We start from the raw sequence: 134,755 nt of genomic DNA on the forward strand, positions 1-134,755 counted from the left end.
AAAGGTATGATAAAGATCCATCAGCAGCTAACCTGCTTGTTGATGGTTTCCATATGGCGGCTGATTTTATTTTTTTTTCCCGGTAAAAACAAACTGAAATATAATGGAAAACCGTAAATAAAGTCAGGACGCTATATTTACATTGGATGATGGATTTACATTTACTGACTATAGCGGCAAAGTTAATCAAAGATGGAGCTTCCCTTTAAGAACAACCGATACGCCTCCTTATGAACAAACCAGAACCGCTCACGAAACAAAACCTAAAGTATAAAAATATTATTTAATGCTAAGACACATAATACAGTATATACATACATCAGCTCACATACAGAATTCTTTCGATTATTACAATTTAGCGGATAGAAATTTGCTATTGATCATTGATATTTTTTTGTTGTCACTGAATGTTTGCAGGACGTAAGCGCTGTACAATATATATATATATCTACATTCAGGACAGGAAGGTTTATCAAAGGGTTCTAAATATCAGTAGAATCGATTGTCCACAAGAAGGGGAGCTACACAGTCAGTTACAGCTAGCAGAGATCTTATACATCATTGCGCTCTGTAATGCATTGTGGGAGAAAGTAGCTTTACACCAGCCTTCTATACATTACCTAGTGTAAACACTACATCTCCAACAATGCATCACAGCAAAGCTAGCGCTTGGAATACACTGAACCAGTAGGGGGCAGCAGAGAGTCCTCAAGTCCTGAAGTCTCAGAGTTGAAAGGAAAGAAACAGAATTTTGAATGCTGCTCTGGATGTAAATGGAGTACATGAGGCAACTCAAGACTTCTGCGCCATGGCTCCGTTCTGATGTTCCGTCTGAGCTTTCCGTTGGAACGGAGCCCTGACAGACACAAAGGGAAACCATAGGTTTCTGTTTCCATCACCATTGAAATTTCAATGGTGACAGATCCGGTGCCAATGGTTTCGTTTGTCTCCGTTGTGCAGGGGTTCCGTCGTTTTGACGGAATGAATAGCGCAGTCGACTCAGGTGGTGATTCCTTCAAAACGGTTTCCGTTTGTGTCTGTGAGGGCTTCATTCCAACGGAAAGCTCAGTCGGAACGCAGCCCTAGCGCAGATGTGAACGACGCCTAAGGCCTCATGCACACGACCGTAGCCATGTGTACGGCCGTGATTTTCGAGTCGGCCGGCCACGGAATGTCAGCCGCGAGCCAACCGCAAATCGTGGGCCGTGCACATGGCCGCGGTCAATATTTTCAATGAGCCCGGACCGCAGAACACGGCCGTAATAAGTCTTGCCCGTTCTTCTTGTGGTTCAGGCTTTGGGGCCATGCACCGACCGTGGAAACCACAGTCGTGTGCATGGTCCCATAGGAATGAATGGAGCCGCAATTCTCCAGTGGATTTTCGGGGGAATTGCGGCCACAAAAGCACATTTGTGTGCATGGGGCCTGAGTACAAGATACGTGAAGTCAAATATATGGGTTTTTTTTGTTTCTTTTTTGTTAACTGCATGGATTAGGGTATGTTCACACGCACTGTTTTCAGACGCAATTCGGGCATTTTGCGCCTCGAATTACGCCTGAAAAAACGCCCCTAATACGTCTACAAACATCTGCCCATTGCTTTCAATGGGAATTACGATCTGTTCCCACGAGCCTTTATTTTATGCGTCGCTGTCAAAATTCAGCGCATAAAATGACGGCTCGTCAAAAGAAGTGCAGGACACTTCTTGGGACGTTTTTTGAGGATGTTTTTCATGGACTCCATTGAAAAACAGCTCCAAAAACTGCTGTAAAAAACGCCACGAAAAACGCGAGTTGTTACAAAAACGTCTGAAAATCAGGAGCTGTTTTCCCTTGAAAACAGCTCCGGATTTTCATACGTTTTTGCTCACTGCGCGTGAACATACCCTGAAGGTATGTTCACAAGCAAACTCAAAAACGTCCTAAGAAGTGACATGCACTTCTTTTTCGCGGGTGTCTTTTTACGCGCCGTGTGTTGACAGCATCGCGTAAAATTAAGCCTCGTGGGAACAGAACACCGTAAATCCCATTGCAAGCAATGGGCAGATGTTTGGGGATGTAATGGAGCCGTTTTTTCAGGCGTAATCCGAGGCGTAAACGGCCGGAGTTACATCTGAAACCACTGCGTGTGAACATAGCCTCATAGGGAAGCTGTGGCTTTAAGATTATGGAAAAGAGACTTCCGTTATTTTCTCACCAAAAAAGATCCTTGAATTGACTGAAACATGAATTCTTCCTACAGGCAATAAATAACTAATGGCGTCTTATAAGGGGGGTCCCCAGATGCAGTGGATTATTTTGCGCTTCTAGTCTATACAATGTTTTTTGGGACCAAAGTCAAAAATATATAATTTATACCTAAATTACATTATGGTTTGCTCCCTATTTTCTTATTAGTCCATTCCCATACCTCCTAAATGTCCCATCTTTTGTGAAATTGTCCTCACAGTGGGTGTGGTTTATGCAAATGAGCCCTAAAAAATGGGCTTTGTGGGCGTTCCCCTCAGATTGGGGCTGGGCTTAAACACGTCTCGCGAATGGCGATTCAAATGTTGGGAGGTATGCACTCCTTCCGCTCACGCTGTAGTGGGGGGGGGGCACATAGTTCGTGAAAAATAAATGTATTTCTTCACTTGGTGCCCAGAATGTCTGCCAGCATCTTGACGGCGTGTTGCGGCTGACCAGATGCGTATTCCTGGAGGCTGGACCCCATCACTTTGTGCAAAGTTTTTGCCAATTTGGTGACCACTTCCTTGAAATTCCCATTCCGTCCCGGCAGCACGCCATTCCCGGTTATGTTAGACAAGAAATACCAGAGGACTGGCAAGACATGGCGCTCCACAGCCTGAGGCTTCCGGGGGTAAACTGAAGACACCAGACCTAAAAATGGTAAAAACAAAAAGTTAAAAAATTATTGAACCAAAAAAACAAAGATGGGGGAGAAGATGAGCCATAAAATGTGCTGAATTTATTAAATACTTGCGCCATTTTTGCATACATATACAGTAGCCATGACGTGGTGCAAATAATAGACTGTTGAACACGCAAAGAGATCTGCGCCAAATTTATCACAGCACATGTGCCGTCTCGTGAAGTGATTCAGTATTAATGCATTTCCCCAAATATTTAACACCTGAAAAATAATTACTGAATTTGTCTGGATTACCTGACAATCGCTCGGTGACATCACTCATAGCGCGGCCGCTGAGAAAACGCACTCTGCCGGCGAATGGCTGGAGGAGCCACAAATTATCTGCAATAAAAAAGATAAATGGTGTCCAGGTGTAGAATTAATCTACATAAATAGTGGAGTTACTGTATATAAATAATATATTACTTATCCTCTACTGATACAGATATGTATGTACACAATAACTCCACCAGCAGAATAGTGAGTGCAGCTCTGGAGTATAATACAGGATGTAACTCAGGATCAGTACAGGATAAGTAATGTAATGTATGTACACAGTGACTCCACCAGCAGAATAGTGAGTGCAGCTCTGGAGTATAATACAGGATGTAACTCAGGATCAGTACAGGATAAGTAATGTATGTACACAGTGACTCCACCAGCAGAATAGTGAGTGCAGCTCTGGAGTATAATACAAGATGTATCTCAGGATCAGTACAGGATAAGTAATGTATATACACAGTGACTCCACCAGCAGAATAGTGAGTACAGCTCTGGAGTATAATAGAGGCTGTAACTCAGGATCAGTTCAGGATAAGTAATGTAATGTATGTACACAGTGACTCCACCAGCAGAATAGGGAGTGCAGCTCTGGAGTATAATACAGGATGTAACTCAGGATCAGTACAGGATAAGTAATGTAATGTATGTACACAGTGACTCCACCAGCAGAATAGTGAGTACAGCTCTGGAGTATAATACAGCATGTTACTCAGGATCAGTACAGGATAAGTAATGTAATGTATGTACACAGTGACTCCACCAGCAGAATAGTGAGTGCAACTCTGGAGTATAATACAGGATGTAACTAGGGATCAGTACAGGATAAGTAATGTAATGTATGTACACAGTGACTCCACCAGCAGAATAGTGAGTGCAACTCTGGAGTATAATACAGGATGTAACTCAGGATCAGTACAGGATAAGTAATGTAATGTATGTACACAGTGACTCCTCCAGCAGAATAGTGAGTGCAGCTCTGGAGTATAATACAGGATGTAACTCAGGATCAGTATAAGATAAGTAATGTAATGTATGTACACAATGACTCCACCAGCAGAATAGTGAGTGCTGCTCTGGAGTATAATACAAGATGTAACTCAGGATCAGTACAGGATATGTAATGTATGTACACAATAACTCCACCAGCAGAATAGTGGGTGCAGCTCTGGAGTATAATACAGGATGTAACTCAGGATCAGTACAGGATAAGTAATATAATGTATGTACACAGTGACTCCACCAGCAAAATAGTGAGTGCAGCTCTGGAGTATAATACAGGATGTAACTCGGGATCAGTATAAGATAAGTAATGTAATGTATGTACACAATAACCCTACCAGCAGAATAGTGAGTGCAGCTCTGGAGTATAATACAGGATATAACTCAGGATCAGTACAGGATAAGTAATGTAATGTATGTACACAGTGGCTCCACCAGCAGAATAGTGAGTGCAGCTCTGGAGTATAATACATGATGTAAATCAGGATAAGTAATGTAATGTATGTACACAGTGACTCCACCAGCAGAATAGTGAGTGCAGCTCTGGAGTATAATACAGGATGTAACTCAGGATCAGTACAGGATAAGTAATGTAATGTATGTACACAGTGACTCCACCAGCAGAATAGTGAGTGCAGCTCTGGAGTATAATACAAGATGTAACTCAGGATCAGTACAGGATCAGTAATGTATGTAGACAGTGACTCCACCAGCAGAATAGTGAGTGCAGCTCTGGAGTATAATACAGGATGTAACTCAGGATCAGTACAGGATCAGTAATGTAATGTATGTACACAGTGACTCCACCAGCAGAATAGTGAGTACAGCTCTGGAGTATAATACAGGATATAACACAGGATCAGTACAGGATCAGTAATGTAATGTATGTACACAGTGACTCCACCTGCAGAATAGTGAGTGCAGCTCTGGAGTATAATACAGGATGTAACTCAGGATCAGTACAGGATAAGTAATGTAATGTATGTACACAGTGACTCCACCAGCAGAATAGTGAGTGCAGCTCTGGAGTATAATACAGGATGTAACTCAGGATCAGTACAGGATAAGTAATGTAATGTATGTACACAGTGACTCCACCAGCAGAATAGTGAGTGCAGCTCTGGAGTATAATACAAGATGTAACTCAGGATCAGTACAGGATCAGTAATGTAATGTATGTACACAGTGACTCCACCAGCAGAATAGTGAGTGCAGCTCTGGAGTATAATACAGGATGTAACTCAGGATCAGTACTGTAATGTATGTACACAGTGACTCCACTAACAGAATAGTGAACTGTAATAATAAATAGATTTAATACTGCAAGATCTGAGCAACGATCTTCCAAATGTACAGATGTTTGTTCTGTCTGTACCGCCCAAATGAAACGGCTCCTTTTTACCACTTTTGTACTTCAGCCAATCACAGATCAGGAATAAAGAGGCCGAATGCCTTGTACTCTTCAGACATTGGGATGTGATGTACAGACGTGTTGAGTATACATGATATCTGGACAGCTCAGGGGGATCGGGAACTAGTTCCAGCCAATCAGAATATAGACTTTAATTACTCAAAGCATTTGAAGCTCTCGAGCCTGTGTGGAATAGGTAGGGGAATACTTGGTTGGCTCGGCTATGGGGCACTGAGAATGGCATGGTTATGGGAGCACTGTGGCTGTTATTGTTATAAGGCTCTGTGGCTATAATTTCTAAAGGTTGGTACTGTTATTGGGTCACTGTGGTTGTCACTGTTAGGAGGTACAGTGGCTGGCACTGTTATGGGGGGCACCGTGACCGTCATTGCTGCAGAGCCACTGTGGTTTGCACTAGTATAGGAGCATTGTGCTTGTAATTGCTGTGAAGGCACTATTATGGGGGCACTGTGGATGTCATTGCTATGGGACACTGTATGGCACTGTTATTGGAGAAATTTGGCTTGTTCAGTTATAGAGGCACTGTGGCTATCAATGTTATGGGGCACTGTGCTTGGCACTGCTATGGGGCACAATTGATGGAACATATTGGGGTGCTGTGGCTTGCTCTATTATGGGGCACTTTGGTTGGCACGGTTATGGGACACTGCCTTTCATTGATGTGGGAGCACAGCGGCTTGCTCAGTTGTGAGGGCACTGTGACTTTCAGTGTTATGGAGCTCTGTGATTGGCACTGATGGGGCACTATCAATGAAACATTGGGGCACTGTGGCTGCTACTGTTATGAGGCACTATGGATAGAACATTTTGGAGCACTGTGTTTTGCTTAATTATGGGGGCACTGAAAATTCATCTGACATTTGCTGTAGAAGCAGCCCTTTAAACTAGGCATAAACATATAAAAGTATCTAAACTAAAATCTATCCCTACTCAATGCCTAGGACGGCACCAATTGTATATTATGAACTACATCCAAGAAACCTTCTGTTTCTCGACATACATAACAGTTAATAATCTGGTGACAATACAGGAGAAATGTATAGTGATGTGAGCAGTACCTATACTGGAGATAAGCGTGTCCAGAACCCTCACTGCAGCCGTGTAGATACCCGAGTGCTTGGAGTTCAGATTGTCTGTGATTACGATCACCATAGGGACTAAGACGTGGTGCAGACTGTCCTTAAGGAGCGGGATCATGACAGCTGCTGACTCCAGTGCATACTGATTTACCTTCTTGTTGGCATCCTGCATTTTTGGGTTAAATGCATCAAAAATCTGAAGAAAAAAAATCTATTGAGACAATGTTCATAGAGTAATTGGTCACATCGTTAGAAGTCTGGATACATACAGTAAAAAAGGAAGATAAAAATGCTGAAAATATACAGTGGCTATAAAAAGTATTCCCCATTTAACTGGTATAAAGAGGACTCTTCCCAGAATGCAGACATTAAACAAGCAGAAAATGCAGCAAGATTTCAGCTCTGAAGCCTGCAAAATTAAAACTTTAGCTATGTGGTATAATACATGGTGTAACTCAGGATCAGTACAGGATTAGTAATATAATCTATGTACACAGTGACTCCACCAGCAGAATTGTGAGTGCAGCTCTGGAGTATAATACAGGATGTAACTCAGGATCAGTACAGGATAAGTAATGTAATGCATGTACACAGTAACTCCACCAGCAGAATAGTGAGTGCAGCTCTGGAGTATAATACAGGATATAACTCAGGATCAGTACAGGATAAGTAATGTAATGTATGTACACAGTGACTCCACCAGCAGAATTGTGAGTGCAGCTCTGGAGTATAATACAGGATATAACTCAGGATTAGTACAGGATAAGTAATGTAATGTATGTACACAGTGACTCCACCAGCAGAATAATGAGTGCAGCTCTGGAGTGTAATACAGGACGTAACTCAGGATCAGTACGGGATAAGTAATGTAATGTATGTACACAGTAACTCCACCAGCAGAATAGTGAGTGCAGCTCTGGAGTATAATACAGGATATAACTCAGGATCAGTACAGGATAAGTAATGTAATGTATGTACACAGTGACTCCACCAGCAGAATTGTGAGTGCAGCTCTGGAGTATAATACAGGATATAACTCAGGATTAGTACAGGATAAGTAATGTAATGTATGTACACAGTAACTCCACCAGCAGAATAGTGAGTTCAGCTCTGGAGTATAATACAGGATGTAACTCAGGATCAGTACAAGATAAGTAATGTAATGTATGTACACAGTGACTCCACCAGCGGAATAGTGAGTGCAGCTCTGGAGTATAATACAGGCTGTAACTCAGGATCAGTACAGGATAAGTAATGTAATGTATGTACACAGTGACTCCATCAGCAGAATAGTGAGTGCAGCTCTGGAGTATAATACATGATATAACTCAGGTACAGAATAAGTAATGTCATGTATGTACACAGTGACTCCACCAGCAGAATAGTGAGTACAGCTCTGGAGTATAATGCAGGCTGTATCTCTGGAACAGTACAAGTAATGTAATATATTTAGAAAGTAATTCAGCTATTTATTTAGGTTCATTCTATATGTGAAATTGTGTTCAAAGATAGACATTTTTGCTAGGTACATTGATGACATTTTTTTGGCAATGTTTACAGATACAGAATAGAAGATGCCGAGACTTAGTATTGAACACGCATAATGTCATCTTAGTTATCTATGGATCTTCTTTTAAAGAGTTATTTTTAATCTTTCTGATCGGCGGGGTTCCGAACTCTCTCTGCCCCTCACCAATCCTCAGAATTAATCTTCCTCTTCACTGTTTTTCCCTGCACAACGACACTACTGCCTCCCTGCTGTGCAGGAAACTGCAGCACTGTCGAATTTAAATAAATGGATGAGTGCTGCAGATCCCTGCACAGCCAGTGTCCAGGGGCGGCACTGCAGAGAAAACGTTGAAGGAGACGCAGTGCTAAACTAGCACTGCAGCCCCTTTATTTTCGGTATCGGTGAGGGTCCCACAGGTGATATCACTTTATGAGATGGAAGATTACTTTAATTATTTTTGACCACTCACCTGGGTAATGTTCGAAGTGACAAACTTGAGGTTATTCTTGCAGTGCTCCAGGAGAAGCGTCACGCCGTCCATCTTGTTCTGATATTCCTTGGCTGTTAGAAGTTTGTTGAGTTCCTTTAGTTGCTCAGTCACCTCTGCTGCACGGACAGGCTGCCGCCGAGGGACTGGGGACTCTTGCGGTTCTGATTCCGTCTCTGTGGGTCGGTTAAGGCTAAAATAACATTATATTGTTATATCATTGTATCAAGATTGCATCCGTTCAGTGTTAGCTTAGGTTGTGCTAGTTCTATGGAGACAACGGCCGCCATTTATGAATAAACTCATAAAAGAAAAATGTGTTTAAAAAATTCAAAATGTGAATTATTTGATACATTTGCAGCAACAAGGGGGAATACATAGAGGAGAGGGAGCCCGTAGATTAATATAGTGCCCCTTCTGGTGCTGGTTAATGCCACCACACCCCAAACCACGTTTAGCTGCTTATTTGCCCCCCACTCCTTTTCCATGATCCTCGGGTTGATTCCCTACACTCCTATCTCCTATTGTTGTAGTGTCAATGGAGAGTGGATCCCTGCACAGGTTCTCACCACCAATTAAAATAAGGGATGAGGCAAATTTAGGCTGGGCCCCCTCTATACAGGGGGCCACATGATTTGCCTCTAAAGTACATAAAAGCAGGAAAGAACCATTAAAACATTCGTATATGAAAATAACTTATGATACATTTGTTGCAAATTTTGTGAAAACGTCATCATTTCCTCTTTTTTTTTTTTAAGAAAACGAAACAGTATTGGAAAAAGTAGGATGCCACAGCAGCACTGAGTATTTCAGGAAAGTGGTGTGCTGGTCTTGTGGGGGCAGTGTCCTCTCAGGTGAGGTGACAATGTTAGGTAGGCCAGTGCTGCATGTAACACGGGCAGTGCCATGATGTGAGGAGAGGAATGGAGACAAGCGGTAGGTGATAAACTGTGTTACACAGTTGAATTAGCGGAGCCCCTAGCAGCACAGAGTATTTTAGGAAAGGAGCATGCTCATCTTGTGGGAGGTCACAAACTAAGAGTTACATAGCGGAAAAAGCAGCCGCACACAACAGCACAGAGTATTTTAGGAGATGGGTTTTCTGTTATAGGTAAACAACCATAAAACCTACGAACATCTGTTTGGCAAAATAAGACTTTCAGGTCACCTCTGGTCTGATCCCGGAGCTTCCTGGGTTGTGACAATTGTACTCAAAGCAACGCTGCTCTTCTGAATGGGCCGCTGACTCCTGGCAGATGGAACGTCTGAAAAACTGTCACCCATTTCCTATAAGGAGTAAAAAATAAATGTCATTATTCTTTGCCCAAAATCTTGCAATTTTCCATGAGCTCATGAATATTGCTGTTCTCTTATCTGCAGAATATTTCACTTGTTTGAGCAGCAGTCTGTGCTCCAGAGCTGATCTTCTTTTTAGAGGCAGGAATTTGCAGCCATAGTCAGACATGTTGGAGGATATGGAGGAGCGCCATTTGTCACCCAGTCACAGAAGCTGCATACAAGTATACACAGATACATATGTCCTCTCTTCTCTGTCTCTCCATGCCTGACAGTCTTGTGTATGTCACTCACTTAGTGACAGGCGGTGCCTTCTGTGCCTACTTTGATTAGCAGACATTAGACTGTCATTGTACTCCTACACGGACAGTCCACATGACAGTCCACATGACAGTCCACATGACAGTCCACATGACAGCCCACATGCACCCAGAAAGTATTATAAGACATGCAATGTAAATGTCTAACATTTAACTAGAGATCCATTCTGAGAAATATAAATGATCTTATTAAAATGTAGAATTTCTTGGTGCCCATATCTCAGGCCTACGTACTTTCTGTTTAACCGTGGCGATAAGTTCACGCAGGTCATGTGACGGGATCAAGCGTTCCATCTGTTGTTCAAATTTAGGGTGGGTCATTACTAAGCTGAACATCCGTCTTCCATAGAACCTAGAACAGCAAAATATTATAGTAAGATCACAAATGTGTGCCCGAGGGGTAACAATGCCATTATATCATTATAATCAGTGCGGGGTACCGGGTGTCTTGCTGTCCGTCCTGCATCAGCTTCACGAGGGTTCTGAGAAAGGCGTCTGTACTCTCCCTGGGCCCAGACAGGAGTTTGTCGGCCGCCACCGTCTCCACCACAGCCAAGAGATGCTTTGCCGTACACTTTCTCACTGAGCTGTTCCGGTGACTGCAGTAGAGGACAGAAAAAATACAGAAAATATTATATTTTTAAAGGGCCACTACACCCATACTTACCAACAATTGAACCCCAAATTGCCCCATTCCAATGAGAATGCCCCAAACTGCCCAGAAACTGCCCCTTTTAATGCAAATTAGCACAAACCCCACCCCTTCTGAGGTCTGGTACGTGGGACAGTCCCACAACAATCAGGACTGTTGGCAAGTTTGTGCACCTAAAGTGGTCAGCTTATAATCGTACAGCAGCATTATAAGAGGAGCAGCTGATATCAGTCACACATATGATATAACGTTCCAGTACTATTATAACTTCCAGAGACATTACATCATATGTGTGACTGATATCAGCCGCTCCTCTTATAACACTCCAGTACTATTATATCCTCCAGAGACATTACATCATATGTGTGACTGATATCAGCCGCTCCTCTTATATCACTCCAGTACTATTATATCCTCCAGAGACATTACATCATATGTGACTGATATCAGCAGCTCCTCTTATAACACTCCAGCACTATTATATCCTCCAGAGACATTACATCATATGTGACTGATATCAGCCGCTCCTCTTATATCACTCCAGCACTATTATATCCTCCAGAGACATTACATCATATGTGTGACTGATATCAGCCGCTCCTCTTATATCACTCCAGTACTATTATATCCTCCAGAAACATTACATCATATGTGACTGATATCAGCAGCTCCTCTTATAACACTCCAGTACATGGAGAGAGGATATACTTTGTGTAGATATCTGATGTATGCTACAGGTCCGACATTAAATAACACGATAAATAACTATATCATAAGAAAGTGCATAAATAATACATAAAATGTATCAGTTCTGTCTGTTCTGCTATAACTTAGGCTCTGTTCACATTACTGCTAAATTAGCATACTCCATGTGAACGAAGCCTAAGTTACATCAGCAGCATCTGGAAACGTCCTGCTGCAAACACTAAACCCACCTGCCACCCCCGGCAATCAGCGCGGAGAGGACCTTGGAGGGGCTGACATACTCCGCCATGACCCCGAGAGACTTGTCCGACTCCTCACGAATGAAATCATTGGAATCCCCGATCTTGTTAAGCAGAACCCGGGTGATCTCTTCCACTTCTTGATCCATATTTCTTCGGAGGGCTTTGAACAGGTCGCCCAGGATCTTGATGGCGTGCCGGGAGACTTTGGACCGCAGATTGTTGACCTGGCAGTGAACACGGCGGGTTAGTCACATGGGATTGGATAGTTTTATTTTATTTCTAAGACATTTCCTCATTTCAGTTTCCTTTGAAACCCATTTTCAAATACTCTATTCAGGGGCAAACGCAGGAATTTGACCGCTACCATTACCTTCTGGTTTTTACGCTACGAGTAGTGGTCAGCTCGTATTCACCAGCCTAGCCCTTTCTTTACAATCTCTAATATAAAGGGCTAGGCTAGTGGATATGTCTTGATCATGCTCGTAGCATAAAAACTAGTGTAGATAGTGCCACACTTAGTGCCCCCTGTAGATAGTGCCCCCTGTAGATAGTGCCACAGTGCCCATGTAGATAGTGCCACACACTGCCCTCTGTAGATAGTGGCACAAAATGCTCGCTGTAGATAGTGCCCCAGTGCCCATGTAGATAGTGGCACACACTTCCCCTGGTAGATAGTGCCACACACTTTCCACGGTAGATAGTGCCACACACTTTCCCCGGTAGATAGTGGCACACACTTCCTACGGTAGATAGTGCCACACACTTCCCCCGGTAGATAGTGCCACACACTTTCCCCGGTAGATAGTGCCACACACGTCCCCCGGTAGATAGTGCCACACACGTCCCCCGGTAGATAGTGCCACACACGTCCCCCGGTAGATAGTGCCACAGCGCCCCCTGTAGATAGTGCCACATTCTGCCCCTATAAGTAATGCCACAGTGTCCCCATGTAGATAATGCCACAGTCCCCATGTAGATAATGCCACAGCGCCCCATCTAGATAATGCCACAGCGCCCTCTGTAGATAATGCCACAGTGCCCCCTGTAGATAATGCCACAGTGCCCCCTGTAGATAATGCCACAGTGCCCAATGTAGATAATGCCACAGTGCCCCCTGCAGATAATGCCACAGTGCCCCCTGTAGATAATGCCACAGTGCCCAATGTAGATAATGCCACAGCGCCCCCTGTAGATAGTTTTACACACTACCTCCTGTAGATAGTGCCACAGTGCTCCTGTAGATAATACCAAATGTAGATAGTGCCCCACGCCACAAAAGGCATACTCATCTGTCCCCGTCTCCACACCATGGCCAGGCCTCTGGCGGAGCGACGTCATTGCGCTGCCTGCATCACAGCTACAGCGTCAAATCGTGGTGATGGTTCCATTTCTTCTCCAGTGCTGTCAATTGTATCTGCATCCTAAGGACGCAGATACAATTGATTCTAATTGTATGCGAGGGACTTCCAAGCCAGCAGGTACAGTCGGTACCCTTCCTGAGCCAGGGGGATAGCGTGCCTGGAGGCCGAGCTCCAAGATCTGCAATGATGATCCAGGCCCTGGTCACAAGGGGGTTTTCGGCAACTGGAAATGCCCCTGCGTGGACCCCTTTTGTTATTAAATTCTAATGGTGTCTACCTTCATCTACCCACTGAGGGGCTATAAATAGCGTCTCTCTCTCTCTCTCTCTCTCTCTCTCTAGGACCCGGAATCCCCCTGCAGTACATTGTTTTCAAAGGGAACAGTGTATCGCTCCATGTCACCTGTGGTGGCGCTGTAGGTGAATTTAACAGTTGACACCATGTTCTCCCAAATCCACAGCTGATCACTTGGGGTTCCAGCAGCGGGGCGCCCTGAGATCAGCTTATTGTTAAGGGTTCCGTCTAACAAAAAGTTATTATCTAAAGTGGAGAACCCCTTTAATCATTGTGTCAATCACTTCCTCACCAATAATCGAACTTTTCTCAAACAACTTACCTCTCTGGTAACGGCTATACTAACATCGTGTAGTCTGGAGAATAGGACCTCCGGATGCCAGGACGCCAGGGACCTCACACTGAGGAGACCCTTCTCCTTCTGCTCCCTGGAGGATCAGACCAACATTACAAGGAGAATATTAGATTACAATGTGTACTGTCAGATCATTCTCAGAATATTCAGCCTTATATTTCTTTCCCTGCAGTTATATTGATTTCTATTTAGCACAAGTAGGAGGAGAAGTTAGCTACTTCCTTCCTTATTCGTAACACTAAACTTCCCAGCATATCCTGTTTTTTAACTTATTATTAAAAACTTTATGGTCTGTCTTACACATCCGTGGGGGAAAAATTTATATTTGGTCACTGATATTTACATTCTATAGGCAATGATTCCATCAAGACATGCAGGAAGAAAAGGGGGACAGGTCCCTCTTGTGACCGGGTGACAGACAAAGCAGCCACCTGAGAAAGAAGATGGCTTTCTGTTCTCAGACCTCACCGCTAAATGCTGCTTTCTGCATTATAAGATCACAGTAAAAGTTTTATAGAATAGTGGGAATTTTTCATCTGTGGGGTCCGTGAGGATACTTTCCACGCACTATGCTTCTTTTGGCTTTTAACTCCGAAATCTCCAAATGATAGTGTACAGGAAATCTTACCAGTCTTTGTGATTCAGCCACTTCAGGGCCTCTAACAACCCTTGCTCTGGATGGGACATAGGCCCCAGACCCGGGCCACCATTCTCTGAATCTGAGTCCCAGTCAATGCAGTCCAGGAAGGTGGCAGGTAAAGAATATGCTGTATAAAAAACAGACACAAAACATAAATGTATAGATATATACGAGACTAGCATTATCATGCAATGTAAATTATATGCATGTACCATAGGAATATGATAACATAGTATGTAAGGCTGAAAAAAGACAGTAGAGAGTTCCATAGTGTGACTGCTCTTACAGTAGAGGTTCCATAGTGTGACTGCTCTTACAGTAGAGGTTCCATAGTGTGACTGCTCTTACAGTAGAGGTTCCATAGTGTGACTGCTCTTACAGTAGAGGTTCCATAGTGTGACTGCTCTTACAGTAGAGGTTCCATAGTGTGACTGCTCTTACAGTAGAGGTTCCATAGTGTGACTGCTCTTACAGTAGAGGTTCCATAGTGTGACTGCTCTTACAGTAGAGGTTCCATAGTGTGACTGCTCTTACGGTAGAGGTTCCATAGTGTGACCGCTCTTACAGTAGAGGTTCCATAGTGTGACTGCTCTTACAGTAGAGGTTCCATAGTGTGACCGCTCTTACAGTAGAGGTTCCATAGTGTGACTGCTCTTACAGTAGAGGTTCCATAGTGTGACTGCTCTTACAGTAGAGGCTCCATAGTGTGACTGCTCTTACAGTACAGGTTCCATAGTGTGACTGCTCTTACAGTAGAGGTTCCATAGTGTGACTGCTCTTACAGTAGAGGTTCCATAGTGTGACTGCTCTTACAGTAGAGAGTCCATGGTGTGACTGCTCTTACAGTAGAGAGTCCATGGTGTGACTGCTCTTACAGTAGAGGTTCCATAGTGTGACTGCTCTTACAGTAGAGAGTCCATGGTGTGACTGCTCTTACAGTAGAGAGTCCATGGTGTGACTGCTCTTACAGTAGAGGTTCCATAGTGTGACTGCACTTACACTAGGGGTTCAATAGTGTGACTGCTCTTACAGTAGAGAACTCCATGGTGTGACTGCTCTTACAGTAGAGAGTTCCATAGTGTGACTGCTCTTATAGTAGGGGTTCCATAGTGTGACTGCTCTTACAGTAGAGGTTCCATAGTGTGACTGTTCTTACAGTAGTGAGGTCCATAGTGCGACTGCTCTTACAGTAGAGGTTCCATAGTGTGACTGTTCTTACAGTAGAGGTTCCATAGTGCGACTGCTCTTACAGTAGAGGTTCCATAGTGTGACTGTTCTTACAGTAGAGGTTCCATAGTGTGACTGCTCTTACAGTAGAGGTTCCATAGTGTGACTGCTCTTACAGTAGAGGTTCCATAGTGCGACTGCTCTTACAGTAGAGGTTCCATAGTGTGACTGCTCTTACAGTAGAGGTTCCATAGTGTGACTGCTCTTACAGTAGAGGCTCCATAGTGTGACTGCTCTTACAGTAGAGGGTTCCATAGTGTGACCGCTCTTACAGTAGAGAGTTCCATAGTGTGACTGCTCTTACAGTAGAGGTTCCATAGTGTGACTGCTGTTACAGTAGAGCTTCCATAGTGTGACTGCTCTTACAGTAGAGAGTTCCATAGTGTGACTGCTCTTACAGTAGAGAGTTCCATAGAGTGACTCCTCTTACAGTAGAAAGTTCCAAAGTGTGACTGCTCTTACAGTAGAGGTCCCATAGTGTGACTGCTCTTACAGTAAAGAGTTCCATAGTGTGACTGCTCTTACAGTAGAGATTCCATAGTGTGACTCCTCTTACAGTACAGAGTTCCATAGTGTGACTGCTCTTACAGTAAAGAATCCCTTTCTATGTTTGTGTAGAATCCTTCTTCCCTCTAGATGTAGTGGGCGCCCCCTTGTTATAGTATGGGTATAATAGATGATGAGACGTCTCTGTACTGACCTGTGATATATTTATACATTGTTGTTAGGTCGCCTCTCAGACGTATTTTTCCTAAACTAAATTACTCTACTTTTGATCATCTTTCTGGGTATTGTAGTCCACGCACTGCATTTATTACTTTGGTTTACTGCCTTTGTATCCGCTCCAGCTCTGCTATGTCTTGTGCACCGGCGCTCAGTACTGTACACACTATTCCATATGCGGTCTGTCTAGAGATTTATAAAGTGGTAGAACTATGTTCTTTTCATGTACATCTATTCCCCTTTTGATGCCCCCATGATCTTATTTGCCTGTGCAGCAGCTGCCTGACACTGGCTGCTACAGTTAAAGGGAATGTGTCGCTAGAAAAAAAAATAATTTTTTTTTTAGTTAAACTGTTAGTATATAAATGATTACACATTGTTCTAATTTTTTTTATTTTTTCACAAGTCAGGAAATATTATAAATTAGATTCAAATTTATAACATTTCCATGTGCTGGTCACTAGAGGGAGCAATTCCCAAAATTGCAGCATTGGCATGGGGTAAAGCAACCTCATTGCTTTATGCTGCAAAATTGGAGAAGACACACTCGCTCTAGTGTGCTCAAACAATCCCCCCTCCTTTATCCTGGCTAGTGCCAGGAGAAAGGAGGGGGTTGACTGTTCAAACCTCCTACACTGTGTGCCGCCATTTTTTGAGCGAATGCACAATGTAGGAGGATTAGATACAGTGGTAATCAGACAGTATAACACGAACATACACACACATCACATACACAAACATAACTTACCTGATCCTGCCGCTGTCGCAGCCGCTGCCTCTGCTCCCTCCGCTCCTAGTCCTTGCTTCTGAACATATGGACGGAACCCGCAACCGGAAGTAGTCATCTTACTGTCCGGCCGCGGCTTCCGGTCCACATGAAAATTGCGGCAGAGGTCGCTCTGCCGAAGACCTTCCTTTTGGACTGTGTGGGAGCGGCGCATGCGCCGTTCCCACACAGACGGCGTACGCTGTAGTGAATGGAACGGCTCCCGTTCGCATTCTCTATGGAGATGTATGTGCCGTATTCCATCTCTGTATGTGTCGTTAATCGACACATACAGAGATGAAAAAAAAATGGCAGCCCCCATAGAGAAGTAAAAGAAAGAAAAAAGTACAACACAAAAACACAAATAAATAAAATTTATTTTAATGATATACTAAAAGCAATAACATATAAAACATTTTTTTTTCGTGACACCTTCCCTTCAAGTCTACTGTCAAGTGCTAACACTTTCACTTTCTTTTTACTTTTTATATCATTAAAGAACATTTTAGGTTTAGTTTTCATCTTTGTCAGAAAGTCTCTGCCTCCAGCTTTGTTTTCTTTATCTGTTTTTTACATAATTGGTTCCCCCTGACGTCGCTGTGCCGGCCTGCATGTGGAAACGTGGCCACTCCAATATCCACGTAGGGCAAGAGCTCATTAGCACCTACCAAACATTTATAAAAAGCACAGACCGGGTACTGGGGATCCAGACCAGTTGAACCCCTCCATTCCTTGGTACGCTCCTGCAAACTGCACACAAAATCTGTCGTATTATCATATAACATTGACAAAACACATTAAGTGCAAGGATTTATATACATGATCTTCACAAACGTTCATCAGAAACCTACCCGAGGCGTGGCGAAAATCACTGTTGGCTGCGTCCTGGTTCACAATGGGGATGCTGGGCAAAGATGGGCGGCTCACCCACTTATTCAAGCTTATATTCTGTCCTCCTCGTCTCTTATCTGAGCTGAGAGGAACCGTGCTAATCCCACTCAGACTGAATGAGGTAATGGTTCCCGGTTCTGTGAAATATATTAAATATACATAATATAGCACTATACATAAGAATATTAATAACTTTACTAGCTGTACATTTATACATTCCAGGAGATACCCAGGTTATACCAGCGTGCTCCATATCACTATATACAAGAAGATGTATAACTTATACCAGCTGTACATATATAATTATATACAGAAGATACCCAGGTTATACCGGCATGCTCCATATCACTATATACAAGAAGATGTATAACTTATACCAGCTGTACATATATAATTATGTACAGGAGATACCCAGGTTATACCAGCATGCTCCATATCACTATATACAAGAAGATGTATAACTTATACCAGCTGTACATATATAATTATATACAGAAGATACCCAGGTTATACCAGCATGCTCCATATCACTATATACAAGAAGATGTATAACTTATACCAGCTGTACATATATAATTATATACAGAAGATACCCAGGTTATACCAGCATGCTCCATATCACTATATACAAGAAGATGTATAACTTATACCAGCTGTACATATATAATTATATACAGAAGATACCCAGGTTACACCAGCATGCTCCATATCACTATATACAAGGAGATGTATAACTTATACCAGCTGCACATATATAATTATATACAGAAGATGCCCAGGTTATACCAGCATGCTCCATATCACTATATACAAGAAGATGTATAACTTATACCAGCTGTACATATATAATTATATACAGAAGATACCCAGGTTATACCAGCATGCTCCATATCACTATATACAAAAAGATGTATAACTTATACCAGCTGTACATATATAATTATATACAGAAGATACCCAGGTTATACCAGCATGCTCCATATCACTATATACAAGAAGATGTATAACTTATACCAGCTGTACATATATAATTATATACAGAAGATACCCAGGTTATACCAGCATGCTCCATATCACTATATACAAGAAGATGTGTAACTTATACCAGCTGTACATATATAATTATATACAGAAGATGCCCAGGTTATACCAGCATGCTCCATATCACTATATACAAGAAGATGTGTAACTTATACCAGCTGTACATATATAATTATATACAGAAGATGCCCAGGTTATACCAGCATGCTCCATATCACTATATACAAGAAGATGTGTAACTTATACCAGCTGTACATATATAATTATATACAGAAGATACCCAGGTTATACCAGCATGCTCCATATCACTATATACAAGAAGATGTATAACTTATACCAGCTGTACATATATAATTATATACAGAAGATGCCCAGGTTATACCAGCATGCTCCATATCACTATATACAAGAAGATGTATATCTTATACCAGCTGTACATATATAATTATATACAGAATATACCCAGGTTATACCAGCATGCTCCATATCACTATATACAAGAAGATGTATAACTTATACCAGCTGTACATATATAATTATATACAGAAGATACCCAGGATATCCCAGCATGCTCCATATCACTATATACAAGATGTATAACTTATACCAGCTGTACATATATAATTATATACAGAAGATACCCAGGTTATACCAGCATGCTCCATATCACTATATACAAGATGTATAACTTATACCAGCTGTACATATATAATTATATACAGAAGATACCCAGGTTATACCAGCATGCTCCATATCACTGTATACAAGAAGATGTATAACTTATACCAGCTGTACATATATAATTATATACAGAAGATGCCCAGGTTATACCAGCATGCTCCATATCACTATATACAAGAAGATGTGTAACTTATACCAGCTGTACATATATAATTATATACAGAAGATACCCAGGTTATACCAGCATGCTCCATATCACTATATACAGGAAGATGTATAACTTATACCGGCTGTACATATATAATTATATACAGAAGATACCCAGGTTATACCAGCATGCTCCATATCACTATATACAAGAAGATGTATAACTTATACCAGCTGTACATATATAATTATATACAGAAGATGCCCAGGTTATACCAGCATGTTCCATATCACTATATACAGGAAGATGTATAACTTATACCAGCTGTACATATATAATTATATACAGAGGATACCCGGGTTATACCAGCATGCTCCATATCACTATATACAAGAAGATGTATATCTTATACCAGCTGTACATATATAATTATATACAGAATATACCCAGGTTATACCAGCATGCTCCATATCACTATATACAAGAAGATGTATAACTTATACCAGCTGTACATATATAATTATATACAGAAGATACCCAGGTTATACCAGCATGCTCCATATCACTATATACAAGAAGATGTATATCTTATACCAGCTGTACATATATAATTATATACAGAATATACCCAGGTTATACCAGCATGCTCCATATCACTATATACAAGAAGATGTATAACTTATACCAGCTGTACATATATAATTATATACAGAAGATACCCAGGATATCCCAGCATGCTCCATATCACTATATACAAGATGTATAACTTATACCAGCTGTACATATATAATTATATACAGAAGATACCCAGGTTATACCAGCATGCTCCATATCACTGTATACAAGAAGATGTATAACTTATACCAGCTGTACATATATAATTATATACAGAAGATGCCCAGGTTATACCAGCATGCTCCATATCACTATATACAAGAAGATGTATAACTTATACCAGCTGTACATATATAATTATATACAGAAGATACCCAGGATATCCCAGCATGCTCCATATCACTATATACAAGATGTATAACTTATACCAGCTGTACATATATAATTATATACAGAAGATACCCAGGTTATACCAGCATGCTCCATATCACTATATACAAGAAGATGTATATCTTATACCAGCTGTACATATATAATTATATACAGAATATACCCAGGTTATACCAGCATGCTCCATATCACTATATACAAGAAGATGTATAACTTATACCAGCTGTACATATATAATTATATACAGAAGATACCCAGGATATCCCAGCATGCTCCATATCACTATATACAAGATGTATAACTTATACCAGCTGTACATATATAATTATATACAGAAGATACCCAGGTTATACCAGCATGCTCCATATCACTATATACAAGAAGATGTATATCTTATACCAGCTGTACATATATAATTATATACAGAATATACCCAGGTTATACCAGCATGCTCCATATCACTATATACAAGAAGATGTATAACTTATACCAGCTGTACATATATAATTATATACAGAAGATACCCAGGATATCCCAGCATGCTCCATATCACTATATACAAGATGTATAACTTATACCAGCTGTACATATATAATTATATACAGAAGATACCCAGGTTATACCAGCATGCTCCATATCACTGTATACAAGAAGATGTATAACTTATACCAGCTGTACATATATAATTATATACAGAAGATGCCCAGGTTATACCAGCATGCTCCATATCACTATATACAAGAAGATGTATAACTTATACCAGCTGTACATATATAATTATATACAGAAGATACCCAGGATATCCCAGCATGCTCCATATCACTATATACAAGATGTATAACTTATACCAGCTGTACATATATAATTATATACAGAAGATACCCAGGTTATACCAGCATGCTCCATATCACTGTATACAAGAAGATGTATAACTTATACCAGCTGTACATATATATTATATACAGAAGATACCTGGGTTATACCAGCATGCTCCATATCACTATATACAAGAAGATGTATAACTTATACCAGCTGTACATATATAATTATATACAGAAGATACCCAGGTTATACCAGCATGCTCCATATCACTATATACAGGAAGATGTATAACTTATACCAGCTGTACATATATAATTATATACAGAAGATACCCAGGTTATACCAGCATGCTCCATATCACTATATACAAGAAGATGTATAACTTATACCAGCTGTACATATATAATTATATACAGAAGATACCCGGGTTATACCAGCAGTATTACAGTACAGTTTCTCATCCTTGTACGGACCTCCAGAATCCACTCCTTGTAGACTGTCCCACAATTGCTGTTGGTTCCTCCTTTTCTCATTTCTAATATTTTCTATTTCCTGCTGTTTTTGTCTCATCTTGTCTTGCGCCGACTTTGATATAGTGAAAATTATCTGAAAGAAATTATTGTATTGATTCATATCATTTTAGGTGAGGATTTGTCTATGGTGCAAAAAGTGATGCAGGAAGATCTGATCATCATTACATTGTACCAAAAGCTCTGACGTTTTCCTTTCTCAAAAATTAGAGAAACTTTAAATACGTTTTAAGAATGTTTTATTTTCCATCAGATTATTTGGTTATAGCATTAGTTTATAAACTACAGTGAGCCCAAAAAAAAGAATGCGCCTCATGTGGCCATGAGGGGTAATGCAGAAATGAGACATCCACATGGCTTGGGGGCCTGGCTGGACATATTCCATGGTTACTGGGTGCCTGAGGGGGACACCACAAAGCCATTCTGCCTTGGTTAGGGTATTCAGACACAAGCCTAGGTAAAAGAACTTAATCTATGCTCGGAAAAAGAAAAGCCTTGCTATGACTCTAAAGACTGCTCTTCTGAATTACGATTAGGTGATGTTTTTATTAGATGTCTTTGAATGTTTTAGTCTGTATGAATAATACAAAAGTTTGCAAAAACCTGCCCTAGAATAATTTACAAATCTTTACAAAGAAAGTGTGTAAAGTTCCAAAGTGAGCCTCTTGTGGTCATGTTTGGTACTTCAGGTATTCTGCACTTTATTATCTTTAGTTGAACAATTCTTCCCAGTATAATATTCTCACAATGGATAACTTACCCGAGCATTGTTTTCCTTCCCTTCATCTTCTTCTTTGACTAGCTGTGGTCGTGGTTTGGCATCAATGTCTATGGCTTGTGATGGTAGGATCGTTTTTATAGGGACCAGTTCCAAAATGTCTTCCATAGTATTCATAGCACTGCTGTCTCTGTGATCAGCATCTGGGGGTTGGATAAGGGAAGGCAGAAACACAAAACTGGGAATAAATTACTTGCATCCATGACTATTTATTGATTTGTTGATTGATACACTCATTGGTTCATTGTTAGTTTCCTCATTTAACAATTATTTGTTTTGCTTGAGATAAGTGGCGCCAGATGTGCCTTACCACCGCTTATCTCTCTCCATAGAAATGAAGGGAGTTAGGAAGGCCAACAACTAGCTTATGCCTGTAGCCCATTTAAAGGGGTTTCCTGCAATTACAAGTGATGTTATCTAGCTAGGATATGGCATTATTTTCTGATCAGTAGGGGTCTGATTGTTGGGACCCCCCCCCCATCCTCCTTCACAGATTTTGCCTGTGCAGTAGCAACGCAAACCCATTCACTTGCCGTTCCCTACACATCGGTTGGACGGTACCACTATGAAAAGCTATTGGAGAGCCACAGATGGAGGGGCCCATATTCTGTTCTTGCACGGGGCCCCTTTTTGTGTCTCCCCCTGAGTTATGCAGTAATGTGGGAGATTGATAAAGAAGGACAGATCGAGGTTGTGTTTGGATTTTAGAGGGACATAATTCTTTACCAAGTTTCCAACAGATATCATAAATCTTTTCTTTTCCTGTTCAACATATGGCAAGATCGGGCACCATGCCCCTATGATGCCAACCCCAGAACCAAAGATTTTCCTTTGTTTTTCCTGCCATTGCATCGGAAACTATTAAAACAATGTGTTAATTCCAAGGTGGTAACACAATATCCTTGCTGGTCACATGATCGCCCTTCCTTATTGTCCGGTAACTATTCGGCTGCTCCGTCCCAGCCATTGTGCGCCCGGCGGCTCCTTGGAGAGTCTCCCGCTGATGATCTCATTATTTTGATTACAGTTTGTAGCGGAGAATGTTGCTACTTTGTTTCATTGTAATCATTCTAAGAATTCTTCCCCGGCGCAGGTGTAGCCATCACGCCGCTAATTGCTGAGTACAGAGAACATGTAATTACTTGGCTATTGATGACAAACGCTCTCCCAGGGTCAGGACGAGAAAATACCAATAACTTATATGATAAAACTGACCAGATGATGATGGTTTATATAAGGACCATGACAGTTGCAGCTTCCATAGGTATCTATAGCCGTCCTGGAGGCAAAAAATCCTCACACTCCCTGCACTGGAAAAATCCAGGACCCACTCTGCTTTGCATTGACTCCCAAGTGAAGTTGTTATGATCTACACTAGCATTGTATAGGACTATGGCCCCCAACCTGTGGCTTTCCAGTTATTAGTTTGGATCCAGTAGATCACTTAAAGAGAACCTTTCACCTGCCCATACATGTGCAGCTGAGTGCAGCATGTAATAGTTCGGGCTTCACAAACCCTGGGGCACTTCACATTTTTTGCCCTACCGTCCTCTGTTATTTAGATATCGGTGCCGTTATATTTGGCGCCCGATATTGAAATAACCCCCTGAGCTGTCAGTGGGGCGTGTAATTGGGAAGAGGGCGTGTAACATCGCTGTGAGACTGTCCAATCAGCTACAGACTCTGAGCTGTGCACGCATGCGCGTGCGCGTATGCTCACTCACTCTTCAACTCTCGGCAGACAAGTACAAGACTGTGTGATCTCTCGCGGGAGATCACACAGTCTTGTCCTTGTCTGCCGAGGGCTGAAGAGTGAGAGCGTGCGCGCGCACGCTCTCCTCTCTCCAGCTTTTGTTGAGGCACTGTCCGTAGCTGGTTGGACAGTATCACAGCCATAGTAACACGCATTAAATACTGTATGTGGTTTAGCGTGATTTCCCCTTTAACTGTGCAGATTATAGACAATTTATACGTATTATCTTACCTATAGACCTGCTGGATATGGCCTCATCCTCCAGATCTTTACTGTAAAGGGGAAGACATCGGCATTAATATGGGCTATTTAGTAAATACACCCCGTATCCACTTTATTGATTGATACTTTATTGAAACACACTTTACAGTTGCAGCATCATAATGACTCTTATTGGCTTCTTATAAAAAAGTGGAAGCCATTACCCCTCTAGAAGGAGGACGCAGGCGCAGAAATAAGAGAGTCTGCGTACAAGGGCGGACGATAGGGTGAGCAATTGTTCAAGGTGCCAAACTTAACGGAGCCCCAACACGATATATAAATGTGGTATCACTTATGAATACTGTCACTGTGTGTGACATTTGTCAATATCTATGAAATACAAGATGACATGGACATTGTAGATAAAATATCCCACTTGGTATGAGTATGGGGCCACAAAGGTGAAACTGGCCAAAATTTTGCACTGTTTCAGAAAAATCCCATAAATCTTCGTGTTTATCCACCTCAGACTGTCAAATAGACATGAAGAATAATAGCTTATGGCCCCGCCCGTGCCAGCAACAATGTGTCCAACTCCTCCCACTAATAACATAAGAGTCACACATATTTTGCGTGGGAAAATATTTGTCATTTAAATAACAACCTTGTGCTGTTACAATGTAGAAACCATACTGTAACGCTGAGTACAAGGTGCACAGTCTTTATAATATCCGGGGAAGGAACACATACAACAAATCTTTATTACACAGGTGCCAATTATCAGGTGAAGAAACAGTAAAGTGCCACCTAGAAATGTAGAAATTGCCTCTTGGACATGAGCGTCATGGGAGAATTCTACAATATAAGGCCTCATTTACACGAGCGTGTGCGTTTTGCGCGCGCAAAAAACGCAGCGTTTTGCGTGCGCAAAAGGCACTTGACAGCTCCGTGTGTCATCCGTGTATGATGCGCGGCTGCGTGATTTTCGCGCAGCCGCCATCATAGAGATGAGTCTAGTCGACGTCAGTCACTCTCCAGGGTGCTGAAAGAGTTAACTGATTGGCAGTAACTCTTTCAGCACCCTCGACAGTGAATTCCGATCACCATATCGAGTAACCTGTTTAAAAAAAAAGAGGTTCGTACTTACCGAGAACTTCCCGGCCGTTGCCTTGGTGACGCGTCCTTGGTGACGCGCCTCTCTTGACATCTGGCCCCACCTCCCTGGATGACGCGGCAGTCCATGTGACCGCTGCAGCCTGTGCTTGGCTTGTGATTGGCTGGAGCTGTCACTTGGACTGAATTGTCATCTCGGGAGGTCAGACTGGAGGAAGAAGCCGGGAGTTATCGGTAAGTCAGAACTTTTTTTTTTTTTTACACGTTCACGTATATTGGAATCGGAAGTCACTGTCTAGGGTGCTGAACCAGTTTAACTCTTTCAGCACCCTGCACAGTGACTGTCTCCTGCCGGGTTCGGTCAAAACGAGTTCGGCCGAACACGGTAAAGTTCGGTTCGCTCATGTCTAAGACACTCCGTTCGGATGTTTGTAAACAGAAAAGCACGTGGTGCTTTTCTGTTTACATTCAGTTTGACAGCTCTTGCACGAATCACGCAGTTCGCACGGAAGTGCTTCCGTGCGACCTTCGTGGTTTTCACGCACCCATTGACTTCAATGGGTGCGTGATGCGCGAAAAACGCACGATTATAGAACATGTAGTGAGTTTTATGCAACGCACTCGCGCTGCGCAAAATTCACGCATCGTCTGCACTGCCCCATAGAGTAATACATGTGCGTACGACACGCGTGAAAAGCACGCGCGTCGCACGCGCGTATATTACGCTCGTGTAAATGAGGCCTAAAATAAAGGATGTATACATGTCCATGCATTATTATCTTTATTATTATTATCTTTTTTATTATTATTATATGTCTGGCGCACAGTCACCTTTTCTGTTGGGCGCCTTGTCTGGGGGCAGGTGAAGATCTTCTAAGTTGAGGATTAGCGGTGTTTTGCATTAGACCATTCTGACCTGTCTCTGCTGGAACGCCACATGATTTGGTTATAGGAGGAATCACAACCCCACCAAGAGGCTTACAGTTCTTATCCTCGCTAGAGCGTACATGTAGAGACTGCGGGTATAAAGCAAGAGAAGATAGATAGATAGATAGATAGATAGATAGATAGATAGATAGATAGATAGATAGATAGATAGATAGATAGATAGATAGATAGATAGATAGATAGATAGATAGATAGATATGAGATAGATAGATATGAGATAGATAGATAGATAGATAGATAGATAGATAGATAGATAGATAGATAGATAGATAGATAGATAGATAGATAGATAGATAGATAGATAGATAGATAGATAGATAGATAGATAGATAGATAGATAGATAGATATGAGATAGATAGATAGATATGAGATAGATAGATAGATAGATACATAGATAGATAGATATGAGATAGATAGATAGATAGATATTATAGGAGGAATTCTGCTGTGACTCCTTCCTACTACCTCCACATATGATGTGTCTTCCTCTTTTCTTCCATCCACGTTCTCTGTTCCGTTCCTCTGTGCGCCGCTGTCCTCTGCTGCGCTGTTCTGAGGGGTCGGGCTCCTCTGTATGGGGGGCACCGGCTTTGTGACATTCATTAACCTCTGGGAGGCGCTCCTGGGTACTGCTGGCTTCAGGGGAGCGGTCAGCGAGCTCATAGGTTCAGATGTTGCTATAATGGAGAATATAAATCACGTGATTGGGGATAAGGACAATTTTAGAATCATTCATGGCGTTCATGTCACTGTAACCCCCTTGTCTCAGATTATAAGCACCCTACCAAAAATTAGTGGTGCTAGTTAGTAGCAATGCTAATAGTGAGGGGGTCTTTAATAGATGACCTCTCCCTTATTATTTGCTAAATGCACAGTAAAAGGGCCACACTCACCCCCTTGGGCACTGAAACCTTCAGACATCTTCCTCTTGAGCTTGTCCTTCAGTCGGGACGTCTCCAGAGCTGCACTGTCCACCTCTTCCTCCCTCTGGTTCTTATTAGTGGGATTGTTCGTTTTTAGGAGAAGGGATTCGTTTTTTCTTTTAGTATCCAATGTCGAAGGCGAAACTTCAGGCTGCAAATCTTCTCCACCCCACATGTACGACTTCTTCACCTGGAGGCTCAATGTGGGCTGAAGAGCAGCTGAAGAGCATAGAAAGTATGGAAATGTATCACTGAAAGTCAATCTTCATCTTTTAACACCAAGTTGTTTTAGGGGCCACAACTATGCGCTGATCAACTTTATAATGGTCAAAGCTCCATATTTCTGATACAGAGCTCCAAATCTGCTGCATGGAAATAAAAAATCTGACAGCCCACAGCCACCACTAGGGGGAGCTTAAGAGCTTACTGAGTGTACATTGAGCTCAAGAATATCACAATATACAGTAATCTCCTAAACTCCACCTAGTGGTGGCTGCAGAAAGCAGCAATGTTTATGCAAAGGATTTAAAGTAGTTATATTTTTGTATATAGGGGCAATATTATAGTAGTTATATTCTTGTATATAGGGAGCAGTATTATAGTAGTTATATTCTTGTATATAGGGGCAGTATTATAGTAGTTATATTCTTGTATATAGGGGCAGTATTATAGTAGTTATATTCTTGTATATAGGGGCAGTATTATAGTAGTTATATTCTTGTAGGAGGCAGTATTATAGTAGTTATATTCGTGTATATAGGGGTAGAATTATAGTAGTTATATTCTTGTATATAGGGGCAGTATTATAGTAGTTATATTCTTGTATATAGGGGACAGTATTATAGTAGTTATATTCTTGTATATAGGGGGCAGTATTATAGTAGTTACATTCTTGTATATAGTAGCAGTATTATAGTAGTTATATTCTTGTATATAGGGGCAGTATTATAGTAGTTATATTCTTGTATATAGGAGCAGTATTATAGTAGTTATATCCTTGTATATAGGAGCAGTATTATAGTAGTTATATTCTTGTATATAGGGAACAGTATTATAGTAGTTATATTCTTGTATATAGGGAGCAGTATTATAGTAGTTATATTCTTGTTTATAGGGGCAGTATTATAGTAGTTATATTCTTGTATATAGGAGCAGTATTATAGTAGTTATATTCTTGTATATAGATGGCAGTATTATAGTAGTTATATACTTGTATATAGGGGCAGTATTATAGTAGTTATATTCTTGTATATAGGGGCAGTATTATAGTAGTTATATTCTTGTATATAGGAGCAGTATTATAGTAGTTATATTCTTGTATATAGAGGGCAGTATTATAGTAGTTATATACTTGTATATAGGGGCAGTATTATAGTAGTTATATTCTTGTATATAGGAGCAGTATTATAGTAGTTATATTCTTGTATATAGGGAGCAGTATTATAGTAGTTATATTCTTGTATATAGGAGGCAGTATTATAGTAGTTATATTCTTGTATATAGGAGCAGTATTATAGTAGTTATATTCTTGTATATAGGGGTAGTATTATAGTAGTTATATTCTTGTATATAGGAGGCAGTATTATAGTAGTTATATTCTTGTATACAGGGGCAGTATTATAGTAGTTATATTCTTGTATATAGGAGCAGTATTATAGTAGTTATATTCTTGTATATGGGGCAGTATTATAGTAGTTATATTCTTGTATATAGGAGCAGTATTATAGTAGTTATATTCTTGTATATAGGAGCAGTATTATAGTAGTTATATTCTCGTATATAGGAGCAGTATTATAGTAGTTATATTCTTGTATATAGGAGCAGTATTATAGTAGTTATATTCTTGTATATAGGGGGCAGTATTATAGTAGTTATATTCTTGTATATAGGGGCAGTATTATAGTAGTTATAGTCTTGTATATAGGGGCAGTATTATAGTAGTTATATTCTTGTATATAGGGGCAGTATTATAGTAGTTATATTCTTGTATATAGGGGCAGTATTATAGTAGTTATATTCTTGTATATAGGGGCAGTATTATAGTAGTTATATTCTTGTATATAGGAGGCAGTATTATAGTAGTTATATTCTTGTATATAGGGGGCAGTATTATAGTAGTTAGAATCTTGTATATAGGAGCAGTATTATAGTAGTTATATTCTTGTATATAGGGGCAGTATTATAGTAGTTATATTCTTGTATATAGGGGCAGTATTATAGTAGTTATATTCTTGTATATAGGAGGCAGTATTATAGTAGTTATATTCTTGTATATAGGGGCAGTATTATAGTAGTTAGAATCTTGTATATAGGAGCAGTATTATAGTAGTTATATTCCTGTATATAGGGGGCAGTATTATAGTAGTTATATTCTTGTATATAGGGGCAGTATTATAGTAGTTAGAATCTTGTATATAGGAGCAGTATTATAGTAATTATATTCTTGTATATAGGAGGCAGTATTATAGTAGTTAGAATCTTGTATATAGGAGCAGTATTATAGTAGTTATATTCTTGTACATAAGGGACAATATTACAGTAGTTGCTCAGGTATTCAGCTGTATGGCCTTTATTAATAATGTCCATGATAGTTAGGCAGAAATGCTTGGAGCAATTGTTCTTGTTTGATGTTTAATAAGATATGGAATGGATGTGATACATATATATTTGATGCACAGACCTGCGTCAGTCGGCCCCCATCGGTTCCCACACAGTTGTAGGTTGGTCTCGATATTCCCATTGCGGAGTGACATGTACCCTGGTTTCATTTTGGGAACGCTGCCACAGTAAACAGCAACTGATGTTTTGAAGTTGGCTGTAATTATAAAGTGACGAAAGAGAATATTTATTTAGGGCCGATCTTTCACCGTTTGGGAACAATCTTAATTATCGCCCCATTGTATAATCCACAAGAGCTTCTATTACACAAGACGTCCCAGTGACGGACACACTCCTCGCCTTGTCCTAATAGATGGAACATGTTGTCTCGATGGTTTTATTTGTTACTATAAGAATTTCCAGTAAGGTTCAGCCTGAAATCTTCTGCTATAAAGCTGGGCTTTTATCACACACCGCTGTCAAATCGCAGTTTTGGTTGCGCTTTTTGCGCTATCATGCAGATTAAATTTATTAAAGTTAATCACAGCTTCTCTTGTAGAATCTGCATGAATAATGAACATGTTACAGATTGTCAAATTTGCGCTGCTGTCATTCCACGCTGATTGTTTTTTGTGGAGTGTTTGACTGGGGCATTTAAAAAAAACACTTACATGCATGTCCTGCAAAATTACTGGGTATTCTGTCTAAATTTAGACGCAGAATCCCCTTGTAAATACAGACAGAATTCACAATGTGTGAACATACCCTTAGATAGATGCCTGACAACTTTTTTCCCACACTTTTGATACAGGCCAGAAGGACAAAGCGTAGAAGAAAAAACATTGCAGATTGCAGTTATTACTAAGCCCAGGTGAGCAAAACTTTGAGGAGTTAGAAAAAGGGATAATAATATTATTGGAGGAAACAGGGATCAGAGAGGTTGGATTTTAACGTGTCTGGTCCTATTGTATTCCTTGAGATAAGCGGCGCCATATATGTGGGTCCCTTCTTCCATAGATATAAAATGCTTATTTGGCTGACCCGTAAAGGCTTTTATAATTGTGCGGGGGTGGCTATAGCTGTGAATAATGAACGATGCAGCCACAAGCTATCTCAGGTCGACATCTGACAACCCCATTCCCACACTCTTGACGCAGGCCAGAACAAAAAAGTCCCGGCATATTGAAGCTGCCAACAACCTCAGTTGAGTCTAATTTTGAGAGGTGGAGAGCAGAAGTCCAGAAGTAAGAGATCCAGATGTATAAAGCATTTCTTAATCTTTTTCTTTTTAAACTTACCGGATGTCACTTAAAGACAACAACTATAACCATATGCAATCCAGTATAGAAAAATGTAAAGCATGAAGGAAAATAAAAGACAAAAATTAGAATTTGCCATAATAGGTCTTATAATACAAGAAGGGGGGGGGGGTGGATATAGACAGCAAAATGCCAATAATCCAATATTACAGAAATTCCATTGATCTGGCAAGTATTCCCCAAAAAGAACAATATTAGACTAAAGATTTAGACTGGGAATACTGCAGATACACAGCAGTCTAGAAATGTTCATCATATCTTATACTCCATTCACATCCAAAGCTGCATTTAGAAAGTTGCTGGTTTCCTGTTAGCTGCAGAGTCCCACATCTCGGTACTACCCCCTGCTGGCCCTGTGCCTGAACTGCACTATGGAAGATGCAGTGTTTATATCAGATACAATACAGTAGACTCATTTCAGCAGAGTGAATTTTATTATTAAAATGTTTGTGCCTGACTGTCCCTATAGTAGCAACACATGCCACTTACACTGTGATGCCACCCTGCATACATTCTACATTGCATTGCCCATACTGATGTGTAGGCATAATAGTAGTGCCAGCACAATAATAAGATCAGCACAGAACAACCCATACTATAGGGCCCACAGAGTAGTTACTGCTACAGCAATGCCCATAAAAATATGCCAGGCGTGGAGCCCCTATAATACAATCCTTCCTTCCTCCGTGATCCTGCCCTGCTCTATACTCTACAAACAGGAACTTGAGCAGCCAATCAGCAGCCACCGCAATGTAGCTGTCACTTCCTGAGCCAATCTGCGCAGTCAGAGACTGTCAGGCACAATGATCAATGATTGGCATCGGTTATCAGGGCAGAAATATGGTATACTGGGATAGTGCCAACAACCTTCTCCCTGAAATCTGTTTGTCATGTGGTAGAAGAGTCAGGAGCCGCAGGAAAGGGGCATATGACTCCCGAGCTATAAAGGGTGCAAAGGTAGAAGTCACACCTGGGGCCCTGTGCCTGAGGGGGCCCAAAAGGCATTAGTATAATAAATGGTAGGTGGGGGGATGTTATTATTTTTTATTGGGGCCTTCAAGTTACACCCCTGAGCTCCACTGTGGCCGTCCCTAAGCTCTGCTGTTAGGGTTTTGCATAGGGCAGACCGATTCCAAGAGACAGTTGAATTCTGAATGCAGCTCTGGATGCGACTGGAGTATAAAACATGATGTCATTTACAATCAGTACAAAATAATTATTTACAATGTTCCTCATCATATTAAAGGCTATGGACACGTTTGCACACACACACACACACACACACACACACACACACACACACACACACACATATATTTATGTTTTTGTGTGTATTGTATGTATCATGTGTAAAACATTTATTGGCTTTGATTAAAGTTTTGTCTTCTGCAGCTTGCATGTATTAAAGTACTTTTCAGGGTGCACAATATTTTGAGCTCAGATGCAAGTTCATGAGAAGAGAAGAGAAGAGAAGAGGGGCTGGAGACTGAGCCGACAGGGGGGCGACTACTTTTAGGATTGAGACTGGCAGTTATTGTAATACATAAAAGCTGCGGAAGAAAAACAGGAAAACTTTTTCATCAAACCAACTGCAGAAATATTAATTCCACATAATACAAACAACGCAGTAAAAAACAATATGTAAAGGTGTCCACAGCCTATAGGTAGATTTAACCTTTCATCTATATAATGTTTCTCACCGATTACTTATCATAGTAAACCGCCTGCCCATCCCCCGAGCTTCATACCTGGCCCATCCCCCGAGCTTCATACCTGGCCCATCCCCCGAGCTTCATACCTGCTGTGAAATCATTGTGGGTCATGATGTCACCAAAGGTTTTTTGATCTCCTGTCAAAGAACGACTCCGGCAGAAATCCTCTTGTCATTATGTTCTTCCATAAATTCCTAAAAGATATAAAGGAGAGATCACTGACATGGATGACACGGTAAAGGCGACCAGAGACATCACGATCATCAGGAGGGAAATATGTTCCTGCACTTCTTCCACAAATTACAGGAACGATAATAGCATCTATATAGGCAAATATTCTTCTTGTCTCAAATATATTTCCATGTATGGCCCTTTATAGGGGTTGTTCCAATCCCAAGAGCATAACCCCTTTCCTTATGCCCTATTACGACGTATGGACACCATAGAGTGGGGTCTTCTACTCAAGCCACCCTCTATAAGCCAGACTCCCCACACTGGAGGACTCAGTGCAAGCAGCCATCTATTTATTTTAATGGGTACCATGTAATACCACATTTCTCCTGTAGGGGCCGCAGAGATCAACATACACCCCTCAACGATGAAATTGCAACACCAAGAAGGACAAGCTGCACGGTTCTGCAAATCGGGAAAGTAGAAGGTGTCGGTCAGATCTGCAAATTATCAAATTTTCAAGCACCTCGCTCCAATCTGTGGCATGTGGGAGACATAAAAGCCGGATTGAAAGCAAAGTTTGTTTTTCTTTGCCACATGAAACCTCAAAAATCGGATCGCGTGGTGCGGATGATGGTGCGATGCCTCCAGTTCTTAGACGTGCCAGTTATCACCACTTGTAAAAAACTGAGAGGGACAGAATCCTTGAACGGAGACCTTGGTTCATCACTCCGGCAGCTCGCTACGCGCCTAGGCCGAGATGTCAACACTGTTCAATGTTGCGTGTCCCGGAGGTTGGGAGAACAACGAATGGGATTGACAGCAAGAAATGCGCGGAGGTGAAACTCTGCACGAACTCATCGTTTGATTGGAAGAATGGCGCGTAGTGATCCATTCTGTACTGCAAGTGAAATTGGACGTCACATCCCAAGCCTAGGGCGGCAGCCAGTGTCAACACAATCTATCAGAAGACGTTTACACGACATTGGGCTACAAGCCACACGTCCAGCTACTGGTGTTCCATTGAGCACACGCCACCGCTCTCAGAGGCTACCAATGGTGCACAGCAAGCCGGCAATGGAGGCTGGAATGGAGGTCTATCCTCTTCAGCGATGTGTCCCGCTTTTGTTTCGGACGCAATCATAGTCAAGAGATTGGTCTGGAAACCACATGGGCAACTCCATGAAGAGGCCTTCACAAGGGAACGCCACACCGGTCCTACTCCTGGGATTATGGTGTGGGGTGGCATAATGTACGGTAGCCGCTGGACCCCTCTAGTCTTCATTTCAGGTTCACTAACAGATCGGCGTTACAGAAGACGTTTTTCCACAGGACCACGCCACGCCAAATGTTGCTCGTGCCTAAACATGCTACCATGGCCTGCAGCGTCTCCGGACTTGTCTCCCATCGAGCACATCTGGGACGTCATTGGTCGGCAATTGCAAAAGAGCCAATCTTGATGATTCGCGTGCCCAAGTGCATTCAGAGTGGCAGAACATTCCTCAGACAGCCATTAATAACCTCACTGATAGCATAACAAGGCGTGGAAGTGCGTGGATTTCTGCACGTGGCACTCACACTCCATACCAGATATTGAAAATTTGGTTTCCATTTTTTTTATAATTTACATATCATTAACATATCATTAACATGTCTATCCATCCTGTGATTTCCACTATTCCAAAACTTTTCCTTCTTGGTGTTACAATTTCAATGTTGAGAAGTGAATAATAAAAAAAAAGTAAAAACAATGTAACATTTTCGGATCATTGAGATTGATTGTAAGGATCATCACCAGACGTCTTTCCTGTAGTATCGCATGTAAATCTGCCGCCTCGAGCAGGAATATAAAGTGTCCTGAACTTTCCTGTAAGGGACACTGGTTTATTTGTGTTTGTTTATTTGACACCGGTCCCGGACGAACCTCCCCAGTTGACTAATAACCGCTCTAAATTTATCCTTAACGGTTGTTTTATTTACTGCGGTTGCAATAATTGTTTATCGTGTTCAAGAGGGATGAACGTCGTATACCCAGGTGACGTATCTAAGCCCAGAGCAGTCCTGCAGCCAAAAATCTGTTTGCGAGGCTTCTGCTAGTGGAGATCTGGTGCCAACTCCCAGGAGGGCAAGTGATACCTGAGACTCCCATCATCATCATCATGTGCTGTCTAGAGGGGGGGGGGGGGTACGCTGCAATAAAGCCCTGCACAGTGCAATCCACATGAGGCCATCAGTTATGATGATATATATATATTTACTTACAGTCAGGGCCACCCCAGAAAAACATGATGGGGTGGTCAACCGGGACCAGAGGCGTAACTTGAAGCCCCTGGGCCCTAATGCAAAGCTGTAACAGGGTCCTCACCTACCATATCCCATTTATAATACTGCTGTCTTCCTATGTGGCAGGGGGGCCTTTGGACCCTCTTAGGTACTAGTTGTGAATGCTACACCGTCATCCTGACCTGGACCTTTCTTATCAGTGATGTAGGGATTGGTGTGCTGCATTTTTTTACTTTAAAATTAAAAGGGTCAATTAAACCAAAAAAGGCTTAAAGGGCAACTCCATTCACCGTTAATATTAATATTTGGGGTACAATAAATGCTTCTAAGTTACATGATCCAGACGATTAATACATTAAGTTTTGCTAAATCTTCTTTATTTTGTGTGTCACTAACATCATGGCACAGGAGCGATGATCTCATATTCTCCTTGCTCTGGGCGGGGCTCTTTTCTGTGCTCACCGTCGCCTCCTGCTGGGTAATGTACAGTGTATGAGCTCCAAGAGGAGTGGGGATAGGGAAGTGACAACTGCTCATTTCTGGCTCACAAAAGTGGTTGTCACAGACAATAAGACCAGTCACAGAAGAAAAAACACCAACACTTTCCTTCTCTTCTATGATCCTGTTATCATACAGTCCATATAATACCACCATATAGTGCAATACTGCCACATACAGTCCATATAATACCACCATATAGTGCAATACTGCCACATACAGTCCATATAATACCACCATATAGTGCAATACTGCCACATACAGTCCATATAATACCACCATATAGTGCAATACTGCCACATACAGTCCATATAATACCGCCATATAGTGCAATACTGCCACATACACTCCATATAATACCACCATATAGTGCAATACTGCCACATACAGTCCATATAATACCACCATATAGTGCAATACTGCCACATACACTCCATATAATACCACCATATAGTGCAATACTGCCACATACAGTCCATATAATACCGCCATATAGTGCAATACTGCCACATACACTCCATATAATACCACCATATAGTGCAATACTGCCACATACAGTCCATATAATACCACCATATAGTGCAATACTGCCACATACAGTCCATATAATACCGCCATATAGTGCAATACTGCCACATACACTCCATATAATAGCACCATATAGTGCAATACTGCCACATACAGTCCATATAATACCACCATATAGTGCAATACTGCCACATACAGTCCATATAATACCACCATATAGTGCAATACTGCCACATACAGTCCATATAATACCGCCATATAGTGCCAATACTGCCTCATACAGTCCATATAATACTGTCATATAGTGCCAATACTGCCACATACAGTCCATATAATACCACCATATAGTGCAATACTGTCACATACAGTTCATATAATACCACCATATAGTGCAATACTGCCACATACAGTCCATATAATACCGCCATATAGTGCCAATACTGCCACATACAGTCCATATAATACCATTATATAGTGCCAATACTGCCACATACAGTCCATATAATATCGTCATATAGTGCCAATACTGCCAAATATAATCCATATAATACCACCATACAGTGCCAATACTGCCACATACAGTCCAAATAATACCGCCATATAGTGCCAATACTGCCACATACAGTCCATATAATACCGCCATATAGTGCCAATACTGCCACATACAGTCCATATAATACCGCCATATAGTGCCCAAATAATATGCAGTATCCAAGTAATACTCCCTTAAAGAGCCCACATAATACTGCCATATAGTTCGCATGTAATGTCACAATTTAATTCCTAAAAAATACCACCATGCACCGCTAAATAATACTGGGTGGTTTTAGCTTGCTCCTGGAGTTTCCCAGCATGCCCTGGACATTTGTCCATTTTGTCACCCGCTGAATATGGAGGGGATTAGAAGGACGTGGACCCCTATAATGTCTGTCAGAATTCTGCAACATTGTCTGTCTCAGTTACTTACAGGAAGTTGGAGGCATTGTATATTATGGTTTATTGTATAAATTCACATCCTAAATTTAAGCTTTTCACTCCCAGGTAATGGAAAAAAAAATACCAGGAGCCCCAGATAGATGAAAGGGGGAGGAGAGAGCAGGGGCTCTGCATTTATATGAAGCCCGAGTGACTCTGTGACCAAATATTAGCTCCATAGCTGCTAAAAATGGCTACTGTAATTTAGCTACTTTGCGGATCCAGCTACAGGAGGAGGGAGAGGTCAGAAGCCTAAAAGGCTGATACAGGAAGAAAACACAGTGATAGGACAAGGAAAAGATGTGTGTTAAGAGACAAGACTCTAATTATGAGACGACTGAATGAAAAAAATAATAATAATCTAGATTAAAGGAATTCCTATAGGAAAAAATAAGATGACTGTACCTGGGAGCTGCGTAGATGTTGCTGAGAACTGCGCCGTTTCCTTAGTGTATAATGTCGCTCTGTAAATGTTTACACGTAGACCGACAAAGGACAAACATACAGCGCCCTATATCTGAGCGTCCTAAGAGATGGACCGTGCTCTCTCCATAGACTGAACATAGAGCCCAAATTAACCCCCGATATGTCAATGTTCCAGCCTGAAGCCCCAGGAGATGAGGCTCCCCCTTTCTTCCTGACAGTAATGTAGCTATAGGGGTGCAGAGGCTGGCGCCTTAGGGGCTCCTTGCCTATTAAACGGTTTATTTCCCATAAATGATCGTAAATTTGAGATCCCCGTGCCCGCCTCTCAAATCATTCTCCACCCGGGTGCGGCGGCCGGTGGAAAATGAACATCTCGTGGGTATTACATAAATGTTTCAGTTGGGAATACACCTTTAATAATCTAAATATAAACCAAAAACATTGATGCAGACTGACACTGTAATGGGGGCTGCTTCAGTTATGGAGGCACTCTAGCAGCTACTGTTATATTGTCCAGTGGCTGTCACTTTGTGGGGACATTGTGTTTAGAGGGCACAGTGCCTGTCATGTCACTGTTATTTTGGCACTTTGGTTGTTTTAGGGCACTGGGGCTGTCACGGTTATGGGAAAAATGTTGATGACATAGTTATGGGGACACTGTTTCTGACACTGTTATTGGGGCACTATGGCTGTTAGTATCGGAGTAGAGATGAGTGAATTGATTCTACACAAGTCAGAATTTCCCCAAACTTTTGGATTCTGCAAATTCCGATGCTTTAGGGGTTTGCGCTGCACCAATCTCAGGCAAAATGGCGGCCACCGTTCAGCGCCAGCCGCCATTATACAGATTAGATAAAGGATCACATGACCGCGAGCAGGTTTCCCCATAATGCACTGCGGTTATCCCTCGCTCTACTCATACATGTTGCTGTTACTTTGACATTACTAATGATGACTTGGCGTTAAAGAGACGGCAGAGAGACAGACGCGGGTTTTCTCGTCAATCGGGAACTTTTGATTCACAGGGAATTTATTTGGACCAAATTGGACGACCGATCAGAACGATTTGGATCCAAAATGAATTTTGATGGCACTCTGGCTGGTAATGGTTTGGGGGTCACTGTAGCTGTCACAGTTATGATTGTCATTATGGGACACTGTGGATGTCACTGTTATGGGAGCACTGTAGCTATTCCTATTATGGGGGCACTGTCTGTGTCACTTATGACAGAACATAGCTGTTATTATGGGAGCACTGTGGCTGTTACTTAAATGGGTGCACTGTGGATGTCACTGTTATGGAGGCTTTGTAGATGTTATTATGGGGCACTGTGGATGTCACTGTTATGGCAGAACTGTGGCTGTTATTATGGGGTACGGTGGCTTTTACTATTATGAGGGCACTGTTGATGTCACTGTTATGGGAGAACTGTGGCTATTATTATTGGGTACTGTGACTGTCACTGTTATGGAGGCTTTGTAGATGTTATTATGGGGCACTGTGGATGTCACTGTTATGGCAGAACTGTGGCTGTTATGATGGGAGCACTATGGCTGTTTTTATTATGGGGCACCACAGTATTCAGTGTTTTGGGAGATATCTGGCTTTTATTATGGGGTAGTGGGACTGTCACTGTTATGGAGGCTTTGTGGATGTTATTATGGGGCACTGTGGATATCACAGTTATGGGAGTACTGAGACTGTCAATGTTTTGTAGATCACTGTGCTATTCACTGTTATGGGAGAACTGTGGCTGTTACTACTATGGGGGCACTGTCGATGGCACTGTTATGGGAGCACTGTGGTTGTTATTATGGGAGCATTGTAGTGGTTACTGTTATGGAAGCACTATCAATGTCACTATTATGGGAGAACTGTGACTGTTACTATTGTGGAGGCACCATGGTATTCACTGTTAGGGGGGCACTGTCAATGTCACTGATATGGGAGCACTGTAGCTGTTACTATTATGGGGGCACTGTCAATGTCACTGTTATTGAAGCACTGTAGCTGTTACTATTATGGGGGCACTGTCAATGTCACTGATATGGGAGCACTGTAGCTGTTATTATGGAAGCACTGTAGCTGTTACTATTATGGGGGCACTGTCAATGTCACTGATATGGGAGCACTGTAGCTATTATTATGGAAGCACTGTAGCTGTTTCTATTATGGGGGCACTGTCAATGTCACTGGTATGAGAGCACTGTGGTTATTATGGGACACCGCTCTGTGGGTACCCGGGTTGTGGTAATGGGGGACATGGCCAGTAATTATGGGGATGCGGTCTGAGTTTTTACATATGAAGAAGTTGTCATGGACATCTACCTTCTCCCCGGTGATTTCCTAGAAGTAGACAGCCGCCTCTGCTCCGTCATGAGATTATATATAATTATGGGCCGGTGTTGATAATATAAATGGTCCTGGGTATTAACTGTAATGAAGATCTCCATTCACTTCTATGGAGAGGTCCTGGAAAGTCCCGGCTGTTGTGATCTGGTTACCGGTTGTAAGAATCTGTTATTACAGCACGGACACGCATCGCGGAGCCGTAATAACATGAAAGGAACGGGGATTCCCTCTGTCGGGGCAGGCACGCCAACCCTTCAAGATATAGGTCACGAGGAGCATCGGATCTAAGGACGAGGAGGGTCAGATATTAATAATATATATTCATTGGGGGCCAGGAGCTTCCTGCTCTGCCTCTGTCCGAGGTTACAAGTCCGTCTCTGAGCAGGAGCGTTCTATAACCTGTAGGGCTGCAGGGAATTAAATTCCCTTTGGTTTTCTTTGGATATGGACCGTTCCTCATGGTCCGTAAAGGGCAAGGGTCTACGTACCATAGAGGCAGACCATGCGGTTGCTATTAGGGTCCCATCCCCTTTGCTACTGGGTTGCAAGAACGTGTGCAGGACTCCCCTCTCCACAGGAACGCATTGTTAGCTGACACGAGGGTGGGGAATTGGCCCAAGAGTCTTCAAATGGGGTAAACAAAACACTAGGACCTTCTGTCCTTGGTGGCAAAACCTGGTATTAAATGGGGGGTATTTGATCTATGCTCTAGGGTCCCTCTCTCTTATGTACGCCACTGGTAAAGGGTTAATGATTTACAGCATGAAATCATGGCCAGAACAAGTCCACTGGACAGGGAGAATAACTTGGGCTACAGATAAAAGATTAAAGTTATAAAGCAAATAATTCAAACAGTCCATAGTGCAATAATATCAGTAACATACAATATAGTGCCCAAATAATACCACCACACAGTGCCCAAATAGCAGTGCTACACAATGTACAATTAATACCATCAAGCAGAGCAGAAATAGTAGTGGCGTGAAGTGCCCAAAAATTACCACTACACAGTGCCCAAATAGCAGTGATACATAGTGTGCAGTTAATGCCATCAAGCAGCGCAAAAATACTAGCGCCATAAAGTGTGCGAATAATACCAACCACACAGTGCCAAAATAGCAGCGCTACACAGTGTACAATTAATACTATCAAGCAGAGCACAAATACTAGCGCCATAAGGTGTGCAAATAATAGCTCCTTATAGTAGCAGTGCTATAAAGGGCCCAAATAACACCACCAAGCAGAGCATAAATAGTAGAGCCATATACTGGCAAAACAACAGTATAATGTTACCATACAGAGCCCATATATGATAACCACACAGTACCAATAGAGTAGTGCCACACAGTGCCCAAAAATAAAATACACTTCCCTATTAACACTGTGCCTAAATTAAAGTACTATACAGTGCATAATAATACCACCATAGAGTACCGAAATAACAGCGTCCAAATAACCCATGTTACAAGTCCATGTCAGCAGCTTTTATAGTCAGTGCCGCCATTGTAGTGTCCTGTGGGAGGAGTGGTGGTGGCTGTGGGGCATTTGCCCCTTTCCTGTCTACTATAAGTCACCCCTCTAGGACTTCATTACATCACTATGATGATTAATCAGATGGGGAATTATAGATATACAGCAACTGTATCAAAGAGCCATATAGATCTCCTTGTAACCAGAGCATCATAATTGGTCAAGTGGCTCATGAGTCCATACAGACCGGAAGCTGCTGAGATAACCATCGATATAACAGAACAAGCATTTATAGAGAGGGGTATATCTAAAGGAGGGCGTATCTAATAGAGGGCATATCTAATAAAGAACATATCTAATAGAGAACATATCTAATAGAGAACATATCTAATAGAGGACATATCTAATAGAGAACATATCTAATAGAGGACATATCTAATGGAGGACATATCTAATGGAGGACATATCTAATAGAGGACATATCTAATAGAGGACATATCTAATAGAGGACATATCTAATAGAGGACATATCTAATAGAAGACATATCTAATGGAGGACATATCTAGTGGAGGACCTATCTAATGGAGGACATATCTAATAGAGGACATATCTAATAGAGAACATATCTAATAGAGGACATATCTAATAGAGGACATATCTAATGGAGGACATATCTAATATAAGACATATCTAATGGAGGACATATCTAATAGAGGACATATCTAATAGAGGACATATCTAATGGAGGACATATCTAGTGGAGGACCTATCTAATGGAGGACATATCTAATAGAGGACATATCTAATAGAGGACATATCTAATGGAGGACATATCTAATATAAGACATATCTAATGGAGGACATATCTAATAGAGGACATATCTAATAGAGGACATATCTAATAGAGAACATATCTAATAGAGAACATATCTAATAGAGAACATATCTAATAGAGGACATATCTAATAGAGGACATATCTAATAGAGGACATATCTAATAGAGGACATATCTAATAGAGAACATATCTAATAGAGAACATATCTAATAGAGAACATATCTAATAGAGGACATATCTAATAGAGGACATATCTAATAGAGGACATATCTAATATAAGACATATCTAATGGAGGACATATCTAATGGAGGACATATCTAATAGAGGACATATCTAATGGAGGACATATCTAATGGAGGACATATCTAGTGGAGGACATATCTAGTGGAGGACATATCTAATGGAGGACATATCTAATGGAGGACATATATAATGGAGGACATATCTAGTGGAGGACCTATCTAATGGAGGACCTATCTAATGGAGGACCTATCTAATGGAGGACCTATCTAATGGAGGACATATCTAATGGAGGACATATCTAATGGAGGACATATCTAAGGGAGGACATATCTAAGGGAGGACATATCTAGTGGAGGACATATCTAATGGAGGACATATCTAATGGAGGACCTATCTAACGGAGGACATATCTAATGGAGGACATATCTAATGGAGGACATATCTAAGGGAGGACATATCTAATGGAGGACATATCTAAGGGAGGACATATCTAAGGGAGGACATATCTAGTGGAGGACATATCTAATGGAGGACATATCTAATGGAGGACCTATCTAATGGAGGACATATCTAATGGAGGACATATCTAAGGGAGGACATATCTAAGGGAGGACATATCTAAGGGAGGACATATCTAGTGGAGGACATATCTAATGGAGGACATATCTAATGGAGGACATATCTAATGGAGGACATATCTAATGGAGGACATATCTAAGGGAGGACATATCTAAGGGAGGACATATCTAGTGGAGGACATATCTAATGGAGGACATATCTAATGGAGGACCTATCTAATGGAGGACATATCTAATGGAGGACATATCTAATGGAGGACATATCTAATGGAGGACATATCTAAGAAAGGACATGTCTAGAGGAGGACATATATAATAGAGGAAATATCTAATAAAGAACATATCTAGTAAGACATGTCTTGAGGAGATGTAATGGTTTCCTGCGGCCGTGCCCTTTCACACCCTACTTGTTACTACTGTAAAAAAAAAACAAAAAAAAAAAAACCCCAGAACATTCAGGCTCAAAACAGTTATATCTGACAAGGAGACCAATCTGCATGGAGTTTGTGCTTTTCTTGCTTTGCTTTCATGCTTCAAACAGATACTGATGAATTACTATGAAATTGCCCTAACATGGAGATACAGACATTAGATTGTGAGCTTCTGGGAGCAGAGACGTGGGCAGTGATAATACCCTATATACAGGGATATGGAATAAATCAGTGCTATATATAAATGATGATTTCATCTATTATTGTTACATATTCTAGAATAGATTTTTCTGACTATAAGACTCATTATTTTATAAATGTGTGTCTTAAAGAGACGGCAGGATTGTTTCTTATCATCAAGTGTATTTTATAGTCGGAAAACAAGAGATGGATGGATGGATGGATGGATATGAGATAGATATGAGATAGATAGATAGATAGATAGATAGATAGATAGATAGATAGATAGATAGATAGATAGATAGATAGATAGATAGATAGATATGAGATAGATAGATAGATAGATAGATAGATAGATAGATAGATAGATAGATAGATAGATAGATAGATAGATAGATCCACAACCAAACCATCTGCACAAAAACCACATCAAACCGGCCTCTTCAACCTGCCCCCATCTTATAAATGGTCCAAAACGTCAACTATAAAATATAAAGAGACAATGAACAGACCAGAAGTGCAGGAGATGCTTCACAACCTCTACAACAAGGTGTATGAGACAAGCCCAGGAGGGGTCAATCAGGCCGTAAATGACCTCAATAATATATTCTATACCATGGCAGAGAAGTCTGACCTGAAAAGATGTGACTACAAGAGGCCACAAGAAATACATCCTAACGGTTGGTTTGACCGTGAGTGCAAAGAAGTACGGTTTGACCGTGAGTGCAAAGAAGTACGGAAGACCCTAAGAAATACCTCAAATAAGAAGCACCGAGACCCAAACAACACCGGTCTGAAGGAGGCCTACAGCAACATACAGAGGCAATACAAGACCATCCTCCGAAAGAAAAAACAAAGGCACATCTCCACCAAACTTACCCAACTCCAAGATGCCCTCCATGACAACTCGTTCTGGGAATTATGGAAACACATGGGCAAAAATTGCAAGAAAAACAACCTTCATATCCAAAATGGCAACATCTGGCTCCAATATTTCAAGGACCTCTACAAAGATATCCCGAAAGACGGACAAAGCCAAGAACAAAAACAAATAATATCAAAATTGAAGGCGATGGAGGAAACACTTAAAGATTCTCAAAACCCCCTGGATACACCAATAACACTGCAAGAAGTAACAGAGAGAACCTCAGACATAAGGTGTAAAAAATCCAGCGGCCTAGACAGAATCTCACCAGAAATGATAAAACACAGCCCGCCAGAAATACAGGCCGCAATAGTCAAACTATTTAATATAGTGCTGAGTGCCGGCTACTTCCCGCAAATCTGGAACCAAGGCCTAATAACACCAATCCACAAGAGTGGGGACAGGTACGACCCGGCCAACTACCGAGGGATATGTGTCAGCAGCAACCTGGGGAAACTGTTCAGCAGCATCCTGAATAAGAGAATCCTCAGCTTCCTCACCCAGCACAATGTCCTCCACCAAAGCCAAGCTGGGTTCATGCCAAACCACCGCACCACTGACCACATCTACACCCTGCGCAGCCTCATCAAGAGCCACGTCCACAATACAAAGCATGGGAAGATTTACGCCTGTTTTGTGGACTTTAAGAAGGCCTTTGACTCAGTGTGGCACCCGGGCCTATTCCTGAAACTGCTGGAGAGCGGAATAGGAGGTAAAACCTATGACGTCATCAGAAGCTCCTACACAGAGAACAGATGCAGCGTGAAGGTGAACGGGAGAAGAACGGCTGATTTCCAGCAGAGCCGAGGAGTCAGACAAGGCTGCAGCCTCAGCCCAACGCTCTTCAACATCTACATCAATGAACTGGCCACAGCTCTGGAATCCTCCTCAGCACCAGGTCTCGCCCTCCATGACACCCAGGTGAAATTCCTGCTGTATGCAGATGACCTTCTGTTACTATCACCAACCGAGAAAGGTCTCCAAGACAACCTGCAAATCCTAGAAAAATTCAGCTCCACGTGGGCACTACCCATCAATGCCAAGAAAACCAACATCATGGTGTTCCAGAAGAGAAACTCAAAATCCCCCAGGCACCCGACCTTCACACTAAATAACGCCACAATCACAGCGACCGACAGGTACACTTACCTGGGCCTAGAAATCAACCAATCAGGAAGCTTTAAACAAGCCATAGAGATTCTGAAAGACAAGGCGTGCAAAACCTTCTATGCCATCAGACGAAAACTCTATCATCTCAAACCACCAGTGACGGTCTGGCTGAAAATCTTTGACTCCATCATCTCCCCAATCCTCCTGTATGCCAGTGAAGTCTGGGGTCCGGACACATACCCAGACTGGTCAAGGTGGGATTCCAGCCCAACAGAAATCTTCCACCTAGAATTCTGCAAACACCTTCTCCAAGTCCATCGGAGCACCTCAAATAGTGCCTGTCGGGCAGAACTGGGCAGATTCCCACTACACCTCACAATCCAGAAGAGGGCGCTATCATTCTGGGCCCATCTACACAGCAGCAGGCAAAGTTCCTATCACCATAAAGCCCTGTTACACCAAGGGGTCTCAGGTAAACCAGGCCCCCCAGAACATCTCACCCTGACCCGGCCTGAAGAAAATGTCACTCAGCGCGGCCTCACAAAAGCCGAAATCAAGAAGACAATAAACAAAGGCCAAGAGGAATATATCAGTGACTGGAGAAACGACATAAAGACATCCCAGAAACTGACAATATACCGGAGTCTACAGCGGGAATATAAACTGGCGCCATATCTGGAGAAACTGCCAAACCACAGAGACAGACAGATCCTGAGCCGCTACAGACTGAGCGCCCACAACCTGCTCATCGAATCCGGGCGCCACAGACAGACCTACAAGCCCAGGGAGAGCCGACTGTGCCAACAGTGCGACCAGGAGGCCGTGGAGGATGAGGCCCACTTCCTGCTACACTGCTCCAAATACTCAGCAGTAAGGGACACTCACTTCAGGAGACTCTCTGATCTCTTACCGGACTTCAGCTCCATGGAAGAGGAAGAGAAACTCTACATCCTGCTGGGTGAAGAGGAAACCACAGTGGGCACAGCGGCACAATATGTCACTGCATGCCATAGACTGAGAGAGACATGATATGCCATGGACTTGTATAACCCCGACCCTAGATGTGTCCCTATCCCCAAGCCCTCAGTCCCTATCCCTCATTCCCTTACTTCTTACTTGCTTTGGCAATGCTAATATGTATTTGGTCCTGCCAATAAAGCTTCTTTGAATTTTGAATTGATAGATAGATAGATAGATAGATAGATGATAGATAGATAGATATGAGATAGATAGATAGATAGATAGATAGATAGATAGATAGATAGATAGATAGATAGATAGATAGATAGATAGATAGATAGATAGATATGAGATAGATAGATAGATAGATAGATAGATAGATAGATAGATAGATAGATAGATAGATAGATATGAGATAGATAGATATGAGATAGATAGATAGATATTAGATAGATAGATAGATAGATAGATAGATAGATAGATAGATAGATAGATAGATAGATAGATAGATAGATAGATAGATAGATAGATAGATAGATAGATAGATAGATAGATAGATAGATAGATAGATAGATATGATATGAGATAGATAGATAGATAGATAGATAGATAGATAGATAGATAGATAGATAGATAGATAGATAGATAGATAGATAGATAGATAGATAGATAGATAGATAGATAGATAGATATGAGATAGATAGATAGATAGATAGATATGAGATAGATAGATATGAGATAGATAGATAGATATTAGATAGATAGATAGATAGATAGATAGATAGATAGATAGATAGATAGATAGATAGATAGATAGATAGATAGATAGATAGATAGATAGATAGATATGAGATAGATAGATAGATAGATAGATAGATAGATAGATAGATAGATAGATAGATAGATACCACACACTAGGATGATAGGTGTAATGGGTCCTCTGAACGTCAAACATGTCTTATTATATTCTGGGTCCTCTTTTAATAGGCTGGTCATGGGGGGGGGGGGGTTGACCTCTTAGCTTTAACTAATAGGGGGGCTCACAGGTAACCCAACCCAGGACACAAAGCAGCATGTGAGCGGAGGTCGTACCTGCCTGGGGCCTTGTCCTGCTGATATCAGGCCGGGCGCTGGAGATCAGTGTCAGCCTCACACGCTCAGGTGTGTTCTGCATGCCACAGGTGAAGCTGCACATACCACAGGTAAACATGGCTGCTAGGTAACCAGGCACCTGGGAGCTCTAGTGTGAAGTGTCACTCCTGGGGCCGACCAGACCATTGTTATGTTAATACCTAGGAGTGAACACACTTGGGTGTCCTTGACAGCATGGGGACTCAGCAGGAGAGTCAAGATTAACTCTTCCCATACCTTATGTCTACCTGAACTCAGGTCCTGCTAGTGTACTTAAGCCTATGATGTGTGATACTGTCTGCTGAACTAGTGTACCTAAGCCTATGATGTGTGATACTGTCTGCTGAACTAGTGTACCTAAGCCTATGATGTGTGATACCGTCTGCTGAACTAGTGTATCTAAGCCTATGATGTGTGATACTGTCTGGCGAACTAGTGTACTTAAGCCTATGATGTGTGATACTGTCTGCTGAACTAGTGTACCTAAGCCTATGATGTGTGATACTGTCTGCTGAACTAGTGTACCTAAGCCTATGATGTGTGATACCGTCTGCTGAACTAGTGTATCTAAGCCTATGATGTGTGATACTGTCTGGCGAACTAGTGTATCTAAGCCTATGATGTGTGATACTGTCTGCTGAACTAGTGTATCTAAGCCTATGATGTGTGATACTGTCTGCTGAACTAGTGTATCTAAGCCTATCATGTGTGATACTGTCTGCTGAACTAGTGTATCTAAGCCTATGATGTGTGATACTGTTTGCTGAACTAGTGTATCTAAGACTATGATGTGTGATACTGTCTGCTGAACTAGTGTATCTAAGCCTATGATGTGTGATACTGCCTGCTAAATTAGTGTATCTAACCCTATGATGTGTGATAATGTTTGATGAACTAGTGTATCTAAGCTTATGAGGTGTGATACTGTCTGATAAGCTGGTGTTTCTGATCCTATCATGTGTGGTACTAGCTGCTGAACTAGTGTATCTAAGCCTGTCGTGAGATATTGCCTGCTGAGCTGATATATCTAAACCTATGATGTGTGATACTGTGTGCTGAGCTGCTGTATCTAAGCCTGTCATGTCTAAAACTGTGATACTGAGCTGCTGTATCTAAGTCTATCATGTGTGATACTGTCTTCTGAGTGGGTGTATCTAATACTTTCATGTGTAATACCGTCCACTGGGCTGATGCATCTAAGCCTACCATGTGTGGTACTGTCCGCTGAGCCCGTGTATCCAACCCTATCAGGTATGATACTGACGGCTGAGCTCCTATATCTAAGATCTTTGATGTGTAAAGCTGTCGGCTGAGCCTGTGTATCTAAGCCTATTATACGTAATACTGAGCTGTGAGTTGGTGTATCTAAGCCTATCATGTGTAATATTGAATGGTTTTTATTATAATAGTTCTATTTAATATACTTTCATCCCATATGTAGAAAATTGTTGCTCCCCAAACCTCATTCCCAAGATTAGTACATGAGGAACACATTGTATTGGGTACTAAACACCAGCATGTGACTGGGGTTCCTGCGGCCCACCACAGGAGATATTTCTGAGGGTCCACCCTCCATCTATACAGAGCCCATTATTGGGTCAGAGCCTGGGCCCACCGGAGGATCCTGTGCTACTATGGTGGCCCAGACTGACCCTACTAAACATTGTGGCTATTTATATATAGGTAGTACTGCCTTCCTGTAAATGACGTAGACAGAGATAATACCGCCTCCCTGTCTCTCCCTGTACGTGATGTAGACACAGATAGTACTGCCTCCCTGTCAATGATGTAAGCACAGATAGTACTGCCTCCCTGTAAATGATGTAGGTACAGATAGTACTGCCTCCCTGTCAATGATGTAAGCACAAATAGTACTGGCTCCCTGTCTCTCCCTGTAAAAGATTGTAGACAGAGATAATACCGCCTCTCTGTATGTGATGTAGACACAGACGGTACTACCTCCCTGTAAATAATGTAGGCGCAGATTGTACTGCCTCCCTGTCTCTCCCTGTACGTGTGATGTAGGCACAGATAGTACTGCCTCCCTGTCAATGATGTAAGCACAGATAGTACTGCCGCCCTATCCCTGTACATGATGTAGACCCAGATGGTACTGCCTCCCTGTAAATGATGTAGGTACAGATAGTACTGCCTCCCTCTAAATTATGAAGACACAGATAGTACTGCCCCCTTGTCTTTTTCTGTAAATTAGGCAGTGTCTCTGGGGAGCGGAGTGCTGCACAGGTTTTCATTACCCAATAACAAAGGAGTTATAACTAACCAACCAGGTCTGGGACCTCTCTCTCTAAGGACTGATAGCAGCCACATGGCCTGCCGCTGTGCTACATCTGCCCTTTAAACCCTGATTGGAGGATTGGAGAGCCATTTAGTGGAGGAAGATATACAACGATCTCCTAATACGAGACTGACCCATCACTGACACTTCTAGGTGCCTGAATAGGAGACCGGATTATTCACACCGGACCCTAGGACATCAATATTCACTTTGTAAAGCCAAAGCAGCAACAATGTTTCTAAGAAATCAACTAAAAAGTTTCCAACATAAAAACAAAGAAAAATACACCATGAAAAAATCTGACGCTTATAATATACAAACATGACTCAGATCAGGGAATAGAGGATCTGAGCCAAAATATTCAGCAATTTCCTGGAATATGTATGATCACATACATACATCTGGTATAAGTTATACATCTTGTATATAGTGATATGTGGCATGCTGGTATAACCTGGGTATCTTCTGTATATAATTATATATGTACAGCTGGTATAAGTTGTACATATTGTATACCGTGATATGGAGCATGCTGGTATAACCTGGGTATCTTCTGTATATAATTATATATGTACATCTGGTATAAGTTATACATCTTGTATATAGTGATATGGAGCATGCTGGTATAACCTGGGTATCTTCTGTATATAATTATATATGTACATCTGGTATAAGTTACACATCTTGTATATAGTGATATGGAGCATGCTGGTATAACCTGGGTATCTTCTGTATATAATTATATATGTACATCTGGTATAAGTTATACATCTTGTATATAGTGATATGGAGCATGCTGGTATAACCTGGGTATCTTCTGTATATAATTATATATGTACAGCTGGTATAAGTTATACATCTTCCTGTATATAGTAATATAGAGCATGCTGGTATAACCTGGGTATCTTCTGTATATAATTATATATGTACAGCTGGTGTATTATACATCTTCTTGTATATAGTGATATGGGGCATGCTGGTATAACCCGGGTATCTTCTGTACATAATCACATACATACATCTGGTATAAGTTATACATCTTCTTGTATATAGTGATATGGAGCATGCTGGTATAACCTGGGTATTTTCTGTATATAATTATATATGTACAGCTGGTATAAGTTATACATCTTCTTGAATATAGTGATATGGAGCATGCTGGAATAACCTGGGTATCTTCTGTATATAATTATATATGTATAGCTGGTATAAGTTATACATCTTCTTGTATATAGTGATATGGAGCTTGCTGTTATAACCTGGGTATCTTCCTTATATAATTATATATGTACAGCTGGTATATGTTATATATCTTCTTGTATATAGTGATATGGAGCATGCTGGTATAACCTGGGTATCCTCTGTATATAATTATATATGTACAGCTGGTATAAGTTATACATCTTCCTGTATATAATGATATGGAGCATGCTGGTATAACCTGGGTATCTTCTGTATATAACTATATGTGTACAGCTGGTATTAGTTATACATCTTCTTGTATATAGCGATATGGAGCATGCTGGTATAACCTGGGTATCTTCTGTATATAATTATAGATGTACAGCTGGTATAAGTTATACATCTTCTTGTATATAGTGATATGGAGCATGCTTGTATAACCTGGGTATCTTCTGTATATAATTATATATGTACAGCTGGTATAAGTTATACATCTTCTTGTATATAGTGATATGGCGCATGCTGGTATAACCTGGGTATCTCCTGTATATAATTATATATGTACAGCTGGTATAAGTTATACATCTTCTTGTATATAGTGATATGGAGCATGCTGGTATAACCTGGATATCTCCTGTATATAATTATATATAAACAGCTGGTATAAGTTATACATCTTCTTGTATATAGTGATATGGAGCATGCTGGTATAACCTGGGTATCTTCTGTATATAATTATATATGTACAGCTGGTATAAGTTATACATCTTCCTGTATATAGTAATATAGAGCATGCTGGTATAACCTGGGTATCTTCTGTATATAATTATATATGTACAGCTGGTATAAGTTATACATCTTCCTGTATATAGTGATATGGGGCATGCTGATATAACCCGGGTATCTTCTGTATATAATCACATACATACATCTGGTATAAGTTATACATCTTCTTGTATATAGTGATATGGAGCATGCTGGTATAACCTGGGTATCTTCTGTATATAATTATATATGTATAGCTGGTATAAGTTATACATCTTCTTGTATATAGTGATATGCAGCATGCTGGTATAACCTGGGTATCTTCTGTATATAATTATAGATGTACAGCTGGTATAAGTTATACATCTTCTTGTATATAGTGATATGGAGCATGCTGGTATAACCTGGGTATCTTCTGTATATAATTATATATGTACAGCTGGTATAAGTTATACATCTTCTTGTATATAGTGATATGGAGCATGCTGGTATAACCTGGGTATCTTATGTATATAATTGTATATGTACAGCTGGTATAAGTTATACATCTTCTTGTATATAGTGATATGGAGCATGCTGGTATAACCTGGATATCTCCTGTATATAATTATATATGTACAGCTGGTATAAGTTATACATCTTCTTGTATATAGTGATATGGAGCATGCTGGTATAACCTGGGTATCTTCTGTATATAATTATATATGTACAGCTGGTATAAGTTATACATCTTCCTGTATATAGTAATATAGAGCATGCTGGTATAACCTGGGTATCTTCTGTATATAATTATATATGTACAGCTGGTGTATTATACATCTTCCTGTATATAGTGATATGGGGCATGCTGGTATAACCCGGGTATCTTCTGTATATAATCACATACATACATCTGGTATAAGTTATACATCTTCTTGTATATAGTGATATGGAGCATGCTGGTATAACCTGGGTATCTTCTGTATATAATTATATATGTATAGCTGGTATAAGTTATACATCTTCTTGAATATAGTGATATGGAGCATGCTGGAATAACCTGGGTATCTTCTGTATATAATTATATATGTATAGCTGGTATAAGTTATACATCTTCTTGTATATAGTGATATGGAGCTTGCTGTTATAACCTGGGTATCTTCCTTATATAATTATATATGTACAGCTGGTATATGTTATATATCTTCTTGTATATAGTGATATGGAGCATGCTGGTATAACCTGGGTATCTCCTGTATATAATTATATATGTACAGCTGGTATAAGTTATACATCTTCCTGTATATAATGATATGGAGCACGCTGGTATAACCTGGGTATCTCCTGTATATAATTATATATGTACAGCTGGTATAAGTTATACATCTGCCTGTATATAGTGATATGGAACATGCTGGTATATCCTGGGTATCTTCTGTATATAATTATATATGTACAGCTGGTATAAGTTATACATCTTCTTGTATATAGTGATATGGAGCATGCTGGTATAACCTGGGTATCTTCTGTATATAATTATATATGTATAGCTGGTATAAGTTATACATCTTCTTGAATATAGTGATATGGAGCATGCTGGAATAACCTGGGTATCTTCTGTATATAATTATATATGTATAGCTGGTATAAGTTATACATCTTCTTGTATATAGTGATATGGAGCTTGCTGTTATAACCTGGGTATCTTCCTTATATAATTATATATGTACAGCTGGTATATGTTATATATCTTCTTGTATATAGTGATATGGAGCATGCTGGTATAACCTGGGTATCTCCTGTATATAATTATATATGTACAGCTGGTATAAGTTATACATCTTCCTGTATATAATGATATGGAGCACGCTGGTATAACCTGGGTATCTCCTGTATATAATTATATATGTACAGCTGGTATAAGTTATACATCTGCCTGTATATAGTGATATGGAACATGCTGGTATATCCTGGGTATCTTCTGTATATAATTATATATGTACAGCTGGTATAAGTTATACATCTTCTTGTATATAGTGATATGGAGCATGCTGGTATAACCTGGGTATCTTCTGTATATAATTATATATGTACAGCTGGTATAAGTTATACATCTTCTTGTATATAGTGATATGGGGCATGCTGGTATAACCCGGGTATCTTCTGTATATAATTATATATGTACAGCTGGTATAAGTTATACATCTGCCTGTATATAGTGATATGGACGATGCTGGTATAACGTGGGTATCTTCTCTATATAATTATATATGTACAGCTGTTATAAGTTATACATCTTCTTGTATATAGTGATATGGAGCATGCTGGTATAACCTGGGTATCTTCTGTATATAATTATATATGTACAGCTGGTATAAGTTATACATCTGCCTGTATATAGTGATATGGAACATGCTGGTATATCCTGGGTATCTTCTGTATATAATTATATATGTACAGCTGGTATAAGTTATACATCTTCTTGTATATAGTGATAAGGAGCATGCTGGTATAACCTGGGTATCTTCTGTATATAATTATATATGTACATCTGGTATAAGTTATCCATCTTGTATATAGTGATATGGAGCATGCTGGTATAACCTGGGTATCTTCTGTATATAATTATATATGTACATCTGGTATAAGTTATACATCTTCCTGTATATTGTAATATGGAGCATGCTGGTATAACCTGGGTATCCTCTGTATATAATTATATATGTACAGCTGGTATAAGTTATACATCTTCCTGTATATAATGATATGGAGCTTGCTGGTATAACCTGGGTATCTTCTGTATATAACTATATGTGTACAGCTGGTATTAGTTATACATCTTCTTGTATATAGCGATATGGAGCATGCTGGTATAACCTGGGTATCTTCTGTATATAATTATAGATGTACAGCTGGTATAAGTTATACATCTGCCTGTATATAGTGATATGGAACATGCTGGTATATCCTGGGTATCTTCTGTATATAATTATATATGTACAGCTGGTATAAGTTATACATCTTCTTGTATATAGTGATAAGGAGCATGCTGGTATAACCTGGGCATCTTCTGTATATAATTATATATGTACATCTGGTATAAGTTATCCATCTTGTATATAGTGATATGGAGCATGCTGGTATAACCTGGGTATCTTCTGTATATAATTATATATGTACATCTGGTATAAGTTATACATCTTCCTGTATATTGTAATATGGAGCATGCTGGTATAACCTGGGTATCCTCTGTATATAATTATATATGTACAGCTGGTATAAGTTATACATCTTCCTGTATATAATGATATGGAGCATGCTGGTATAACCTGGGTATCTTCTGTATATAACTATATGTGTACAGCTGGTATTAGTTATACATCTTCTTGTATATAGCGATATGGAGCATGCTGGTATAACCTGGGTATCTTCTGTATATAATTATAGATGTACAGCTGGTATAAGTTATACATCTTCTTGTATATAGTGATATGGAGCATGCTTGTATAACCTGGGTATCTTCTGTATATAATTATAGATGTACAGCTGGTATAAGTTATACATCTTCTTGTATATAGTGATATGGAGCATGCTGGTATAACCTGGATATCTCCTGTATATAATTATATATAAACAGCTGGTATAAGTTATACATCTTCTTGTATATAGTGATATGGAGCATGCTGGTATAACCTGGGTATCTTCTGTATATAATTATATATGTACAGCTGGTATAAGTTATACATCTTCCTGTATATAGTAATATAGAGCATGCTGGTATAACCTGGGTATCTTCTGTATATAATTATATATGTACAGCTGGTATAAGTTATACATCTTCCTGTATATAGTGATATGGGGCATGCTGATATAACCCGGGTATCTTCTGTATATAATCACATACATACATCTGGTATAAGTTATACATCTTCTTGTATATAGTGATATGGAGCATGCTGGTATAACCTGGGTATCTTCTGTATATAATTATATATGTATAGCTGGTATAAGTTATACATCTTCTTGTATATAGTGATATGCAGCATGCTGGTATAACCTGGGTATCTTCTGTATATAATTATAGATGTACAGCTGGTATAAGTTATACATCTTCTTGTATATAGTGATATGGAGCATGCTGGTATAACCTGGGTATCTTCTGTATATAATTATATATGTACAGCTGGTATAAGTTATACATCTTCTTGTATATAGTGATATGGAGCATGCTGGTATAACCTGGGTATCTTATGTATATAATTGTATATGTACAGCTGGTATAAGTTATACATCTTCTTGTATATAGTGATATGGAGCATGCTGGTATAACCTGGATATCTCCTGTATATAATTATATATGTACAGCTGGTATAAGTTATACATCTTCTTGTATATAGTGATATGGAGCATGCTGGTATAACCTGGGTATCTTCTGTATATAATTATATATGTACAGCTGGTATAAGTTATACATCTTCCTGTATATAGTAATATAGAGCATGCTGGTATAACCTGGGTATCTTCTGTATATAATTATATATGTACAGCTGGTGTATTATACATCTTCCTGTATATAGTGATATGGGGCATGCTGGTATAACCCGGGTATCTTCTGTATATAATCACATACATACATCTGGTATAAGTTATACATCTTCTTGTATATAGTGATATGGAGCATGCTGGTATAACCTGGGTATCTTCTGTATATAATTATATATGTATAGCTGGTATAAGTTATACATCTTCTTGAATATAGTGATATGGAGCATGCTGGAATAACCTGGGTATCTTCTGTATATAATTATATATGTATAGCTGGTATAAGTTATACATCTTCTTGTATATAGTGATATGGAGCTTGCTGTTATAACCTGGGTATCTTCCTTATATAATTATATATGTACAGCTGGTATATGTTATATATCTTCTTGTATATAGTGATATGGAACATGCTGGTATAACCTGGGTATCTCCTGTATATAATTATATATGTACAGCTGGTATAAGTTATACATCTTCCTGTATATAATGATATGGAGCACGCTGGTATAACCTGGGTATCTCCTGTATATAATTATATATGTACAGCTGGTATAAGTTATACATCTTCTTGTATATAGTGATATGGAGCATGCTGGTATAACCTGGGTATCTTCTGTATATAATTATATATGTACAGCTGGTATAAGTTATACATCTTCTTGTATATAGTGATATGGGGCATGCTGGTATAACCCGGGTATCTTCTGTATATAATTATATATGTACAGCTGGTATAAGTTATACATCTGCCTGTATATAGTGATATGGACGATGCTGGTATAACCTGGGTATCTTCTCTATATAATTATATATGTACAGCTGTTATAAGTTATACATCTTCTTGTATATAGTGATATGGAGCATGCTGGTATAACCTGGGTATCTTCTGTATATAATTATATATGTACAGCTGGTATAAGTTATACATCTGCCTGTATATAGTGATATGGAACATGCTGGTATATCCTGGGTATCTTCTGTATATAATTATATATGTACAGCTGGTATAAGTTATACATCTTCTTGTATATAGTGATAAGGAGCATGCTGGTATAACCTGGGTATCTTCTGTATATAATTATATATGTACATCTGGTATAAGTTATCCATCTTGTATATAGTGATATGGAGCATGCTGGTATAACCTGGGTATCTTCTGTATATAATTATATATGTACATCTGGTATAAGTTATACATCTTCCTGTATATTGTAATATGGAGCATGCTGGTATAACCTGGGTATCCTCTGTATATAATTATATATGTACAGCTGGTATAAGTTATACATCTTCCTGTATATAATGATATGGAGCATGCTGGTATAACCTGGGTATCTTCTGTATATAACTATATGTGTACAGCTGGTATTAGTTATACATCTTCTTGTATATAGCGATATGGAGCATGCTGGTATAACCTGGATATCTCCTGTATATAATTATATATGTACAGCTGGTATAAGTTATACATCTTCTTGTATATAGTGATATGGAGCATGCTGGTATAACCTGGGTATCTTCTGTATATAATTATATATGTACAGCTGGTATAAGTTATACATCTTCTTGTATATAGTGATATGGAGCATGCTGGTATAACCTGGGTATCTTCTGTATATAATTATATATGTACAGCTGGTATAAGTTATACATCTTCCTGTATATAGTAATATAGAGCATGCTGGTATAACCTGGGTATCTTCTGTATATAATTATATATGTACAGCTGGTGTATTATACATCTTCCTGTATATAGTGATATGGGGCATGCTGGTATAACCCGGGTATCTTCTGTATATAATCACATACATACATCTGGTATAAGTTATACATCTTCTTGTATATAGTGATATGGAGCATGCTGGTATAACCTGGGTATCTTCTGTATATAATTATATATGTATAGCTGGTATAAGTTATACATCTTCTTGAATATAGTGATATGGAGCATGCTGGAATAACCTGGGTATCTTCTGTATATAATTATATATGTATAGCTGGTATAAGTTATACATCTTCTTGTATATAGTGATATGGAGCTTGCTGTTATAACCTGGGTATCTTCCTTATATAATTATATATGTACAGCTGGTATATGTTATATATCTTCTTGTATATAGTGATATGGAGCATGCTGGTATAACCTGGGTATCTCCTGTATATAATTATATATGTACAGCTGGTATAAGTTATACATCTTCCTGTATATAATGATATGGAGCACGCTGGTATAACCTGGGTATCTCCTGTATATAATTATATATGTACAGCTGGTATAAGTTATACATCTGCCTGTATATAGTGATATGGAACATGCTGGTATATCCTGGGTATCTTCTGTATATAATTATATATGTACAGCTGGTATAAGTTATACATCTTCTTGTATATAGTGATATGGAGCATGATGGTATAACCTGGGTATCTTCTGTATATAATTATATATGTACAGCTGGTATAAGTTATACATCTTCTTGTATATAGTGATATGGGGCATGCTGGTATAACCCGGGTATCTTCTGTATATAATTATATATGTACAGCTGGTATAAGTTATACATCTGCCTGTATATAGTGATATGGACGATGCTGGTATAACCTGGGTATCTTCTCTATATAATTATATATGTACAGCTGTTATAAGTTATACATCTTCTTGTATATAGTGATATGGAGCATGCTGGTATAACCTGGGTATCTTCTGTATATAATTATATATGTACAGCTGGTATAAGTTATACATCTGCCTGTATATAGTGATATGGAACATGCTGGTATATCCTGGGTATCTTCTGTATATAATTATATATGTACAGCTGGTATAAGTTATACATCTTCTTGTATATAGTGATAAGGAGCATGCTGGTATAACCTGGGTATCTTCTGTATATAATTATATATGTACATCTGGTATAAGTTATACATCTTGTATATAGTGATATGGAGCATGCTGGTATAACCTGGGTATCTTCTGTATATTATTATATATGTACATCTGGTATAAGTTATACATCTTCCTGTATATTGTAATATGGAGCATGCTGGTATAACCTGGGTATCCTCTGTATATAATTATATATGTACAGCTGGTATAAGTTATACATCTTCCTGTATATAATGATATGGAGCATGCTGGTATAACCTGGGTATCTTCTGTATTTAACTATATGTGTACAGCTGGTATTAGTTATACATCTTCTTGTATATAGCGATATGGAGCATGCTGGTATAACCTGGGTATCTTCTGTATATAATTATAGATGTACAGCTGGTATAAGTTATACATCTTCTTGTATATAGTGATATGGAGCATGCTTGTATAACCTGAGTATCTTCTGTATATAATTATAGATGTACAGCTGGTATAAGTTATACATCTTCTTGTATATATTGATATGGAGCATGCTGGTATAACCTGGATATCTCCTGTATATAATTATATATAAACAGCTGGTATAAGTTATACATCTTCTTGTATATAGTGATATGGAGCATGCTGGTATAACCTGGGTATCTTCTGTATATAATTATATATGTACAGCTGGTATAAGTTATACATCTTCCTGTATATAGTAATATAGAGCATGCTGGTATAACCTGGGTATCTTCTGTATATAATTATATATGTACAGCTGGTATAAGTTATACATCTTCCTGTATATAGTGATATGGGGCATGCTGATATAACCCGGGTATCTTCTGTATATAATCACATACATACATCTGGTATAAGTTATACATCTTCTTGTATATAGTGATATGGAGCATGCTGGTATAACCTGGGTATCTTCTGTATATAATTATATATGTATAGCTGGTATAAGTTATACATCTTCTTGAATATAGTGATATGGAGCATGCTGGAATAACCTGGGTATCTTCCTTATATAATTATATATGTACAGCTGGTATATGTTATATATCTTCTTGTATATAGTGATATGGAGCATGCTGGTATAACCTGGGTATCTTCTGTATATAATTCTATATGTACAGCTGGTATAAGTTATACATCTTCTTGTATATAGTGATATGGAGCATGCTGGTATAGCCTGGGTATCTTCTGTATATAATTATATATGTACAGCTGGTATAAGTTATACATCTTCTTGTATATAGTGATATGGAGCATGCTGGTATAACCTGGGTGTCTTCTGTATATAATTATATATGTACAGCTGGTATAAGTTATACATCTTCTTGTATATAGTGATATGGAGCATGCTGGTATAACCTGGGCTTCTTCTGTATATAATTATTTATGTACAGCTGGTATAAGTTATATATCTTCCTGTATATAGTGATATGGAGCATGCTGGAATAACCTGGGCATCTTCTGTATATAATTATATATGTATAGCTGGTATAAGTTATACATCTTCTTGTATATATGGATATGGAGCATGCTGTTATAACCTGGGTATCTTCTGTATATAATTATATATGTACAGCTGGTATAAGTTATATATCTTCTTGTATATTGTGATATGGAGCATGCTGGTATAACCTGGGTATCTTCTGTATATAATTATATATGTACAGCTGGTATAAGTTATACATCTTCTTGTATATAGTGATATGAAGCATGCTGGTATAACCTGGGTATCTCCTGTATACTTATATATGTACTGCTGGTATAAGTTATACATCTTCTTGTATATAGTGATATGGAGCATGCTGGTATAACCTGGGTATATTCTGTATATAATTATATATGTACAGCTGGTATAAGTTATGCATCTTCCTGTATATAGTGATATGGAGCATGCTGGTATAACCTGGGTATCTTCCTTATATAATTATATATGTACAGCTGGTATAAGTGATACATCTTCTTGTATATAGTGATATGGAGCATGCTGTTATAACCTGGGTATCTTCCTTATATAATTATATATGTACAGCTGGTATAAGTTATACATCTTCCTGTATATAGTGATATGGAGCATGCTGGTATAACCGGGTATCTTCTGTATATAATCACATACATACATCTGGTATAAGTTATACATCTTCTTGTATATAGTGATATGGCGCATGCTGGTCTAACCTGGGTATCTTCTGTATATAATTATATATGTACAGCTGGTATAAGTTATACATCTTCCTGTATATAGTGATATGGAGCATGCTGGTATAACCTGGGTATCTTCTGTATATAATTATATATGTACAGCTGGTATAAGTTATACACCTTCTTGTATATAGTGATATGGAGCATGCTGGTATAACCTGGGTATCTTCTGTATATAATTATATATGTACAGCTGGTATATGTTATATATCTTCTTGTATATAGTGATATGGAGCATGCTGGTATAACCTGGGTATCTTCTGTATATAATTCTATATGTACAGCTGGTATAAGTTATACATCTTCTTGTATATAGTGATATGGAGCATGCTGGTATAGCCTGGGTATCTTCTGTATATAATTATATATGTACAGCTGGTATAAGTTATACATCTTCTTGTATATAGTGATATGGAGCATGCTGGTATAACCTGGGTGTCTTATGTATATAATTATATATGTACAGCTGATATTAGTTATACATCTTCCTGTATATAGTGATATGGAGCATGCTGGTATAACCTGGGTATCTTCTGTATATAATTATATATGTACAGCTGGTATAAGTTATACATCTTCTTGTATACAGTGATATGGAGCATGCTGGTATAACCTGGGCTTCTTCTGTATATAATTATTTATGTACAGCTGGTATAAGTTATATATCTTCCTGTATATAGTGATATGGAGCATGCTGGAATAACCTGGGCATCTTCTGTATATAATTATATATGTATAGCTGGTATAAGTTATACATCTTCTTGTATATAGTGATATGGAGCATGCTGTTATAACCTGGGTATCTTCTGTATATAATTATATATGTACAGCTGGTATAAGTTATACATCTTCTTGTATATAGTGATATGAAGCATGCTGGTATAACCTGGGTATCTTCTGTATATAATTATATATGTACTGCTGGTATAAGTTATACATCTTCTTGTATATAGTGATATGGAGCATGCTGGTATAACCTGGGTATCTTCTGTATATAATTATATATGTACAGCTGGTATAAGTTATACATCTTCCTGTATATAGTGATATGGAGCATGCTGGTATAACCTGGGTATCTTCCTTATATAATTATATATGTACAGCTGGTATAAGTTATACATCTTCCTGTATATAGTGATATGGAGCATGCTGGTATAACCGGGTATCTTCTGTATATAATCACATACATACATCTGGTATAAGTTATACATCTTCTTGTATATAGTGATATGGCGCATGCTGGTCTAACCTGGGTATCTTCTGTATATAATTATATATGTACAGCTGGTATAAGTTATACATCTTCCTGTATATAGTGATATGGAGCATGCTGGTATAACCTGGGTATCTTCTGTATATAATTATATATGTACAGCTGGTATAAGTTATACATCTTCTTGTATATAGTGATATGGAGCATGCTGGTATAACCTGGGTATCTTCTGTATATAATTATATATGTACAGCTGGTATAATTTATACATCTTTTTGTATATAGTGATATGGAGCATGCTGGTATAACCTGGGTATCTTCTGTATATAATTATATATGTACAGCTGGTATAAGTTATACGTCTTCTTGTATATAGTGATATGGAGCATGCTGGTATAACCTGGGTATCTTCTGTATATAATTATATATGTACAGCTGGTATAAGTTATACATCTTCTTGTATATAGTGATATGGAGCATGCTGGTATAACCTGGGTATCTTCTGTATATACTTATATATGTACAGCTGGTATCAGTTATACATCTTCTTGTATATAGTGATATGGAGCATGCTGGTATAACCTGGGTATCTTCTGTATATAATTATATCTGTACAGCTGGTATAAGTTATACATCTTCTTGTATATAGTGATATGGAGCATGCTGGTATAACCTGGGTATCCTCTGTATATAATTATATATTTACAGCTGGTATAAGTTATACATCTTCTTGTATATAGTGATATGGAGCATGCTGGTATAACCTGGGTATCTTCTGTATATAATTATATATGTACAGCTGGTATAAGGTATACATCTTCTTGTATATAGTGATATGGAGCATGCGGGTATAACCTGGGTATCTTCTGTATATAATTATACATGTACAGCTAGTGTAAGTTATACATCTTCTTGTATATAGTGATATGGAGCATGCTGGTATAACCTGGGTATCTTCTGTATATAATTATATATGTACAGCTGGTATAAGTTATACATCTTCTTGTATACAGTGATATGGAGCATGCTGGTATAACCTGGGCATCTTCTGGTATATAATTATATGCAGGGGCGTAACTAGGAAAGACTGGGCCCCATAACAAACTTTTGACTGGGGCCCCCCCCTCCCCTGGGTGTCACACAACCCCCCCCCCCCCCCCTCTGTAGATAGTGCCTTTTTTACAGCCCCCCCCTGTAGATAACGCCGTACAGCCACCCCCTGTAGATAACGCCATACAACCCTCTCTGTAGATAGCGCCATACAGCCCCCTCTGTAGATAGCGCCATACAGCCCCCTCTGTAGATAGCGCCATACAGCCCCCTCTGTAGATAGCACCATACAGACCCCCTGTAGATAATGGCATACAGCCCCCTATGTAGATAGCGCCATACAGCCCCCTCTGTAGATAGCGCCATACAGCCCCCTTTGTAGATAGCGCCATACAGCCCCCTCTGTAGATAGCGCCATACAGCCCCCTCTGTAGATAGCGCCATACAGTCCCCCCTGTAGATAACGCCATACAGCCCCCTCTGTAGATAGCACCATACAGTCCCCCCTGTAGATAATGCCATACAGCCCCCTATGTAGATAGCGCCATACAGCCCCCTCTGTAGATAGCGCCATACAGCCCCCTTTGTAGATAGCGCCATACAGCCCCCTCTGTAGATAGCGCCATACAGCCCCCTCTGTAGATAGCGCCATACAGTCCCCCCTGTAGATAGCGCCATACAACCCTCTCTGTAGATAGCGCCATACAGCCCCCTCTGAAGATAGCGCCATACAGCCCCCTCTGTAGATAGCGCCATACAGCCTCCTCTGTAGATAGCACCATACAGACCCCCTGTAGATAATGCCATACAGTCCCCTATGTAGATAGCGCCATACAGCCCCCTCTGTAGATAGCGCCATACAGCCCCCTTTGTAGATAGCGCCATACAGCCCCCTCTGTAGATAGCGCCATACAGCCCCCTCTGTAGATAGCGCCATACAGTCCCCCCTGTAGATAACGCCATACAGCCCCCTCTGTAGATAGCACCATACAGTCCCCCCTGTAGATAATGCCATACAGCCCCCTATGTAGATAGCGCCATACAGCCCCCTCTGTAGATAGCGCCATACAGCCCCCTTTGTAGATAGCGCCATACAGCCCCCTCTGTAGATAGCGCCATACAGCCCCCTCTGTAGATAGCGCCATACAGTCCCCCCTGTAGATAACGCCATACAGCCCCCTCTGTAGATAGCGCCATACAGCCCCCTCTGTAGATAGAGCCATACAGCCCCCTCTGTAGATAGCGCCATACAGTCCCCCCTGTAGATAACGCCATACAGCCCCCTCTGTAGATAGCGCCATACAGCCCCCTCTGTAGATAGCGCCATACAGTCCCCCCTGTAGATAACGCCATACAGCCCCCTCTGTAGATAGCGCCATACAGCCCCCTCTGTAGATAGCGCCATACAGTCCCCCCTGTAGATAACGCCATACAGCCCCCTCTGTAGAGAACGCCATACAGCCCCCCTGTAGATAGCGCCATACAGCCCCCCCTGTAGATAGCGCCATACAGCCCCCCCTGTAGATAGCGCCATACAGCCCCCTCTGTAGAGAACACCATACAGCCCCCCTGTAGATAGCGCCATACAGCCCCCCCTGTAGATAGCGCCATACAGCCCCCTCTGTAGATAGCGCCATACAGCCCCCTCTAGATAACGCCATACAGCCCCCCTGTAGATAGCGCCATACAGCCCCCTTTGTAGATAACGCCATACAGCCCCCTCTGTAGATAGCGCCATACAGCCCCCCTGTAGATAGCGCCATACAGCCCCCTCTGTAGATAACGCCATACAGCCCCCTCTGTAGATATCGCCATACAGCCCCCCTGTAGATAACGCCACACAGCCCCCCCTGTAGATAGCGCCATACAGCCCCCTCTGTAGATAGCGCCATACAGCCCCCTCTGTAGATAGCGCAATACAGCCCCCCCTGTAGATAACGCCATACAGCCCCCTCTGTAGATAGCGCCATAAAGTTCCCCCTGTAGATAACGCCATACAGCTCCCTCTGTAGATAGCGCCATACAGTCCCCCTCTGTAGATAACGCCATACAGTCCCCCCTGTAGATAACGCCATACAGCCCCCTCTGTAGATAGCGCCATACAGCCCCCCTGTAGATAGCGCCATACAGCCCCCTATGTTATCTACAGGGGGGGCTGTAAAAAAGGCACTATCTACAAGGGGGGGGGGTTGTGTGACACCCAGGGGAGGGGGGGCCCCAGTCAAAAGTTTGCTATGGGGCCCAGCCTTTCCTAGTTACGCCCCTGATAAGGCCTTTCTTAGCTTGGACCCTCTTTTTGATAATCACAGTAGGGTCTACCTCTATGGCACCTACCCCCATCATATCTATCCTAGCGAGAACAATGCCTGTCCTGTCCGTTTCCCACTTACCTCACATCTTGGTCAGGACTCGTCTTCTATACTGATCCAGGACTTAGTGTTGGCTCAGAGTAAGAAATCATGGCTCAGGGCCCAGTATGAAACACAAGGCCGCATTCATTCACAGGTGAGGCCTGAGCTCCTCTGACTGCTCTCTACAAGTTTCCTTCATTCAGCCGAATGCTTCATGACACCACAACAAGATTCGGCGGCCCCGCTGCTTCTCAGGCTTTCTGGTCTGGGTTACAGTCCATGACTACCACATTCTTACTGGATATTATCCCTATATAATTATCATGCCACAGAGACACAGCCCCGAGGATGGAAGCGTCATACAATTAGAAAGGAGGACATGAAGCGACCCCACATGACAATGAGCAGCCACAGGATCTGTATTATTACATAGTAACACAGAACACGGCTACAGAATAAATATAAACCCTATTGTCCCCTCCACAGAGACACTGCAAAAATCCCCTGACACCCCGACATCAAGACAAAATGTCATCACAACAGCAAAAAGGAGAAAAAGGGACAAAGTGTAAAAATATTACATTCACCAGATTCTCAAAGACCATTATATAATCATTTATTTCTTCCATAGGTGCAGTAATATAGTAGTTATATTCTTGTATATAGGCGCAGTATTATAGTAGTTATATTCTTGTATATAGGGGGCAGTATTATAGTAGTTATATTCTTGTATATAGGAGGCAGTATTATAGTAGTTATATTCTTGTATATAGGGGCAGTATTATAGTAGTTATATTCTTGTATATAGGAGCAGTATTATAATAGTTATATTCTTGTATATAGGGGCAGTATTATAGTAGTTATATTCTTGTATATAGGGGGCAATATTATAGTAGTTATATTCCTGTATATAGGGGGTAGTATTATAGTAGTTATATTCTTGTATATAGGGGGCAGTATTATAGTAGTTATATTCTTGTATATAGGAGCAGTATTATAGTAGTTATATTCTTGTATATAGGGGCAGTATTATAGTAGTTATATTCTTGTATATAGGAGGCAGTATTATAGTAGTTATATTCTTGTATATACGGGGCAGTATTATAGTCGTTATATTCTTGTATATAGGGGCAGTATTATAGTAGTTATATTCTTGTATATAGAGGCAGTATTATAGTAGTTATATTCTTGTATATACGGGGCAGTATTATAGTAGTTATATTCTTGTATATAAGGGTCAGTATTATAGTAGTTATATTCTTGTATATAGGGGCAGTATTATAGTAGTTATATTCTTGTATATAGGGGGCAGTATTACAGTAGTTATATTCTTGTATATAGGAGCAGTATTATAGTAGTTATATTCTTGTATATAGGAGCAGTATTATAGTAGTTATATTCTTGTATATAGGGGCAGTATTATAGTAGTTATATTCTTGTATATAGGGAGCAGTATTATAGTAGTTATATTCTTGTATATAGGGGGCAGTATTATAGTAGTTATATTCATATATATATAGGAGCAGTATTATAGTAGTTATATTCTTGTATATAGGGGCAGTATTATAGTAGTTATATTCTTGTATATAGGAGCAGTATTATAGTAGTTATATTCTTGTATATAGGGGCAGTATTATAGTAGTTATATTCTTGTCCATAGGAGAGGATAGATGTGTGCTTGTGAGCTCCCTGTTAGGACTATGCATGGCTTCTGACCCAGGTGGAGGGGAGGGGTCCTGGGCTGATGATCCTGGGAAAGCCCAGAGTCTGGAGTTTGGCCTGCAGCATGGAGATGGTGGAGGTGATGATCTGGAAATGGTGGCTGGTGAGTCAACTGAATCTCATGATGTTGGTGAATTGTGCACAAAAATGACAAAGAAAAATATCTTTAAAATGGAAATGCAAGTTCGCAAATTGAGAACTGAAATTAACCAAGAGACTGATCCAAAGGCAAAGCTGATGAAATGTGAGTGTCTGGATGTTTGCACACGTGAGCTGGTGATATTGAAGGAGAGATTGCAGAAAGAATCATGCACAGTACCCAAAATAAAGAACTGGGCAATTGAGAACAAAAGGGAGACCAGAGCCCAAACTGTGAAGAGAAAAAATATCATTGCAAAAAAAGACACTGACTATAAGACTGTGTATAATATTGTGGAGCAGGGAAATCCTGGAAGATATGAGTGTGCAGTGGCTGGAGGATCACAACTCCCATCATGTGTGGGGTCTGTGCAATCAGTCAACAAAAATGCTGCCAAAGCTGCAGAGAAATGTGTGCCAGCTGACGAGGGGTTAACTGCAGTAGACTCGATGTGCAGTACTGATGAAGTGAATGCGAGTGGCACTCCTGGGAGTGAGCAAGAAAGTGCCGCATATACTGATATTATAAGTGAGACCTCGCTCAGCGCGGTGATTGACAGTCTGATATCTGATGAACCAGCGGCACAGGCTGAGGCGGACATTGCAGACCCTGTTCTGGAGGTTCAGACGTCCGCAGTGTCAGTGAATGGAGTGCAGGTTACACAGCGATCAGGAGCAGACACAGGAGGATCTGCAGTACAATCAGCTGAGGAGAGGTCCAGTCCTGACCCACCTGCTGACAGACCTCAGTACAGGAGACTGTTGTCCAGCGTCACAAGACCGACTAACCCCGCACCTCAGAGGAGGAACGCGGTCCGAATCAGGTACTCGGGACCAGAGGAAAACCTCCCCTCCAGACTCCACATTGGGAAAGTTTTGTTGAAGGAGTTTATGAAGTTTAAAGCTTCTGAGGTGTTCGCTCTTATCCACGTTCCCTCCAGCAGGAATTATGACATCAGTTTCAAGCTGCAATATAGTCTAGACTTGTTCTGGAGTATTTATAATGATACAAAGGAGCACGCGATGTGGGAGCATCTACATGTCATCCAGCTGACTAAACCCCAGGTAGTCACCGCCACCGTCCTGTTCCAGTCTGAGGTGGTGGCTCTGGCAGATTTGCAGCACTGGTTGAGCAGATATTGTGAGGTGAAGAGACTGCCAACAAAGATCTATGATGAGGAGGAGATCTGGAATGGAGGATATTCTGTCAAGATCCAGCTGGTTCAGGAGAATGGAGTGACCAGACATCTGCCGCACTCCTTCTACCTGGGCTCGGAGAGAGGCATATGTTACTACCCTGGTCAACCGCGACTGTGCCATAGATGTGGGGGCAGACACCTGGCATTCAACTGTTCCCGTATTAAGTGCTCACTATGTGGTCAGTTTGGGCATGTGAAGGATGATTGTACAGGACCTGTCATCTGTAACCTGTGCTTAGGACCTGGACATACATTCCGGGAGTGTCCGCATGCAGAACATAATAAAGAGGAGACCTTTAAAGAAGCCATGGAGGAAGAGCAGGAGGATGTCTCCATATGTGTAGATACAACCCAAGAACCTGGAAGTCCCAGCGATGATGTGAGCCAAAGTACCAGAGATCCTGCTCCAGAGACGAATGTCCCATCTGTGGATGCTGCACAAGTGTCACCAGCCACTGAAAATAGAGGTCATGCTAAAAGTAAAATCTCCAGTCACTCTGTCACCAAAACATCTAAACATCTGCCCAACACCAGTAAGGAACCAGCTGATCCAGCCGCAGCGACCAGTAAGGAACCAGCTGATCCAGCCGCAGCGGCCAGTAAGAAACCAGCTGGGCCAGCCGCAGCGACCAGTAAAAAAACAGCTGATCCAGCCGCAGCGACCAGTATGGATGAGGAGGGATTTCAGACGGTTAAAAGGAGAAGTAAAACAGATGATTCTTGTAGGAAAAAAATCACTGCTGCAAAGAAATCACCGGAGTCTACAGTGCTGGCGATAACTGGGGGACGTTACTGTGCGCTGGGGGAAGATGACCAGGAAGAAGAAGCAGAGATGGAGCAAGTCTCCTCACACAACCCAGATGACGAAACTCAGGATGAAGACGCTGACCCCCCAATGTCCACCAAAAGATGGGGTGTTACAGGACATAGCAGTGGAAAAAGGAAAAAAAGTAGGAAAGACATGTAACCAGGATGAGGCTGAAAATCACCTCCTATTAATGTGAACAGCGTGAAGAATAGGAGCAGGCGGCAGGTAATGTCTCTGCTGTGTCCCTGCAGTCACCACATCTAGTGGGACAGTGAAACTCTCAGCTGCTGTATGGAGACTTCTAGCCCGAACTCCGTTTATATCATAGAGGTTTACTATATGTCATAAATGTGGTGACCGTGTACCCTCTGTGGTGTGCGCGATGCTGCTCGGTCACCAATAAAGAAGAACTCTCCTGTAATACTGTCTAGAATAATATCATGAAAAATAGTTGAAACAATCTATACTGGCGCAATATTCATATATTATGGTTTGTTTAATGATTGTGATGTTATTAAGAGACATACGTTTATTTTCTTTATCTGTTATGAGTGTATTGCAAAGGTATTGTAATAATTTGTTGCAAGTTTTCAAATAAAAAAGATAATTATAGTAGTTCTATTCTTGTATATAGGAGCAGTATTATAGTAGTTATATTCTTGTATATAGGAGGCAGTATTATAGTAGTTATATTCTTGTATATAGGGGGCAGTATTATAGTAGTTATATTCTTGTATATAGGGGGCAGTATTATAGTAGTTATATTCTTGTATATAGGAGCAGTATTATAGTAGTTATATTCTTGTATATAGGAGGCAGTATTATAGTAGTTATATTCTTGTATATAGGGGAAGTATTATAGTAGTTATATTCTTGTATGTAGGGGCAGTATTATAGTAGTTATATTCTTGTATATACTGGGCCGTATTATAGTAGTTATATTCTTGTATATAGGGGCAGTATTATAGTAGTTATATTCTTGTATATAAGAGCAGTATTATAGTAATTATATTCTTGTATATACGGGGCAGTATTATAGTAGTTATAGTCTTGTATATAGGGGGCAGTATTATAGTAGTTATATTCTTGTATATAGGAGCAGTATTATAGTAGTTATATTCTTGTATATAGGGACAGTATTATAGTAGTTATATTCTTGTATATAGGGAGCAGTATTATAGTAGTTATATTCTTGTATATAGAGGCAGTATTATAGTAGTTATATCCTTGTATATAGGGGCAGTATTATAGTAGTTATATTCTTGTATATACGGGGCAGTATTATAGTAGTTATATTCTTATATTTAGGTGCAGTATTATAGTAGTTATATTCTTGTATATAAGAGCAGTATTATAGTAGTTATATTCTTGTATATACGGGGCAGTATTATAGTAGTTATATTCTTGTATATAGGGGGCAGTATTATAGTAGTTATATTCTTGTATATAGAGGAGCAGTATTATAGTAGTTATATTATTGTATATAGGAGCAGTATTATAGTAGTTATATTCTTGTATATAGTAGCAGTATTATAGTAGTTATATTCTTGTATATAGGGGCAGTATTATAGTAGTTATATTCTTGTATATAGGAGGCAGTATTATAGTAGTTATATTCTTGTATATAGGAGTCATATTCTTGTATATAGGAGTCATATTCTTGTATATACGGGGCAGTATTATAGTAGTTATATTCTTGTATATAGGGGGCAGTATTATAGTAGTTATATTCTTGTATATAGAGGAGCAGTATTATAGTAGTTATATTATTGTATATAGGAGCAGTATTATAGTAGTTATATTCTTGTATATAGTAGCAGTATTATAGTAGTTATATTCTTGTATATAGGGGCAGTATTATAGTAGTTATATTCTTGTATATAGGGGCAGTATTATAGTAGCTATATTCTTGTATATAGGAGCAGTATTATGGTAGTTATATTCTTCTATATAGGGGGCATTATTATAGTAGTTATATTCTTGTATATAAGAGCAGTATTATAGTAGACTTATTCTTGTATATAGGGGGCAGTATTATAGTAGTTATATTCTTGTGAATAGGAGCAGTATTATAGTAGTTATATTCTTGTATATAGGAGCAGTATTATAGTAGTTATATTCTTGTATATAGAGGCAGTATTATAGTAGCTATATTCTTGTATGTAAGGGCAATATTATAGTAGTTATATTCTTGTATGTAGGGGCAGTATTATAGTAGTTATATTCTTGTATATAGGTGGCAGTATTATAGTTATTATAGTCTTGTATATAGAGGGCAGTATTATAGTAGTTATATTCTTGTATATAGGAGGCAGTATTATAGTAGTTATATTCTTGTATATAGGGGGCAGTATTATAGTAGTTATATTCTTGTATATAGTGGCAGTATTATAGTAGTTATATTCTTGTATATAGGAGCAGTATTATAGTAGTTATATTCTTGTATATAGGAGCAGTATTATAGTAGCTATATTCTTGTATATAGGGGCAGTATTATAGTAGTTATATTTTTGTATATAGGGGCAGTGTTATATTAGTTACATTCTTATATATATAGGAGCAGTATTATAATAGTTATATTCTTGTATATAGGGGGCAGTATCATAGTAGTTATATTTTTGTATATAGGGGCAGTGTTATAGTAGTTACATTCATGTATAAAGGAGCAGTATTATAGTAGTTACATTCTTGTATATAGGAGCAGTATTATAGTAGTTATATTCTTGTATATAGGGGCAGTATTAAAGTAGTTATATTCTTGTATATAGGAGCAGTATTATAGTAGTTATAATCTTGTATATAGGGGCAGTATTATAGTAGTTATATTCTTGTATATAGGAGCAGTATTATAGTAGTTATATTTTTGTATATAGGAGCAGTATTATAGTAGTTATATTCTTGTATATAGGAACAGTATTATAGTAGTTATATTCTTGTATATAGGAGCAGCATTATAGTAGTTATATTCTTGTATATAGGAGCAGTATTGTAAAGGATCTGCCAGACAAAGCTTCTGTGTCGACGCCCGTGGTTAATCAGTCTGCACCTGCTCCTAGGTCTGGTAGAGTGACTCGATCTGCTACCACTCAGGCTGGTAGGCTCAGGAGTGGGAGAACATATCACAGCCTGGCCAGACGGATCTAGCTCCCGCCCTCGGCCTTTTTATACCTTAATTTCCTGCTTGTCTTTGCCTGTGTTTCTTTCCTGTTTCCTGGCTCTGCTGCTCCTGCTATTATTATTGACCTTGCTTAATTTTGACCCTGTCTTTACTGACTACGCTCCTGCTCTGCGTTTGGTACCTCGTACACTCCTGGTTTGACTCGGCTCGTTCACTACTCCTGTTGCTCACGGTGTTGCCGTGGGCACTGCCCCATTTCCCTTAGCTTCTGTGTACCCATGTCTGTCGTACAGATATTGAGCGTACGGACCATCGCCCAGTTGTACGCCATCGCATAGGACGGGCATTGCAAGTAGGCAGGGACTGAGTGGCGGGTAGATTAGGGCTCACCTGTCTGTCTCCCTACCCCGTCATTACAAGTATTATAGTAGTTATATTTTTGTATATAGGGGGCATTATTATAGTAGTTATATTCTTGTATATAGGAGCAGTATTATAGTAGTTATATTCCTGTATATAGGGGCAGTATTATAGTAGTTATATTCTTATATATAGGGGCAGTATTAGAGTAGTTATATTCTTGTATATAGGGGCAGTATTATAGTAGTTATATTCTTGTATATAGGAGCAGTATTATAGTAGTTATATTCTTGTATATAGAGGGCAGTATTATAGTAGCTATATTCTTGTATATAGGGGGCAGTATTATAGTAGTTATATTCTTGTATATAGGTGCAGTATTATAGTAGTTATATTCTTGTATATAGGGGCAGTATTATAGTAGTTATAGTCTTGTTTATAGGAGCAGTATTATAGTAGTTATATTCTTGTAAATAGGGGGGCATTATTATAGTAGTTATATTCTTGTATATAGGGGGCAGTATTATAGTAGATATATTCTTGTATATAGGAGCAGTATTATAGTAGTTATATTCTTGTATATAGGGGCAGTATTATAGTAGTTATATTCTTGTATATAGGAGGCAGTATTATAGTAGTTATATTCTTGTATATAGGAGTCATATTCTTGTATATAGGGGGCAGTATTATAGTAGTTATATTCTTGTATATAGGGGCAGTATTATAGTAGCTATATTCTTGTATATAGGAGCAGTATTATGGTAGTTATATTCTTCTATATAGGGGGCATTATTATAGTAGTTATATTCTTGTATATAAGAGCAGTATTATAGTAGACTTATTCTTGTATATAGGGGGCAGTATTATAGTAGTTATATTCTTGTGAATAGGAGCAGTATTATAGTAGTTATATTCTTGTATATAGGAGCAGTATTATAGTAGTTATATTCTTGTATATAGAGGCAGTATTATAGTAGCTATATTCTTGTATGTAAGGGAAATATTATAGTAGTTATATTCTTGTATGTAGGGGCAGTATTATAGTAGTTATATTCTTGTATATAGGTGGCAGTATTATAGTTATTATAGTCTTGTATATAGAGGGCAGTATTATAGTAGTTATATTCTTGTATATAGGAGGCAGTATTATAGTAGTTATATTCTTGTATATAGGGGGCAGTATTATAGTAGTTATATTCTTGTATATAGTGGCAGTATTATAGTAGTTATATTCTCGTATACATGGGAAGTATTATAGTAGTTGTATTCTTGTATATAGGGGCAGTATTATAGTAGTTATATTCTTGTATATAGGAGCAGTATTATAGTAGTTATATTCTTGTATATAGAGGGCAGTATTATAGTAGCTATATTCTTGTATATAGGGGGCAGTATTATAGTAGTTATATTCTTGTATATAGGTGCAGTATTATAGTAGTTATATTCTTGTATATAGGGGCAGTTTTATAGTAGATATATTCTTGTATATAGGGGCAGCATCATAGTAGTTATATTCTTGTATATCAGAGCAGTATTATAGTAGTTATATTCGTGTATATAGGAGCAGTATTATAGTAATTATAGTCTTGTATATAGTGGGCAGTATTATAGTAGTTATATTCTTGTATATAGGGGCAGTATTACAGTAGTTATATTCTTGTATATAGGGGCAGTATTATAGTAGTTATAGTCTTGTATATAGGAGCAGTATTACAGTAGTTATATTCTTGTATATAGGGGCAGTATTATAGTAGTTGTAGTCTTGTTTATAGGAGCAGTATTATAGTAGTTATATTCTTGTAAATAGGGGGGCATTATTATAGTAGTTATATTCTTGTATATAGGGGGCAGTATTATAGTAGATATATTCTTGTATATAGGAGCAGTATTATAGTAGTTATATTCTTGTATATAGGGGCAGTATTGTAGTAGATATATTCTTGTATATAGGAGCAGTATTATAGTAGTTATATTCTTGTATATAGGGGGCAGTATTATAGTAGTTATATTCTCGTGTATATAGGGGCAGTATTATAGTAGTTATATTCTCGTATACATGGGAAGTATTATAGTAGTTGTATTCTTGTATATAGGGGCAGTATTATAGTAGTTATATTCTTGTATATAGGAGCAGTATTATAGTAGTTATATTCTTGTATATAGAGGGCAGTATTATAGTAGCTATATTCTTGTATATAGGGGGCAGTATTATAGTAGTTATATTCTTGTATATAGGTGCAGTATTATAGTAGTTATATTCTTGTATATAGGGGCAGTTTTATAGTAGATATATTCTTGTATATAGGGGCAGCATCATAGTAGTTATATTCTTGTATATCAGAGCAGTATTATAGTAGTTATATTTGTGTATATAGGAGCAGTATTATAGTAATTATAGTCTTGTATATAGTGGGCAGTATTATAGTAGTTATATTCTTGTATATAGGGGCAGTATTACAGTAGTTATATTCTTGTATATAGGGGCAGTATTATAGTAGTTATAGTCTTGTATATAGGAGCAGTATTACAGTAGTTATATTCTTGTATATAGGGGCAGTATTATAGTAGTTATAGTCTTGTTTATAGGAGCAGTATTATAGTAGTTATATTCTTGTAAATAGGGGGGCATTATTATAGTAGTTATATTCTTGTATATAGGGGGCAGTATTATAGTAGATATATTCTTGTATATAGGAGCAGTATTATAGTAGTTATATTCTTGTATATAGGGGCAGTATTGTAGTAGATATATTCTTGTATATAGGAGCAGTATTATAGTAGTTATATTCTTGTATATAGGGGGCAGTATTATAGTAGTTATATTCTCGTGTATATAGGGGCAGTATTATAGTAGTTATATTCTCGTATACATGGGAAGTATTATAGTAGTTGTATTCTTTTATATAGGGGCAGTATTATAGTAGTTATATTCTTGTATATAGGGGGCAGTATTATTGTAGTTATATTCTTGTATATAGGGGCAGTATGATAGTAGTTATATTCTTGTATATAGGGGCAGTATTGTAGTAGATATATTCTTGTATATAGGAGCAGTATCATAGTAATTATATTCTTGTATATAGGGAGCAGTATTATAGTAGTTATATTCTTGTATATAGGAGCAGTATTATAGTAGTTATATTCTTGTATATAGGGGGCAGTATTATAGTAGTTATATTCTCGTGTATATAGGGGCAGTATTATAGTAGTTATATTCTCGTATACAGGGGCAGTAATATAGTAGTTCTATTCTTGTATATAGGGGCAGTATTATAGTAGTTATATTCTTGTATATAGGGGGCAGTATTATAGTAGTTATATTCTCGTGTATATATGGGCAGTATTATAGTAATTATATTCTCGTATACAGGGGCAGTATTATAGTAGTTATATTCTTGTATATAGGGGGCAGTATTATAGTAGATATATTCTTGTATATAGGAGCAGTATTATAGTAGTTATATTCTTGTATATAGGGGCAGTATTATAGTAGATATATTCTTGTATATAGAGGGCAGTATTATAGTGGTTATATTCTTGTATATAGGAGGCAGTATTACAGTAGTTATATTCTTGTATATAGGGAACAGTATAATAGTAGTTATATTCTTGTATATAGGAGGCAGTATTATAGTAGTTATATTCTTGTATATGGGGGCAGTATTATAGTAGTTATATTCTTGTATATAGGGGGCAGTATTATAGTAGTTATATTCTCGTGTATATAGGGGCAGTATTATAGTAGTTATGTTCTTGTATATAGGGGCAGTATTATAGTAGTTATATTCTTGTATATAGGAGGCAGTATTACAGTAGTTATATTCTTGTATATAGGGGGCAGTATTATGGTAGTTATATTCTTGTATATAGGGGGCAGTATTATAGTAGTTATATTCTTGTATATAGAGAGCAGTATTATAGTAGTTATATTCTTGTATATAGCAGCAGTATTATAGTAGTTATAGTCTTGTATATAGGGAACAGTATAATAGTAGTTATATTCTTGTATATAGGAGGCAGTATTATAGTAGTTATATTCTTGTATATGGGGGAAGTATTATAGTAGTTATATTCTTGTATATAGGGGCAGTATTATAGTAGTTATATTGTCGTGTATATAGGAGCAGTATTATAGTAGTTATATTCTTGTATATAGGGGCAGTATTATAGTAGTTATATTCTTGTATATAGGGGACAGTATTATAGTAGTTATATTCTTGTATATAGGGGCAGTATTATAGTAGTTATATTCTTGTATATAGGGGCAGTATTATAGTAGTTATATTCTTGTATATAGAGGCAGTATTATAGTAGTTATATTCTTGTATATAGGGGACAGTATTATAGTAGTTATATTATTGTATATAGGAGCAGTATTATAGTAGTTATATTCTTGTATATAGGGGCAGTATTATATTAGGTATATTCTTGTATATAGGGGGCAGTATTATAGTAGTTATATTCTTGTATATAGGAGCAGTAGTATAGTAGTTATATTCTTGTATATAGGAGCAGTAGTATAGTAGTTATATTCTTGTATATAGGGGGCAGTATTATAGTAGTTATATTCTTGTATATAGGGGGCAGTATTATAGTAGTTATATTCCTGTATACAGGGAGCAATATTATAGTAGTTATATTCTTGTATATAGGGGCAGTATTATAGTAGTTATATTCCTGTATACAGGGAGCAGTATTATAGTAGTTATATTCTTGTATATAGGGGCAGTATTATAGTAGTTATATTCCTGTATACAGGGAGCAGTATTATAGTAGTTATATTCTTGTATATAGGGGACAGTATTATAGTAGTTATATTCTTGTATATAGGGGCAGTATTATAGTAGGTTTATTCTTGTATATAGGTGCAGTATTATAGTAGTTATATTCTTGTATATAGGGAGCAGTATTATAGTAGTTATATTATTGTATATAGGGGACAGTATTATAGTAGTTATATTATTGTATATAGGAGCAGTATTATAGTAGTTATATTCTTGTATATAGGGGCAGTATTATAGTAGGTATATTCTTGTATATAGGGGGCAGTATTATAGTAGTTCTATTCTTGTATATAGGGGGCAGTATTATAGTAGTTATATTCTTGTATATAGGGGGCAGTATTATAGTAGTTATACTCCTGTATACAGGGAGCAGTATTATAGTAGTTATATTCTTGTATATAGGGGCAGTATTATAGTAGTTATATTCTTGTATATAGGGGCAGTATTATAGTAGTTATATTCCAGTATACAGGGAGCAGTATTATAGTAGTTATATTCTTGTATATAGGGGGCAGTATTATAGTAGTTATATTCTTGTATATAGGGGGCAGTATTATAGTAGTTATATTCTTGTATATAGAGGGCAGTATTATAGTAGTTATATTCTTGTATAGAGGGAGCAGTATTATAGTAGTTATATTCTTTTATATAGGGCAGTATTATACTAGTTATATTCTTATATATAGGAGGCAGTAATATAGTAGTTATATTCTTGTATATAGGGGGCAGTATTATAGTAGTTATATTCTTGTATATAGGGGGCAGTATTATAGTAGTTATATTCTTGTATATAAGAGGCAGTATTATAGTAGTTATATTCTTGTATACAGGAGGCAGTATTATAGTAGTTATATTCTTGTATATAGGGGGCAGTATTATTGTAGTTATATTTTTATATATAAGAGGCAGTATTATAGTAGTTATATTCTTGTATATAGGGGCAGTATTATAGTAGTTATATTCTTATATAAAGGGGGCAGTATTATAGTAATTATATTCTTGTATATAGGGGGCAGTATTATAGTAGTTATATTCTTGTATATAGGAGCAGTATTATAGTAGTTATATTCTTGTATATAGGGAGCAGTATTATAGTAGTTATATTCTTGTATATAGGGGGCAGTATTATGGTAGTTATAGTCTTGTATATAGGGGCAGTATTATAGTAGTTATATTCTTGTATATAGGGAGTAGTATTATAGTAGTTATATTCTTGTATATAGTGGGCAGTATTATAGTAGTTATATACTTGTATATAGTGGGCAGTATTATAGTAGATATATTCTTGTATATAGGGGGGCAGTATTATAGTAGTTATATTCTTGTATATAGGGGGCAGTATTATAGTAGTTATATTCTTGTATATAGGAGCAGTATTATAGTAGTTATATTCTTGTATATAGGGGCAGTATTATAGTAGTTATATTCTTGTATATAGGAGCAGTAGTATAGTAGGTATATTCTTGTATATAGGGGCAGTATTATAGTAGTTATATTCTTGTATAATGGGGGCAGTATTATAGTAGTTATATTCTTGTATATAGGAGCAGTATTATAGTAGTTATATTCTTGTATATAGGGGCAGTATTATAGTAGTTATATTCTTGTATATAGGAGCAGTATTATAGTAGTTATATTCTTGTATATAGGGGGCAGTATTATAGTAGTTATAATCTCGTGTATATAGGGGCAGTATTATAGTAGTTATACTCTTGTATATAGGGGGCAGTATTATAGTAGTTATATTCTTGTATATAGGGGCAGTATTATAGTAGTTATATTCTTGTATATAGGGGCAGTATTATAGTAGTTATATTCTTGTATATAGGAGCAGTATTATAGTAGTTATATTCTTGTATATAGGGGCAGTATTATAGTAGTTATATTCTCGTGTATATAGGGGCACTATTATAGTAGTTATATTCTCGTATACAGGGGAAGTGTTATAGAACTAACATTCCACAACACTGTACAATTCAGAGGAAAGATGTACAGACAAATTAATTAACAATTTAAACTAGGGAAACGAGGGCCCTGCTTGATAGCACTTACAATCGTAATGTTCTGTTCCCTATTATCAGCCAGTTCAAGGTGTGGAGTAGAAGGTATATGTATGTTTGATTGTTGGGACTATTGCCCAACCCCCCCCCCCCCCATGATGATCCCTTCTTAATGTCAAATAGATGCAGATATTTTTGTTTTTTTTCAAAAAACATGAGAATAGTGAAGAAAACACAATTTGTGTCTGGGGACATCTAGTGTTCAGGATGTGTCATTGCAGCTAGTTATTGTATTTTACTGGAAATTATGATATAAGATACAGTGACATGATGGGTAATGTAGTTCTGGGTTTTTCTCTGACTGTATCACACATGATAGACATAGATCAGGCCTGGACAAATATTAGCCAGGTCTAGGCGTCAGCAATGACACGCTGCAGGGTTTTTGTTTGTTTTTTTGTTACTTTTAAATGTACATCAAACAGATTGCAACTAGACCTCGTCCTACTTGTTACTGAAGGTCCCCTCAGTACTCAGAAAAGAACCTTATCTAGTAGTAAAAAGTGTCTTCTGCAACCCTTCTCCCTACTTCAACAGTAGTCACGGCAGCCACGTCCCCCTTCCAGTATCACACATATGCTTAGATACATCTGCACTGCAGACAGTATCACACGATGGGTTTAGATACATTGACAGATCAGACAATATCGCACATGATAGGATTAGATACACCAGCTCATCACACAATATCACACAGGATAGGCTGAAATACATCGGCTCAGCAGACAGTATTACACGATGGGCTTAGATACATCGGCTCAGCAGACAGTATCACAAATGATTGGCTTAGGTACAGCGGCTGAGCAGCAAAATTTCTCCATAGAATATATAATAAAACTCCTGCAAGGGTTAATTCATCTGTCAGATATTTCACACCACTCCACAGACGGCAGCCAGGCGTCAGCTTGCTTACTATAAAGCTCCAGTTGATTGACAGCCATTGAATTGTATATAATCAGGTATTAATGATCTGTAGACTGGCGCTAAACAAGTCATAGATGCAAAACAATCATCAACTGCCCAAGAGTTATTAATGAGCTAATTACATAGAAATGGAGACGATGCAGTCAATTACCGAGGACTGATATAAATCAAGTCTCAGAGCGGATAATCCCCAAAGATTTAATATGTTATCCTGAAACCAACCAGAGCAAACTATTCAATGCAAGTTATGTGCAAAACTACAAGTACCCAGGTTATACCAGCATGCTCCATATCACTATATACAGGAAGATGTATAACTTATACCAGCTGTACATATATAATTATATACAGGAGATACCCAGGTTATACCAGCATACTACATATCACTATATACAAGAAGATGTATAACTTATACCAGCTGTACATACATAATTATATACAGAAGATGCCCAGGTTACACCAGCATGCTCCATATCACTATATACAAGAAGATGTGTAACTTATACCAGCTGTACATATATAATTATATACAGAAGATACCCGGGTTATACCAGCATGCTCCATATCACTATATACAGGAATATGTATAACTTATACCAGCTGTACATATATAATTATATACAGAAGATACCCAGGTTATACCAGCATGCTCCATATCACTATATACAAGAAGATATATAACTTATACCAGCTATACATATATAATTATATACAGAAGATACCCAGGTTATACCAGCATGCTCCATATCACTATATACAATAAGATGTATAACTTATACCAGCTGTACATATATAATTATATACAGAAGATACCCAGGTTATACCAGCATGCTCCATATCACTATATACAGGAAGATGTACAACTTATACCAGCTGTACATATATAATTATATACAGAAGATACCCAGGTTATACCAGCATGCTCCATATCACTATATACAAGAAGATGTATAACTGATACCAGCTGTACATATATAACTATATACAGGAGATACCCTGGTTATACCAGCATGCTCCATATTACTATATACAAGAAGATGTATAACTTATACCAGCTGTGCATATATAATTATATACAGGAGATACCCAGGTTATACCAGCATGCTCCATATCACTATATACAAGAAGATATATAACTTATACCAGCTATACATATATAATTATATACAGAAGATACCCAGGTTATACCAGCATGCTCCATATCACTATATACAGGAAGATGTATAACTTATAGCAGCTGTACATATATAACTATATACAGGAGATACCCTGGTTATACCAGCATGCTCCATATCACTATATACAAGAAGATGTATAACTTATACCAGCTGTACATATATAATTATATACAGGAGATACCCAGGTTATACCAGCATGCTACATATCACTATATACAAGAAGATGTATAACTTATACCAGCATGCTCCATATCACTATATACAAGAAGATGTATAACTTATACCTACTGTACATATATAACTATATACAGAGGATACCCAGGTTATACCAGCATGCTCCATATCACTATATACAGGAATATGTATAACTTATACCAGCTGTACATATATAATTATATACAGAAGATACCAAGGTTATACCAGCATGGTCTATATCACTATATACAGGAAAATTTATAACTTATACCAGCTGTACATATATAATTATATACAGAAGATACCCAGGTTATACCAGCATGCTCCATATCACTATATACAAGAAGATGTATAACTTATACCAGCTGTACATATATAACTATATACAGGAGATACCCTGGTTATACCAGCATGCTCCATATTACTATATACAAGAAGATGTATAACTTATACCAGCTGTACATATATAATTATATACAGAAGATACCCAGGTTATACCAGCATGCTCCATATCTCTATATACAGGAAGATGTATAACTTATACCAGCATGCTCCATATCACTATATACAAGAAGATGTATAACTTATACCAGCTGTACATATATAACTATATACAGGAGATACCCAGGTTATACCAGCATGCTCCATATCACTATATACAAGAAGATGTATAACTTATACCAGCTGTACATATATAATTATATACAGAAGATACCCAGGTTATACCAGCATGCTCCATATCACTATTTACAAGAAGTTGTATAACTTATACCAGCTGTACATATATAATTATATACAGAAGATACCCAGGTTATACCAGCATGCTCTATGTTACTATATACAGGAAGATGTATAACTTATACCAGCTGTACATATATAATTATATACAGGAGATACCCAGGTTATACCAGCATGCTCCATATCACTATATACAAGAAGATGTATAACTTATACCAGCTGTACATATATAATTATATACAGAAGATACCCAGGTTATACCAGCATGCTCTATATCACTATATACAAGAAGATGTATAACTTGTACCAGCTGTACATATATAATTATATACAGAAGATACCCAGGTTATACCAGCATGCTCCATATCTCTATATACAGGAAGATGTATAACTTATACCAGCATGCTCCATATCACTATATACAAGAAGATGTATAACTTATACCAGCTGTACATATATAACTATATACAGGAGATACCCAGGTTATACCAGCATGCTCCATATCACTATATACAAGAAGATGTATAACTTGTACCAGCTGTACATATATAATTATATACAGAAGATACCCAGGTTATACCAGCATGCTCCATATCACTATATACAAGAAGATGTATAACTTATACCAGCTGTACATATATAATTATATACAGAAGATACCCAGGTTATACCAGCATGCTCCATATCTCTATATACAGGAAGATGTATAACTTATACCAGCATGCTCCATATCACTATATACAAGAAGATGTATAACTTATACCAGCTGTACATATATAACTATATACAGGAGATACCCAGGTTATACCAGCATGCTCCATATCACTATATACAAGAAGATGTATAACTTGTACCAGCTGTACATATATAATTATATACAGAAGATACCCAGGTTATACCAGCATGCTCCATATCACTATATACAAGAAGATGTATAACTTATACCAGCTGTACATATATAATTATATACAGGAGATACCCAGGTTATACCAGCATGCTCCATATCACTATATACAAGAAGATGTATAACTTATACCAGCTGTACATATATAATTATATACAGAATATACCCAGGTTATACCAGCATGCTCCATATCACTATATACAAGAAGATGTATAACTTATACCAGCTGTACATATATAATTATATACAGAAGATACCCAGGTTATACCAACAAATTAAATTATATTGCATGATGAACTAGGTGGCGCTCGGTAACTAGGAAGGATGGTACAAGCATTTGTTTGGTGAGTGTTTTCTCGTGCTCTGGATTTGGCAGTGTAAGGGTATGTGCACACACACTAATTACGTCCGTAATTGACGGACGTATTTCGGCCGCAAGTAGTGGGCCGAACGCAGTGCAGGGAGCCGGGCTCCTAGCATCATACTTATGTACGATGCTAGGAGTCCCTGCCTCTCCGTGGAACTATTGTCCCGTACTGAAAACATGATTACAGTACGGGACAGTTGTCCTGCAGAGAGGCAGGGACTCCTAGCATCGTACATAACTATGATGCTAGGAGCCCGGCTCCCTGCAGTGTGTTCGGTCCGGGACTTGCGGCCGAAATACGTCCGTCAATTACGGACATAATTAGTGTGTGTGCACATACCCTAAGTGTTAAGTACGTGTAGCTTATTCTGGGGATTCACATCAGTGAACTTCTCGTTTTCAGAAGACAAATATTGGCCTGGAAACAGAACGGATCGTTGCTACTGGTGCAGACACTTACTGATCGATGTCTTGTCACACACAGTAATGACTTGAAGAGGAGCAAAGGTGTTAACAAAAGATCTGTCAACAGCAACTTCTACAAATACTGGAGATTGTTTAGTTTTGGAAGAGAGTCAGGCTCAACCTTCTCTGGTCTGAGGGCCACATTGTCAGATTGTACCACTCCCAAGGACCTCAATAGAACTTAAAGGTACACTATATGGACAAAAGTATTAGGACACCTCCACATTACACCTACAGGAGCTTTTATGACATCCCATTCTAAATCCATAAGTAGTAATATAGAGTTGGAGTCAGTGTTATAGCCGTTATATTCATGTATATAAGAGCAGTATTATAGTAGTTATATTCTTGTATATAGGGGCAGTATTATAGTAGTTATATTCTTGTATATAGAGAGCAGTATTATAGTAGTTATATTCTTGTATATAGGAGCAGTATTATAGTAGTTATATTCTTGTATATAAGAGGCAGTATTATAGTAGTTATATTCTTGTATATAGGAGCAGTATTATAGTAGTTATATTCTTGTATATAGGAGCAGTATTATAGTAGTTATATTCTTGTATATAGGAGTAGTATTATAGTAGTTATATTCTTGTATATAGGGGCAATATTATAGTAGTTATATTCATGTATATAGGGGCAGTATTATAGTAGTTATATTCCTGTATATAGGGGCAGTATTATAGTAGTTATATTCTTGTATATAGGAGCAGTATTAGGCTGGGTTCACACGTGGCGGAATTTCACTTAAATTCCGCTGCGGACACTCCGCAGCGTTAATCCGCAGCGGAGCCGTTTGTCCATTGACTTACACTTTAATTTAGCAGTGTTCGTTTAGACGAGGCGTAAAATTCCGCTGCGGAGCATAGGCTGCGGAGCGGAATTTGGTGTCCGCAGCATGCTCTGTCTGTTGCGGAGCAGTGGCGGACTCATGGCGGAATTTCTCCATTGACTTCAATGGAGAGTCAAAATTCCGCAATGAAGTCCGCAGATCTTATGTGTGCTGCGGAGCGTATTGGTTTTACTACCATGACATTTCTTCATTCTGGCTGGACCTATGTATTTCTAGGTCTACAGCCAGACTGAGGAAGTCAATGGGGCTCCCGTAATGACGGGAGCGTTGCTAGGAGACGTCTGTAAATAGTCACTGTCCAGGGTGCTGAAAGAGTTAAGCGATCGGCAGTAACTGTTTCTGCACCCGGGACAGTGACTACCGATCTCAATATACATGTATCTGTAAAAAAACATATAAGTTCATACTTACCGAGAACTCCCTGCGTCTGTCTCCAGTCCGGCCTCCCAGGATGACGTTTCAGTGTAAGTGACGGCTGCAGCCAATCACAGGCCAAGCACAGGCTGCAGCGGTCACATGGACTGCCGCGTCATCCAGGGAGGTCGGGCTGGATGCCGAAAGAGGGACGCGTCACCAAGACAACGGCCGGTAAGTATGAAATTCTTTTACTTTCACTAGGGAAAGTGCTGTCCCTTCTCTCTATCCTGCACTGATAGGGAGAAGGGAAGCACTTTTCCCGCAGTCCGCAGCAGCTAGTCCGCATCAATTTTCTGCACATTTTGTGCAGATCCGCAGCAGAATCTGAGACGCAGATTCTGTGCGGCATTGATGCGGACAGTTGCGGAGGAAATCCGCCACGTGTGGTCATGCCCTTATAGTAGTTATATTTTTGTATATAGGGGACAGTATTATAGTAGTTATATTCCTGTATATAGGGGCAGTATTATAGTAGTTATATTCTTGTATATAGGAGCAGTATTATAGTAGTTATATTCTTGTATATAGGGGGCAGTATTATAGCAGTTATATTCATGTATATAAGAGCAGTATTCTAGTAGTTATATTCTTGTATATAGGGGCAGTATTATAGTAGTTATATTCCTGTATATAGGGGCAGTATTATAGTAGTTATATTCTTGTATATAGGAGCAGTATTATAGTAGTTATATTCTTGTATATAGGGGCAGTATTATAGCAGTTATATTCATGTATATAAGAGCAGTATTATAGTAGTTATATTCTTGTATATAGGAGCAGTATTATAGTAGTTATATTCTTGTATATAGGGGGGAGTATTATAGTAGTAATATTCTTGTATATAAGAGGCAGTACTATAGTAGTTATATTCTTGTATATAGGGGGCAGTATTATAGTAGTAATATTCTTGTATATAGGAGCAGTATTATAGTAGTTATATTCTTGTATATAGGAGCAGTATTATAGTAGTTATATTCTTGTATATAGGGGCAGTATTATAGTAGTTATATTCTTGTATATAGGAGCAGTATTATAGTAGCTATATTCTTGTATATAGGGGGCAGTAATATAGTAGTTATATTCTTGTATATAGGGAGCAGTATTATAGTAGTTATATTCTTGTATATAGGGGGCAGTATTATAGTAGTTATATTCTTGTATATAGGGGGCAGTATTATAGTAGTTATATTCTTGTATATAGGGACGGTATTATAGTAGTTATATTCCTGTATATATGGGCAGTATTATAGTAGTTATATTCACGTATATAGGGGGCAGTATTATAGTAGTTATATTGTTGTATATAGGAGCAGTATTATAGTAGTTATATTCTTGTATATAGGAGCAGTATTATAGTAGTTATATTGTTGTATATAGGAGCAGTATTATAGTAGTTATATTCTTGTATATAGGAGCAGTATTATAGTAGTTATATTGTTGTATATAGGAGCAGTATTATAGTAGTTATATTCTTGTATATAGGAGCAGTATTATAGTAGTTATATTGTTGTATATAGGGGCAGTATTATAGTAGTTATATTCTTGTATATAGGGGGCAGTATTATAGTAGTTATATTCTTGTATATAGGGGCAGTATTATAGTAGTTATATTCTTGTATATAGGAGCAGTATTATAGTAGTTATATACTTGTATATAGGGGGCAGTATTATAGTAGTTATATTCTTGTATATAGGGACGGTATTATAGTAGTTGTATTCTTGTATATAGGGACAGTATTATAGTAGTTATATTCTTGTATATAGGGGCAGTATTATAGTAGTTATATTCTTGTATATAGGAGTCATTGTTATAGTAGTTATATTCTTGTATATAGGGGCAGTATTATAGTAGTTATATTCTTGTATATAGGAGGCAGTATTATAGTAGTTATATTCTTGTATATAGGAGCAGTATTATAGTAGTTATATTCTTGTATATAGGAGCAGTATTATAGTAGTTATATTCTTGTATATAGGAGCAGTATTATAGTAGTTTTATTCTTGTATATAGGGGGTAGTATTATAGTAGTTATATTCTTGTATATAGGAGGCAGTATTATAGTAGTTATATTCTTGTATATAGGAGGCAGTATTATAGTAGTTATATTCTTGTATATAGGGGGCAGTATTATAGTAGTTATATTCTTGTATATAGGGGCAGTGTTGTAGTAGTTATATTCTTGTATATAGGAACAGTATTATAGTAGTTATATTCTTCTATATAGGGGGCAGTATTATAGTAGTTATATTCTTGTATATAGGGGCAGTATTATAGTAGTTATATTCTTGTATATAGGGGCAGTGTTGTAGTAGTTATATTCTTGTATATAGGGGCAGTATTATAGTAGTTATATTCTTGTATATAGGGGGCAGTATTATAGTAGTTATATTCTTGTATATAGGGGCAGTGTTGTAGTAGTTATATTCCTATATATAGGAGGCAGTATTATAGTAGTTATATTCTTGTATATAGGAGGCAGTATTATAGTAGTTATATTCCTGTATAAAGGGGGCAGTATTATAGTAGTTATATTCTTGTATATAGGGGCAGTATTATAGTAGTTATATTCTTGTATATAGGGGGCAGTATTATAGTAGTTATATTCTTGTATATAGGGGGCAGTATTATAGTAGTTATATTCTTGTATATATGAGCAGTATTATAGTAGTTATATTTTTGTATATAGGAGCAGTATTATAGTAGTTATATTCTTGTATATAGGGGGCAGTATTATAGTAGTTATATTCTTGTACATAGGGGGCAGTATTATAGTAGTTATATTCTTGTATATAGGAGACAGTATTATAGTAGTTATATTCTTGTATATATGAGCAGTATTATAGTAGTTATATTCTTGTATATAGGAGCAGTATTATAGTAGTTATATTCTTGTATATAGGGGGCAGTGTTATAGTAGTTATATTCTTGTATATAGGAGCAGTATTATAGTAGTTATATTCTTGTATATAGGGCAGTATTATAGTAGTTATATTCTTGTATATATGAGCAGTATTATAGTAGTTATATTCTTGTATATAGGGGGCAGTGTTATAGTAGTTATATTCTTGTATATAGGAGCAGTATTATAGTAGTTATATTCTTGTATATAGGAGGCAGTATTATAGTAGTTATATTCTTGTATATATGAGCAGTATTACAGTAGTTATATTCTTGTATATAGGGGCAGTATTATAGTAGTTATATTCTTGTATATAGGGGGCAGTATTATAGTAGTTATATTCTTGTATATAGGAGCAGTATTATAGTAGTTATATTCTTGTACATAGGGGGCAGTATTATAGTAGTTATATTCTTGTATATAGGGGGCAGTATTATAGTAGTTATATTCTTGTACATAGGGGGCAGTATTATAGTAGTTATATTCTTGTATATAGGGGGCAGTATTATAGTAGTTATATTCTTGTACATAGGGGGCAGTATTATTGAATAGTTGTCACATCCTATCACTAAGAATGTTAGAATTCCTGGTGATTACTGGGTATTTCCATCTCAGGCTCCATTTCTTTACGATACAAGTGTGACATGACCTGTAGAAGGTACAATATTCTCTATTCTGTATACATACATTGTCTACTAATAAACCAATCAGGTATGAAGTGACATTACATCTTATATTATTAATGAAGGAGTTAAACGTAGGAAACATTTTAAAGTTATTATCGAAGTCGACGAGAGGTTTAATCGCAGCAAAAAATCTGAGGGTATGTGCACACACACTAATTACGTCCGTAATTGACGGACGTATTTCGGCCGCAAGTCCCGGACAGAACACAGTGCAGGGAGCCGGGCTCCTAGCATCACAGTTATGTACGATGCTAGGAGTCCCTGCCTCGCTGCAGGACAACTGTCCCGTACTGTAATCATGTTTTCAGTACGGGACAGTAGTTCCACGGAGAGGCAGGGACTCCTAGCGTCGTACATAAGTATGATGCTAGGAGCACGGCTCCCTGCACTGTGTTCGGTCCGGGACTTGCGGCCGAAATACGTCCGTCAATTACGGACGTAATTAGTGTGTGTGCACATACCCTTAGGCTTTGCCCCATCTACCCTCACAATCCCGGAGTCTGTATTGAGGACTGACCTGAGTCCTAGAATTGTTCTGCATCGACTTGACTCCGCTCGGGGGTCTCACATCGTCCCTGGATCTGAAGAAGAACCTTCTACTTTACAATGTCCGGGCCAAGTGTCCGCAGAACTGTCCTCGGTGCCCGTCTATTCTTTCCATATTATAATCACTTCATCTTTGTGAATATCAGGAGTCCGGGGGTCTGTTATTTAGTGGTTGGCCGTGACAACCGTTCCCATGGCTGTAAATCATCTCATGGCCCCCTTGGGGCAGCAGCAGCACAATTTGAAGTATTAGTTGAGTATTAACCAGTTCCCCACCGGACTCCGCAGCCTGAATGACTTCCATGTAAGCCCATGGGGGGGGGCCTCTGGTGGGGACTTTGTTGGAAAGCTGTGGGTGGATGGAATTGGTAATTAACCATTATGTAAAGCTGCAGCGATTGTCAGTAAATACTTCATATTATTCACATTCCAGTCAGGTAACGGAGCAACAACAGAGGAGGATAGTCCGGGGGATACAGAATGATGGAGCCATTTAATAAGATTCCCAAAACATTCAGACTTTAGAAATTGTTACCCCAAAGGCTGGAAATACAGAGAGCAACTTCCTAATAGACCCCCCCCCCCCCCCCCCCACATCTGTTTTTAGAGGAAACCATCAGTGAGTAGGTAAAGGGCGAAATTACCTTTAACGTCTTCCCGCCGCAGCTATTTTTCAGATTTACATTTTTGCTTGGTCTTCCCCGCCTACCGGAAGCCATGACGTTTTCTTTTTTCCGTCGATATAGTCGTAGTCGGGGTTGTTCTTTTCGGGACTACTATAATGTTCTGTCATTTTTTGACACCACCATTTATTGTACCATATAATGTACTGGAAACATTTCTTTGGGGAGTGGAAGGGGGGAAAAAATGGATTCCGCCATTGTGTTTTGGGTTTCGTTTTTACAGCGTCACCGGGCAATAAAAATGTCATGTTAAAGGGTAACTAAACGTTCAACAAACTTCTGACATGTCATAGTGAAGTCTTGATTGGTGGGGGTTCCGAGCACTGAGACCCCCACCAATCGCTGAAACGAAGCGGCAGAATTACTCGTGTGAGCGCTCAGCCGCATTCGTTTGTCTTTGGCTACAATCAATGTATGGGTGTATGGACTCAATAGAAAGTCTATGACTCCCGCACTCCGCTACATCGGCTGTACGGAAAAAGCTGAACAGAAACGAAGCGGCTGAGCGCTCACACGAGCACTTCTGCCGTTTAGTTTTAGCGATTGGTGGGGTCTCAGTGCTCGGACCCCCACCAATCAAAACTTCTGACATGTCAGAAGTTTGTTAACCATTTAGCTACACTTTAGCTCGTGCGGGTCTATACGATTACGGTGATACCAAATTGATACAGTTATTTATGTTTTACTACTTTTACAAGAAATAGAGAGCCGTCACGTTTTTATTTTTCTGTAGATTGAGGGTTTTTTTCTTTGCGGGGCGAGCTGTAGTTTCTATTGGTACCATCTTGGGGAAAATGAGACTTTTTATTCAATGTTTTGTGGAAGATGAGGTGACCAAAAATAACACGATTCTGCTGCTAAAATTGGACGTCCTTGGGGGCCGCCCCCACTTTCTAATGGCTTAGATGCTGCGTTCCATATTGATTGTGGCATCCAAGGGGTTAAATGAGTGAAATCGTAGAACCTCCGGATGAAGGGGTTAATGGGATTTTCATCTTTTATATAAATAAAGCTTCATTTCTTTATAAATGAAAAGTTCTACAACTTAATAATATATTTTGTGCTTCAATTTCTCAGTATTCTCAAGATATTTAATTGCTGTCAGTGAACGACAACACCCATTTACATTCAGAGGCAGCAATCCCTGTACATTCCTAGTCCTGTTCTTAGCTAAGTGGATACAATGTATCAGTCTAGCCAATGCTCTGTGATCTAAACAGCATGGACTCCAGACTGATACATTGTAACAAACTATCAGAGATTTGTGCTGCTGCTACTGGTGTATTTAGCTCCAGAGCATTGTCAAGACTGATACATTGTAACCGCTTTTGTGGCATTAAAACGTTGCAAATTCTGATACACGGCATATTTGCTCAAAAACGTTCTCTCTCCGCTGTTCCAGAGTGGCAAGAAACGTGAGACGTGGCCCCCAATCAAGCAAAATAATGACTCTAATTGTTATAAATTATAGCAGGAGTCAGTGACGTAGCAGGAGTCAGCTACGGGGCCCGGGGCATGAGGGGGCCCGTGCTGCCGTCACGGCCCGTCCATGCCCGAAGGCTCCGCTAGCAGCCGCTGTGGCTGCTACAGTTGTAGCGAAGGCACGCTCAATAGTATCTGGGTTCTTAGGACTCTGTTACTATTGAACACTATGAGCTCCCTGCTCTGCCACTTACTAGACTACAGGCCACGATAGTCATTGGATCACACCAGCATACGCTAGGATCCCGTCGGCGTTGTGGAGCGGCTCCATTCATCGTGGGAACACGGCCTAGGTAGGTACAAAGCTTTTTGTTTTATTTGTTTGGGAGGCAATATATGGAGCTATTTACAGGAGGGCCGTATAACACTGTCTACAGGGGGGGGGCCTGTATAGCACTGTCTACAGGGGAGGGGGGCCTGTATAGCACTGTCTACAGGGGAGGGGGGCCTGTATAGCACTGTCTACAGGGGAGGGGGGCCTGTATAGCACTGTCTACAGGGGAGGGGGGCCGTATAGCACTGCCTACAGGGGGGGCTGTATGGCACTGCCTACAGGGGGGGCTGTATGGCACTGCCTACAGGGGGGGCTGTATGGCACTGTCTACAGGGGTGGGGGCTGTATGGCACTGTCTACAGGGGTGGGGGCTGTATGGCACTGTCTACAGGGGGCGCTGTATAGCACTGTCTACAGGGGTGGGGGCCGTATAGCACTGTCTACAGGGGGAGGCCGTATAGCACTGTCTACGGGGGGGGGCCGTATAGCACTGTTTAGGGGGGGGGGCGTATAGCACTGTCTACAGGGGGAACGTATAGCACTGCCTACAGGGGGGGCTGTATAGAACTGTCTACAGGGGGGGGCTGTATAGCACTGTCTACAGGGGGGGGCTGTATAGCACTGTCTACAGGGGGAACGTATAGCACCGTCTACAGGGGGGGCTGTATAGCACCATCTACGGGGGGGCTGTATAGCACCATCTACGGGGGGGGCTGTATAGCACCGTCTACGGGGGGGGGCTGTATAGCACCGTCTACGGGGGGTGCTGTATAGCACCGTCTACGGGGGGGCGCTGTATAGCACCGTCTAGGGGGGGGCTGTATAGCACCGTCTACGGGGGGGGGGGCTGTATGGCACCGTCTACGCGGGGGCGCTGTATAGCACCGTCTAGGGGGGGGCTGTATAGCACCGTCTACGGGGGGTGCTGTATAGCACCGTCTACGGGGGGGCGCTGTATAGCACCGTCTACGGGGGGGGGGCACTGTATAGCACCGTCTACGGGGCGGCGCTGTATAGCACCGTCTAGGGGGGGGCTGTATAGCACCGTCTACGGGGGGGGGGGGGGGCTGTATGGCACCGCCTACGGGGGGGGGGGGCTGTATGGCACCGTCTACGGGGGGGTGCTGTATAGCACCGTCTACGGGGGGTGCTGTATAGCACCGTCTACGGGGGGGCGCTGTATAGCACCGTCTACGGGGGGGGGGGCTGTATATCACCGTCTAGGGGGGGGCTGTATGGCACCGTCTACGGGGGGGGGGCTGTATGGCACCGTCTAGGGGGGGGCTGTATAGCACCGTCTAGGGGGGGGGGGGCTGTATAGCACCGTCTACGGGGGGTGCTGTATAGCACCGTCTACGGGGGGTGCTGTATAGCACCGTCTATGGGGGGGCGCTGTATAGCACCGTCTACGGGGGGGGGGGCGCTGTATAGCACCGTCTACGGGGCGGCGCTGCATAGCACCGTCTAGGGGGGGGCTGTATAGCACCGTCTACGGGGGGGGGGGGGCTGCATGGCACCGCCTACGGGGGGGGGCTGTATGGCACCGTCTACGGGGGGGTGCTGTATAGCACCGTCTACGGGGGGTGCTGTATAGCACCGTCTACGGGGGGGCGCTGTATAGCACCGTCTACGGGGGGGGGGGCTGTATAGCACCGTCTAGGGGGGGGCTGTATGGCACCGTCTACGGGGGGGGGGCTGTATGGCACCGTCTAGGGGGGGGCTGTATAGCACCGTCTAGGGGGGGGGGCTGTATAGCACCGTCTACGGGGGGTGCTGTATAGCACCGTCTACGGGGGGTGCTGTATAGCACCGTCTATGGGGGGGCGCTGTATAGCACCGTCTACGGGGGGGGGGCGCTGTATAGCACCGTCTACGGGGGGGCGCTGTATAGCACCGTCTAGGGGGGGGCTGTATGGCACCGTCTACGGGGGGGGCTGTATGGCACCGTCTACGGGGGGTGCTGTATGGCACCGTCTACGGGGGGGGGCTGTATGGCACCGTCTACGGGGGGGTGCTGTATGGCACCGTCTACGGGGGGGGCTGTATAGCACCGTCTACGGGTGGGGCTGTATAGCACCGTCTACGGGGGGGCGCTGTATAGCACCGTCTACGGGGGGGGCTGTATATCACCGTCTACGGGGGGGGCTGTATATCACCGTCTACGGGGGGGGGCTGTATAGCACCGTCTACGGGGGGGGGCTGTATAGCACCGTCTACGGGGGGGGCTGTATAGCACCGTCTACGGGGGGGGCTGTATAGCACCGTCTACGGGGGGGCTGTATAGCACCGTCTACGGGGGGGGCTGTATAGCACCGTCTACGGGGGGGGCTGTATAGCACCATCTACGGGGGGGGGCTGTATAGCACCGTCTACGGGGGGGCGCTGTATGGCACCGTCTAGGGGGGGGCTGTATGGCACCGTCTACGGGGGGGGGGGGGGCTGTATGGCACCGTCTACGGGGGGGTGCTGTATGGCACCGTCTACGGGGGGGCTGTATAGCACCGTCTACGGGTGGGGCTGTATAGCACCGTCTACGGGTGGGGCTGTATAGCACCGTCTACGGGGGGGCGCTGTATAGCACCGTCTACGGGGGGGGCTGTATATCACCGTCTACGGGGGGGGCTGTATAGCACCGTCTACGGGGGGGGCTGTATAGCACCGTCTACGGGGGGGGCTGTATAGCACCGTCTACGGGGGGCTGTATAGCACCGTCTACGGGGGGGGGGCTGTATAGCACCGTCTACGGGGGGGGGGGGCGCTGTATAGCACCGTCTACGGGGGGCGCTGTATAGCACCGTCTACGGGGGGGCGCTGTATAGCACCGTCTACGGGGGGGGCGCTGAATAGCACCGTCTACGGGGAGGCGCTGTATGGCACCGTCTAGGGGGGGGCTGTATGGCACCGTCTACGGGGGGTGCTGTATGGCACCGTCTACGGGTGGGGCTGTATAGCACCGTCTACGGGGGGGGGGGGGGCGCTGTATAGCACCGTCTACGGGGGGGGGGGCTGTATAGCACCGTCTACGGGGGGGGGGGGCTGCATAGCACCGTCTACGGGGGGGGCGGTATAGCACCATCTACGGGGGGGGGCGTATAACACCGTCTACGGGGGGGGGGTGCTGTATATCGCCGTCTACGGGGGGGTGCTGTATAGCGCCGTCTACGGGGGGGCTGTATAGCGCCGTCTACGGGGGGGCTGTATAGCGCCGTCTACGGGGGGGCTGTATAGCGCCGTCTACGGGGGGGGCTGTATAGCACCGTCTACGGGGGGGGCTGTATAGCACCGTCTACGGGGGGGGGGGCTGTATGGCACCGTCTACGGGGGGGGGCTGTATGGCACCGTCTACGGGGGGGGGGGGCTGCATGGCACCGACTACAGGGGTGGGGGCTGTATAGCACCGTCTACCGGGGGGGCTGTATAGCACCGTCTACGGGGGGAACGTATAGCACCGTCTACGGGGGGGGCTGTATAGCACCGTCTGGGGGGGGGCTGTATAGCACCGTCTATGGGGGGGGGCTGTATAGCACCGTCTATGGGGGGGGGCTGTATAGCACCGTCTATGGGGGGGGGGCTGTATAGCACCGTCTACGGGGGGGGCTGTATAGCACCGTCTACGGGGGGGGCTGTATAGCACCGTCTACGGGGGGGCGGGCTGTATGGCACCGTCTACGGGGCGGGTGCTGTATAGCACCGTCTACGGGGGGGCTGTATAGCACCGTCTACGTGGGGGGGGGGCTGTATGGCACCGTCTACGGGGGGGTGCTGTATAGCACTGTCTACGGGGGGGGGGCTGTATAGCAACGTCTACGGGGGGGGGGCTGTATAGCACCGCCTACAGGGGGGGGCTGTATAGCACCGTCTACGGGGGGGGGAACGTATAGCACCGTCTACAGGGGGGCTGTATGGCACCGTCTACAGGGGGGGCTGTATGGCACCGTCTACAGGGGGGGCTGTATGGCACCGTCTACAGGGGGGGCTGTATGGCACCGTCTACAGGGGGGGCTGTATGGCACCGTCTACAGGGGGGGCTGTATGGCACCGTCTACAGGGGGGGCTGTATGGCACCGTCTACAGGGGGGGCTGTATGGCACCGTCTACAGGGGGGGCTGTATGGCACCGTCTACGGGGGGGCTGTATGGCACCGTCTACGGGGGGGAACGTATGGCACCGCCTACGGGGGGAACGCATGGCACCGCCTACGGAGGGGGCTGTATGGCACCGTCCACGCGGGGGGGAAGGCTGTATGGCACCGTCTACGCGGGGGGGGGCTGTATGGCACCGTCTACGGGGGGGCCGTATAGCACCGTCTACGGGGGGGCCGTATAGCACCGCCTACGGGGGGGGGGGTGCTGTATAGCACCGTCTACGGGGGGGGCTGTATAGCGCCGTCTACGGGGGGGGGGGGCTGTATAGCGCCGTCTACGGGGGGGCTGTATAGCACCGTCTACGGGGGGGGGCTGTATAGCACCGTCTAGGGGGGGGGGCTGTATAGCACCGTCTACGGGGGGGGGAGGGCTGCATGGCACCGACTACAGGGGTGGGGGCTGTATAGCACCGTCTACCGGGGGGGCTGTATAGCACCGTCTACGGGGGGACGTATAGCACCGTCTACGGGGGGGGCTGTATAGCACCGTCTACGGGGGGAACGTATAGCACCGTCTACGGGGGGGGCTGTATAGCACCGTCTGGGGGGGGCTGTATAGCACCGTCTATGGGGGGGGGCTGTATAGCACCGTCTATGGGGGGGGGCTGTATAGCACCGTCTATGGGGGGGGCTGTATAGCACCGTCTATGGGGGGGGGCTGTATAGCACCGTCTACGGGGGGGGCTGTATAGCACCGTCTACGGGGGGCGGGCTGTATGGCACCGTCTACGGGGCGGGTGCTGTATAGCACCGTCTACGGGGGGGCTGTATAGCACCGTCTACGTGGGGGGGGGGGCTGTATGGCACCGTCTACGGGGGGGTGCTGTATAGCACTGTCTACGGGGGGGGGCTGTATAGCAACGTCTACGGGGGGGGGCTGTATAGCACCGCCTACAGGGGGGGGCTGTATAGCACCGTCTACGGGGGGGGGGAACGTATAGCACCGTCTACAGGGGGGCTGTATGGCACCGTCTACAGGGGGGGCTGTATGGCACCGTCTACAGGGGGGGCTGTATGGCACCGTCTACAGGGGGGGCTGTATGGCACCGTCTACAGGGGGGGCTGTATGGCACCGTCTACAGGGGGGGCTGTATGGCACCGTCTACAGGGGGGGCTGTATGGCACCGTCTACAGGGGGGGCTGTATGGCACCGTCTACGGGGGGGCTGTATGGCACCGTCTACGGGGGGGAACGTATGGCACCGCCTACGGGGGGAACGCATGGCACCGCCTACGGAGGGGGCTGTATGGCACCGTCCACGCGGGGGGGAAGGCTGTATGGCACCGTCTACGCGGGGGGGGGCTGTATGGCACCGTCTACGGGGGGGCCGTATAGCACCGTCTACGGGGGGGGCCGTATAGCACCGCCTACGGGGGGGGGGGGGGTGCTGTATAGCACCGTCTACGGGGGGGGCTGTATAGCGCCGTCTACGGGGGGGGGGGGGGGGGCTGTATAGCGCCGTCTACGGGGGGGCTGTATAGCACCGTCTACGGGGGGGCTGTATAGCACCGTCTAGGGGGGGGGGCTGTATAGCACCGTCTACGGGGGGGGGAGGGCTGCATGGCACCGACTACAGGGGTGGGGGCTGTATAGCACCGTCTACCGGGGGGGCTGTATAGCACCGTCTACGGGGGGACGTATAGCACCGTCTACGGGGGGGCTGTATAGCACCGTCTGGGGGGGGGGCTGTATAGCACCGTCTGGGGGGGGGGGGGCTGTATAGCACCGTCTGGGGGGGGGGGCTGTATAGCACCGTCTATGGGGGGGGGGGGCTGTATAGCACCGTCTATGGGGGGGGCTGTATAGCACCGTCTACGGGGGGGCGGGCTGTATGGCACCGTCTACGGGGCGGGTGCTGTATAGCACCGTCTACGGGGCGGGTGCTGTATAGCACCGTCTACGGGGGGGCTGTATACCACCGTCTACGGAGGGGGGGCTGTATAGCGCCGTCTACGGGGGGGTGCTGTATAGCGCCGTCTACGGGGGGTGCTGTATAGCGCCGTCTACGGGGGGGGGCTGTATAGCACCGTCTACGGGGGGGCTGTATAGCACCGTCTACGGGGGGGGGCTGTATGGCACCGTCTACGGGGGGGGGCTGTATGGCACCGTCTACGGGGGGGGGCTGTATGGCACCGACTACAGGGGTGGGGGCTGTATAGCACCGTCTACCGGGGGGGCTGTATAGCACCGTCTACGGGGGGAACGTATAGCACCGTCTACGGGGGGGGGGCTGTATAGCACCGTCTATGGGGGGGGGGCTGTATAGCACCGCCTACGGGGGGAACGCATGGCACCGCCTACGGGGGGGGGGCTGTATGGCACCGTCTAGGGGGGGTGTATGGCACCGTCTAGGGAGGGGGGCTGTATGGCACAGTCTACGGGGGGGGGCTGTATGGCACCGTCCACGCGGGGGGGAAGGCTGTATGGCACCGTCTACGGGGGGGCTGTATGGCACCGTCTACGGGGGGGCTGTATAGCACCGTCTACGGGAGGGGGCTGTATAGCACCGTCTGGGGGGGGGCTGTATAGCACCGTCTGGGGGGGGCTGTATAGCACCGTCTATGGGGGGGGGGGGGCTGTATAGCACCGTCTACGGGGGGCGGGCTGTATGGCACCGTCTACGGGGCGGGTGCTGTATAGCACCGTCTACGGGGGGGGGCTGTATAGAACCGTCTACAGGGGGGGCTGTATAGCACCGCCTACGGGGGGGGGCTGTATAGCAAGGTCTACGGGGGGGGGGGCTGTACAGCACCGTCTACGGGGGGGGGCTGTACAGCACCGTCTACGGGGGGGGGGGCTGTACAGCACCGTCTACGGGGGGGGGGGCTGTATATCACCGTCTACGGGGGGGGCTGTATAGCACCGTCTACGGGGGGGGGGCTGTATGGCACCGTCTACGGGGGGGGGGCTGTATGGCACCGTCTACAGGGGGGGCTGTATGGCACCGTCTACGGGGGAGGGGGGGGGCTGTATGGCACCGTCTACGGGGGAGGGGGGGGGCTGTATGGCACCGTCTACGGGGGAGGGGGGGGGCTGTATGGCACCGTCTACGGGGGAGGGGGGGGCTGTATGGCACCGTCTACGGGGGAGGGGGGGGGCTGTATGGCACCGTCTACGGGGGAGGGGGGGGCTGTATGGCACCGTCTACGGGGGAGGGGGGCTGTATGGCACCGTCTACGGGGGAGGGGGGGCTGTATGGCACCGTCTACGGGGGAGGGGGGGCTGTATGGCACCGTCTACGGGGGAGGGGGGGCTGTATGGCACCGTCTACGGGGGAGGGGGGGGCTGTATGGCACTGTCTACGGGGGGGGGCACTATTTACCAAGTTGGGCTGTGTGTAGCCCCCAGGGGAGGCCGTGTGTTTCCTATTCACGCCCCTAGCAGGTGGGTATTTGATTTTCTGGCGAGCCAATAGGCAAAGACGCACTGAATATTTTAGATTGTGTCTGTTACTTAACAAATTTGGCGCATTTTTCTCTAACGCAGTTCAGTTTAAGGAGAACCTTCCACCTGCCCATACACGAGTAGCGGAGCGCAGCATGTAATAATCCGGGCTTCACGGTCTCACGTAAAATTATTTTTCTAACTTCCTCCGTTATATTTGGCGCCCGATATGTAAATAAGCCCCTGAACTGTCAATGGGGCGTTTCTATCTAAATGGCAGGGGGGGCAGCAATCTCTCCGCTCTGACACCGTCCAATCAGCTGCGGATGTGTCAGGACGGCTTGCGCTGTTCCCTCCCGCGAGATCAGACTGGTGGTTCTGCAGCGCGCTCACCCACATCATTTTCTCGCTTTCTCCGTAAAGTTCAATAACGGGTAGCGGACCGTCCAGGGGGGGGGGGGGGTGTCTATTCATCCACCCTTCACATGCAGATCTCTACAGGTTGGGACAGGGCAGACTTTTAGCAGTTTGATTATTTTTGCTCCCGGAATGGCACATGCACCACCCTGGCCCTGCAATATCCCACCAGCCCAGCGGGAGGCCGTGTCACTAGGGTTAAGCAGCCGCCATATATACGGGGGAGACTTCTCTTCGGTATACGGCCGGACTACAGCTTCACGTCCTCAGATGACACTCACGTCCCAATGCAAAAAAGAAAATGTAATCCAGTCGTGCACGATTGAGAACTTTTTTTTTATTTATTGCTGTTGCTATGCATGTTGGACCCCCACTTCAGATGCCGCCCACCCTTTTATATTCCTCACAAGAAGCGATATTGGGCAGCGGAGACCAAAACCCTCCTGTCCGTATCTGCACCCCAGATGATGTAGTCCTAACCGTGGCCAATGTCCAAACATGCACCTCCCTCCAGTGATAGTAGGGTATTGTGGTATGGCCAAAGGAATCAGCTCACCGCTTCAAGATCTCTGCTTGCCGTCAGTGAAATGGGAACAATCTACTGTAGGGATCTATCTGGTTGTTGTGAAACTACAATTCCCAGCATGCCCTTACAGCCTTTGTCTGGAATAATAAAGACTATGGCTCTCAGTACATGCGGGGAGTTGTAGGTTTACAACAGCTGGAGCACCAAATGTTGCTGATCCCTGATCGACAGACTCCATGCTTCTCACAGCTGAGGGTTTGTTACAGTTGCATCCAGTCTAGATAACCCTCTGATCATAAAACACATCAGTAGCACAAATCCCTTGTCTTGATTGTTGGATACATTTTACTTGCACCGATACATTGTAGCAGCCTGGAGTCCAGAATGTTTAGTTCACAGGGGATTGTCTAGACCGGATACAATTGTAGCAAACCCTCAGCTGTGGGGCGTGTGTGGTCAGGTTTTAAGCTAGAAAGTTTACCGACAGCAAGCAGAGATCTTGAAAATGATGAGAAATATAAACCCAAAGTATATTAGAAAGTTGCAGAAGATATTACAATTAAACTTTATTTACATGAACCTGGGCGAGCCCTTTAAGTTCTGCCATCGCCTCTGCACGTGCCGTGTACCCCGGAGCGCCAAACACAACAAACGCCACAATATAAAGGAGAACTATATTTTATTCACTTTACAAAGGTGGCGTTATTAACCGGCCATCAACATCTTCATTTATAGACAAATATACTGTACATTATACCGGAGGTCACTGAAATCACCGCAGCCTGATCTAAAAAACATAAGCAGCTCAAAAGTGAATTTAACCCTTGAAACAAAGTCTTCCAGAAGGGGCAAAAAAAGGTTAATTTTTATTTATTTTTTTGCAACTTTATTTGCTTTGTTTAAAAAGGAACAAAAACTTGAATTCTGTTCAGATCCATTTTTATAAAAAAAAACAAAACAAAAAAAAAAACATAAAAATTAAATATTTTATTAGCGAGAAAGGATTATACGGTGATGAAGATCTCGGCCCTGCGCACATTGATCGGCAACATAACCACAAACTTATTCGAATCATTTTTTTCCTCCCCAATTACAGTTTTTGAATCGGGTCGGGCTGAGAGTCACCATCTTGTTTTTTTTATTAGTCGGCTTTGCGATCAGTCCATGAAATGTTTTTTTGAATGTGTTTTTCCGTAGACTCGCTGAGTGGTTCGTGACAAAAATCGATAATGGAAAATATAAAACCTCACACCGCCGCCATTGAATATACATTTCTCCTGTCTATTTTGTAAAACCCAAAGAGGGGGAGGGGGAAAAAAAACAAAACCATGGAAGGTTTTTTTTTATTCCAGAACATAAAGCATCTGCGGACGTTTTGGGACTAGTTGTTGAGAAGACCCGGAGAACAGGGAGGGCGGGTGGGATTCTCAGAAAGGCAGACACGGTTATAGGTACATTCTGTTTGCTTGCGCTAGGTCCCGATCCAGACACGGCCGCCATTTTCCTTACACGGCTGCGTACGCAGAGTCCGCACAGTGAAGGACGGGCACCTTACAGCAATCGCCCACCATATGGGAGAAGTTCTTATTCTTCTTCGCTTTCATTCCCAAGATCAACGTCTGAATCACCATTAACTTTGTCCACATTCATCTCTTCCTCGGATTCCTCCTCCCCGGACCCTTCAGATTCTTCTTTTTCCGCTTCCTCGTCACCCTCTTCCCAGTTATCCTAATGAGAAAGAAAATCCAGTCGTAAGTTCAGATTGGCCACCGATGTCCTAAAAATTACACCATTGCTCCAAAAGTGAAGGACAACAGCACCACCCAGTGGTCAACATAGAAAACAGCATGAATAGAGATATTTCACCGCCAGGTGTCAATGGTGCAAGAAACTATTACAACAGCGCCACCCTGTGGTAATAAAACACTCCACAAAACATTTACAACTATTTAGACAATTTTTTAACCTCTTAAGTGCCACATCAATTCTGTCATTAAGGGCTGCAGGTCTGTTTTTATATTGGAAGATCCACACGTTACCATCTACGTAGCTGCATGAAGGATGGCTTTTTTGCGGGACAAGTAATTTTTTTTAATAGCATCATTTTGGGGAACTTTTTTTTTCTTCTTTTAAAGTCCCACTAGGGTATTTCACCTTGATACACTCCATGTACCCAAGCATTATTGCCGGTCAGCTTGACCCCGGTCTCTATTGACAGCGGCATCTAAGGTGTTAACTGGCTGGGATAGGCGGACAATCATGGCTGTTGCAATGGTATGTTGGCCGTTTATTACAGCTGGCACCCGATGCGGATGGCGCGGGCTCAGCTCCTGTCCCATCCAATGGTCGCACCATTATGTCCTACTGCGGCCAGAAGACCAGGCGATCGCGCGGTTCCTGGCCGTTTAACCCCTCAAATGCTGCGGCCAATCGCGACCGCAGCATCTGAGGATTTAGAGCGGGGGGGGGGGTTCCATCAGACAGCTTATCGGCGCCCCCACACCGCACAATCAGGGGGGCCGGTGGTGGTCATCGAACCCCGGGCTGCCTTTCGTCTGCCGTGTCTCTGGTAGGGCTGTGAAAATCACGATGTATTGCGACACATTAGTACTGCAGTATATTGTACCCCTAGGGGACTAATAAATGGTGTAAAAAAAATAAAATAATTTAATAAAGTTATTTGTAGTGAAAAAAATAAATAAAAAGTTAACAAAAAAACTTTCCCCATTTTTCCGCTAAAGTAACAAAAAAATAAACAAAATTGGTATCGCTGCGTCCGTAAAAGTCTGAACACAATACAGCGTTATTTAATGCGCACGGTGAAAGACGAAAAAACTAAAATAAATTGAGGAATCGCAGTTTTTTTCTTAATTTCTGCCCGCAAAGAATATTTTCCCCGTTTCCCAGTACATTATACGGTACTTTAAATGGGGCCGTTAGAAACGACAACTCCTCCCGCAAATAATGCGCCCTCACACCCTCCATTGACAACCCTTCTTATCAGTGGATTTGCCCATCACGAGCAGCGAGTGTCATATGCAAAACTCCTGCAGCCGGGGGGAGATGTTGGGTGTTGTAGTCACTGGTATGAATAACTTACATCCGTGTTGTGTTCCTCGTCCCCGGACTCCTCGTCTGAAGATTCTGTAAAATAAAAGCGTTCACTTAATCACGGATGAGAATAAAAGCGCCAGAAAATCCTAAACGAGACCTCCCGCTAATAAGAGAATCCTCGGACGATCCGTCAATAACTCCAATCACATCTCAAAGGGGTCAACGCAAACATTTATCACTTCCCACAGGATCGGTAAGAAATGTCTGACCTCTGGGGTTCCCAATGCCCGATCCAGGGGAACGGGGAACCCCGAGGGCATGTGAATGGAGCGGTACTGCACGTGCTCAACCGTCGCTCCTCATAGATTTCACTACGGTCACGGAGTGATGACGAACGGGGACCCTCATTCTAGTGATGGTTGGGGAGTCCAGGCCGGGCCGAGCCCCTCTGCCTGCAGCTCTGTAATATTTTAAGCCTCATGTTCTGGGGCAGAGGTTTCCCGAGGTTTCCTGATTTTACATAAATAAATCTTAATCATTAGAGAATGAAAAGTTCTGCAAATTTCTAACATACTTTGTGTTTTAATCTCTCAAGACCTCCGCTTGCTGGCAGTGAATCGAAACATTTTTGCTTCCACCCAGAAGCCGAAAACCTTTATATACCTAATAATTCTCAATCATGTGCGCTGAAACACATCAGCAGCACAAACCTCCCTCCAGTCCTGATAGTTTGTTACTTTGGGTCAGCGCAGGGAAAATTCATCAGTCTGTCATCCAGATCGGATAGAACTAAAGCAAAGTTCCAGCTGTGAGAAGTATTAGGTCAGGAAGGGATCTCTTCTGAATGTAAAAAAAGTTTGTTCAAATTAAAACAACAGCAAGCAGAGCTCTAAAAAACGGTGGAGAACTGAAACAAAGGATTTGAGAAAGTTGAAGAACTTCATTCTACAAGGATTAATCGCAATTTACATAAAGATAGAAAATCCCAGAGTCACGTTTTACAAATTAATCTCTGGGGCTCCTCCACATTAATCAGCCGGACTCCAGCAAGTGCCATGGACCAGCAGGGGACATCATAGCAGCAGCTCAGGCCTGCGATGGGGGGGTACAAGGGACAGCGCGTGAGGACCCCATCATCAGGATTACCGGAATTAACGCTCTAAATTACTCCAATCTAGACTGACACATTGCGACAAACAACTGCTGTATATTACAGTGCGGGGGAGGAGGCCGCAGCTCTGCTACATAGGATCTCAGATGATCATGTTTTATGACGGCTCAAACAGAGGGACAAAGTACTAACTACACCCCAGATACCAGAGAGAGGTGAAATGTCACATCAATGCTGAAGACCCTCTAAACAGACCCCGCTGCAATATTCAGGGGTATAATTCGTAGATTACATGGCTCCTACCTTCTTCATACACCAGCTTTGCCTCCTGATTGACTTGTATCCTCTGCGAGATCTCAGACGCCGCCACCTAGTGGGAAGAAAGGGCAGAAGGTGAGGAAAGTTCACATCCTAGGACCAGTCTATGCCCCAATAGCTAAAGCTGCACTATATATCCTATAAACCAGCAAGCAGAGGTATTCCCCCCCCCCCCCCCGTGTCATTGCTCGTCACCTAACCGAGACATGACTGAAACCCTCGCACCATCTCTCTATTACTTCTACCGTTCCCCATTATCAACCAAGTCACGCTGCGGAGACAAAAACTACATTACTGCTGCCCAAGAGCCTCGAGACCACCCACTGGTGTAGACCCCCCCCCACCAGTGCAGAACCCCACCCCCCCACCCGGTGCAGAACCCCACCCCCCCCACCCGGTGCAGTACCCCACCCCCCCACCCGATGCAGAACCCCACCCCCCCCACCCGGTGCAGAACCCCACCCCCCCCACCCGATGCAGAACCCCACCCCCCCACCCGATGCAGAACCCCACCCCCCCACCCGGTGCAGAACCCCACCCCCCCACCCGATGCAGAACCCCACCCCCCCACCCGATGCAGAACCCCACCCCCCCACCCGGTGCAGATTGTGAGCTCAGACAGCCAAGAGATGACATCACTGCATTTCAGGACAGATGCGAAACCGTTCTCTTCATATCATCACAGCTGACAATTCTGCACAGTGTGGCATCGCATTGCAGGCGGCCTCAGTATCCAGTTAGATGAGCTATAGTTCTCTGTTATCAGGCTGGGGAGAGGCTGACACCATGTTCTTCATTGCGACAAGTGACCAGAAGCGGAGACACCTCCCCTCCCCGTGACATCTAATGCTGAGAACCTGCAGACATTTCCTGATCTCCGTCTCCTCTTATAATCTCTGCTGCGCTATTATAAGATGTCCGTTTTATGCTTAATTGCCCTTCATGAAGAATAATGTATGATGTCGGCTGCGTTCACACACACCACTTGGAGTGTGAGAGAGAAGACGTCCCCAGCGCTGCTCAGAAGGGCTCACCTGTGTGATGAGAAGGTAAAGCTTTCCATTTAGACGTGACGTCTTCTGAAGGGTCTTCACCCGCGTCTCCATGAGCTGATAGAGGGCGCCCAACTGAGACACCAAGTCCGGCAGCTGCAAGATAGAACAAACCCGCCGCGTCAATGGGGGCCCAGGCGACACGCGGCGATGTAGACGATCAGGGGCTGCGATACTTACAGTGGACAGGTAGGACACATGATGCACCAGGACCGCCTTTATCCAACGCACCATCAATATTGCACTGCAGAAAAAGACCACAACACTAAGAGCAGGTACAAGGGGTCAAACCGCAAAAAAGGAGCATGTTTCCCTGCAGTACAGAGCATTTCAGGAGAGGAACGTGCTGATCTTGTGGAGTCAGTGACCGGTCCTCATGCGAGGAGGGGGCTGCATGTGACAGGGGCAGAGTCATGATGTGAGGAGGGGAATGGGAAGTGGAAGGTCAGACGGAGTTACATAGTGGAAGGAGCGAGGTCTCACAGTAGCACAGAGTATGTCAGGATGACACGTGACGGGCAGTGTCATGTGTGAGGAGGAGAATGGAGACAAGTAGGAGGCCAGATATACATAGAAGACAGGGCACGTTCTCCAGTAGCCAATAGAATGATTTGTTAACACTGGAAAGGTCTCCTGATACGAAGTAACGAGATCTCACCTGTTGGGGTGTCCTTGTAATCTTTTAGTTAGCTGAAAAATAAAGATGTCGGTTGTTAGAATAAAATCCTCTACAGCTCATCACAAGATCCTTCATACAGCCCTACAACCCGCCGACCGCGCCCTGCAACCCGCCGACCGCGCCCTGCAACGTGACGATTAACCCCGTTCAACCCCTTAGTAGTCACCCCAAATGCACCGCCACAGGGCCTAATAAGTGTAACCAAGACATTGTGTCCAAATGAGGACAATATTTTATACTTCCAACAGCTGAGGGTTTGTTACAACAACCCACCATTTTTCTTTTTTCCTACCTGCACTAATACATTGTAACAAACCATAAGGACGGGAGAGAAATAGTTTTGCGGCTGTTGATGCGTTTAGCTTACAGAGAAAACTCAAGACAGGATAAAATTGTAACAAACCCTCAGCTTTGAAAATTATTCTGTTAGTACAGGTTCTCAGCCTCCTGAATGCTCCAATTCACCGACAGCAAGCAAAAGTCTTGAAAACGTAGAGGAACTGGAACAAAGTATAACGAGCCCGTCCGGCTTTGCTTGGGAACGGTGTGGTGTATGGGACGCAATTGCTGCTAAACGTCTTCAACCTGCAACATTTTAATGATGGGGGCAGGGGATACAATACGGCAGCTGGTGACAAACAGCACCACACCTTTACATTGGTTGTGTCTGGTATTGCAGTTTCACTTCATTGATTTGAATAAAACAGAGCTGCAATACCACAAACAACCTGTGGATGTGTGTGGCGCTGTTTCTGAAAACTAGCAGCCATATTTTTCTAATTCTGGACAATTCCTTTAAGCCGTGTCTGGATAATGTCCTTACCTCGTGCACCAGCGGTATGACGGAGTACACCGGTATCCTCGCCACAGTCTTCTTGATCAGAGATTCATTTTTGGTCTGGAATACTTTCTGTGACCACAAAACGAGCGTTACAAAAAATAAAACGGTACGGAACAAGATCAGAGACGAGCGGCGTCGCTCAGATTCATCCTTACATTTAAGATGTGGAGGTCGTTGCTCTCCAGACCCTGCACGAGAAGCACGGAGAAGTTGTCCGTCTGGGGCAGACCGCTTTTGATGGGGACTTTAGGAAGGTCAATGTCCATAGCCCCAAGTCTGTCCTCAATGCTGACCTGCAGGAAACAAGGAGCTGGTGAATATTCCTTTAAGGATATGACCAGGGAATCGATTGGACAGGTCCGAGATTCAATTAAAATTATATCGATCGTCTTAACGGTAATAGGAGGGAATGGATCATTTGTCCTGACCCCGACTGGCACTTTTCAGGACCATCTATGTATCTGGCATCATTTGTACAGTGTCCTAATACAAATTAAAAAGGAGCATATTCTGGGGGCAGTTCCCCTTTAACACACCCAGAGCTCCGCTCAGACAGCCAAGAGAAGTGTCTTCACGAGATATCCGACACAAGCGAAACCAGACTGAGATCATCACAGCAGAGCTAAGAGCGCGTGGAGACAAATGTGTAGCCAGGGTTATACTCCAGAGCGGTAGTCACAATACTGCAGGCTTCAGAGCAGAAATAGTAATTTCACCAGGAAACAAATAGTCATCTGATGCAAGAAAAACAAACTGCCCCCTGTAATATAAGAGCCCAGCCAGGCAGAGGAGTAGGTCTAATTACAAACTTACTAAATCTTTGCAAGGACAACCAGCAGAACAGTGAGTGCAGCTCGAGTATAATACAGGATATAACTCAGGATCGGTACAGGATAAGTAATATAATGTATGTACACAGTGACTACACCAGCAGAATAGTGAGTGCAGCTCTGGAGTATAATACAGGATGTAACTCGGGATCAGTACAGGATAAGTAATGTAATGTATGTACAGTGACACCACAAGCAAAATAGTGAGTGCAGCTCTGGAGTATAATACAGGATATAACTCAGGATCAGTGCAGGATAAGTAATGTAATGTATGTACACAGTGACTCCACCAGCAGAATAGTGAGTGCAGCTCTGGAGTATAATACAGGATATAACTCAGGATCAGTACAGGATAAGTAATGTAATGTATGTACACAGTGACTCCACCAGCAGAATAGTGAGTGTAGCTCTGGAGTATAATACAGGATGTAACTCAGGATCAGTACAGGATAAGTAATGTAATGTATGTACACAGTGACTCCACCAGCAGAATAGTGAGTGCAGCTCTGGAGTATAATACAGGATATAACTCAGGATCAGTACAGGATAAGTAATGTAATGTATGTACACAGTGACTCCACCAGCAGAATAGTGAGTGTAGCTCTGGAGTATAATACAGGATGTAACTCAGGATCAGTACAGGATAAGTAATGTAATGTATGTACACAGTGACTCCACCAGCAGAATAGTGAGTGCAGCTCTGGAGTATAATACAGGATATAACTCAGGATCAGTACAGGATAAGTAATGTAATGTATGTACACAGTGACTCCACCAGCAGAATAGTGAGTGTAGCTCTGGAGTATAATACAGGATGTAACTCGGGATCAGTACAGGATAAGTAATGTAATGTATGTACACAGTGACTCCACCAGCAGAATAGTGAGTGCAGCTCTGGAGTATAATACAGGATATAACTCAGGATCAGTACAGGATAAGTAATGTAATGTATGTACACAGTGACTCCACCAGCAGAATAGTGAGTGTAGCTCTGGAGTATAATACAGGATGTAACTCGGGATCAGTACAGGATAAGTAATGTAATGTATGTACACAGTGACTCCACCAGCAGAATAGTGAGTGCAGCTCTGGAGTATAATACAGGATGTAACTCGGGATCAGTACAGGATAAGTAATGTATGTACACAGTGACTCCACCAGCAGAATAGTGAGTGCAGCTCTGGAGTATAATACAGGATGTAACTCGGGATCAGTACAGGATAAGTAATGTAATGTATGTACACAGTGACTCCACCAGCAGAATAGTGAGTGCAGCTCTGGAGTATAATACAGGATGTAACTCAGGATCAGTACAGGATAAGTAATGTAATGTATGTACACAGTGACTACACCAGCAGAATAGTGAGTGCAGCTCTGGAGTATAATACAGGATATAACTCAGGATCAGTACAGGATAAGTAATGTAATGTATGTACACAGTGACTCCACCAGCAGAATAGTGAGTGCAGCTCTGGAGTATAATACAGGATGTAACTCAGGATCAGTACAGGATAAGTAATGTAATGTATGTACACAGTGACTCCACCAGCAGAATAGTGAGTACAGCTCTAGAGTATAATATAGGATGTAATTCAGGATAAGTAAAGTCTGTACACAGCGACTCCACCGTTTTACAGTTTCTCTCTAGTCGTACATAATCTACATAATAAATGAACATTACACTTTGGGGCCACATCTAAAAAAGAATTCGCTATAAATCTCACCTCCTTGACGCCCGATTTCCGCTTTCCATCCTGCCTCGGTAATTTGGCGGCAGTCACTGTGGCGCTGTGACCTGGAATTCCGGGGACGAGAACCTTGGTGTCTGCGGCCTTGACAACCGGAGTTTTTACCTGTCAGAAAAAAATCACGTCAGATCCCCCTGAATAAATACCTGCCAACATACGACCAATATCTAATGCACGGCAACACAGCGGCTCAGGGATTCGCATGGTTTTCTAGCAGCACCGGGGACCTGGGCTCAAATCCCAAGGACAGTAGTTTGTGTGTTCTCATTGGTTTCCTCCAAAAAACATACAGGAAGGGAATTTAGATTGTGAGCCCCACTAGGAACCGTGAATGAGGACGACCCCTGTACAGCGCTGCGGAATATGTTTGCGCTATATAAGTAACAGCAATTACTTCACTGTAAATTACTAAATAACTTATTACCTTTATTTTACAGGTTTTTTTGGTGAATCCGATCGCTCAGGAAACTTGCCCCGCCACCCGGTGCAGATCGTCAGCTCAGACAGCCAAGAGACGACATCACCGAAATTCAGGACAGATGCGAAACCGTTCTCTTCATATCATCACAGCTGACAATCCTGCACAGTGTGGCATCGCAGGACGGCCCCTGGTGACTTAACATGCCAGGTCGCCTTGTATTTAACCCCTTAATGACCAGGACTTTTTGTGCGTGAACCAGTCGTGTTTTCCTATTGCACCATTTCTGGATGCGTAAACTATATTGATGAAGTTTTATTAACTTTATTTTAGAAGAGAACTGAAAATAAACGTCCATTCCAGCATTTTCGCGTTCTAAATTTACGCCATTCAATAAGCGGAGTAAATAACTTGCTACCTTTATTTTATGGGTGGACTAAATTTCGGGGAGACCAAATATGTAAAAAGGTTTTATAGGTTTTCACAATAAAAACATTGGTTTGCGCTGTTACGATCGCGGCGATGCCATAGAAGTGGCAGTGTTTTTTTTAATTTTTTTAATTTACTAAATAAAACCACTTTAAAAAAAAAAACGGTAAAAATCACTTTTTTTTAATTTTTTATTCTTCTTCATAAACGTTATTTTACGGGTTTTTTTTTTGTCCCGCCAGGGGCAGATATAAGGCTTTGGTTTACGGAATACACCAGAGCATTATTGCGTCAGTGTAAAACTGCCGGGCAATCTATCAGGCCTCTGGCATGGCCTAATGGGTAGTTGCTGGAGGCAAGGCTGGGGGGTCTTCGTTGTGAGGGTGCGGATGGGGTGACTGCGGGACGTTCCTTCCTCTGCCAAACACATTAGATGGGTTAAAGTTCCGATTCTGGCAGTTGCGGCAGGAGGCGAATATCAGCCTTGTTCCTGCCGCCGATCCCGTGGGTACAGCGGCAGTAGCCACTAGATCAAAGGGCAGATATACCCATCGCTATGCGGGAACTAGCTGCTGCATGAGGTGGATATATCCGTCACTCATCGTTAAGGGGTTAAATCACCTCTCCGGTGCCAAGACTCCCCAAAAATATTTAGGGGGGGAGGTCAGAGTTTTTTGGCTTGTTTTGACGCGGAAAACTTGCCAAAAAACGCCTCATTGATTTCAAGGCGGAAAAAAGCGACTTGCCCCATCTACGGACGTTTACGTCTCTGACATCAATGGGAGGCAGTTGGAGTTTCTCGGCCACGGTGCTCAATGGCCGCGGGCAAAATGCGTGCAGGTAGGTCAAAATCTGCCTCAAAATTCTAGGCAGAATTTTGAGGCAGAGTTTTTCTGCCTGCAAAGAACGCAGTGTGAACAGGGCCTTACATCTACATGTGACTGATATCAGCCGCTCCACTTATAACGCTGCTGGAGAATAAGACGTCATAAAGGAGCGGGTGAATGCGCCGCATATGCTGCAGTCTTCGGTTTCTCATTGACCGGCTGTGACTCACCTTGGTCACCGCCACTTCTTTCCTGAGCGTCAGCGTCTTCTGGACGTCTCTGATTAAACAGACATGAGGCTCGTCCGTCTTCAGGACCTTCACAACGAAACAGGCCGGAGTTATTACATACAGATCACATGACCAGTCCATTATTACAGGCTCCGCTAATAGGAATATAGTACGGTAGATTATATACATAACAGGGCCCCTGGACGTGGCCCTTTAGGTCTTCACACAACGTACCAGTTTCTCAATGACAGGCTGCATGGTGCTGCCATAATACAGCACAACAGTCTGCTTGTCCGGGCAGAACACGGCAGAGAGGACGGGAAGCGGCTTTGGCGTAGAATCCTCATCGCTGCCGGACGTCGCTATCTGTACGGTACAAGTGGGAGCGACCGGCTTCTTGTGGGTCCTGGGAGGAAAAGAAAGAAGTCAAAACAGCTCTGCCATTCAGGAGCCTGGGAAAGAAGGATGGCAACCCCATCAGCCGTCATCCAGCTTTCTTACCAACTAATTCAGCCCGTACTTTATTAAATTACTTACTAAATATACAGAAAACTATCCTGGTACTGGAGACCGGGGACGTGAGACCAGACACCGGCAGAGCTCAGACACAGCCAAGGAAATGTCTTCACACAACAGTCAGTGAATTGAAACCACATCTCTGGGTATCATCATAGCAGCTGCCAGTGGGTCCCATTATTTAAAGGAATTCGAGCAGAAGGGCAAGAGTCGCGGTGACCGGACACCACGGGCACCGGGATAATGACAGAAAATACAGATCCTTGATTACCAAACCTTAGGGTTGTGATATAAAAAGGAAAGACTGGCGGCACTCCTGCAGCACAATGCCAAGAGGAGGCGCAGAAAGTACACAAGGCGGCAGCACGCGACCTGTGCAGGAAGTCTCTGATCAGTGTAAACACAGGAGGACTTACCCATTCAGCAGATGTTCAAATAAGTGCAACTGTCCATCCCGGCAGACAACGGCCAACTTCAGGGGCTGCAGAGAGAGAGAGACCCGCGATGTACAAGAGGAATATAATAATGTAAAGACCGACCATTAAAGAGAAGTACAAAATATATACTAGTCACAGGTGCAAGATCAGTAACTCCTGTATATAGGAGCAGTATTATAGTAGTTATATTCTTGTATATAGGGGCAGTATTATAGTAGTTATATTCTTGTATATAGGAGCAGTATTATAGTAGTTATATTCTTGTATATAGGAGCAGTATTATAGTAGTTATATGCTTGTATATAGGAGCAGTATTATAGTAGTTATATTCTTGTATATAGGGGGCAGTATTATAGTAGTTATATTCTTGTATATAGGGGGCAGTATTATAGTAGTTATATTCTTGTATATAGGGGCAGTATTATAGTAGTTATATTCTTGTATATAGGGGGCAGTATTATAGTAGTTATATTCTTGTATATAGGGACAGTATTATAGTAGTTATATTCTTGTATATAGGGACAGTATTATAGTAGTTATATTCTTGTATATAGGAGCAGTATTATAGTAGTTATATTCTTGTATATAGGGACAGTATTATAGTAGTTATATTCTTGTATATAGGAGCAGTATTATAGTAGTTATATTCTTGTATATAGGGGGCAGTATTATAGTAGTTATATTCTTGTATATAGGGAGCAGTATTATAGTAGTTATATTCTTGTATATAGGGGGCAGTACTATAGTAGTTATATTCTTGTATATAGGAGGTAGTATTATAGTAGTTATATTCTTGTATATAGGGGGCAGTATTATAGTAGTTATATTCTTGTATATCGGGGGCAGTATTATAGTAGTTATATTCCTGTATATAGGGGCAGTATTATAGTAGTTATTTTCCTGTATATAGGGGCAGTATTATAGTAGTTATATTCTTGTGTATAGGAGGCAGTATTATAGTAGTTATATTCTTGTATATAGGGGGCAGTATTATAGTAGTTATATTCTTGTATATAGGAGGCAGTATTATAGTAGTTATATTCTTGTATATAGGGGGCAGTATTATAGTAGTTATATTCTTGTATATAGGAGGCAGTATTATAGTAGTTATATTCTTGTATATAGGGGCAGTATTATAGTAGTTATATTCTTGTATATAGGGGGCAGTATTATAGTAGTTATATTCTTGTATATAGGGGGCAATATTATAGTAGTTATATTCTTGTATATAGGGGCAGTATTATAGTAGATATATTCTTGTATATAGGGGCAGTATTATATTTGTTATATTCTTGTATATAGGGGCAGTATTATATTTGTTATATTCTTGTATATAGGAGGCAGTATTATAGTAGTTATATTCTTGTATATAGGAGGCAGTATTATAGTAGTTATATTCTTGTATATAGGGGGCAGTATTATAGTAGTTATATTCTTGTATATAGGAGGCAGTATTATAGTAGTTATATTCTTGTATATAGGGGCAGTATTATAGTAGTTATATTCTTGTATATAGGGGGCAGTATTATAGTAGTTATATTCTTGTATATAGGGGGCAGTATTATAGTAGTTATATTCTTGTATATAGGGGCAGTATTATAGTAGATATATTCTTGTATATAGGGGCAGTATTATATTTGTTATATTCTTGTATATAGGGGCAGTATTATATTTGTTATATTCTTGTATATAGGAGGCAGTATTATAGTAGTTATATTCTTGTATATAGGAGCAGTATTATAGTAGTTAAATTCTTGTATATAGGGGGCAGGATTATAGTAGCTATATTCTTGTATATGGGGCAGTAGTTATATTCTTGTATATAGGGGCAGTATTATAGTAGTTATATTCTTGTATATAGGGGACAGTATTATAGTAGTTACATTCTTGTATATAGGGGCAGTATTATAGTAGTTACATTCTTGTATATAGGGGCAGTATTATAGTAGTTACATTCTTGTATATAGGGGCAGTATTATAGTAGTTACATTCTTGTATATAGGGGCAGTATTATAGTAGTTATATTCTTGTATATAGGGGACAGTATTATAGTAGTTACATTCTTGTATATAGGGGCAGTATTATAGTAGTTATATTCTTGTATGTAGGGGCAGTATTATAGTGGTTATATTCTTGTATATGGGGCAGTAGTTATATTCTTGTATATAGGGGCAGTATTATAGTAGTTATATTCTTGTATATAGGGGACAGTATTATAGTAGTTATATTCTTGTATGTAGGGGCAGTATTATAGTAGTTATATTCTTGTATATAGGGGCAGTATTATAGTAGTTATATTCTTGTATATAGGAGCAGTATTATAGTAGTTATATTCTTGTATATGGAGGGCAGTATTATAGTAGTTATATTCTTGTATATAGGAGCAGTATTATAGTAGTTATATTCTTGTATATAGGGGCAGTATTATAGTAGTTATATTCTTGTATATAGGGGCAGTATTATAGTAGTTATATTCTTGTATATAGGAGCAGTATTATAGTAGTTATATTCTTGTATATAGAGGGCAGTATTATAGTAGTTATATTCTTGTATATAGGGGGCAGTATTATAGTAGTTATATTCTTGTATATAGGGGGCAGTATTATAGTAGTTATATTCTTGTATATAGGGGGCAGTATTATAGTAGTTATATTCTTGTATATAGGAGCAGTATTATAGTAGTTATATTCTTGTATATAGGAGCAGTATTATAGTAGTTATATTCTTGTATATAGGAGCAGTATTATAGTAGTTATATTCTTGTATATAGGAGGCAGTATTATAGTAGTTATATTCTTGTATATAGGGGCAGTATTATAGTAGTTATATTCTTGTATATAGGGGGCAGTATTATAGTAGTTATATTCTTGTATATAGGGGGCAGTATTATAGTAGTTATATTCTTGTATATAGGGGCAGTATTATAGTAGATATATTCTTGTATATAGGGGCAGTATTATATTTGTTATATTCTTGTATATAGGGTCAGTATTATATTTGTTATATTCTTGTATATAGGAGGCAGTATTATAGTAGTTATATTCTTGTATATAGGAGCAGTATTATAGTAGTTACATTCTTGTATATAGGGGGCAGGATTATAGTAGCTATATTCTTGTATATGGGGCAGTAGTTATATTCTTGTATATAGGGGCAGTATTATAGTAGTTATATTCTTGTATATAGGGGACAGTATTATAGTAGTTACATTCTTGTATATAGGGGCAGTATTATAGTAGTTACATTCTTGTATATAGGGGCAGTATTATAGTAGTTACATTCTTGTATATAGGGGCAGTATTATAGTAGTTATATTCTTGTATATAGGGGCAGTATTATAGTAGTTATATTCTTGTATATAGGGGACAGTATTATAGTAGTTACATTCTTGTATATAGGGGCAGTATTATAGTAGTTATATTCTTGTATGTAGGGGCAGTATTATAGTGGTTATATTCTTGTATATGGGGCAGTAGTTATATTCTTGTATATAGGGGCAGTATTATAGTAGTTATATTCTTGTATATAGGGGACAGTATTATAGTAGTTATATTCTTGTATGTAGGGGCAGTATTATAGTAGTTATATTCTTGTATATAGGGGCAGTATTATAGTAGTTATATTCTTGTATATAGGAGCAGTATTATAGTAGTTATATTCTTGTATATAGGAGCAGTATTATATTTGTTATATTCTTGTATATAGGGGCAGTATTAGGACCGGTGATTACGGAAACGGGACGCTCATCTCTTAACGGTAATAGGAGGGCATGGATCATTTGTCCTGACCCCGACTGGCACTTTGAAGGACCATCTATGTATCTGTAGTAGGACACTGTACAAATGATGCCAAATTAAAAAACGAGCATATTCTGGGGGCAGTTCCCCTTTAACACACCCAGAGCTCCGCTCAGACAGCCAAGAGAAGTGTCTTCACGAAATATCCGACACAAGCGAAACCAGACTGAGATCATCACAGCAGAGCCAAGAGTGTGTGGAGATAAAATGTGTAGCCTGCGTTATACTCCAGAGCTGCAGTCACAATACTGCAGGCTTCAGAGCAGAAATCGTAATTTCACCAGGAAACAAATAGTCATCTGATGCAAGAAAAACAAACTGCCCCCTGTAATATAAGAGCCCAGCCAGGCTGAGGAGGAGGTCTAATTACAAACTTACTAAAATCTATAGTAGTTATTTTCTTGTATATAGGGGCAGTATTATAGTAGTTATATTCTTGTATATAGGGAGCAGTGTTATAGTAGTTATATTCTTGTATATAGGAGGCAGTATTATAGTAGTTATATTCTTGTATATAGGGAGCAGTATTATAGTAGTTATATTCTTGTATATAGGGAGCAGTGTTATAGTAGTTATATTCTTGTATATAGGGAGCAGTGTTATAGTAGTTATATTCTTGTATATAGTGGCAGTTTTATAGTCGTTATATTCTTGTATATAGGAGCAGTATTATAGTAGTTATAATCTTGTATATAGGAGCTGTATTATAGTAGTTATATGCTTGTACATAGGGGCAGTATTATAGTAGTTATATTCTTGTATATAGGGGGCAGTATTATAGTAGTTATATTCTTGTATATAGGAGGCAGTATTATAGTAGTTATATTCTTGTATAAGGAGCAGTATTATAGTAGTTATATTCTTGTATATAGGGAGCAGTATTATAGTAGTTATATTCTTGTATATAGGAGCAGTATTATAGTAGTTATATTCTTGTATATAGGGGCAGTATTATAGTAGTTATATTCCTGTATATAGGGGGCAGTATTATAGTAGTTATATTCTTGTATATAGGAGGCAGTATTATAGTAGTTATATTCTTGTATATAGGGAGCAGTATTATAGTAGTTATATTCTTGTATATAGGAGGCAGTATTATAGTAGTTATATTCTTGTATATAGGAGGCAGTATTATAGTAGTTATATTCTTGTATATAGGGAGCAGTATTATAGTAGTTATATTCTTGTATATAGGAGCAGTATTATAGTAGTTATATTCTTGTATATAGGAGGCAGTATTACAGTTGTTATATTCTTGTATATAGGGGCAGTATTATAGTAGTTATATTCTTGTATATAGGAGCAGTATTATAGTAGTTATATTCTTGTATATAGGAGCAGTATTATAGTAGTTATATTCTTGTATATAGGAGCAGTATTATAGTAGTTATATTCTTGTATATAGGGGTAGTATTATAGTAGTTATATTCTTGTATATAGGGGCAGTATTATAGTAGTTATATTCTTGTATATAGGAGGCAGTATTATAGTAGTTATATTCTTGTATATAGGGAGCAGTATTAGGGTATGTTCACACGGCCAAATTTCAGACGTATACGAGGCGTATTTTGCCTCGTTTTAGGTCTGGAAATACGTCTCAAATACGTCGGCAAACATCTGCCCATTCATTTGAATGGGTTTGCCGACGTACTGTGCAGACGACCTGTTATTTACGCGTCGTCGTTTGACAGCTGTCAAACGACGACGCGTAAAAATACAGCCTCGTCAAAAGAAGTGCAGGACACTTCTTTGGACGTTTTTGGAGCTGTTTTCTCATAGACTCCAATGAAAACAGCTCCAAAAACGGACGTAAAAAACGCTGCGAAAACGGCGTGAAAAATGCGAGTTGGTAAAAAAACGTCTGAAAAGCAGGGTCTGTTTTCCCTTGAAAACAGCTCTGGATTTTCAGACGTTTTTGTTGACTACGTGTGAACATACCCTTATAGTAGTTATGTTCTTGTATATAGGAACAGTATTATAGTAGTTATATTCTTGTATATAGGATGCAGTATTATAGTAGTTATATTCTTGTATATAGGGGCAGTATTATAGTAGTTATATTCTTATATATAGGGGGCAGTATTATAGTAGTTATATTCTTGTATATAGGGGACAGTATTATAGTAGTTATATTCTTGTATATAGGGAGCAGTATTATAGTAGTTATATTCTTGTATATAGGGAGCAGTATTATAGTAGTTATATTCTTGTATATAGGGAGCAGTATTATAGTAGTTATATTCTTGTATATAGGGGGCAGTATTGTAGTAGTTATATTCTTGTATATAGAGGGCAGTATTATAGTAGTTATATTCTTGTATATAGGGGCAGTATTATAGTAGTTATATTGTTGTATATAGGGGCAGTATTATATTAGGTATATTCTTGTATATAGGAGCAGTATTATAGTAGTTATATTCTTGTATATAAGAGCAGTATTATAGTAGTTATATTCTTGTATATAGGGGGCAGTATTATAGTAGTTATATTCTTGTATATAGGATCAGTATTATAGTAGTTATATTCATGTATATAGGGAGCAGTATTATAGTAGTTATATTCATGTATATAGGGGCAGTATTATAGTAGTTATATTCTTGTATATAGGGAGCAGTATTATAGTAGTTATATTCTTGTATATAGGGGGCAGTATTGTAGTAGTTATAGATTCCCACTCCCCAATTGACTTCACTGGATCTAGTTACCTACAGACAACAAGCAGGGGTCTTACCTCCTCTTTGCTGTCAGATGGTGCCAAATCTAAAGAAACTGGAGCTTCTGTGAGGGTGAAGGTTAGAACTGCACTTTTTTCTCTCTTCTCAGTCCGGACTTGCCTAAAATTCAGACCGTTTATTTAGAAATTTAAAACGACTGAACAGATATGGTGCTTTTTTCGGTTTTAGGAAACTATTGTATATCTCTGCTTGCTGTCAGTTAAAGAGGCTCTGTCACCACATTATAAGTGCCCTGTCTCCTACATAATGATTGGCGCTGTAATGTAGATAACAGCAGTGGTTTTTATTTTGAAAACGCTAAATTTTTAGCAAGTTATGAGCAATTTTAGATTTATGCTAATGAGATTCTTAATGACCAACTGGGCGTGTTTTTACTTTTTACCAGCTGGGTGTTGCAAAGAGGAGTGTATGAGGCTGACCAATCCGCGTCATACACTTCTCATTGTTCCAGCACAGCGTGATTGTTACAGTGTGAGTGTGCAGTGAAAGAAGCTGGGCTGGAACAATGAGAAGTGTATGACGCTGATTGGTTGCTATATTTCGCTCACACACAGAGGATTGTCTACACTGGATACAATTATCCAGTGTAGACAATCCTGTGTGTGAGCGAAATATAGCAGCAGCACAACCTCTGTCCTGTTTATTACAATGTATCGTGCAGATAAAATGTTTCATCCTGGAGTTCAGACTGTTAAGCTGGAAATGTCTATAATGAATCGAAATGTAACAAACCCTTAGTTGTAAATATTAGGTTCTGTATAGACAGTGGATGTAAACAAAATGTTCCCAATTCACTGAAAGCAAGAAGAGATCTTGAAAATGATGCGAAATGGAAACCAAACGATAGTACTATTAGTTCTAAAATGATCAATCTTAATTGACAAAGAATATATGTCCTATATACGTGCAGGTCCTCAGATACAACCAAGGAAAAAATGAGTTCACAGAACCAAGACAGTCGAAACCACATATTGGGATATCAAAGCGGTCGACAGTCACCCCCATCATGTGCATGAGCAAAAAAGGCAAAAACACACAACCCAAGACAAACTTACCACACACTTATTAACCGATCATGAACGGATCCGGACATGAAGTACAAGCCGTTGGTTTCAGGCGGAGTCTGAGAGTCTGCGGGTGATCTGACTGGTATGAACATGAGCGAGGTGACTGCTGTAGAGTGACCTGTGAATTGCTAAAAAGAGAAGAGGAAGCCAAATTATAAGAGGAAACCTGACTCCGCTGCTGCAGTAACTGTACAGTCTCCTGGGACAAGTAGCTGCCTGATTCCTACAATGGTCAGCCATTATGTGCTCTCATGGGGCTAGTTTTGCGGTCACACGGACATCCAGATGAACTGCCCAGTCTGACCCCTATCTGAGATGACCGTGTGACCGAATAGTGTTCGATCGTTAAGTCAAGTGTGAATTACGGGATATCCCGAATTGAGAGGTGTCCGAATTTTGGCGTATACACCGTTACATAGGTTTGTAGAAAAATAAAGATAAATCGTTAACACAGAATGCTGGGAGGTGTAGTAGTTCAATGGAGGCATCCGTAAAAAAGGAGGAAGTAGCTAACTTCTCCTACTCAATAGAAATCAATATTGCTGCAGACTGGGACACATTTGCAAGGCAAGATATGGGATTTATAACATGTAGCAGAGTTATTTATTGTCCACTTTAAACTCCCGGCTGATCCCAATAGTAAGAACATTTAGGAATCGGAAGATTATGGTTACTGGAGAAGATCCACTTTAGACAAGTCTTTAGTGAGAACCAGCGCCAACCTGAAGCTATAAAGGCTCCGGATCTTTTGGGTTCAGATTCGTGATCACCAGGTGTTCACTATGGGGGTTATATATCAGTAGGGTCTTACTCCGCCATTTTGTTTGGGTATCGTCGCCACCGCCATATAACGCAGGATCCCTTATTTTCTCAGTCATACACAATTATTAGCTCTGTCACGCGGGTCTCGCTACTTCTACGTACCCTGATGACTTCTTTGGTTTCCAGATCCCACAGTTTGATCTTCCGTCCCGCCGACAACAACATCTTTCCATCTGGACTTATACATAAACTGCTGACGCTGCTGCTGTCGCCTTTCCATTTGCTTTGGGGACAAGAGACGAGAGAACGTCAGTACATTCTATTGGACCAAACATGGCGCCCGATACGTGGCGGGAGAGTCGCTCAGACAGCCAAGAGGTAGCTTCATTTCTATTCAGAATAGAGCGAAACCATAGTTTGTGTCATCACAGGAAGCTCCGCCCACAGCGCCAACCTATCACATGCTGTTAATCAGGAAATGTATTTCTATTTAAAACGTCAATCATTTTTTTATTTTAGCACTTTAGGATTAACGGGGAAGAGACTGGAAAAAGTGGCGCATCCACAAATCTCATTATCAGCGCTCCCCCGGACTTGAAGAAAACACGTCACCTCTCCTGGCCGTCTATTTTAGAAAAATACTTGTATTCTCCATTATATAAACATTCGGGAGCATCTTTCCCAAGAACTGAGTTGTGCCGCTCCTCTGTTATTCCTCCTGGAAATTTATAAACGGACATCTGGGTGTTACCAGTCCCCTTGTAAAAGAGGCGTGTCCCTACAGTCGCACTGTCAGCTCTGATTGGACAGTGTCAGTCTGTGTCGGGACACCACCCCTCCTACTGGTAACACCCAGTTATCAATTTGTTCATAAATTTCTAGGAGGAATAACGGAGGAACAGCACAACAGAGTTCTAAGAAAAGGTGTTCCGGCATTGTAATTTCATGGGGAATACAATTATTTTCAGCAGAGGCCTCAATTTGCCAAGAACTCCAAACACTTGGAAGATCGCGGAGTTACTTGGCCCTAATCTCACGACCACCCGTATTATTTGGAGATGTTGCGCGTCTCCGGCTCTGCTTGGGTCAGACTTTTAGCAAAGAACTTATTTTTTCTACATATTAAACTTTTGACGCAAAATTGCACGAAGGCGCACATGAGGTTAATGTGCCGAGCACCATTTTCGCAATTTGCCAGATGTTTTTCAGACAATATGGGTATGTAGGCATTACAGGATTTATTTTATAATTCAGAATAGGTTTTATTTACCTACGTCAAAAGTGTAAAGGGCTACAGGGGTTGTTGAGGATTAGATAAACACTTCTATAAAAACAGCGCCACATCTATCCTCGGGTTGCTTGTGGTATTGCGCCTCAGTCTCATTCACTTCAATGGCACTAAGCTGCAATACCAGACAATAGACAGGTGTGGCGCTGCTATTGGATGGAAGCAACATTGTCTTTCTACTCCTGAACAGGGTGGTTCAGGATTAGAAAAACATGGCAACGGTAAATGCTCCAGAAATAAAAACGGGCCATCTCAACAAGCAGACCCCTTTTAAAAGAAACTCGCCCCAGCAATCAGCTGTGATCGCCATGAGAAGCTGCAGGAGGCCACATAGCTCCCCCCTACAGCGGCCACAGCAGGAGAAACGGGGTATTACATGGCACCTACCCAAATAATTGGGCAGCTATGTACTACACTGATAGACCAAGTACACGAGCCGCTCTTCTGATCCCTCTATGTCCACATACCCCAATATAAGAAAAGTGTTCGGGTTTGTTCACACGGGCTATTTTCAGCCATTTTTCGGGGCGTAAACTCCCCGAAAAACAGCTGCAAGTACGGGGGGGGGGGGGGGGGTCTGAACACCTAAAAAACATCTGCCTACTGATTTTAATTCGAAAAACTGTGCTCTTTCCTACGAGGAATATTATACTCAGCAGTTTTTAAAAACGGCCGCGTAAAAAAACACCTAGTGAAGAGTGCATGTCCCTTCTTGAGACGTTTTTCATTGACGCAATAGAAAAACAGCTCCAAAAAAGCCGCAAAAAACGTGAGTTGCTTAGAAAACAGCTGAAAATCAGAAGCTGCTTTCCCTTGAAAACCGCTCCGTATTTACAGCTGTTTGTTGTTAAGCGTGTGAACATAGCCCTAGGATAATGCAGCGCGGGTGGAGTCAGTAACGCATATCCTGTCGTGGCGGGAGGCTATCCGTGTCTCGCTATCCGTGTCTCGCTCACCATTTTACTTTGTAGGTCTGTGTATTCCATTCCACAATGTGTTTGTCCTCTGAACAACTGTACAAGAAACCGTTATCCCGATTCCACCGGACGCAGGTCACTTTCCTGTCATGGCCGCCGACCTGTGACCAGGAGACGAAAGGTTAATGCAAGGAAAAAAACCAAAAAAAATACCATCATGTATATATATATATATATATATATATATATAGAACGCGCCACAACCATCCCCCAAACACGTGATCAGTGACCGCCGGGACAGGCTCATCCACAGCCATAAGTAATAGCGCTACTGAATGTGGCGGGGGGGGGGGGGTGTGTGTCAGGACAGCCGCTCACTAGATTATGGGGCTCCCTTTTTTCCAGCCCCCCGTAATGGACACTGCGCACTCACAGGTAGAGGATACATCAGGCACCTGTCAGACTACATACAGGAGGGTACTCGGTGCACTATTAGATGACCGCGTGACTACGCGCTCCCCGACAACTCCCGGTTAGTTCAGTCCGAATAGCGGCAAGCGGACTGGCCCGGGAGGGAATAAAGACAAGCTTACAATAACGCGGAGGCCTTGGTGTAAGAATCGGGCGGCTCAGGACGCGCTCACCAGTTTGCTCTGTAATTCTCCCTTGACGATGCTGTACAACAATATGGTGCCGGTGGCTGTGCCGATGGTGAGGAGGTCGTACTGTTCATCTCCATCTACCGCTTCCGATTTCCTGCGCTTTTTCTGGTGCGCCTCCTGGTAGAAATAAATAAGATTACCAATGTATAAACATTCAATAATAACCAGCCGCGTGCTGTCCCCGGGACCACTACTATAATAATAACCAGCCGCGTGCTATCCCCGGGACCACTACCATAATAATAACCAGCCGCGTGCTGTCCCCGGGACCACTACTATAATAATAACCAGCCGCGTGCTATCCCCGGGACCACTACCATAATAATAACCAGCCGCGTGCTGTCCCCGGGACCACTACTATAATAATAACCAGCCGCGTGCTGTCCCCGGGACCACTACCATAATAATAACCAGCCGCGTGCTATCCCCGGGACCACTACCATAATAATAACCAGCCGCGTGCTGTCCCCGGGACCACTACTATAATAATAACCAGCCGCGTGCTGTCCCCGGGACCACTACTATAATAATAACCAGCCGCGTGCTGTCCCCGGGACCACTACTATAATAATAACCAGCCGCGTGCTGTCCCCGGGACCACTACCATAATAATAACCAGCCGCGTGCTGTCCCCGGGACCACTACCATAATAATAACCAGCCGCGTGCTGTCCCCGGGACCACTACCATAATAATAACCAGCCGCGTGCTGTCCCCGGGACCACTACCATAATAATAACCAGCCGCGTGCTGTCCCCGGGACCACTACAATAATAATAACCAGCCGCGTGCTGTCCCCGGGACCACTACTATAATAATAACCAGCCGCGTGCTGTCCCCGGGACCACTACTATAATAACCAGCCGCGTGCTGTCCCCGGGACCACTACCATAATAATAACCAGCCGCGTGCTATCCCCGGGACCCCTACCATAATAATAACCAGCTGCGTGCTATCCCCGGGACCCCTACTATAATAATAACCAGCCGCGTGCTGTCCCCGGGACCCCTACCATAGTAATAACCAGCCGCGTGCTGTCCCCGGGACCACTACTATAATAATAACCAGCCGCGTGCTATCCCCGGGACCACTACCATAATAATAACCAGCCGCGTGCTGTCCCCGGGACCACTACTATAATAATAACCAGCCGTGTGCTATCCCCGGGACCACTACTATAATAATAACCAGCCGCGTGCTGTCCCCGGGACCACTACCATAATAATAACCAGCCGTGTGCTATCCCCGGGACCACTACTATAATAATAACCAGCCGTGTGCTATCCCCGGGACCACTACTATAATAATAACCAGCCGTGTGCTATCCCCGGGACCACTACCATAATAATAACCAGCCGCGTGCTGTCCCCGGGACCACTACCATAATAACCAGCCGCGTGCTGTCCCCGGGACCACTACCATAATAATAACCAGCCGCGTGCTATCCCCGGGACCACTACCATAATAACCAGCCGCGTGCTATTCCTGGGCAATTACGAATACACCCAGTTGCACCCTATACCCGAATATCCAGACTGCTGGGACCGCACTATATCTGTAACAATGCTATTATGCGAGGGTCAAGCAATAACCCTGCTACCAGGCAGATGAGGGATGGAGGTTTATCAATACTGGGGACCAGCACATCCTAAAGGACACACGTTCTCTCGGCTTCGCCTTCTTGGCTCAGATCTGGTCTCCTCTGTAGAACATCCTATAATACACTGCCTGCATACATTTCTCCCAGTTTTCAAGATCTCTACTTGCAGTCATTCAATTGAAAATAATTATTTACACCCAGGGGCTCAGCCTAAAGAAACGAGTTTAATATAATGTTATTGAACTGCACGGTGAACGCCCAAAAAGTTAACAAAAAGTGGTCAAAGTCACAAGTACCCAAAAAAGTTCTTGCTCTAAGAATACGGCGACAGAACAAGATTTTAAAGTTCTGTAAAAGTCGTACATAAAAGGAAAAACTATATGAAATTTGGCATCTCCCTAATCACATTGACGGGCGCAAAAAAAAAAAAAAGTTAACGTATCGTTTTTTATGTCCTGTGAATGCTGCAAAAATGAAACAAAAAACAACGGAGGAATTTGTGCTTTTGTTTATTATGATTATTTTGACCCCTCAAAGGAATTTTCAGTTTTTTTGAGGTATAATAAATGGCGTGATAAAATGACAAGCAGCCCTCGTACAGCCACGGCGCCGGAAAAAATGGCTATTTAAGGGCAGAAAGGAAAATAACTAAATACGGCTGCAGCGGCAAAGGGTTAAAAGGGAATTCCAGCCCAAACCATTGATCGGCTCCGCTGTTTCCATCAGTGCCACAGACTTTGAATGGAGTTGCTTAGCATTACCGTCTGCTTGCTGGCAGAGAATGGGGTCTTCAAATCCAACCTCTGCATGGAGTTCGTATGTTCTCTCCGTGTTCTCCCCGTTTTTTCGTGGGTTTCCTCCCGCACTCCAAAGACTTACAGATAAGGGACTAAAATTGTGAGCCCCACTAAGAACAGCGGATGAGGACAACTTCCATACAGCGAATATGTTGGCGCTTATGTAACAGAAATAAGCTGGAAACCTGTACTGACCTAATGCTTTACAGCTGAGGGTTTGTTACAGTTGTATCCAGTCTAGATAATCTTCTGAGGTCGGCTTCGTTCACTTCTACGTTCCGTGTTTCCGTTGCCCTGTTCCGTCATTGGAACAGAACGAGAATACCGGAAGCGCCGACTCCGTTGCACGACAAACCCCAACTGCGCCCATTGACTAATGGATTCCGTCAGTGTCGGTCATTTTACCGGACACAATAGCGCAGCACGCTACACTATTTTGTTTGCCGTATGACGCAGATGTGAACGAAGCCACAAAGAGAGTCTGGACCTCCAATACATTGTAACAAACTATCAAGACTAGAGATTCCTACTATGGGGTAAATGTATCAAAGTTGTGCCAAGGAAATGTGGAGGAACTGTCCACAGCAACCAATCACGCTGCTCCCCCTCCCCCAAAAAGATCTAAAAAAAATAAGGTGCAATCTGAAAAGCTGCTGTAATCTCCATCAAAATCGTACAATCGTATTTTTTTTTTTATACACCTGGAAGTCAACGGGACCGCTAATAGGAAACCCAAATACTAATGCAAATGATGACATCACCAAATGACATCACTGCTCTATGGCATGAGGTAACAGCCCCATTCTGGTCACAGGACACTATACAAACCTCTAAATTCTGCCATATTATTCCTCGTCACCCATATATCGATCCGTCGCCCCCCAGTGACTTCCTATTACCACCCGCGCAGATAATGTCCGTCACCGACAGGCATCACCCCTCACAGCAGACCATAACAGCCACCCGGGAGTGTCGCCCCAGCAGACCCCCACCTGCACGTTATACCATTTTAACGGTGAAGTGAATTTCTGATCACGGTATAAATTGGTGCAACTCACATGGGAAACGTATAAGAAGTCCTAGTCCTCCTCCCCAGGGACAGTAAAGATCTCACCGGAAAAGGACCGGATCCAGGAACAGAATCGTAACGATGAATATTAACGCAAACTACCGCCACACTATCAGCGCCCCCTATGACAAAATCTACATGTTTTCTGAATATCCCATTATGTGGTCTGGCTGCAGTCCTGCACATACCTGTGATCGGGACCTATGTGATCCTCAGGACTACACATGATGACGTCCACTGGGGATTGCATATGTATTCACACCCCTCCTGTAGGATCACGCGGCCACACATGTAACAAGTGGAAGCTCCTACAACACGTGACATGTCCAGCGAGGAGCCGCATAAATGATCGCACCCCAGAGTGACACCCCATCCAGGTCCTACACATGTAACGCGCATGATCTCACTCATCAGGGCCGCACACACGTGTCACATACATGTCCGGCCGCACACGTGTTATGCGCCACATGCGTGTCCCGCTACAGATAACGAACAGGAGGCGCATACGTATGTCTAAAACCCCCCAAAACCTCAGTCCCGATCCCCCAGTTCTCACCTGGATCCCCCGGGAAGGCGCCCAGGCCAGACACGTACAGGTCGCACTGAGGTGCGCGGAGGGCACGTATTCTCTCCTCAACCCAGCCCCACGGGTGTCCCACACCTGTATCCGCCCGTCTACACCGGAGAGGGCGAGCAAGTCCCGGCTCTTCGGCGAGAAGGCGCATGGAGGGTGGAGCGGCTCATACACGCCGCCCGCTGCCGCCATTGCTCCGCTCCGATCGTAGCCACGTGTTTAAGGACGGAGCATGCGCATAGCGCGCGAGGGAGGAGCTTCCCCAACAGGCCGCGCCTCCGGCGTGACGTACTGCGCCGCCAAGAAGTCGTCCGAACGCAGGGAGCGTGCCCCCTAGAGGCCGAACTGTACCCTCTTATTATTTCACATTTGGGCGGCCATCTTCCCGTAGACTACCCTATAAATATAACTATAATCTGAACTCCGGGAAAATGGCCGCGCCCTGCGGAGCACACAATTTATCAAGCAGACGTTACTTTACGTGCACAAGTAAATGCGTATATAACACGCTGCCTCCGCATAACGTATAGTAGACTCCTCCTCTGGTCAGCTGGAGGACGGCTGACGAACCAAAAATCTCAGCGTGCGGTCCCAGGGAGGTTGCGACTTGTCTGGATTTTACCTCCATCACTTTAACTCGCTGCTTGTAAAAACTTTTCCATGTATATTTTTTATGTTGTATTTGTTTTTATCTAAAAACAGGTGATTTATCCCATAGACGAACATTATATTATACAAACGCGTGTGAATCAATGCGTGGCCACCGCCAAGTATCACTGTGAACCGAAACGCGTGATCTGATGGCGTCACGCTTCAGCTGCGTCAGCGTCTCACTATCTGCGGGTTTCTCAACGCCACTGGGGCCTGCGCATCCAAGCAACAAGTGGGCCGGGGGTGGCTCTAGGTGCATAATTTGCCCTGGCGTCCATAGGACTGTAGTTACTCTACTTAAAAATGTAAACAGTTATTTGTTTTCGGACATGATCCGGGGCCTGTTAAAAGTTTCACAACAAACATCATTGTAATAAAGACTCCATTGTATATCACGTCACTGTTTTATTCTAGCGGTTGTATAAGGACAATCAGAATTCATGATAATAGGGGTTGTAGTTGTTCATCAGCTTTGTCCAGGTCCTCTCTTTAGGGAATGTCACAGCACTCGGGTCATCTTGTGTTGGACGCCTCCAAGGAAGACCAAGCTGGGAATACGAGGCAGCCGTCATGCGGCAGAAAACTGCGCTGACGTGCTTTCCGGCACGGTTTTGAAATTGATAAGGTCTGCGCGTTGTTCCAACCGTGAATCCATTGTAACATTTCTTATATGACTGGGAACCAAAATGTCTTGTTATGTTTCTCACCTGAGAAGTGGATCCTTTAAGCCGCAGATTGTTTTGGCACAGACTAAAGTTACACCCATTCTTTCCATATCACGGTCCCCAGAATATACACCAATTGTAGTCGCCGGTAGTCAGAGGACGAGCCAGGAGACAAATCCAAAGGTGTGAGTCTGGAGTGAAATCCAGTAACAAGATCAGGATCGGAGTCGGGATCAGAGTCATAAAGAAAAACAATCCCGAATTCCCAGGCCCGGGGTGTCAGGATGGATTCCTCTTTATATACGCTGCCAGGCATGACGTCATCAATAGGTGCCAGTTTTTCAAGGTAACCCGATGTGGCTGGAAGCCGGAGCGAGGAGTAGTCTAGAAAACCGGATGTGGCCAGCAGGGATCCGCCGATGGAACGAGGCGCGGTGAGTAACACGTCTCATATTCAATATAAAGATCACAGATGTAGTAATGAAATGTCTCCCCAGTGCAACCCCCAATGTAAAACTTCAAGTAAAGAAAAAAAAGTGTCAAAAAAACTCTCACAGATCCATCTCCCAGCTCATACATAACGTCACCCCCATGTGATAATGTGTTTATATCACGCAGAATGACCGCACTTTTATCTGCTCAGCTCCACAAGAAAATGTCCTAGAAATCCTAGCGATCTGCCGACACGTCTGATGGGAAACACCTTTAGGCTGGATTCACACGAGCATGTTTGGTCCGTAAAGGACGGAACGTATTTCGGCCGCAGATCCCGGACTGAACACAGTGCAGGGAGCCGGGCTCCTCGCATCATAGTGATGTACGACGTTAGGAGTCCCAGCCTCGCTGCCGGACAACTGTCCCGTACTGTAATCATGGCGTCGTACATAACTATGATGCCAGGAGCCCGGATCCCTGCAGTGTGTTCGGTCCGGGAGTTGCGGCCGAAATACGTTCTGTCCTTTACGGACGTAACATGGTCATGTGAATCCAGCCTTACAGAAAACTCAAATTTGTCAGACAATGACCCCAGCAACTCTTCTAAATCATTCCCCAGAACCGGAAGATTTATCTTTACTACGAATAATCTGTCTTATGCAAAACAATAGTGTTGTACCCTGCGCTGCGCCACCGCAAAATGAATAGAGCCGCACAGTGCCCAGAAAAGTAGTGCCGGACATTGCAAGGCACATTGCCAGTCATGGAAGGGTTAAAGATCCCAAGAAGAAAATTCCATAAAAGAAGGGCTCGCTGCCAGATTTCATCCTCCGGAGGACCTTCAACTTGACCACCTAAGAAACGGAGACCCGCTTCACCCCAGATCACCGCTTCATCCCAGATCACCGCTTCACCCCAGATCACCGCTTCACCATGATCACCGCTTCACCATGATCACCGCTTCATCCCAGATCACCGCTTCATCCCAGATCACCGCTTCACCCCAGATCACCGCTTCATCCCACATCACCGCTTCACCCCAGATCACCGCATCATCCCAGATCACCGCTTCACCCCAGATCACCGCTTCACCCCAGATCACCGCTTCATCCCACATCACCGCTTCATCCCAGATCACCGCTTCACCCCAGATCACCGCATCATCCCAGATCACCGCTTCACCCCAGATCACCGCTTCACCATGATCACCGCTTCATCCCAGATCACCGCTTCACCCCAGATCACCGCTTCATCCCAGATCACCGCTTCACCCCAGATCACCGCTTCACCCCAGATCACCGCTTCACCCCAGATCACCGCTTCACCCCAGATCACCGCTTCACCCCAGATCACCGCTTCACCCCAGATCACCGCTTCACCCCAGATCACTGCTTCATCCCACATCACCGCTTCACCCCAGATCACCGCTTCACCCCAGATCACCGCTTATCATCACAGCGCTGCCATCCTCTGTAGAGGGGTTCTCTGATTTAGACGACCCCTCCACATATACTCTGTTAGGGTTAATGACTGTAATAGAGGGGGGGTCCTCGGCATGAGATCCTCTTCTATTAGTCAAAGTGGAGAGCACTGTTCATGTGGTGAATGTGTAACATGTAATTTTTCTTTTTTCTCCTGCAGGGTCTCTCCAGAAGAAAGTAACACTAGCGGGCCACGTCCCCCAGTGATATCAGAGGTCATCCAACCCAACAACCTCTGCAACCAAGAAAGAAGACGTCCACCGAGCCAATCAGATCAGCAGAATTAAGTGCAGCGATAGTTATGTGTTGGCCTTAACCCTCTAAGCCCAGAGGGAGGGCCGTCCCTCAGTCATGGGTTCACTGGATGTTTCCCCCACAGGGTTTTCCTCTCCTGAGTGCTGAAGGACGATTCTTCGTGAGTCGGGGGACGTTTGTAGTAAAGTTTTAAAGGAACAGTGTCACCCAAATTTTTTTTTTAATATGTTAAAGATGTTAGTGCTTTATTAAAAACGTTTGGATTAATTTGTGTGTTACTTTTTTTTATTTTTACACTTTTTCTTCCCTATGGGGGCTGCCATTTTTTTTTCCATTTCTGTATGTGCCGATTAACGACACATACAGACATGGAATACGGCAGCTCCAGTCCCATAGTGACTGCGAACGGGGCCCGTTCCATCCACTATCGTGTACGCCGCTGTGTGGGAACTGCGCATGCGCCGCTCCCACACAGTTCAATTTGAAATGCGCGCCGTCCGGCGCCATTTTCCTGTGGACCGGAAGTCGCGGCCGGACAGTAAGATTACTACTTCCGGTCGCGGCTTCCGGACTTGTGCACATGGAGCAGCGGCAGCAGAAGGAGCGGACGGACCGGAGGGAGCGGCGGCGACTGGAGCAGGTAAGTGAATTCTATGTATGTTCGTGTTTCAGTGTGTTTTACTAGTGTATGTAAACCTGGTACACTGTGTGTTAGCTCAAAACATGGCGACACACAGTGTAGGAGGTTAGACCGTTCAAACCCCTCGTTTCTCCCGGCACTAGCCAGGATAAAGGAGGGGGGGATTCTGAGAGCTCACTAGAGCGAGGGATTTTTACCCAATTTTGCAGCATAAAGCAATGTGGTTGCTTTACCACATGCAATGCTGCAATTTTGGGAATGGCTCCATCTAGTGACCAGCACTGGGAAATATTATA

General features: G+C 41.7%; 2 protein-coding genes and 6 non-coding genes across 10 annotated transcripts; all 8 read right to left on the minus strand.

Annotated features, from left to right (window-relative positions):
* Positions 1 to 2,070: 2,070 nt before the first annotated feature.
* On the minus strand, positions 2,071 to 91,871 carry TOGARAM2 (TOG array regulator of axonemal microtubules 2). Of its 3 annotated transcripts, XM_075864633.1 has the most exons (21): positions 91,637 to 91,871; positions 33,832 to 33,939; positions 32,013 to 32,035; positions 30,797 to 30,931; positions 28,087 to 28,335; positions 27,659 to 27,870; positions 27,076 to 27,260; positions 25,162 to 25,202; positions 23,160 to 23,320; positions 22,343 to 22,475; positions 18,133 to 18,309; positions 14,554 to 14,692; positions 13,893 to 13,998; positions 11,904 to 12,139; positions 10,757 to 10,915; positions 10,551 to 10,668; positions 9,869 to 9,987; positions 8,683 to 8,893; positions 6,683 to 6,899; positions 3,167 to 3,253; positions 2,071 to 2,880 (listed from the first exon to the last, which is right to left on the minus strand). In XM_075864633.1, exons 4-21 carry the CDS (start codon positions 30,882 to 30,884, stop codon positions 2,630 to 2,632), a joined length of 2,889 nt encoding a protein of 962 aa, XP_075720748.1. In that variant the 5' UTR covers positions 30,885 to 30,931; positions 32,013 to 32,035; positions 33,832 to 33,939; positions 91,637 to 91,871; the 3' UTR covers positions 2,071 to 2,629. The 3 variants fall into 3 exon arrangements, with proteins under 3 accessions (XP_075720748.1, XP_075720746.1, XP_075720747.1); XM_075864631.1 differs by lacking the exon at positions 32,013 to 32,035; XM_075864632.1 differs by lacking the exons at positions 32,013 to 32,035; positions 91,637 to 91,871 and adding an exon at positions 67,340 to 67,640.
* Positions 91,872 to 103,237: 11,366 nt separating this feature from the next.
* Positions 103,238 to 130,570, minus strand: WDR43 (WD repeat domain 43). The gene is made up of 18 exons (XM_075863450.1): positions 130,315 to 130,570; positions 126,276 to 126,410; positions 125,671 to 125,792; positions 123,589 to 123,709; positions 122,653 to 122,792; positions 121,594 to 121,696; positions 115,045 to 115,109; positions 114,347 to 114,518; positions 114,113 to 114,199; positions 112,185 to 112,313; positions 109,786 to 109,923; positions 109,613 to 109,699; positions 108,769 to 108,800; positions 108,291 to 108,354; positions 108,093 to 108,206; positions 107,044 to 107,110; positions 105,676 to 105,719; positions 103,238 to 104,303 (listed from the first exon to the last, which is right to left on the minus strand). The coding sequence occupies exons 1-18, from the start codon at positions 130,522 to 130,524 to the stop codon at positions 104,160 to 104,162; spliced, it is 1,974 nt and encodes a 657-aa protein (XP_075719565.1). The 5' UTR covers positions 130,525 to 130,570; the 3' UTR covers positions 103,238 to 104,159.
* Positions 107,669 to 107,746, minus strand: LOC142646573 (small nucleolar RNA SNORD53/SNORD92). Its single transcript, XR_012847503.1, has one exon. It is a non-coding gene; the product is annotated as a small nucleolar RNA SNORD53/SNORD92 (small nucleolar RNA).
* LOC142646571 (small nucleolar RNA SNORD53/SNORD92) lies at positions 110,175 to 110,250 on the minus strand. Its single transcript, XR_012847501.1, has one exon. It is a non-coding gene; the product is annotated as a small nucleolar RNA SNORD53/SNORD92 (small nucleolar RNA).
* LOC142646572 (small nucleolar RNA SNORD53/SNORD92) lies at positions 112,704 to 112,781 on the minus strand. Its single transcript, XR_012847502.1, has one exon. It is a non-coding gene; the product is annotated as a small nucleolar RNA SNORD53/SNORD92 (small nucleolar RNA).
* On the minus strand, positions 114,710 to 114,789 carry LOC142646575 (small nucleolar RNA SNORD53/SNORD92). The gene has a single exon (XR_012847505.1). It is a non-coding gene; the product is annotated as a small nucleolar RNA SNORD53/SNORD92 (small nucleolar RNA).
* On the minus strand, positions 118,971 to 119,046 carry LOC142646570 (small nucleolar RNA SNORD53/SNORD92). The gene has a single exon (XR_012847500.1). It is a non-coding gene; the product is annotated as a small nucleolar RNA SNORD53/SNORD92 (small nucleolar RNA).
* Positions 123,786 to 123,860, minus strand: LOC142646574 (small nucleolar RNA SNORD53/SNORD92). Its single transcript, XR_012847504.1, has one exon. It is a non-coding gene; the product is annotated as a small nucleolar RNA SNORD53/SNORD92 (small nucleolar RNA).
* Positions 130,571 to 134,755: the final 4,185 nt, after the last annotated feature.

Source organism: Rhinoderma darwinii, chromosome 4 (assembly GCF_050947455.1).
Source record: "Rhinoderma darwinii isolate aRhiDar2 chromosome 4, aRhiDar2.hap1, whole genome shotgun sequence".
Classification (NCBI taxonomy): Eukaryota; Metazoa; Chordata; class Amphibia; order Anura; family Rhinodermatidae; genus Rhinoderma; species Rhinoderma darwinii.

Coding starts and splice junctions, on each gene's coding strand:
- TOGARAM2 (XM_075864631.1), bottom strand. CDS start 33,856: ATGACCCACAATGATTTCACAGCAG. Junction 23,321..25,161: donor CATATCCAGCAGGTCTATAG/GTAAGATAATAC, acceptor TCCAACCCCCAG/ATGCTGATCACAGAGACAGC. Junction 13,999..14,553: donor TGGCTGAATCACAAAGACTG/GTAAGATTTCCT, acceptor CTGATCCTCCAG/GGAGCAGAAGGAGAAGGGTC.
- WDR43 (XM_075863450.1), bottom strand. CDS start 130,524: ATGGCGGCAGCGGGCGGCGTGTATGAGCCGCTCCACCCTCCATGCGCC. Junction 122,793..123,588: donor AAACCAAAGAAGTCATCAGG/GTACGTAGAAGT, acceptor TTCTCTTTTTAG/CAATTCACAGGTCACTCTAC. Junction 108,207..108,290: donor ATGTGTCCTACCTGTCCACT/GTAAGTATCGCA, acceptor TCTATCTTGCAG/CTGCCGGACTTGGTGTCTCA.